This window comes from Leptodactylus fuscus, chromosome 5 (genome assembly GCF_031893055.1).
Source record: "Leptodactylus fuscus isolate aLepFus1 chromosome 5, aLepFus1.hap2, whole genome shotgun sequence".
Classification (NCBI taxonomy): domain Eukaryota; kingdom Metazoa; phylum Chordata; class Amphibia; order Anura; family Leptodactylidae; genus Leptodactylus; species Leptodactylus fuscus.
The window spans coordinates 43320954-43465132 of NC_134269.1; the positions used below are offsets into that span (position 1 = coordinate 43320954).

At 44.8% G+C, this 144179-nt stretch overlaps 4 protein-coding genes and 1 non-coding gene across 6 annotated transcripts in view; 3 read left to right on the plus strand and 2 right to left on the minus strand.

Moving 5' to 3' along the window:
• Positions 1–12683, minus strand: part of PCYOX1 (prenylcysteine oxidase 1) — a 13874-nt gene extending 1191 nt beyond the window's left edge. The window contains exons 1-6 of the mRNA XM_075273036.1: positions 12565–12683; positions 9953–10159; positions 7764–7938; positions 5168–5379; positions 3822–3974; positions 1–1726 (exon numbers count right to left, since the gene is read on the minus strand). The exon at positions 1–1726 is cut by the window's left edge and continues 1191 nt beyond it. Coding sequence (XP_075129137.1) covers positions 1065–1726; positions 3822–3974; positions 5168–5379; positions 7764–7938; positions 9953–10159; positions 12565–12670 — 1515 coding nt within the window. The 5' untranslated portion in view covers positions 12671–12683 and the 3' untranslated portion in view covers positions 1–1064. The remainder of the gene's footprint in view (positions 1727–3821; positions 3975–5167; positions 5380–7763; positions 7939–9952; positions 10160–12564) is intronic.
• Positions 12684–24422: 11739 nt separating this feature from the next.
• Positions 24423–24493, plus strand: TRNAG-CCC (transfer RNA glycine (anticodon CCC)). Its single transcript has one exon. It is a non-coding gene; the product is annotated as a tRNA-Gly (tRNA).
• Positions 24494–24713: 220 nt separating this feature from the next.
• On the plus strand, positions 24714–41419 carry TIA1 (TIA1 cytotoxic granule associated RNA binding protein). 2 transcript variants are annotated; one of them, XM_075273049.1, is made up of 13 exons: positions 24714–24948; positions 30413–30509; positions 31305–31403; positions 31743–31797; positions 32117–32149; positions 34105–34192; positions 35114–35189; positions 35273–35381; positions 36877–36972; positions 37050–37134; positions 37354–37477; positions 38063–38208; positions 40220–41419. In XM_075273049.1, the coding sequence occupies exons 1-13, from the start codon at positions 24923–24925 to the stop codon at positions 40344–40346; spliced, it is 1161 nt and encodes a 386-aa protein (XP_075129150.1). In that variant the 5' UTR covers positions 24714–24922; the 3' UTR covers positions 40347–41419. The 2 variants fall into 2 exon arrangements, with proteins under 2 accessions (XP_075129150.1, XP_075129151.1); XM_075273050.1 differs by lacking the exon at positions 32117–32149.
• Positions 41420–45001: 3582 nt separating this feature from the next.
• On the plus strand, positions 45002–64607 carry C5H2orf42 (chromosome 5 C2orf42 homolog). The gene is made up of 9 exons (XM_075273034.1): positions 45002–45106; positions 47767–48602; positions 49933–50058; positions 51548–51640; positions 53570–53674; positions 56184–56291; positions 56869–56969; positions 58918–59077; positions 63520–64607. The coding sequence occupies exons 2-9, from the start codon at positions 47780–47782 to the stop codon at positions 63729–63731; spliced, it is 1728 nt and encodes a 575-aa protein (XP_075129135.1). The 5' UTR covers positions 45002–45106; positions 47767–47779; the 3' UTR covers positions 63732–64607.
• Positions 64608–80969: 16362 nt separating this feature from the next.
• Positions 80970–93890, minus strand: LOC142202742 (low molecular weight neuronal intermediate filament-like). Its single transcript, XM_075273039.1, has 4 exons — positions 93064–93890; positions 84354–84674; positions 84063–84187; positions 80970–81704 (listed from the first exon to the last, which is right to left on the minus strand). The coding sequence occupies exons 1-4, from the start codon at positions 93775–93777 to the stop codon at positions 81446–81448; spliced, it is 1419 nt and encodes a 472-aa protein (XP_075129140.1). The 5' UTR covers positions 93778–93890; the 3' UTR covers positions 80970–81445.
• Positions 93891–144179: the final 50289 nt, after the last annotated feature.

The window sequence follows — 144179 nt, forward strand, 5'->3', positions numbered from 1 at the left end:
GATCCTCTGACAAATCGAACCGACAGAAGAGGACGGTAGTGTGAATATAGCCAAAGACCGTTATGTTGCAAACAAAAGTTGAAATGAGATTTACTGTATTATATCAATTTTCTGCCATACAAGGCAATAAAAAAAATTGCACATAAAAAACACAACAAACAGCTTTTCTGTTTTCGGCCCACTTACTGGGAGGGGGTGCGATATGGGAGAGGTTACCTGCCCCATTGAATTTATGATCATTGACACCAGTTTACTGACAAATGATCCCCGATATCTACACCAGCTACATAAATGAGCTGATGCAGGGAACATAAAGACGAGCATTGAAAATGGCAATCTTCATAAATCTGCCCCAATGAGATTACTATCCAAAAAACAGTCTGCTCCCATGGTCACATTCAGATGTCAGTCTTTCAATTTCCATTCCATAAACCATGCTGGAAATTGATGGGAAACTCACCCAGATCATTCTGATAACATAACAGGATTACATTCTTTCTGTTGTTGCTACTCAGTCCCCTAGGACTCAAGTAAATCTCGAAATTCTGAATTTAGGGACCATCAGTTCCAGTAGGTAAAGGTGTCTGGCAGCAGTATATCCCTTACTTCTTCCTAAACACTTGCACACTTAGCCAAGCCAGTAGGTGATGGGAGAAGGAGAATTCAGGAGGAATACGTCTTAATGAAGGTGTATGTCCTCCTTAAAAACAGACTCGGCCTGTCCAGTCATCGATTTAAAAGGCCACCACATAATACTACATGTCTGATTTCCCGGACCACAGCGGTGGGAGCAGAAGATTTATGGCTGGGTATAGTTTAGTATTCTGACAAGATTTTACAAATATCAAAAATCACATGTCCAAGATACTGTTCCATTATTCTTCTAGCTAGCCAGCGTCACGGTTAACCTTATTTGTAATCTGAAGAGTAGTGATCATTTTGTGCCAAAAAAAAAAATTAAACAAAAAAAAAAGAAAAAAAAAAAAGCTCCATACAAGTGACAAAAAAATGTTAAAAATAAAAATTAGTGCAGACGTGGCATTGCCAAAAGAAAAATAAAAAATCTACAATTCAGATTTGAGACGTTCCACCAAGTCTTCCTGGTCAATCTGTTCATCTTTTCCAAACCACTTATGGTAAGCCAGAAGAGCGATATTCTTTGCAGAGATGGCGCTCATCTCCATGGCACTGGCTGCTGACTCTATGCTGTTCAGGTAATACATGCCAGGGTGCAGTATTATAGGGGGTAGTTTCTCTGGAGGGGTGTACTCAGGGTAAGCCAACCATTTCCTTACAATAACTGCATGATAGGAATGAAACAACAGGCGCAACTGCTCATCTGTGAGGGGCTCGGGAGAGAAGACCTTCCAGACTTTGATATCGGAGGCTTTGGAGATTTCAGATGCAGGCACTGGTTTTACAGGAGACACGGGACCAATGCTATCAAAGAAAAGGCCAGGTTTATTGGTGGTTAATATTTCTGATATAGAAAACTGGCATGGCTTTGGGCAACCAAAGAAAGAAGCGTTGATCTGTCCGTGGACAAAGGTGGCCACCATCTGATGGTATGGCTTGGAGACTGACTCAATTGGCGGGTTAAAGCCAAGGAACTTAATGTTGCCAATTTCCTTACAGAGTGGAACTGCAATGACTACGATGTCATACATGTCTAGTGCAGGCCCTTTGTCAGTCTCATAATTTACTTCATACAGTCTCACTGTATCTCCTAAAAAAAAAAAAGAGATAAAATTATTAACAAATGAATCACAATTTACATTTAAGGGATGGAGATACAAGGTAAACCATAAGCAACCCTTTGTCCTGTAAATACCTAAAAAGCTATGGTTGAAGTGCTATTTTATACATATTTATTTATTATTATTTTATTTTTAGGTGAATATTTTTGTAATATACTTTAATAACTTGTTTTACTTCCTTTCAGTATAAAAAGGGCTCCCTATCAGCACTCTAAGCATGGCCAGGGAAAGTCCAACCAATACACAGTGTATTGCCAGTATGTACAAATGTAGCAGTCATTCAAATAGCGACATATAGAATTTTATACCACCTAGAACATTGTTTCTGTGTCATATGAAAGCTGAGATTCTTAACTTTCATATGCTGCCAGGCAGCAGATCATTCTGCATATAAAAAAAAAAATCATATTCGTAACCATGGACCATGTCTTTAACCCCTTCCCGACATGCGCCGTAATAGTACGGCGCGTGTCGGGTCTGTAACTATGGCGACCGCACGGGAGCCGGGCGGCCGTCATAGCCGCCGGGTGTCTACTGCTTTAAGCAGTAGACAACCGGCTGTAATGCCTCCGATCAGTCCCCGGACCGATCGGAGGCATTAACCCCTCCGGCGCTGCTGTCAAAGGCGCTGGAGGCGCCATTTTCCCGGCGGCGCATGGGCGCCGCCATTTTGGCAAGGATCGCCGGCTCCTGGAGCATGCTCCAGGGCCGACGTCATGTTGCCATGACAGCTAGGAGCCTTGTTAAAGGCTCCCAGCCGGTCTGCAAATTCTCTCTTTTGCAGGCTGGTGTATGCAGCCTGCAAAAGAGAGGATGAATTTTTGCAATGCATTAGCATTGTAATGCATTGCATTAGTGATCAGACCCCCTGGGGTTCAACACCCCTAGGGGGTCTAATAAATGCAAAAAAATTTTTTTTAAAAAAAGTAAAAAAAATATAAAAAAATATAAAAAGTATTAAAAGTTCAAATCACCCCCCTTTCCCTAGAACAAATATAAAAGTAGTTAAAAACTGTGAAACATATACATGTTAGGTATCCCCGCGTCCGAAATCGCCCGCTCTACAAATCTATAAAAATATTTTTCCTGTTCGGTAAACACCGTAGCAGGAAAAATAGTCAAAAGTGCCAAACCGCCGTTTTTTCACTATTTTGATTCTGATAAAAATTTGAATAAAAAGTGATCAAAGCAATAACATTTCCCGAAAATGGTAGAACTAAAAAGTACACCCGGCCCCGCAAAAAAAGACGCCCTATGCATCCCCGTACACCTATGTATAAAAAAGTTACCGCCGTCGGAATATGGCGACTTTTAGAAAAAAAAATTTTTAACACCGTTTTGGAATTTTTTTTAGGGGTCAAAATGTAAATAAAACCATATAAATTTGGTATCCCTGGAACCGTACCGAAACACAGAATATAGGGGACATGTCATTTTGGCTGCACAGTGAACGCTGTAAAACCAAAGCCCGTAAGAAAGTCGCAGAAATGCATTTTTTCTTCAAATCCACCCCATTCTGAATTTTTTTCCTGCTTCCCAGTACATTATATAGAATAATTAATGGTGGCATCATGAAGAAAAATTTGTCCCGCAAAAATTAAGACCTCATATGACTCTGGGAGCGGAGAAATAAAAAAGTTATGGGGTTTAGAAGGAGGGGAGTCAAAAACGAAAAAACAAAATCAAAAAATGCCATCGGCGGGAAGGGGTTAACTAGTGATCTCTCCATTTTGGAACAGCAAGAACTGGAACCTATGTAGTGTATAAAAGCAAAAAACTTCAGCACTGTTCTACATAGAGCTCTTTGAAGTGCCCCCCCCCCCCAACACTCCCCACTTTGGCGACTGCTACATCTGGGATCACGTCATGCATCCAATAATGTAACCTAGGACTCGTGATGTGGCCGAAATCCACAGACCAGGCAAGTCAATTCCAACTCTCTAGAGAACCCCCGACCTTTGCAGGGAATTTGGAGTTCTTTTCAGAAAAAAAAAAAAAAAAAAAAAAGCTTCAACTACTCTAATGATACATTAAATATAAAACAGTACAGATACAGAAACTTACCTGATTTTGTAGGCCGAACCTTCTCCTGTATGGAGGTAACAATACCCTGAATGAGATTGGCCTTTGAAGCATAAAGAAGCCCAGAGCAAACTAGTTTGTTACCCCCTTCCACTGCCCAAAGTCCAGAACTGGTACCAGCTAAAGACACTGCACCTAGAAGACAAGTATTCAGGGATAAATACAACAATACAGGACTAGATCATGTACCTGTATGGGGATATCAACAGCAAGATGCTGTGTAGTACAAGATCTTACCAAGAGTATTTGCAGTCATTGAAAGAATGCAAAGAATGGTGAAAAAGTTGAAAAATCTAGAGTGCTGTCATGTTTGCAGTTTTTACCCCACCCTTGCCATGTCTCTCGATTCTCTGTTCACTCACATTTACGCCACCTTTGAGCTGGTGTACATTTCTGGCGAGGTGCATGGCCCGCTGCAGGTTGTACCTGGTTCTTGGCATGGCCTGTGCCTTGTCATCAATCAGGAGAATCCTCCAATATTGCAGGATCATCAGGACCAGCATATGATACACCAGTCTTGACGAATCCATCAAAGAAATATATTACAAACAGTTGTTGTTTTTTTTTTAAAGAAAACGTGCCCCCTATATGTGGAATCCACATTTACCCCATTGGTGCCAACCACAACTCTGCCATACATATTCCACCGAAAGGAAGCACCGGAGCAGCAGGAAAGGGCCGCACTGGTAAACACCAGAGCAGCGGGGACAGGTGACTATGGTTTTTTTTTATAAGCTTCATTATTTACCACAGTGGCAGATTAATGGTACCAGGGGTCCTCAGACTGTTCAAAAAGCACCCCACACCCCATTCATGACAAAGATCCCTGAGACAGAATAATGTACCATAGTGGCCCTCCACACAGTACAATGTCCTAGAGTGACCCCTTAGCTAATAGAATGAAAAAAAATCTCAAATACATAGTGATGACAACTGGTTCTCTTTATAAGTTTTCTAACAATTTCAGGTTCAAAAATACCTGAATTTCGTCCGAATCGAAAATTTGGGGTGTTTGCCACATACTAACTACTATTATATTCTGGGGTCTCTTCATATCCCCAGTGTATAATTATTGGAGGTTCCAGGAGGTGAGTAAACAAATCACATTCTGGCCTCCAGATTACTAAGGATTGTGATTGGGCCTCAGCAGTCACCTGGCATAATGACACTACGCTGCTATACACGTGTGGGGTGTGCTCTCACTGTACCGCTATGGGGTTGGAAAGAGGGTGTTCTCACTACGGCATGTACCTCTGGGAATAGGATACCGCAGCTTGAGAAACACTGCTATAAGTCATATCACTTTTGCCTCATATACAAACTCTTACCAACAAAGCCATTGACTTTAGCTCCTTGTCCGTAGTTAACCCTCATAGCTGGAACCACAATATCATCGATAAATTTTTGCGAAAAACCAGATTTCTGCATAGCTTCATCTATGGTCACATTGATTTTAGTCATGAAATCATCTCCACCCATAGCGTGAAGCAAGGACTCTGTGCTGGAGAATGAATAGTCGAAGGTCTGATAACGGTAAATCCTGCAACAATAAAACCAGATGAGTGATGATATATATCTTCTGGTAAAGTGAAGCTTCAGACACAACAGGTAACGCTGGGTTCACACCAGCGTTCCATCTCCGTTCTGAGGTTCCTGTCTTCTGCATGCAGAAGACGGAAACCTGTCAGATCGGGTCCGGCCGTGAGCGCTTTATGCTCTCCACGGCGAAACCATATTTTTTAAACCAGACACAAAGTCCTGCATGTCCGACTCTGTGTTCAGTTAAAAAAAAAAAAAAAAAAAAACGGTTTCGCCGTGGAGAGCATAAAACGCTCACCGGCGCTCACGGCCAGACACTTTTCAAACCCATTCAGAACCCTGCAGAACGGAGTCCGTATGCAGATGTAAATGAGCCCTACGCGTAAATTTTTGTATCTCCTCTCCTGATATACCTATAAGGGCAGGCTTTACTATAGTCAGCCATTCCCCATATAACAAGTAATTTGAGATTAAGGAAGGGGGCAGAGCGGGCTGTTTCCGTCATAGGTACAGAAGAACGGGGTTCAAATTGGGGACCTTTAAAACATCTGCTGACCAGACCTTAGTGGCATTTTGCTAGAATATGCCACCTATGTCTATGATGTGACAACCTTGTTAAACTATATATGATCTGCCAATTCTACAATGGCAGCCACCTGAAAGGCTGTTACAGTAGAAATCACATTCATACACCGCAATACAGTCACATTCAGTGGCGTAACTAGGAATGGCGGGGCCCCGTGGCAAACTTTTGACATGGGCCCCCCACCCCGACCGACGCCGAAGACCTCGACCGACCCCTCCTAAGCATTCCTGCACGTTCTATTATGCCCCATAGTGGCCCCTTCACACAGTATTATCCCCCAAAATGGCCCCTGCACACAGTATTATCCCCCATAGTGTCCCCTGCACACAGTATTATCCCCCATAGTGGCCACTCCACACAGTATTATCCCCCATAGTGGCTCCTGCACACAGTATTATCCCCCATAGTGGCCCCTAGTATTATCCCCCATAGTGGCCCCTGCACACAGTATTATCCCCCATAGTGGCTCCTGCACACAGTATTATCCCCCATAGTGGCTCCTGCACACAGTATTATCCCCCATAGTGGCTCCTGCACACAGTATTATCCCCCATAGTGGCTCCTGCACACAGTATTATCCCCCATAGTGGCTCCTGCACACAGTATTATCCCCCATAGTGGCTCCTGCACACAGTATTATCCCCCATAGTGGCCACTCCACACAGTATTATCCCCCATAGTGGCCCCTAGTATTATCCCCCATAGTGGCCCCTGCACACAGTATTATCCCCCATAGTGGCCCCTGCACACAGTATTATCCCCCATAGTGGCCCCTGCACACAGTATTATCCCCCATAGTGGCCCCTGCACACAGTATTATCCCCCATAGTGGCCCCTGTACACAGTATTATCCCCCATAGTGGCCCCTGCACACAGTATTATCCCCCATAGTGGCCCCTGCACACAGTATTATCCCCCATAGTGGCCCCTGCACACAGTATTATCCCCCATAGTGTCCCCTGCACACAGTATTATCCCCCATAGTGGCCCCTGCACACAGTATTATCCCCCATAGTGGCCCCTGCACACAGTATTATCCCCCATAGTGGCCCCTGCACACAGTATTATCCCCCATAGTGGCCCCTGCACACAGTATTATCCCCCATAGTGGCTCCTGCACACAGTGGCTCCTGCACACAGTATTATCCCCCATAGTGGCCCCTGCACACAGTATTATCCCCCATAGTGGCCCCTGCACACAGTATTATCCCCCATAGTGGCCCCTGCACACAGTATTATCCCCCATAGTGGCTCCTGCACACAGTATTATCCCCCATAGTGTCCCCTGCACACAGTATTATGTCCCACTGTGGACACCCATAAACAATTATTATACGATGGAGTCTTTTCAGACCCCAAAGTATAATAATCGGAGACCCGGGGGAATAAAAACATAAAAAACTACTGTTTCTTACCTGTCCCCTGGTTTCTACACTGTCGGCCTCCGCTGCCGTCCCTTCTTCAATGACGTTGGACGTCACATGACCTGGGACGCAGGCTGGGTTCATGTGACGTCAGAGACGTCAGACAACTAGGAAGGAGGCCTGTCCAGGATCGTGGAGAGGTAAGTAACAGTGTTTTTTATGTTTCTTACCTCTCCCGGTCTGCCAATCATTATACTTGGGGGTTCGAAAAGACACCTGAGTATAATGATAGCAGCGGTAGTGGCTGTCATCGGGCCCCTAATGTCCTGGGCCCTGTAGCAGCTGCCTCTGCTGCTATGGCGGTAGTTACTCCACTGATCACACTACAGCCTGCTAAATCTTCTCAGACAACATATATATATTAAGTGTACATACCTCATGAACTTATCTAACATGTCTTCCACCCACATGTACATCCTCAGGAAATTGAGACCATAGTTCCAGATCATTTTAAAGACATTTATCAAATACCAATCACTTTCTTCGAAAACAAATTCCTCCCCATTATAGATTCCAACCAGGGAATCATCCAGTGTACGGACATTGAGACCTAGGAGCAAAAAGATATTCTGGGGTTACATTTATGTGCCTCAGCCTGTGCACCTTACACAAAAGTCCGCTGGGCTCTGAGTGAAATAAAAGAAAAAGTTTTATTACAGATAGAAGGCAGATAGTTACTGTAACTGAGAGAGACACAGGCCCTCTGCTTTATAGACAATCCGTCCATGTTAAAACTACACTCACCAGCCACTTTATTAGGTACACCATGCTAGTAACGGGTTGGACCCCCTTTTGCCTTCAGAACTGCCTCAATTCTTCGTGGCATAGATTCAACAAGGTGCTGGAAGCATTCCTCAGAGATTTTGGTCCATATTGACATGATGGCATCACACAGTTGCCGCAGATTTGTCGGCTGCACATCCATGATGCGAATCTCCCGTTCCACCACATCCCAAAGATGCTCTATTGGATTGAGATCTGGTGACTGTGGAGGCCATTGGAGTACAGTGAACTCATTGTCATGTTCAAGAAACCAGTCTGAGATGATTCCAGCTTTATGACATGGCGCATTATCCTGCTGAAAGTAGCCATCAGATGTTGGGTACATTGTGGTCATAAAGGGATGGACATGGTCAGCAACAATACTCAGGTAGGCTTTGGCGTTGCAACGATGCTCAATTGGTACCAAGGGGCCCAAAGAGTGCCAAGAAAATATTCCCCACACCATGACACCACCACCACCAGCCTGAACCGTTGATACAAGGCAGGATGGATCCATGCTTTCATGTTGTTGACGCCAAATTCTGACCCTACCATCCGAATGTCGCAGCAGAAATCGAGACTCATCAGACCAGGCAACGTTTTTCCAATCTTCAATTGTCCAATTTCGATGAGCTTGTGCAAATTGTAGCCTAAGTTTCCTGTTCTTAGCTGAAAGGAGTGGCACCCGGTGTGGTCTTCTGCTGCTGTAGCCCATCTGCCTCAAAGTTCGACGTACTGTGCGTTCAGAGATGCTCTTCTGGCTACCTTGGTTGTAACGGGTGGCTATTTGAGTCACTGTTGCCTTTCTATCAGCTTGAACCAGTCTGGCCATTCTCCTCTGACCTCTGGCATCAACAACGCATTTCCGCCCACAGAACTGCCGCTCACTGGATGCTTTTTCTTTTTCGGACCATTCTCTGTAAACCCTAGAGATGGTTGTGCGTGAAAATCCCAGTAGATCAGCAGTTTCTGAAATACTCAGACCAGCCCTTCTGGCACCAACAACCATGCCACGTTCAAAGGCACTCAAATCACCTTTCTTCCCCATACTGATGCTCGGTTTGAACTGCAGGAGATTGTCTTGACCATGTCTACATGCCTAAATGCACTGAGTTGCCGCCATGTGATTGGCTGATTAGAAATTAAGTGTTAACGAGCAGTTGGACAGGTGTACCTAATAAAGTGGCTGGTGAGTGTATGTTGACTGAGTCAGAGGATTGCTGATGCATAAAGCAGCTGCAAAATAGTCCCATTCTTAAAGGGATAGGTCATAAGTATGAAAAAAAAAATCAGTTTGGGGCCGGAAAACCCCTTTAAGGTGTTAAGGTCTGTAAGGGAGCATTCACACTACCATTGGTGACCGTCAACAGTGTCCATAGCTATCCTCCGTTACAAGATTTTAGCAACAGGTACTAGCTGAACCATCAGAATTTCCATTCATTTCAATGGGATTTTATCTTGTGTCAGTTAGTGTCCATTTACACCCAAGTCCGTTTTTTTCCGGAAGATAAAAAAAAATCCTACATGCAGGACTTTTCTGTCCGATAGAACAAGACGGACGGCAATTTTAACAATTTTTTTTTTATTTTTTTTTAACATTGATGTCTATGGGCCATGGACTTATAACGGACAGTAACTGATAGCCATCATTTACTGTCTGTTTGTGTCCATTATGATAGGTGTCCATTTGTTTTTTGTTTTTAAATGGACACCTTCATAACGGAATCCAACGGTAGTGTGAATCCTGCCGTACCGTGCTCGGAATTAAAGCCTAGAGGTCCGTCAGTTTGGATATTACTCACCCAAGTCCTTTACAAAAGTTTTCATGTGCAGATTCAGAGGGTGTATAACTGACCCCCCAGATTCATAGTGGTACCCCTCCATCTCTATGGTGGACAGACGGCCTCCTACATTTTCCTTTTCAAATATGTCAATCTGGACGTGCTTCCCAAACTTCTCACGCAGAAAATAGGCTGTCGATGTTCCGCCGATGCCAGCTCCAACAATAGCTATAAGAAATTACAGTATATCAGAAAGCTATTATACTGGAAGGGTTAAGTCCACCCTCACAAACAATTTTTTCTTGTTATCCTATGTGGTCATTAAAGGGATGTCTGACCAAAGCAACTTATCCTATATCCACTAGACTGCTGGAACTCCTACCGATCATGAGAATGATACACACACACTAGATAGATAGATAGATAGATAGATAGATAGATAGATAGATAGATAGATAAGAAAGCTATAGAGCGCACCGTATAGCAACCCTTCAAGGGTCCGGCTGCATGCCTTAAGGATCAGGCAGTATAATCCCTTGTAAATAAATTAAAAAAAAAAAAATAGGCAGCACTCCAAAAACGCTTCTGTTAAAAAACAAGTAGATTTATTCCAAAAGCAATGCCTTGGTTGACTAACAATGGGACCTTTCACTGAGATGCTTGAGAAAGTTCCTATTTTTAGTGGACTGAGATGTCGTTTTTGGAATAAATCCACTTGTATTTTTACAGAAGTTTTTTCTGTTTGATTTTTTTTTTTTTTTTTAGCAGTGCGGCCTATTTTGTCATTTAGATAGAGAGGGAGGGCGAGAGAGAGACTTTCAATACACAATCTCAAGTAGCCAATATAGAAAATCCTATAGGTTCTGTATGGCACAGTCATAGGAATGTACGATAAAGATCAGCTAAAATGTTGTTGTTGCACTCCAAGCAGTCTTACGCAATGAACAGAAAGGACCTTGGTGAGCCTTCATGTTTTTTTATTGGCTGCGGATATAATATCACCAGCTGCCAGTGAGGTCTTATCAGGGCAAAGGAGAGTGAAGCCTAAAGATAGCTGCTAGAGTCTATGGCTGTCGCCCAACTATTCCTCCCAGCTACACCACAAAACTGTACGCTTGCTTTGACTTGATCTTCTTTTAGCCCCCCTGATAACGCCCCCTATAAAAGTAGTGGATCCTAAAGGAAGGATAAGCAAAGCCCTGGGGGCTATTCACACCACTATGATCCACAAGACAGGTCACTTTGCAGGGACTGTAAAACACCACGTTTTTTTTCCACGGCGCTTTCGCCACATGGGGCCTAAGGGAGACCATAGGCCTATGGTCTAAGGGACTCTACTACCTCCCAAAGCATATTCAAGCCCGCCCCTAGTGCACCAACTGCTTCAATTGTGCAAGACTTCAAAAGTGTTTTTCTCCAAATCTCCAAAAGTGACATACGTAAGAGAGATATGGTGTCTATTACTGTATTGTGCTCTGTAAGGTTATGTTCACATCTGCTTTGGAGACTCAGTAACAGTGTGCCTCAACAATCACCAAACAAAAAATGTCCTGCAAGTCTGACTTTTTCATTTGGTGGACACTCAATGGACCCATGTGACCGCTGTTGTAGATTCTCCTATACGTTGTCATGTTCCTCCTATAGACTAGAACAACGGAAAGGCCCACGACAGTATTAACCTAGAGTAACATGGAGGGGACAGCGGAGTATACCTGGAGTGCAATAGCTTCCCCTTAAACTACTGATGACCTAACCTAAGGATGGGTCATCAATACCACATTGGTGGAGGCCGACACCCTGCACCCCTCACCCTCCCTATCAGCTGTTTGAAGAAGCTTCAGCCATTCACTGCTTATCAGGGACACGTAGATTGTACAGATTTACATTGTGTAGACTGTGCCTGGTATTGAATGGGACTGAGCAGCAAACAGGCCATGAGAACACCTCTATAAGGCTGTATTCACACAGAGTAACGCCAGGCGTTTTTTGTACATAGCGCCGCGTGTACACCGCGCTATTTTGCGGTGGCGTTGCCCAGCGTTAACGCAGCGCTATGTGCAAAAAGCAAACAAAAAACGCCTGCCGTTACTCTGTGTGAATACAGCCTTACAGGGTGGTAATGGGGCAGAAAATGTTCTGTAACTTTAGGCCCAGTTGACATCTATGTTGGAATCATTCTTTTACCCTACCTGTATGAAATACGTGGAGAGACAAGTCCTGAAAGCTGCACTTAACTCTCCACATTGTTTGTGCAGAAACCACATGGACCCCTTTATAGTCTATGAGGTCCACAGGTCTCCTTATGGAAGAGCGGACTGCTGGGTTTCCATTCAGAGGGTCCCCAAGTGGTCTCTCCAAATATATATATATATATATATATATATATATATATAACACACACACACACAAATGTATATATATAACATAAGTCACAAGTTGCCGGCATATGTGTTACACCTATGACCTGACTTGACCCTGCATATAAATGTATCAACTGCAACAATGACGCAGTGACACCCAAGTATACACATATAAACACACACATATAAGTTTTCTTCTCTGCATATAGAATACAGACGGCTAATTGCTGTCACATACTTCCTCCCCTCCCCCTGCGGTACCGCAAGTCTTACCTATCCTGTTGGGTGGATGTCGCAGTTCCTGTACCGCAGCCGCTCGCAGGCTGCACAGGATGACACCGGTCAGCATAGCGGAGACGGCGGCGGCGGAGAGCTGCATGGCGTCCTGTATGGCGTCCTAGACTGGAGGAACTGTGCGCATGCGCGACTCTCCCACTACAATCAGCCGCTGTCATCTTGCGGTTTCCTGTGTATTTTGATACCGCACACTGTGTGTACAGGGGATTCCCGGAAGTGTCTGCAGAGTCGCAACTCGTGCACAGAAGAGTATATTCAGACGTAGCGGTTTCCTAATAAGGAAAGAGTCTAAGACTTTTCCAATTACAGTTTTGGTTGATTTATAGAAACCATAGAGAAAAGTCTACACTGATTTTAATGATATATATATATATATATATATATATATATATATATATATATATATATATATATATATATAATATTGAAATTGTAATGATAATTGTCTAGTGTGAACAGGGTGTAACTAGCAACCATAGGGCTCCATAGCAAAACTTGTCTATCATCAATACATTAACTAAGGACCCACATTGTGAAAACGCAGCTTTTTTTAATTGCAGATTTACACTACGTTCACACTTGCGCCCGGAGTCCGTTCTCAACTTTCCATCTTCTGCATGCAGAAGACGGGAACCTGTCAGACCAAGTCCAGCCATGAGCGGTGGTGAGCGTTTTATGCTCTCTGCCGCGAAACCGGTTTTTTTAAACCAGACACAGAGTGCTACATGTCCGACTCTGTGTCCGATTTAAAAAAACTGGTTTCGCGGCGGAGAGCATAAAACGCTCACCACCGCTAACGGCCGGACATCGTTCAAACCCATTCAAATGAATCGGTGTGAAAGAGTCCTGCAGGTTTCCGTCTCCTCTCTGTTTTGTGCAAGAAACGGAAACCTGCAGAACGGAGACCGGGCGCAGATGTGAACGAGCCCTTAGCTGTGTTTTTTGGAGCCAGAGTCAAGAATGGCTTCAAAAGGAATAAGAAATATATAGGAAGTTCCTATACTTCTCACTTCTGCGCAATCTAAATCTGGCCCTGGGTAAAGAAAAAACACATCAAAATCTGCAACAAAAAAACAACATTTTCACAACGTGGGGCCTCAGCCTTGAGCCTGTGTTTTCCCATGAACGTAACCTTATTAGAATTTGTAGACAATTAGAAGTTAAAAATGTTTTGCAACTATAGATAATTAAAAATTTTACAGAGTTTTAATGATTTTCTGTAACCATCTTACACCAGGTTCACACCAGCGATCGGGTTTTCCATTCGGGAGTCCTCTTAAAAAAGTGATAACCCACGGACCCCATAGGCTATAATGGAGTTCGCCCGTTGTCCGCCCGAAAAGATGTAAACCCCGCCTTAGCGGTGACAATTAGTGATGAGCAAACACTATTCGAAATAGCCGTTTCGAATAGCACGCTCCCATAAAAATGAATGGATGTAGCCGGCACGTGGGGGGTTAAGCTGCCGGCCGCCGGCAAAGTCGGTGTGCCGGCCGCTTCCATTCATTTCTATGGGAGCGTGCTATTGGAAACGGCTGTTTCGAATAGTGTTCACTCATCTCTAGTGACAATCTGTCTAGATTGGGTATCACTGGACCATGAATTCAGGAATTTTCTGGCACTTATTACAAACCCAGCCATGATTTTCTTAAATGCAGCTAAATTATTTACATGTTCAAAAATGTTTAACTTTTGTCTACAAATTTAAAGGGGTTGTTTAGGCAAAAATGGACTAACCCTTTAATTTTTAAATCAGCCGAAGGTAGTGAAAAAATAAAAAAAAAATCATACTCACCTTTCCACTGTATTCGGGTGCCTTCCAGCACAGTCCGGTCTTCTCAGTCCAGTGTTGACGTGTGGCAGAAGTCCCAGCCACACGTGACCGCTGAGGCAATCAGAGGCTTCAGCGAAGTCACTACCTGTAATATCACGGATCTCTTCCTGAGGCTGCTTATTGGCCTTAGCATAGATTTATAGATTAGATTAAAGATTATAATGGGGTCCATGTGCTTTCCGAGCAGTGTCCGCACGGAACATGCGGATAGAAAAGTACTTCACGATCTACTTTCCTGTCCGCAGGGCTCGTGCGCAGTGGCGTAACTACCAGGGTTGCAGCTGCCACAGGGCCTGGCGAGAGCCGCTACCGCTGCATTTTTTTTTTTTTAACAGGCTGTTACCAGCTGGAGTTACTCCAGCCAGTAACGGGCCCTATTTACTTACCGATCCTGGCAGGGGCTCCCAAACACTATTACTATACAAATATAATGAACGGAGGCCCGGGAGAGGTAAGAGAACATAAAATACACAGTTACTTACCTCTCTGCGCTCCATACAGGCATCGGGCCTAGTTGTGTGACGTCCCTATGTCACTTGACCGGGTCATGTGACGACCGGACGTCATTGAAGATGGCCAACACCACCACCGAGGACTGCAGCGGAGCCAGGGATAGGTAAGTGACAGTGTTTTTATACAATTCAGCACACATGCAAATATCCAGCTCACCCCAATTCCATATGAAATAAAATTCCTGGGCTGCACGGATGCGGATAGACTCCAATCCACACTGATACGATGTCTGATAGTAGAAGGATCCAGCGTCACCAGGTAAGTAAAATATAACTTTTATTTTTCCATTTTAAAAGTTTACAGCATTCCAATTAGATGGCAAGCATATACGAATGGAGAAACACTGCTACGCGTTTCGGGACCTTCCTCGTCCCTTCGTCATGGCATACTGATTTTTAATCAACCTGAGGCTTTTATACACTAATTAAAAACACCCCACGCCCATAAAAACTTTTAACTCCATACGGTAAATATGTTTGCACATCTATACCCTTCAACAAAATACATATAAATAAAGTCCCTTTATCCATTAAATTTTGTACTCATGCTAGCCACATTATTTATACAACATTATTTTTATAATCATTACATGTAAACATCGCCTTTTATATTGAATCTATCATATTATATCCTACTGTTAAATAAGATGTCGATCTTTACCCAAAGATTCCTTCTTCACAGTTCAATTTGCATTTACAAAAGTTCCTATCATAATTATATAACCCTAGGCTATCTATATATAAATGCCTACCTTTGGACTGCAGTCGGTATGAATACACCTAGACTTCCTAGCTTCCACGGTTTGTTGTTATGTTGTCCGGTCACGTGACTAATACTAACCCCACCTTCTCCTGTCACATGATCGGACTGACTGAAATCATATACTATGTTATAGATCTCATGTATTGACTGCGAGAATGTATCAAATTCTAAACTACACTCCTTCACAGGTACAACCTTATTTCGAACTCAACCATTTTTTAAGAGTCATATATTGTATTGATAAATCGTCATCTATAATTATTGATAGATATACGCTAAGTCAGATCGAATATTTAACCCGTGAGGATGACGTGTATTAAGCGTCATGATCCAGTATGCTTCTCGGGTTAAAAGTTTTTTTCGCCAATTCCCTCCTCTAATCGGCTTCCCTACTTGTTCTATTGCGTAATATACCAAAGATGAGGTATCTCCCCCATGTATTTCAGAAAAGTGACGGGACACACCTGACATATTTTCTTTGTTCTTACTACTGTCATAAATATGTTCTGATACTCGTATTTTCACATTGCGAATAGAACAACCTACATATAACAACTGACATTTGATGCACTCAACAATGTATATTATGTGATGGCTCATACAATTTAAAAAATGTTTGATCTGATAAGTTTTTTTATTTTTTGAATCTGAAAAAACATGCGTTTTTTTAACATATTTACACATGTTACACCGTGGCATACCACATTTGAAAAAACCTTTAATTTTAAGCCAGGTTTCTGATGAATCATGTTCATCATTTACAAATAGACTTGGGGACAACATGTCACCCAATGAATGTCCTCGTCTCGCTACACATTGTACTCCTGTGTTTAACAATTTGTACGTAATGGGATCCTGATACAAAATAGGAATATTTTGTTTAAAAATTTGTGTAATTTTATTGTATTGTCTGCTAAATGGAGTTGAAAAAACCAATTTACCATTAAAATTTTGTTTAGTAAATCTTTGTTTGGAATTTTTTAATAAAGACTCCCGTGTCCTGCTTTCAACTATTTTCACTGCCCGTTGTATCGACCAATTAGGGTAACCCCTATTTTTTAGTCTTTTAACTGTGATATCACGTTGTTCTTTATAAGTCACATCAGTTGAACATGTCCGGCGGGTTCTAATAAGTTCTCCCACTGGGACCGCCTTCAGTGTGTGCATGGGATGATGACTATTAGCCCGTAACAAAGTGTTACCCGCTAATTTTTTACGAAAGATACTAGTATCAATCCTCTCCTTTTCCTCATTCCCCTCTAAATTTACATCCAAAAATGATATGTATTATTTTAATACTAATCAGATGGGTTTGACCTTTACTTTCTCTCACCACCCCAAAAACATATCATTTTTGGATGTAAATTTAGAGGGGAATGAGGAAAAGGAGAGGATTGATACTAGTATCTTTCGTAAAAAATTAGCGGGTAACACTTTGTTACGGGCTAATAGTCATCATCCCATGCACACACTGAAGGCGGTCCCAGTGGGAGAACTTATTAGAACCCGCCGGACATGTTCAACTGATGTGACTTATAAAGAACAACGTGATATCACAGTTAAAAGACTAAAAAATAGGGGTTACCCTAATTGGTCGATACAACGGGCAGTGAAAATAGTTGAAAGCAGGACACGGGAGTCTTTATTAAAAAATTCCAAACAAAGATTTACTAAACAAAATTTTAATGGTAAATTGGTTTTTTCAACTCCATTTAGCAGACAATACAATAAAATTACACAAATTTTTAAACAAAATATTCCTATTTTGTATCAGGATCCCATTACGTACAAATTGTTAAACACAGGAGTACAATGTGTAGCGAGACGAGGACATTCATTGGGTGACATGTTGTCCCCAAGTCTATTTGTAAATGATGAACATGATTCATCAGAAACCTGGCTTAAAATTAAAGGTTTTTTCAAATGTGGTATGCCACGGTGTAACATGTGTAAATATGTTAAAAAAACGCATGTTTTTTCAGATTCAAAAAATAAAAAAACTTATCAGATCAAACATTTTTTAAATTGTATGAGCCATCACATAATATACATTGTTGAGTGCATCAAATGTCAGTTGTTATATGTAGGTTGTTCTATTCGCAATGTGAAAATACGAGTATCAGAACATATTTATGACAGTAGTAAGAACAAAGAAAATATGTCAGGTGTGTCCCGTCACTTTTCTGAAATACATGGGGGAGATACCTCATCTTTGGTATATTACGCAATAGAACAAGTAGGGAAGCCGATTAGAGGAGGGAATTGGCGAAAAAAACTTTTAACCCGAGAAGCATACTGGATCATGACGCTTAATACACGTCATCCTCACGGGTTAAATATTCGATCTGACTTAGCGTATATCTATCAATAATTATAGATGACGATTTATCAATACAATATATGACTCTTAAAAAATGGTTGAGTTCGAAATAAGGTTGTACCTGTGAAGGAGTGTAGTTTAGAATTTGATACATTCTCGCAGTCAATACATGAGATCTATAACATAGTATATGATTTCAGTCAGTCCGATCATGTGACAGGAGAAGGTGGGGTTAGTATTAGTCACGTGACCGGACAACATAACAACAAACCGTGGAAGCTAGGAAGTCTAGGTGTATTCATACCGACTGCAGTCCAAAGGTAGGCATTTATATATAGATAGCCTAGGGTTATATAATTATGATAGGAACTTTTGTAAATGCAAATTGAACTGTGAAGAAGGAATCTTTGGGTAAAGATCGACATCTTATTTAACAGTAGGATATAATATGATAGATTCAATATAAAAGGCGATGTTTACATGTAATGATTATAAAAAATAATGTTGTATAAATAATGTGGCTAGCATGAGTACAAAATTTAATGGATAAAGGGACTTTATTTATATGTATTTTGTTGAAGGGTATAGATGTGCAAACATATTTACCGTATGGAGTTAAAAGTTTTTATGGGCGTGGGGTGTTTTTAATTAGTGTATAAAAGCCTCAGGTTGATTAAAAATCAGTATGCCATGACGAAGGGACGAGGAAGGTCCCGAAACGCGTAGCAGTGTTTCTCCATTCGTATATGCTTGCCATCTAATTGGAATGCTGTAAACTTTTAAAATGGAAAAATAAAAGTTATATTTTACTTACCTGGTGACGCTGGATCCTTCTACTATCAGACACAGTGTTTTTATGTTTGTATCCCCCCTCGGTCTCCGATTATTATACTCTAATGTCCCTTAGTGGCCCCTGCACACAGTATTATCCCCCATAGTGTCCCCTGCATATTTTTCAGACCCCAGAGTATAATAATTGGAGACCCGGGGAATAAAAACATTAAAAAAAACCAGTTGCTTACCAGTTCCCCAGCTCCTATGCTGTCGGCCGCTGCTCTCGTCCTTCTTTAATGACGTCTGACGTCGCATGACCCGGGAAACAGGCCGGGTTCATGTGATGTCAGAGACGTCAGACAAGTATGAAGGAGGCCTGGCAGGATCGTGGAGAGGTAAGTAACAGTACTTTTTACGTTCCCTTACCTCTCCTGGTCCGCCGATCATTATACTCGGGGGTCTGCAAAGGCTGAGTGTGAACTCAGCCTTAAGGAAACGCCAGTGGTTAACCTATAGTTATAGTTGAAGCAGAAAATCAGCAGAGGAAACCTCTACAAACTTTCTTTTGCCGATGCAGTTGCCGATGCAGTTTTTCCAAGAGCATTTTTTTGCTGCGAGATGCTACGTGGGGCCTTAACCTAAAATAGTTTTCTCTCTCCATTATAGTCATACTGTATTTATTTTGTATTATGATATCATGTGTGGGGTTAGAACCTGTGATGTGGGTGTGGTGATTGTGTATTATATTTTTTAAGTAATTTTACTTAAATTTTTTTTTTTTTTTTTTTCTATTTTTTTTTTTTTTTTTTTTTCACATTGTGTCCCCCTAAGGTCATAACAGAATAGGAGACATTTGGGGACATTTTAACGGTATTTTTGTTTGGTGGGCGGCTGATTTCCCCTGTATCTGTGGCTGATTTAGCCCAAGTTACAGGAATAACGCAGCCTCTTGCCTGAAACTGCAGAGCTGAGTGAGTTATTCCACAAATCTGTGCCAATCACTGACCTGAGCCTCTTAGTAATTCTGGTGAATCGTGCACCTATCGGAGAATCCATAAAGATTGGCAGAAGACTTGCCAGATTCTCCCCAATGTGTACGATTATTTTAACCTTCTTTATGCACATAATACACAGTGGGATAGCAGCAGTAGCGGCTGCCACAGAGCCTGGCACATTAGGGGCCTGGCAGGGCCCTGTTGATTTTTTTTTTTTTTAATACACCGCTACCTACTGGAGTAATCCGAACAGGTAAGGGACCCTATTTACTTACCGATCCTTGCTCCTGCTCACAGCCGCCTGGGAAGCGGAGCCAACTGTGAGCAGGAGCAGGGATTGGTAAATGAGACTACAGCGAACTCCGACAAACACTGCTATCATCATAGTCCAGGGTCTTGTAAGATCCCAGAGTATAATGATTAGAGACCCAGGGGAGGTGTGGGAATATAAAAAAAACCCACTATTACTTACCTCTCCTGCATTCTGGCAGTCTTCGGGCCACTTTAGTCGTGACACCAGCCTGGCTTGGCCCATGTGACGTCTGTATCAACATTGAAGAGGGCTGAAAGCAGCAAGGAGTGAGCTGGAGCTCAGGACAGGTAAGTAACAGTAGGTTTTGTATTTGTATCCTCCCTTGGGTCTCAGATCATTATACTCTGGGGACTGAAAAGACCCCGGAGTATAATAATAGTTCATAGGTGGTCCACAATGGGGCATAATACTGTGTGTGAAGGGTCCACTATGGGGCATAATACTGTATGTAGGGGGCATTATGGGGCATAATATTGTGTGCAGGGGCTACGGTGGGAGATTATACTGTGTGGAGGGGCCACTATGGGACATTATACTGTTTGGAGGCCACTTTGGGACATTATATGTGTGTAAATAGGGTGTTATACTATGTGGGGACCAGGAAAGGGGGCACTATGTTGTGGAGGGGGGCCCCAAAGCAAAGGTTTGCTGGGGGCCACAGTCTTTGCTAGTTTTCGTACTGATAATACACAGTGATATCACTTTACAAGGATAATTCACACAGTGATGTATCAGTACAGAGATAACACATTCACAGTGATATCACTTTACAAGAATAATTCACATAATAGTGTTACTGTACAGGGTGAAATCTGCCTCAAAACCAGCACCAAATTCCATCATGTGATGTCTCCCTCATGACTCTCAGCAAGAGGCGGTCTGGTTGGTATGAAATAAGTGGAGGTGAATGGCTTACCAGTTATATATCCCGCTGTGCTCCAATTATCAATACTGGTGGTCATATTACCTGACAGCTTAAATTTCTATTTTTCCACTCCATTGTGCAAACCCAACCCCTAACCCCTGATAAACCTAAAGCACAAAGGTAAAGTGTAGAATCTACTTTGTCAAGGATTGATCACAGGGAAAGTGTATAGGGGTAGATAGTGGGGAAGATTCATTATGATGGTTTGAGAGGGAACAAACTAAGTCTTAAGCAAAAAAAAAAAAAGAAGTAACTTTTGCTTTGTGCTGCCCTCATAGAGCCCATGGATGGTGGTGTGGCATGGTCTGTGGGCTAGGTTTATTATAATTTATTCCAGTTTACTGGCTTAAATTATTTCTGAAATCTACACCAGCTATGAAGTGGCGTAGATTTCTGTACAGGTGCACACAGGGCCGCACCTCTAATGAGGCAAGGTGAGATGGCGGCCTCAGGCAGCACTCTGGAGGGGGCGGCAGCCGCGGCAATTAGATTTTTTTAAACTTTTTTTTTCTAAACTAGCGCAGGAGAGGGCCGTCACTCCGCCTGCGTTGATACGTGACATCTGGGACATTACCATACAGGCCCCAAGCCTGCTAGGATTAACATCGGATCCCGGAGAGGTGAGTAAAACTGTTTATTATGTTCCCTCACCTCCCCTGGGTCTCTGATTATTATACTCTGATTATTATACTTGAGGCCCGACTGCAGAGCATGCCTTGAAGTTTGAAGCCAGCGCCGGAAGAAGATGCAGGGAGTGTCTGTTCCGGGTGAAGATAGAGGCGGCACTGGAGAGTACTCTTGCAGCATTGGGGACGCCCCCAGTGCTGTTTGAGCGCTGGGGACCGCCCTCAGTGCTGCAAGAGAACTAATTTGCATACAGAAGAAAACCCGGGATTTCTACCGAACAACGGCGCGGAGAAGACATCTAAAGGTAGGAGACAAATAGCCTTTCTTAAGGCTATTCCTACGTGTTAGGGAGAAACATTTTTTAATTTTAATGAATGAATCCCTTTAAGGAATGATTTTTTTTGCCTTTTGGCCGGCAAAAAAACCCCAAAAAACTGCATCTCGTCTTGCAATAAAAGAGACCATACACCATTTTGTACACAGAATTATAAAAAAAAATTTATGGTGTCACAATATGACGATGCAACAAAATTTTAGATTTTCCAAATTTTTTAATTTGTTTAAAGTTATTAAAAAAAAATGTAGTTTTGCTATTGCTTTGATGTGAGTAACCTGTAGAATATATGCATTGTGTTATTTCCACTGGACAGTGCACACCATTAAAACAAAACCAGAAAGAAAATCGTTCATCCGTGTTTTGTGCCCAAATTTACCACATTTCAATTTTTTTTTCAGCTTCTCATGGCGTTGATCAGAAAATTAAATAGTGCCATTAGAAAGTGTAATTTGTCCTGCAAAAAAAAGCCATCATACAACTGTGAATGTAAAAATAAAAAAGCTATGGCTTTTGGAAGGAAGGAAGTAAAAGACGAAAACACAAAAGTTAAAAATGTCATGGTCCTGAACCCGTTAAACTGTGTGGGGGGCACTGCTGGGGGTATTTAGCAATAAATTAGCATTGTATAGAATATACACTATGGGACATTATATTGTTTGGAGAGGTGACTATGGGACATTATACTATGTGGAAGGCTACTAATGTGACATACTGTATGGAGGCCTCTATTGAACATTATACTGTGTGAAGGGACCACTAAGGGACATTATACTGTGTGGAGTGGAACTATGGGATATTATAATGTGTAGGGTCATTATGGGACATTATACTGTGTGGGGGCCACTATGGGTGATTATACTGTGAGATGGGACCACTGTGGAACAATATACTGCTGGAGTACCCACTAAAGGATATTATACTGTGTGCAGGGGCCACTATGAGACATTATACTGTGTGCAGGGGCAAACTATGGGGCAATAATACTGTGTGGAGAGTCCTCTATGGCACATTACACCGTGTACAGGGCTGCTATTGGACATTATTGTGTCACAGCAATCTTAGCCTTGAAGGGGTAGACAAGCTTTCTAAACAGACTGGGACCCATTGTACCCTTAATCCATTTAAACAGGTAAGGGCTTGTTCACATCAGCGTTCTCTCTGTAGTTCAGGTTTCCATTTCCTGCCTAAAACAGAGGCAGGAGACAGAAACCTGCAGGAGGCTTTCTCACCCATTCATTTGAATGGGTGAGAAAGTTGTCCGGCCGTGAGCGGCAGTGAGCGTTTTGCGCTCTCCGCCGCGAAACCGGGTTTTATAATCCGGACACAGAGTCGTACATGCAGTACTCTGTGTCCGGATAAAAAAATCCGGTTTCGCGGCAGAGAGCATAAAACGCTCACCGCCGCTCACGGTCGGACCCGGTCTGAGCTTTCCGACTTCTGGCATGCAGAAGACGGAAAGCTCAGAACGGACAGGTGAACGCAGGTGTGAACCTAGCGTAAGTATGCTGTTTTTTTTTCTTTTATACCCCACAAGTTGCTTCAGCTCTGTCCTGGGGAGCCCCCTGGACCCAGTACAGGTGGTGGGTGACAGACGGATACTGTCCGTGGTGAGCTCCATGCGAGAGTACAAATCCCACCCCATGTATGAGACCCTGATGGGACTTGGCAGCACTGTAAGTGACCGTCTGCTTCACCCCAAGTGTGAGAAGGAGCTATCGCAGGTCCTTCCTTCCAACCGTGACCAGGCTGTATAATCTACATCAGACCAAGTGAAGATCACTCCGCACAGAAAATTGAATGACTATGAAGTCGTCCTTCTTTCTTCTTCTGTTCCTAAGCTGCTATGTACTCCTAGTATATCTTCTCTTCTCAGCTTATGTGTGTCTACGTCTGTAATATATTACCGTGTATTATCCTGTATCTTTATTACTAGGCTGCTGTAACATACTGAAATTTCCCCACTGTGGGACTATTAAAGGATTATTTTATCTTAAATCCTTGCATTGAATATCACTGTGCAAATCTGACTTTTTCATTGGGTGGTTTCAGTTTGAAAGAACAGACACCCAACACATCTCATTATAGTTAATGGGGTACATTGGGTTCTGTATGTGAGTGCTGTTGTAGCGGTCCCAACTATTAGAGGATCAGAACAACAGATAGGCTGATGTTGCTGTGACCCTCCTCACACCTCATCTGGATACTGGGAATTTTTTGTTTCCACTTAGGCTGTATTCACACTATGCACGGTTTGTTTTTTGGACTAGTGATTGCCAAAAATCATGGAAGCAGCTTATTGTTCTCCCTCATGACTCTGGATATTGCCATGATTTATAATATTAGTATTTATCCCATGACTATCCCTTTTGAAAAACCGCAGATAACCCCATCCCTCCACGCTCTTTCACACTGTTCAAAATCGCTGACCTCAGCGGCGCCGCTGGTGTAGTGGTATCATGCAAGATTCCCATTCTTGCGACCCGGGTTCGATTCCCGGGCGGCGCACTCCGTTTTTCTTCCGTATTTTAGCTTAAAAATCACATATCACGTCTTTATTGTTATTGACGCCTTTATATATGTTCCTATTACCGATTATGCCCCGTTATTTGGATGTAAACCCTAACCCGCTGCTTTCTATTCTGCTTTGACCGCACACAGGCGTTTAGCTGGGACAGTCTTTTCCGGTGTCCTAGCTGTGCGCATGCGTCGTCCTTTGTGACCGCCATCTTGTGGTGACGGTTTCTCTTGCATTGTTCCAGGCCGGGGCGGTGGAGTGCGGCAGGTAGCGGGTGGACAGAGCGGCAGATAACGGTGCCCGGTGCTGTCATTGCCGCCTTACACCTCCGACTGTTCACCGGTCCAGATCGGATAACCCAATCGACTAACTTTCCCGCCGGGTCCCTTAGGACAGAGAGGGACCCGGAGCCTGGAGCTATGGAGGACGAGATGCCCAGGACCCTGTGAGTTCCTAAGGCCTCAGCACCTTGTCTTACCAGATGTTACCGCTCATTGTCCTGGGGCGCAATAAAGGCCGCGCAGGGCAGAGATTATAATGGGGGCTGCGGGGAATATACGTGAGGGGAGCATTGGGCCTCGGATCGGCGAACACTTAAATAAAGCATGTGACCATAGCAACCAATCAGCTGGCTGCTTTCATTGTGTAAACTCAGGCTGGTAGATATAAGCTGGCAGCTGATTGGTTCTTCTGGGTTACTGCTCCATCCTTTGTCTGTGCCAGCTGTGCTACGTGCTAAGCAGTGTCTTGTAGTGTTAGGCCCCATGCACAATAGAAAGTCGGGCACAGCTATAGCTGCATACACACATCCGCATTATTTGTAGCTATATGTCTATGCTCTATACAAGGACCGCAGATTATGAAGCGTGTGCTTTCTCTTCTGTTTGCATTTGTGGCACAGACCATTGTAGGGGATCATACTACAGCCTTATTATGGATGGCATACTGGCATGGGGGGAGGCACAGAGAACCATTACGGCCATTTGCATGTAGCCTTGGGTATGATGTATATAGGAGGGTCTGATGATTATTCATAGCACATTGATAGGATATATCCGTATTGGTGGCTGCTCTTCTGTTTATACCACCAAAATCTCTAAACAGGAGCGACTAAGGGACTGTATTTTATTTAATGTAAAATGGTGCAGTGATGGCGAGGGAATCTTTGTCTATAGATCTGTCCTTAAGCCCAATGTCGCATTCCCTTAATATCACATTGTACAGCTGTATCTTAGTCCCATTTATGATCACAGCTCAGTCCCATCCACTTAATGTCACATTGTACAGCAGTATCTTATTCCCATTCCAGTGATTGGGGCTGAGCTGCAGTACCAAGCACAGCTCTTATAATATGTACAGCACTGAGCGAAATATTAAGGGAAGATGCCTCAGTGTTTATGTGATCTCAACCAATTGATATATAGGGGTACCGGGTGTTAGACCACCCCACCATTCATATGTAAGGAAACCCATTGGTATGATAGGTCATCAGTATTAGATCTGTGGGGGGTCCTGGTGTTGGAGCCCCACTGATCAGGAACAGTAACGCTAGGTTGAGCAACATTTTTTTGCTTTACAGGCCAGTGCTGTCAGGTTCATTCATCATGTGGCCTGTTTACAGCTCTGTTTAATCCAAGTGACTTGTCCTGAGCTGCAATACCAGCTACTGCATAATATACAGCACTGTGCTTGGGATCCAGTAAAGAGTCAGCATTGCCCTGATTAGCATTCTGGTCACTTCAAACAGCTGATCTGTGGGGGTGTTATTTATTATGCTTACTTATATAGCACCATCATATTCCGCAGCGCTTTACAGACATTGACAGTCACTGTCCCATATAGGGCTCACAATCTAAATATGTTGGGTGTTTTAACATAATATATTGATCACCTATCACGAGGAAAGATCATCAATATATAAATCCTGGAAAACCCCCTTTAGGCTAAAGTCCCACATTGCGGAAACTCAACTTTTTTTAGTTGCGGTTTTTTGAGCAAAAGCCAGGAGTGGATGGAGCAGAAGGGAGAAGTATAAGAAGTTCCTATATATTTCTCATTCCTTTTGAAGTCACTCCTGACTTTGGCTCAAAAAACCGCTACAAAATATGCAACAAAAAAAAAAGCTGTGTTTCTGCAACGTGGGGCCTTAGGCCGGGTTCACACGATGTATTCTGGTACGTAATGTGGTACGTAGTTGCCGCGGGAGCTTTTGTGGACCGTATACGCTCCCATTGATTTCAATGGGAGCCGGGACCGTATACGCGGCGCTATTTTGTGGCCGTGATTTTGCGGCGGCCGCAAAATAGCTCCGCGTATACGGTCCCGGCTCCCATTGAAATCAATGGGAGCGTATATGGCCCACAAAAGCTCCCACGGCGTCTACGTGCCACATTACGTGCCAAAATACATCATGTGAACCCAGCCTTGGGGTCAGTGCAGACAGTTTTTTCACGCTGATTTTGACGCTGAAACCACCTCAAAATCAGCCTCTAAAAAAGCCTACCAATAGAACTGTTTTGGGAGGCTTTCTTTTGAGGCGGATTCAGCATCAAAATCAGCGCTAAAACTCTGTGTGCACTGACCCTTATTCTAAGGCCCCACATTGCGATAAAGCATAGACAATGTTTTCCCAAAAACTAGAGGTAAAAGTCTAGTTACTTGGGGGTTTGTGCATTGGGAAAGGAGGGATCAGCCTGTTTTTAGAATTATTTGTGTCCCAGTGAACATCTTGTCACCACTTTCAGCATAGTGGGACCCCCGTCTAGAATGAAGAGCCCAATTGTCAGCATATTCATAAGGATATCAATCTTCCTTGGGTTCTTGTATGTTTCTGTTTATTCCCTTAGTTATAGTTACACCTGTATGGCTTCCATCTTTCTTTTTCCTTCTTGTAATCCTTCTGTATATGTAAAGTTCCTGGTGCCCTGATCAGGAGACCTCCTTTGGGTACCCTAGCAATGTCTTACTAAGGATTTCTAGATGTTCTTGAGGGCCTGTTTAGAGGCATGAGGTGGACCCTCTGCCTCAGATACATCTGTGTTTTTCAGCCCTCTGACCTCCCCCCCCCCCTGCATAAGGTCGAAGTTCTTCTGTGGAATCTACTTGTTTTTTTTTTCTGCTCTCTTGTGATCTCAGGGCAGAATCCGCCTTAAAATCAGCACAAGTTCCACTGTGTGAACAAAGACCTTTAGAGCTCGTTCACACGTGAGCAAAGGGGAGGTTTTTGACAGCGGATTTCGCGTCAAAAACCTCCCCTTTACAATGGTGGTCTATGCAGACCGCCGGGCTTCTGCGGCGGGCTGCTGCTAGCGGAGAAAAGAAGCGACATGTCCTTTCTTCAGGCGGCCCCCGGCAGCACCCTCCTATGTCGGCTCATTCATTTGAGCCGACAGCAGAGGGGAAAGCCGCGACCGCGATGGTTGCAGCAGGCGGGTTATGACCAGAGAGAGACGCGGCTTGCCGCATCTCTCTCGGTGTCAAAACCCACGCGGGCAGTTCACGTGTGAACTAGCCCTTAGGCTGAGGCCCCACATTGCGGAAACGCAGCTTCTTTTGTTGCAGATTTTGCTGCAGTTTTTTGAGCCAAAGTCAAGAATGGCTTACAACAGGAATGAGCAATATATAGGAAATTCTTATACTTCTTCCTTCTACTCAGCTAGGCCTGAGTTTGTTGGGGTGATCCAACCAACTAAGGTATATGGGGGTCTCTTGGTCCTCTGATGCCTGCAGATGTGGAGGAGTGGGAGGGATCTCAACAGGCTCGATCCTTTGTTGTAAACATTACATCTCTGCCATTAGCTCTTCCTGTAGAGAACGTGTACATGTATATGAGGGACTTAAGTGAATAGGTACTGGTATTTTCTTGAAAAAGGGATGGGCTGACCGATTACTTAAGTGTATGGTAAGATTAAAGGGGTGGTTCAATTTTAGGTAAAAGTGTCTGGAGGCAGGGTTTGTTTTTTAATAAAAACTATAGTACTTGCCTTCTGAATCACCCGCTCCTCGTTTTCTCTGCTGCAGCACTGGTAAAAGTCTTTATTGTAGCGTCTTCCAATCCACAGATAGCAAGCAGCATACAGCCTAATACCATGCAGTACGTATAGACCTGTAGCAATGCCATCCATGCCCATATTATAATATATATATATATATATATATATATAAGTATACTTGCTTATATATGTCGCATCAGGCTCTTCTGTGTTCCTCTGGTACTCTCAGTACCTGCAAAGATCTTCTGCTGAGGACGTACACCCCAGCTACACTGCACAGGCGCCAGACTGAAGCTATGTTGTACTCCTTTCTTCACTGAAGACCTGCACAATGAGAATAGACGCTAGGAAAGTATAACAGGTTTTTATTCCGGGCATGGATGGAATTAAGAAGGCACTAATCCCTTGGTCTATAAGGACCTGTGGATGGTTTAGTGTCCCAAATCATCCTGACAGGTTCCCTTTATGACTATAAGGGGAGGCAGTATATTGATCATAATTCTCAAAATAGATGGCTAGCCAAGAAGGGCATACACTATAAAAAAAAAAAAAAAAACCCGCAGGATCCATTACTTACTTGGTGAATCCATGACTGTCCCACACACCTCAGTCTCTGCTTTAATTGGCTGCAGCAATGATGTGCCCATGTACCCCATATGTGAGAGATTTGGGCGCATCATTACAGCAGCCAAACAAACAATTAAAAAATACTTGAATTTTTGGGGGGCAGCCTTCGGGTTCTGGTGAGTTCTACTTTGTCTACCTGGCAGTTTTAGGCAATGTTCACTCGGAGGAGTTTGCTGCGGATTCGGGGGCAGATTCCTCCCAGAATCTGCCCCCCCATTGTTTTGAATGGGAGGCAGAGATCACGGCAGAATGTAGGAAAAAGAAGCGTCCTACTTGATCTTGCCACGGATTCTGCCCACGGGGTCCACGGCTCGAGACTCTCTCCTGATTAGGCCCATTCATCTGGAACTAATGAGGAGCGGGAAGCAGTGACTGGACTTAACCACATGTCGTGACAGAATGCTGATGTACTGCATCGGCATCCCATTGAGGATAGACCGCAGCGAATATGGCGGCGGAAAATTAAGAGAATTTCTCTTCATTTTCTGCCATATTTAATTATATATATATATATATATATATATATATATATATATATATATATACTGTAAAAACTGTAACATTCACTGTGTGAATAAGGGGGGAGATAGAAGATCAGTAATGATAATATATAGAGATGAGTGAACACTGTTTGGATCAGCCGATCCGAACAGCACGCTCCCATAGAAATGAATGGAAGCACCTGTGACGCTGACTTTGCCGGCGGCCGGCTGGCATCACAGGTGCTTCCATTCATTTCTATGGGAGCGTGCTGTTCGGATCGGCTGATCCAAACAGTGTTCGCTCATCTCTAATAATATATAACATACTATTTTTACCTGACATTATCTATTGGAACTGGCTTATTTATTAGAAGGTCGGCCTAACCTGCAGAAATTGGTGGGATGAGCGAGTATATTCGATCGAATACTTCCCCTGCATAGTTATTGATGTAAAAAAAGCAACAGGGAAGGTGGGAGGGGCAGTACAAATTTGATGCCCCTCCCACCTTCCGTGTTGCTTTTTTACACCTATAGCTATGCAGAGGAGGTATTCGATCGCATATACTCGCTCATCTCTATTGAGCAGACTTTACTCTAGTGTGTATGGCCTTTATCTCCTGTTATCTGGTGGCCCTGGCCTGGAGTGGCCTCACTATTTTCATGGATCTGTTTGTCTGTCAGAGTGATAAATGTCTCTGTGCTCAAAGCTTGTACGTTTTCTCGGCTTTGCTATTCTGCTGGCTGTATTGACACATGACTATCCATTGTTTAAATGGTTTCTTTATGGATTATCTTTGTTTTTTTCTAGTTATGTAGGGAACCTGTCCAGGGATGTTACCGAAGCTCTGATTCTCCAAGTGTTTAGCCAGATCGGTCCATGCAAAAGCTGCAAGATGATTATGGATGTAAGTGTCTAATGGTTTTCTTCATAGGCAAGCTAAAAGGAAGGTGAAGAAATGACAATGAATGTGTTTATGTGGATGGGTTCCTTTAGTAGTGAATAAATCCTGCTATTCTGCCATATCTCCATTTACATGCTGCTTGTGTATTGTTACCTGTAGGAATGTGATTTTTTTTTTTTTTTGCCTAAAATCTAAATTCTTTTCAAGCCTGTTGACAATTCTTGATTTTACCAACAATTTTCTTGTTTATGCTGCAACAAAAGAACAGTTCAGTAAGAATCTAAAATAATCTAATTTGAACTTTTTTTAAAAAATGACAAATCAGGTGAATTCAGCTAATTGTAAGGGTAAGTTCACACTGGGTTTTTTGGTCGCCTCAGGTTCTGGTCCAGAATATGGATATTTGCGACTGGATGCCGTTGCAGTGTATCGGCATCCAGTTGCGCTCTCCACTCCGGAGTAGGCCAAAATTAATGGGCCTAGTCAGGAGGGAGTGTCTTCAGGCGGAGCACCTCGCTTCTATTCCTGGAAAAAAAGAGCTGACTGGCTCCCATTGATTTCAATGAGAGCCGTCTTTTTGGCCAGGATTTTGAGGCGGATACGATCAAAAACCCAGTGGGAACTTACCCTAAGGGGTTAAGAGTCATTGTACTAAACATTGTCTATAGTACACATGACATTGTATAATCATGTGATGCCTCTTTTAACTCCAGGGAATTAACAGAGAGTTTGAGGATCTGGTGTTTGAGAGTGTTTTTCTTTAATGTGGTTTTTTTTCTGTTTGTTTTTCTCTTCCAGACTGCTGGTAATGATCCATACTGTTTTGTGGAGTTTTTTGAACACCGCCATGCTGCTGCGTCCCTAGCTGCTATGAACGGTCGCAAAATAATGGGCAAGGTACATTGATTTATGTTTCTACTATAGATGCAACACACCAATTGCCAACAATGCCTTTGCAATACGTCTACTCAGTGTATGTTGGAGGGATTTATTTCACTGCAGACACATTTATATAATATTAGTGCTCTATAAATGCAATAATAATGTTAATAACATAATTTAATAAATATATATACACACATATACACCAGTATATATAATTTTTTTTTTTTTTTATCATTCACAAGTATACTTCAACATATACTGAAAATGTACTGAGCGTATACACGCACACTGCTTGATATACTAACTCATTTTTCGATGATCCACATGTTCTCTTTTTATTTCTTCCTATAGGAAGTGAAGGTCAACTGGGCAACCACTCCTAGCAGCCAGAAGAAAGACGCCAACAGTAAGTTTCCCCCTTCACCTCTCTCTGCCATCCATTATTACCATAGCAAGTAAAAGTAACTGCCATATATTAGTTCACAACTTTTTTGATAATCATTAGCTCAGCGTTTCTCAACCCATGTATTACTGTACGTAGCATCAGTCCTGTTTAGTCATTTCCTGTTTCATTGACCTTCATAAATTGGTGCTTTTACATAAAATAGAATGAAATAAGAAGTAAAGGAGCAGATTTTGGAGGGTTGAGAACCGTTGCCGTAGATGACTTGTTTTCCTCTGTTTGCTATAATATATTTAAGAACAAATCTAATCTTTGTCATCAGGTAGTTCCGTTGTCAGCACACTGCGTTCTCAAGGTAATTGTGTCTTCTTACAGATAAAAATTCAATCTCTTTCGGGTGACCAGCAAAAGTCAGGCTCTTCCTTCCCACTCCTCTCTTCTGCCATCACCCACCCGAGCTGCTTACTTCCTTTTCAGTTACTTTGGCAGCAGCGGGATGAAGGACCCAGCAAGTCCTTAAACCCTAGCTAACCTCTACTGTCCTGTAATAACTTTGGTGTCTCTGGAGTAACTCTCTTCATATAGTGCCATGGTACAACGCAGTTGTGGAGCTACTTTTATAAAGTATAGGTCTTCACATGCACCTGTAACCTGTTGAGGCTATGGTGTGCTGTAAGGAACCAAAAAGCCCTCCTCTACTATAGAGGAGCCATTCCAAATTCATCAAAGTATTTCCTTGTTGCAGAAGGTATTTACATGAGAATAGTCATCTAGAATTTTGGAAAAATGAAGTTAGGGCTTTTACAACTAGTCACCTCACCAACCCAAAGCTGATTTCCAGTTGCAACCTAAGTGTATCACTAGAATAGGGGGCTCAAGTAGGAGGTTTGAGGAAAGTGGTAGCTGAGCATGCTCCCTACAGCTCCATTTAATGTCTGTGAGCCTTATGGAGACAGCTGAGTACTGTACTCAGTGCCATAGGCCCTTAATAGGACAGTGGATGAGCATGTGCGGTGCCACTCCATGTAAATACCTCCTCATTGCAGTCCTCCATTGAGGACTCATAGCAAACTTGGGACCTCCATTGTAGTGATCAGTTTAGTGGTTCCCAGTGATCAGATACTTATCCAATACAGCCACATATTCAGGCACTACAAGTTGTAATAATTATATATTAATATAGTTGTATACATACACACAATGTGTTAATGGTATACTGATATGTAACAACTAAACAGAATCCCAAAGGGACACTGTTTTGGACTGAAGTTCAATGACTTTCCTAGCTTAATCTATAGTATGTTTACACTGTGCAATTTGTAGTGGAATTTGAGGTGGTCTTTCCTCTGAATATCGTCTCCAAAAATGTGCCCGACATGGCAAAGAAAAAGACCATCTGCAAGGAGTTTGTATGTTCTTCCCGTGTTTGTGTAGATTTCCATCCCATACTCCAAAGACATACTGATAGGGAAAAATGTACATTGTGATCCCTATATGGGGCTCATAATCTACATTAAAAAATGTGCCTGACTTGTGTCCTGCTCAGCCTAGCCACACTTTCTGCAACTAAGTCACTGCGGCGCGAGGCCTTACGCTTGACTTGCCCCATTGTATATGAGGGTAATGACTTGTGCAAACCTGTGGGAGAACGCCGAGGCTTGGCTTCAGTTTTCTGCAGCAGAAGAGGATTTTAAGACAAAAGACTGCCTCAAATTCCTTTTTGAAATGACACAGTGTGAACATTCTCCTGCGCTCTAAAGTCGATGTGAAAGGATCATTAACCTTATATTTTCTAGGGTGATAACAACTAGAAATAGAGATCAGTTGTCATGTTCATGCCTTCTGTTTCAAGGTGCATCCCTTGAGCTATTCTACTTCATGACGGCTCTTACAGCACTATTACGTTTCAATGACTTTTTAGCTGCTACTAGACCATAACCTCTAATCTGTGAACCTCCAGCCCCTTTAGCTGTATGAATTACCTAGCGCAGCCGGGTTCTGCCACTGCGTATATCTTTTTATGACCAAGCACAAACCTGTGGGGCCTTGCTAGCCCTATCCCTTTCTCATCCTCTCTCGTTCTCTCTGTAACAACATGTGTTGGGGCTTTGGTTAGTCAAGAGTGATAAAACGGCTATCTAATTTGGGGCTAATATTTTGCTATTGTGAATTTTCCTACTGGCGCCATTAAATCTGTCATATTGTATTATTGAGAGCTCAGATGCCTAGATGTGTGATTTGTCAGATTTGTAAATGTGAAACTATTGTTTTCCCCTTTCACCCTGTTCCCATCTCCTTCTCCCCAACAAGATCATTTCCATGTTTTTGTTGGTGATTTGAGCCCAGAGATAACAACCGATGACATAAAAGCTGCCTTTGGACCTTTTGGGAGAATATCGTAAGTAAAAAAAAATTACTAATAAAAAATACCCCAACCCCACAGCCTCTTCAGCCTTTGCTGTGTTTCTTGAATCTCCTTGTAGCTCCATACTGCGTTCTCCAAACCTCTCTTACGATATTTTTTCACTATTGCATTTTTATTTTCTTACTGTTAACTGGCTTTTAATATTTAATTTCTCAAAATTTACAGCTGGCCACAGACCAAAAAGGGGGTTAACGCATTGACCTGAGAATTCAGTTAACAGGCCACGTATGCCCTTTTTTTTAATTCCTATTTTTTTTACATATATATATATCATTTTTCCTATTTTCCGTTTTATTTTTATTTCCATTGAGTAATTTTAGATTGTGTTTGCGATGACCAGGATGAAAAAAAAAAAAAACAAAACTTGCATGGTTTAACTTTTTCACAGCTGGCGTGGTCTGCAGAGCACAGTTGTTGCAGGTCTCTTCTGCACTGAAAGAGTTAAAATACATATCAGTCATTGAAACTCCAGAGGTGTCCAACCTTAGGCAAATAGGATAAAAGACCTGATTTTTCAGCCGCTTGCTTTTTAGCCCATGCTTGATGTGGAAGTAGCCATGTTGTGAGTGGGATCAGCTGTAGTATGTGTTAATGTGTTTCAGTCTTTAAACCTGGTTAATTTGCATGTACACCTGATTCCGTGTCATCTACCCCCTCCCCCTCTCGCTTTACATAGAGACCATAGTCTTAGCTTCCACACAGAGAGATATAAGAGGACCGCTTTCCAATTTTTTTTTTATTTGCTGACGCTTCCTCCTTTTGGCTTTGTAATAAAAGATGGAAGGGTAATGTAGGGGGGCACTGTGTGGTCTGTTGTGATTTTGCTTCCCTTTTATCTGTACACGTCTCTGCTGTCTGGATTTCCTCGGTAAAGTAGGTGTCTTTTTATTTCAGAGATGCACGGGTAGTGAAGGATATGACAACCGGGAAATCTAAAGGCTATGGATTTGTATCTTTCTTCAACAAATGGGTACGTTTTTTTCTAAGATGTATTTCCAGCGGAATGAGAGCCTTGGAAGAAAGTCGTAGTTACCCTCTTTTGTTTCTCCTCAGGACGCAGAAAACGCAATTACACAGATGGGAGGGCAGTGGCTCGGTGGTCGACAGATCAGAACTAACTGGGCCACAAGAAAACCACCAGCTCCAAAGAGCACTTATGAATGTAGGCATACAAAGTGTTGGTCTATGGGGAAAGGGATGAAAGGGGAAAACTGTGCCCCTACTGCCACCTACTGGAAAGTAGCTACCCTATCTTCCAAAGATATAAGCCAAACCAGAAGCTATATTCCAGTGTGTGGCGCTAGAGCAGGGGTAGGGAACCTTCGGCTCTCCAGCTGCTGTGAAACTACAACTCCCAGCATGCTCCATTCACGTCAATGAGAGTTCCAAGAACAGCAGAGCAAGTAAGCATGCTGGGAATTGTAGTTTTGCAACAGCTGGAGAGCCATACGTTCCCTACCCCTGCGCTAGAGGCACAGCTCAGCTTCTTCTATCAAGGAGAGCCCATTTGCATACCTTTTCTCAAAACATATGGTCTTTGTCTCCCTACCCCAATATGGCAGTCCATTTGAGAAGTCACAGAACCCGTTCTCACTTCTTCAGTCTCACCTTGCCTCATGTTCAAATTGAGAGTGGAGAAATGCATCTGCACTGCTCAGGCAACTTTACGATGCCATGGAAGTTTCATGTGCTGCTTCGATTAAAGAGGTTTTCCCCAAAAAATTTTGGTCTTATCATTAGGATAGGCCATCAATATTTGCTTATTGGGGAGCTGACACCTTGGTCTCATACGAGTCATCTGTTCTTGACTGCTGTCTCCTCCAGTAGTATCCATTCTATCAAGTAGATGGCTCCGTACATTGTATAGTGGGGTTTACTGCAGATCTGCCCACACTGAAGCGAACGGGAGCTGAGCTGTGATGGTGCGGTTTGACTACTATTCTATGTATGGAGCCATCTTCTTCTGATCCATACACTGTGTAGTATCATACTGACCCCGGCAGCAGTCCTGATCAGTGCTAGGGGCCTTGTTTCTTCCCCTCACCAATTGCATATATAGATAGCCAGTAATATTGATAGACCATCAAAAAAACATAACATTTTGGAAAACTGAATATTGTACACTCGCTGAGGCAGCTATCCGGTGCAGTTCTTTATACCCATTAGAAAGACACCTTAAAATCAGATTCTGAAAAAATTGGTGCCATATCCTTGAAGTTATCCAAGGGAACAAATGCTTGCGCAGGATTGAATGCAGGAATGATCATGATGTGTATTTTGCATCAAAATCTTTAATTGCAGATTTCGTCCTGGATTCTTTGCTTTGGCAAAGATTTCACACTGTTTGTAGGAGGGGGGGGATATCCATCATTCTCTTTTCTGACGTAGAGAGATGATGATATGGTGCAAATTTGTCAGTTTGACCCTTTCTTGCACCAAACATGTTAGTGGGGATACCTCGGCATATAACTCCAGTTTTTTTAAAGAAATTTTCTTATATTGAGCATTGCAAAGGGGTTGTACAAGGACATTCTCCTGCTGATCTAATTTTGCACATTTTTTTTGCATCTATGTTTCCTATTGTGCATGTAGCTAAATACCATTCTTGTATTCCATAGCAATTATTACATTAAAAGTTATCTCTGCTTCCCTTTCAGCCAACACAAAACAGTTGTCCTATGAAGAAGTGGTGAACCAGTCCAGTCCCAGCAACTGTACTGTGTACTGTGGAGGCGTTACATCCGGGTTAACAGGTATGTTCCCTCATTTCGTTCCCGGTACGATTCCTGTGTAAGAAGTCTATGTATCTAACCTTGTTTCCTTGCTCTAGAGCAACTCATGCGTCAGACTTTCTCTCCTTTCGGCCAAATAATGGAAGTCCGTGTCTTCCCAGATAAAGGGTACTCATTTGTGAGGTAAGTTCACACCAAGCTTTAAGTTAATAAGCAAATTTGATCCCCCTTCCCATTTTTTAGTCAAATACAAGTTCTACTGTTTTGATAGCATTTATTATTATTATTAATGTTTTGGTTTTTTGTTTTGGTTTTTTTTAACTGCTCATTTTTTTTACTGGAAAATATCAGCACTTTACATAGAAGTTAATTTAACAACTGGTATTTATTTTGTGCCTATAGGTTTAGTGCTCATGAAAGTGCAGCTCATGCCATAGTCAGTGTGAATGGCACTACTATTGAAGGTCACGTGGTGAAATGTTACTGGGGCAAAGAGACACCGGACATGCTAAATACTGTGCAACAGGTAAGAGGTGGAGAAGCCTTCGTTCTTTGTTTTCTAGCAAATCAGTGAACACCATGGATGATGTGGTAATATAAGGGGCTTGCACGGTGGGTCCTCACACTGTAGTACCTGACTGTCAGACTGAGGCATTGGTGTGCTTACTAACATAATGTGGCAGCTCTGCTGTGTCATGGCAAAAATACACGTCAGAAAAATCCCTCAGGGGTCTGCCATGGTTACCACTGCAAATCAACACGCCAGTTATCACTGTTCACTGGTGTGTTTCCAGCACAGAAACTGTACCAAGATACGTCACATTGTCATGTTGTGTTATTGTTTAATGTGTATCAATCAAGTCATGAGGCCCACTTATATAAAGACCACTGCAACATGTGGATTTACAGGCAACATAGACTTGGATGTCGCAACTACAACTGGCACGTGACATGTCTGCGATGTGACTGTTTGTACAGCCAGGTTGATGCACTAAACAAACAAACAAAAAAAAGGACATGCTGTCTGTTTTCTAGGTGTCAGATCAGTGTGCTGCATTTTACATTTCTCATCATTTATGTATTGACTTTTAATGTTTTCTTGTGCCTGCAGCAAAGCCAAATTAGCTTTCCTCCTCCCTATGGACAGTGGGGGCAGTGGTATGGAGGTGCCCAGCAAATAGGCCAGTATATGCCAAATGGTTGGCAGGTACCCGCATATGGAGTATATGGCCAAGCATGGAATCAGCAGGGATTTAGGTAAGTGTCTAATATAATCTGTACACGGCTGCTGTGTTCTTACTCTGCCCTGCAGGAACCATCTAGTATCTCTTCTGCCAGGAGGGATGGGACTTAGTGCTATGAACCTCCAGCTTTATACATTCACCACTGGTTAGTACTGCTTTCCAGAAGCCCCTAGTGTTAAGAGTAGGTGATAACACAACGCTAGTGTCTGGGCTGTTTTTCTAGTCGATCCAGCAAGATCTATTATATGCAGTATATAGGTTATGTGTATTTGTGTGTGTAATATATACAATTTTCTTAAGTTTATATATAATAATCACACACATATTTGGATGATAATCGGAACAAAACTCAGGACAAGTCCTATACCTATCTGTTTAGCGGCACATGTACACATCTTATTCTGTTGGTTTTCCTACAAGTTGACTTGAAACGTTTAATTTCAATAAGGAATAAACGGTAAAGGGTTTTTGCAGGCTTTGTCCAAGATGAAAATATATTTTTTTATATTATGATGGTGAACCCCCCCCCCCCAAAAAAAAACAAAAAAAAACTTACCTGCCTCTGTGTCCTCCGGGGCCTCCCTGCTTGGACCAGCCCTGCTGCTCTGCTGTGTTTTGTTTTTTTGTTTTTTTTGCTGGAAGTCCTTACCGGCTGTGACAGCCCGTGTCCCTTTCTTTAGGCCGCTGATTGACCCCAGTGGTCATGTTACTGCTGAGGCCAATCAGCTGTCTAAGTAAAGGAAATAGAACGTTATAGGCAGTCACTCACATGTGGCGGGGACCTCCACCACAAGAAAAAATCCGGGGTACACTGGAGACAGATGTGTGTAGAATTTTATTTCAATTTATTTATTTATTCGACCTTGCCTGGTCTAAAATAAATAAAAATATACATATCCTGGACAACACCGCTTTTTAATAATTAACCTATCCTTAGCATTGGTCATCAGTTGAAGATTGTCAGGGGTTCGACTTCCTGGACCTGGCAGGTTCGCTGTTTGAAGAGAACACAGTTTTTGAACAATGCCACTGTCTTGTTACTGAAAACCAAGTAACATTGTACATAGCGTTGTACATTGTATAGCAGCTGTGATCAGTATCGCAGTTCTACCACTTTCTCTCAAATGGGATTGGCTGCAAACAGGTCATGTGATGAACTTGACATCATCATGGCTTGTGAAGTGGAAACTATGCTGAAGGAGTGCCCTGACTGCTTTGTAGGCACTTTGGTGGGGTTCTTGGGTGTTGGATCCTCATTGATCTTCAAGGATAGGTCATCAATTGAATGGTAAGGCTTGTGAACTACTTCAGTTAAAGATGGAAACAGCACTTTCTATCTAACCTCGTGGCCACTGAGGCCTCTATTTGTACATCTTCGTTTGGGGAGTCCGCTTGGTGACCCAACGAATGGAAACCTTTTCGCATTAAAAAGCGGTTACCTGGGAAACTTTTGAACCCCATAGACTATGATGGGATCCGTGTGGTTTCTGCATGAAACATCCGGGGGGGGGGAGTCCTACAAGCAGTACTATTCTCTCTGCATGTTTAGTGCGGAAATTGAGTGGAAACCACACAGACCCTATTATAGTCTATGGGGTCCGCAGGTTTCCTGAAGGTAACAGCTTTTTAATGAGTGTGTATAGGTTTCCGTTTGGTAGGTCCCCAAGCGGACTCCCTGAACGCAGATGTGACCTGGGTCCAAGACTGCAACAGTGATGTGGTTAGATTACACATCATGAGCTTCAGCTCAGTGAGAGGCCAGCGAGGAGCCCCAGAGCTGCAGGGGACTACAAGGATGACTATGGTTGGTTTTTATTATCTTTGTGTTGTTTTCATGCTTGCCAACCAGATCTACTCATCTCTGGTAACATGCTCTTGAGGGAAACCAAAAAGTCATTTGGTTTTTATAGACAAAATCAACACTTTTTCTTTTAAGACCAGCTTTTACGGATCAGGGCCATTGTTCCTCAAAGGTGTGTGCGTTATACCTTGACCCTTATGTAAAATCTCTTTAATATTCACAGTCAAACACCTTCATCTGCAACCGCATGGATGGGACCAAATTACGGCGTGCAACCTACCCCCGGGCAGAACGGAACCTTGATCACAAACCAAACAGGCTATCGTATGGCTGGATACCAAACACAATGAGAGGAAGGACTCCAAACGCATTTGTTTACTTTGATACCATTCTATAATCATGTCAGTGCAGATGTCAGAAAAAAGAATATTTATTAAAACAGCAGAAAGTAACATTTTTTTAATCATGACATTATCATCCACTCGATTAAGACACAAACTACAAAAAAAAAAAAAAAAAAAATACTAGAGATGCTGGATGTTTGCCAATTTTTGCCTTCCTTTTTTTCATTATTTTAATTTTTTTTACATGTATATGTAACTGTTACTTAACCCTTCTCTCTCCTCGGAAGAGAACAGCCAAGCCTTGCTAGCCAGATCTTTTTGGCAGTAAAAGGGTTAAGATCCTTTTGAAATAATAATAATTAAAAAAAAAAAAAAATACAATGCAGGGATCACTGCCATTTTGGGCAGCAAATTGCACAAAGTCTATTTTTTTTTTCTTTTTTTCTTTCACTGAAGTAGTGTGCAGTTTTAGAGTGCATTCCTAGTATGATTTGAGATGTATTATAAATTTAACTGTAAAAAAAACAAAAAAATTTGTGACGCTGTGTTTGTGAAGGTTATGGTTTTTTTTTTTCTTCCCTTCAAATGAAGCCTTCGATATGAAAAAACAAAACAAAAACCCTTTCATATTGTTCAGATTGTATACACTGTCTCAAATTCTTAACCCCTTCTATGTTTACATTCATGTGAATATTGACCATTTTAAATTTTTTGTTTTTTGTTTCGCCTTCTAAAGTTTGTTGAATGAACGGGGAGGGGCTTCGATCACTCTCCGATCGAACATGCAAAACTTTTTTCATTAGGAAAACAAAAATGTGACCTGATCTGAGCCTGTATGTGAAAACCAATATCTCCGATGGTTCTAATTCCATATGTTTTTGTCCTTTTTTTTTTTTTTTTTTTTAAAAAAAAATCTTTTTTTTTTTTTTTGTTTGTTTTTTTCTGTAAAGAAGGTGCCTAGGAAAAAATCCTCACTGGATTTATTTCTCAAGGATTTTTATCTTCTGTGATAAACAAAAAGTTATTTGGGAACGGACGGGAAGTATTATATTCCTGTGCAATTAAATGATTTAAAGAAAAAAAAAGTGACATTCTTAATGAACACGCGTGTATTATGTTGTATTGGTCCTGGGCTTTTGGGAATGTCAATATACATTGTTTTAGGTCAGTTTATTGTGTTGGTGTGGGAAGCCTTGGCGTTATGCCTCTGTTTAGTGCCTTAACTGTATATAGAGATTAGTTTTTCTCTCTGATGCCTAAGGCCGGGTTCACACAGGGTTGTTTGGTCCGGAACCTGAGGCAGAGGCCGCCTTAGGTTCTGGTCCAAAATATGGGTAGTTGCGACTGGATGCCGGTGCACTGCACCACACCACACTCCGCTCCGGATTAGGCCCAAATGAGTGGGTCTAGTCGGGAGGGAGTGTCTTCAGGCGGATGTCGCGAGGCGACTCCGCCTGAAGAATGAGCATGCCCGTTCCTTTTTCCGGGAGACGGAACAAACAGCTCCCAGAAAAAAAGAACTGACCGGCTCCCATTGATTTCAATGGTAGCCATCTCTTTGGTCAGGATTTTGAGGCAGATACGGCCTGTGTGAACTCAGCCTAAGGCTACATGTGGGTGATGGTTTACATGTATGAGTCTGTGAAAGAACAGCACAAATGGCACATGGATAATATTCATGTGCTGTCCAGGCCTTTTACTAACCCATACATTTTAATGAATTGGCCTGGACTGCAAAACGGACAGAAATAGGACCTGTCTTGAGTTTTGCATCCAAGCACACAGCCACCACATATTTCTGTAGTAATAAGGGTAAGTTCACAAGGAGTTTTTTTGGTCAGGTTTTTGAGGCCATATTCGCCTCAAAATCCTGACCAAAAAGACGGCTCCTATTGAAATCAATGGGAGCATTTTCCGGGAGCCGTTTCTTCTGCCTCCCAGAAAAAGAAGCGAGGTCCCAAATCACGAGGCAAAACGGCTTAAAGACTCTCCCTCCTTCAGACTAGGCCCATTCATTGGGCCTAATCCAGAGCGAGAGCGCGGCTGGATGCCGATGCAGTGGACTGGCTTTCAGTCGCAGCGACCCGTCTTTTGGACCGGAACCTGAGGTGGCCTCCGCTTCAGATTCCGGTCAAAAAAACTCCACGTGAACTTACCCTAACAGTTGGGGGTCAACGTGCATCTTCAGCTACAATCATCATATCTTCCTGTTACTGTGGAGGGTACCCCCTCATAAATTAGGCGCACCCTTTGCAGGACAATGTACCTGCCGTAAAAACTATAACAGCTCACATCTGGTGTAGGTGTATTCCATTGGAGGATCATTTAGTCAGTACATTTACTAGAGAAGACCTTATGTGTTTCATTAAATGTTTCAAGCCCATATTATGTAAGATTTTTGTTACAGGATGTTTCTGGTGGCTTGAAATGAAGAAAATATAAAGTAAATAAAATAGAGTGAGATAGATATATGGATATAAGCTCACCAACCCCTGATGCCGCTATGGGACTTACCCCGTGCACTACTTTCAGTTTATTTCATTCTGACCATTTGAAACTTATACACTCTCAGCCAAGTGTGCATGTGTATGGTGAGGTTGGGAAGAATAGCCGTCAGCAGAACTTTCTTGGGTATGGCGTATGTACCCAATATCACCAGGAGGGCCTAGCCTAGTAATTCCAGTTTGGCACAGCTTTACACTAACTGCAATGCAATGGTTTTATGATCACATGCTGGGTTACTCTAAGGTAGGGTTCACATTACCTTTGGATTCCAGTCAGAAGGTGTCTGTTTAAAAAAAACAAAAAACAAAACCCTGACACCTATCATAATGGACAGTAAGTGATGGCTATCAGTTACTGTTATATGTCCGTTTTTCAAATGGACAGAAAAGTCCTGCATGTAGGAGGTTTTTTTGTCCGCTTGAAAAAACGACATGGTTGTAAACGGACACAAAAGAACACAAGATAAAATCCCATTGAAATGAACGGAAATTGTAAACGGATCAGCTAGTGTCCATTGCTAAAATCTTGTACGGACAATAGCTGTGGACACCAACGGTAGTGTGAACGCCCCCTTAAAGAGGTTTTTCAGGGACTACTATTCTACTCTCCTTTTAGGAGTCCTTCATGCTAAACCTCAAGGTCCTAGGCTGGTTCTGACTGCAGGGTCACGTGATTAGAACCACCCTCGGGCCTCTGCCATTTTTGCAGGTGACTGACTACTATAGTCTGCCATATTGCCCAGTATAGGAGGTGTAGTGACCGGAGTACTGGTTCTGATCATGTCAGGAATCCAGGTCACCAGTCAGAAATCTCCAGGTCCAGGATAAAAAAAATTAAAAATCCCTGGACAATCCCCTTTTAAAATCAAGAGTCATTTGACCTATTAGTATAACAAAGGCTTCTAGTTACTGGTGACCATAATATATCCTACATGGTATTACACATATTTTATTCTAGTGTAGAGGGCTAAGGCTGGGTTCACAACTGCACCTCTGTGTGTTACTCTACCACCATCATCTTCGGACGATTCTCGCTGATTATTTTATTATAGGCACCTGTCAACAGGTGGACAAGGGTAATGGCTATAACAAGAACTGAATTATTAGGCGTAATGCCATACGGTAACTTTGGCTGCAACTCCCATAACATGACTGCTGAAGATTTCTGTCACCCTAAATAACATAGTGACCCAGAGGATGCTGTGACTGAGACTTGTGGTTGCAAAAAAAAACAAAAAAAACCCCTCAGGGTCACAATACTACTCCATATCCTTATAGTAGTGAAGGAGACAAAGGCGCCATGTAGCCCTATCCTAGTTAGAGGAGTAGGTCAGAGCATGCCCACTATGGTAGGTCTTAAGGGGGTTCAACCAAAGTTGGTTGAAGAAAGGACAACTGCTGTACGGGCAACAAGGTCATAGGTGCTGATGACTTATTAACGCACATTGGGAGCGAAGTCCAGTTCCTGTGATCTGATCCCTACTGCAGTACAATTGGTTACAAAACTATAGTAGAAAGGTGTCAGAAGACCCGGTGCCCTACAGCCCGCCATGTATGGGACTGTATAGCTGTAGCCTGGTCTTAGGGCCCCTTCTGACCTTTGTTCATAACCTAAAATATCTACACTGGAATATGGAAGAAGATGGCCTGGTCTGGTCATGTGTAAAGAAGACAAGACAGCGGTGGTAGTGTGATCCCTGGAGGACTTATGGGGCATGGCATTCATGGGGACATGACACATGCTAAACCCATACCTACATTATATACTAAGTTCCCCTCTTTCGGGTGGCGGTCTATAGGTCACATGCCGTACATGCTAGTATCATCGCTGAGGCCAGTGACTGGGTATGGAGGTCATGACTAATATAGGAACATGGCATGGAATTATATGGGGAGTCATTTTCTCCTTCATTTTTTTTCAGATTTCAGAATCCTCCTTCAATGTATAATTGCTGATAGGATTACTGCAGCATATATAGTCACATGGGTGTATGACAAGGCATACTGGGGCTTGTAGTTCCATCCAGCTCTGACACCCCAATGCCTGCCTCCCCAGCAGCACCCACAGAGCAGAGAGCTGCAGTACAGGACTACATTTCCCATCATCCTCTAGTGACGTCACCTCCCACGTGATCCGCGCCGTTCAATCACTCCCTCTGTAACAGAGCTCGCTGCGTTTGTAAGGAGCTCCGGTGGAGGGTCTGAGGGGAGACCAGGGCCCTGCTTATAACAGAGGGGCCTCAGGCGGTGTCCATGGTGTAGGTAAGAGGAGAAGGAGGAGCGCCGGGGATCTAGAGAAGGGGGCGCGAGTGGCGGGGGATATATAACGGGACTTGGGGAGACACCGGCGGCGGCTCGGAGGCCGGAAGTGACGTCAGCAGGCGCCTTCTGCTCCAGGCTGTTGTGTGGGTGCAGGGCTGTATATGGAGGAGGAGGGGGCTCGTGTATAAGGCTGTGGGCAGTGGCTGTGTTATGTCTGCTATGTAAGGACAGCACAGTCACTGGCTGTATGCTTAGCAATAAAGCTTGTGTGCTAGTGGATGGGGGGTGATGGTTGCTATGGGTTACACCCAATATGGCTGCTCTTAGCAAATCCCAACCAAAACTAAGCGTAAACTAGTAAACGCGCCCCACGCTGTCTCTGTATGTAGTACATGGAGCTCACATTACACCTCCAGCGCTGTAATATAGTCATGTGAGTAATCCCTAATACTGTGGCCCAGAAACTGTATGAAGACTTGGGGTCCATTCACACAGAGTTTCTTTTGGTGCTGATTTTGGCGTGGAATCCGCATCAAATTCTACGTGTTTGGTGATTCCACGCCAACATCAGCGCCAAAAAACTCAGTGTGAATAGACCCTTGCAGTATTTCTTCTGGGATTCTGTTTGAGAGAAATCTGGGTCATGTTATATGAATCAGAACCCGAGTTACTATCAGGGTCCATTCACACGGAGAAAAATGGTGTGGAATTTCAGTGCTGAAAAAAAAGCCTCCCATTGACTGTGGAATCCGCATCTGATTCTGCTAACAGAAAAAGGAACCTATTGAAGTCAATGGGAGGCTTCTTTTTCGCCGCTGAAATTCCACACCAAATTCCTCCATTTGAATGTCACCCTTACAGTGATCTATTCTGCAGCAAAATTGACAATAAAAAAGCTGCACCGCAAAGGGGTTTTCTTGGAGTTGAGTATTAGTGACCTATCCATAGGATGGATCATCCTTTAAAGAGGACCTTTAATTTCCTCCTGCACATGCGGTTTTATATACCGCTAGAAAGACGACAGTGCGCTGAATTATTATGTTCTGGAGCTATCGGTGCTGTTAGTGTCAGCACCAATCTCTGCCACCATCAGAAGGGCGTTCCTGACAGTCTAGCTGAGCTGTGAGGACCGCCCCCCTGACAGTACTGGTTTATAGACTAGTACTGGGGGGTTCCGCACAGCTCAGCGTCATTCCCGGGGCAGTAAGGAACGCCCCCTCTGACAGTACAGGGCTATGGACGAGTAGTCTGTGAAAGGTCCTCTTTAAAGATCTGTGATGGTCTGACATCTGGGACCCATGTGGTTGATCTAGCTGTAGTGGCTCTCCTTGAGCGCAGCTTCCACTTCACAGGCCATATGATGTCACATTCATCGCTCACATGCCCTGATAGAAGCTCAGTCCCATTGGAGTGAATGGCATGAGCTGTGATAACAGGTACAGCACTATGCATAGTAAGCACTGCAGTCTCTTCAAACAGCTTATTGGCCAGCAGACCCCTGCCTATAAGGATAAATCCTGGAAAGCGTCTTTAGGCCGGGGCCCCATGTGACATAAATGTAACAGCAAAAACTACAGTGTTTTACCGTCCCTGTAGAGTGAATGGGATTCTAGCGAAAATCATCGACACATTGCAGAAAATTCTATGCAGATTGGTTGGAATCCAGCCGCAAAGACACCAACTGGTCAAGAGAAAGAGGGCTATGAGTCCCCTGTTTAACCAGTGATGATAAAACATATAAATACCACTCCATATATTCTGAGACTGACCAAGATAGTCGAGTCCTGTACTTGGCTATGTCCATCTATACTATAGGTTGAGATTCCAGATACTTCATATTAAACACCGCTCTATTCAAGCAGGATTTGGACCCACCATTTCACATGATCATGGGCGTCTTTAGTAGTCTGACCTCCGCTGCTCTAGGATTTATTCTCTATCCAGGAGTTGACTTGTGGCTACCAGAATAGCTCTTTAAGTATAATCATCTTCCAAGGAAACAATAAATCGGTATCCTATAGCATTATCTTTTGATTGATGGGAGTCTGACTCAAAAATCCCCACTGATCCTGAGAATGACAGAAGTTTAGTAATGTGACCCCTTCACAGCTCTTCCTTCTGCATTTACACTTCCAGTCCTCAAACTCAGGGGGCTGCAACACCTTTCTATCCAAGTGAATAGTGCTGGACAGTCAGTAACCAGAGCACTACTGTTGTGGGAAGACCCCTACCATTCACAAAGTGATGGCATATCCTAGCTACATATACCAAAACTATGTGGGATGAGAATACCGAAAACCTCTTTTAATTGTCCGTTACATATTACCCCCTTGCCATGGTGGATGGGTCAGTAAAACGTCATCTTTTTGGTGCCTTTAATAAATATGTGTAGTTTCCCATGTATTCTGAATTGGAGGGGTTCTGTGTATATCGATGGTTATCAACCTGCAATAGTGTGGACTAGACCCTAGAGACCCTCACAGATCACTGATATCAAAGGATAACAGTGCTTCATTTTCCATGCAGGCACAATGTATCCTCCATAGATACACCTGTGCTTGGTACTGTAGGGCATTACTATGTTTTGTTTTTTTGTTTTTTTATAAGTTGTATGGTACATGAAGGAAAAAGTAACCAGTATGTTTTTTCTGTCATTTTAGGATATAAATCAGTATGGAACCAAGTCCTGGGAAACCAAAAGTCCCCGACTTCCTCTCTAACTTGGGCAAACCTACCTTGCGAGGTGTTCGTAAATGCCCGCACTGCGGTACTTACAATGGAACGCGTGGCCTAAGCTGCAAAAACAAGAGCTGCGGCACCGTCTTCAGGTGTCGAAACAACAAGCCTCCTCCTCGAGATGCTGTGAAGCTTCTTACTGGATCTGATATGCAGATATTCTCAGTGCGGCAAAGGGACAGGGGACCTGATCACAGATGTCTGGTGGTCCTGGGTATTTCAGAGACCACCATACAGACTGCAGAAGGGACAATCATCACTCAGATCAGCTCTGGTCGCTGCTTTGCTCCGTCTTGTCTTAAAGCAGCAGTCCGAGGGGTGGTAGAAAACCAATGTCAGCACATCAAGCAGGCAATAAGTTGCCATATTGAAGCCGAGCCACTGCCTCTTAAAAGCTCAGTCCTGACTGCTATGCAGATCCCAACAGAGATCAAACAAGATATCTGGGTACTAGCTAATGAGTGTATGGGGCCATTGGTTCAGAGGGTGAACAAATCTGTCCTGGTAGTACGCTGCAAACCTAGCCCACAGAACAGCCTGGGCTACATCCATGTGTACTTCACCCAAAAATCCGGCACACAAAAAGGATCCAACCACCTTTTTCAGTGTTCCTGTGAAGCCCAGAAAGCTACCAAAGCCACCTCATCGAAGGGTGAAAATGAGGAGAGATGTGTGCACTTCTACACCTGTCTGGGAGCTTTTGCCAGCGATGACAGCCTTACTGAAGAATTCACGGAATATTTCTACGTCATGTCTGAAGGTCAGATATTGGAGACAGCATCTTATAAATGGCCACCATGTGCTGTTACAGTTCTCCTGCAGCAACTGCTATAGGGGGAAGTGTGTAACCGCGTGACGCTTTCCATGATGGCCACCATCACTTTTTAAGGGTACCAATTGTTTTAACAATTTAAAGGGATCCTATCATTGGATACCCTTTCTTTTTACTAACACGTGGGAATAGCCTTAAGAAAGGCTATTCTTCTCCTACCTTTAGATGTTTTCTCCGCACCGCCATTTGGTAGAAATCCGGGTTTTCTTTGGTATGCTAATGAGTTCTCTTGCAGCACTGGGGGCGGTCCTCAGCGCTCAAACAGCACTGGGGGCATCCCCAATGCTGCTAGAGAACTCTCCAGCGACACCTCAGTCTTCTTCTGGAACACCCTCTCCCTGTGTCTCCTTCCGTCCTGGGTTTCAATATTCTAGGCATGCTCAGTCGGCTCTGCCATCGGGCCTCAGGCAGAGCCAACTGTGCATGCCCACAGCCAGTAAGCTGAGTAAGTGACCATTTCCTTGTGGTTGCTTACACAGTAAGCTGGTATAAGCGGCCATTTTTTGTGGCCATGGGTAGGAGAAAGAATAGCCTTTCTTAAGGCTATTCCTACGTGTTAGAAAAAAAAGGGTATCCAATTATAGGATCCCTTTAAAACCACAGCAGTGTTACACTGCAACATTGTGGCCCCATCCCTGCCAACCCACATGGCGAAGAATAGAGCCCCATTGTTAACTTTTGTAGCTTGGCTTTTCAGTTTTAAAAGAGATACGCCATGAAAAGTATTTATTTTTCAACATAGGATAGAGGATAAATGATCAGACCTGATCAGTGGGGTCTGACTGGTGAGACACACTTTGATCCTGAGAGGTATTTGCGCTTTCAGCCTCATCTGCTTATGCTTGTCAGTTAGCAGGCGGCACTCCCATTCACTTCAGTACTTGACTCCGATTATCTCTGGTGTTCCCATTGAAGTGAACGGTAGCGTGGGATTGTCCATGCACCAAGCAACATGCCTACATTGAGTCTGGCTGTGGTCAGTCTGAATGGGCAACAGGGAGAAAATGCCTGCCGTTTTCAGGATCGGTGGTCTCAGCTGTTAGACCCCACCGATAAGGTATTCATCTACTATCCTATGAATAAAGGATTGTGGCATAAGTCTTTTATTCATTTAGTTATTTCTTTGCCGTCCATGACATGCAACTCTGCGTCCCCTTAAAACTGCAGCTATTATTGTGTAGTTAAAACTAGAAAAAGGCAGTGAAGCCTAAACTTCATTCATTTCGCTATTAACCTTTTCATTCTTGCAAATCTACAGGCGTTAAAGAGATTACTGTCTTAGAGACAGACAGCAAGATGGATACTGTAGAGACTGTGGTTCAGATACATGAAGAGTCTTCCCCAATGCTGAAACCCAAGAAGCCAAGAAATGAGGAGTCTCCAGGTAAAGATACCACATAGCTTACTTACAGAATTAGTATTGGGGTGCTGGGGAATGTACAGTGGGATGTTGTGTGCATACAGTACAGACCAAAAGTTTGGACACACCTTCTCTTTCAAAGAGTTTTCTGTATTTTCATGACTATTAAAATTGTAGATTCACACTGAAGGCATCAAAACTATGAATTAACACATGTGGGCATTCTCTTGATGAGCTTCAAGAGGTATTGGAAGACCATTTCCAGTGACTACCTCTTGAAGCTCATCAAGAGAATGCCAAGAGTGTGCAAAGCAGGAATCAAAGCAAAAGGTGGCTACTTTGAAGAACCTAGAAAATAAGACAGATTTTCAGTTGTCTCACACTTTTTGTTAAGTATATAATTCCACATATGGTAATTCATAGTTTTGATGTCTTCAGTGGGAATCTACAATTGTCATAGTCATGAAAATACAGAAAAGTCTTTGAATGAGAAGGTGTGTCCAAACTTTTGGTCTGTACTGTATATGATTCTCTTGGGAAATTTCAGTGCTGTGGGTAAAGTAGCTCAGGGCTTGTTCACATCTGCGTTGTGAACTCCGTAGTTCAGGTTTCCGTTTCCTGCCTAAAACAGAGGCAGGAGATGGAAACCTGCAGGACTCTCACCCATTCATTTGAATGGGTGAGAGAGATGTCCGGCCGTGAGCGGCGGTGAGCGTTTTAGGCTCTCCGCCACGAAACCGGGTTTTATAATCCGGACACAGAGTCGGACATGCAGTACTCTGTGTCCGGATAAAAAAAAATCCGGTTTCGCGGCGGAGGGCATAAAACGCTCACCGCCGCTCACGGCTGGACCCGGTCTGAGCTTTCCGACTTCTGGCATGCAGAAGACGGAAAGCTCAGAACGGACAGCTGAACGCAGGTGTGAACCTAGCGTCAGTAGCAGCAATGGTGCGGACCCAACCAGTCAGAGACAGGGACACAACGTCTGCTGCAAACAAGTTTATTTGGAAAAAAAAACCTGCAAAAATAAATATTGAGTTCAGGTACAGAATAAACAAAATAAAATACAGCCAAGAGGACCTTTCATGGATTTGGGCACTTGCGGTGTTATATACCGCTGGAATGCTGACAGTGCGCTGAATTCAGCGCACTGTCAGTTTCCCAATCTGTGCCCCGGGTGAAGAGCTATTGGTCTCGGTACTGTAGCTCTTCACAGTCAGAAGGGCGTTTCTGACACTCTGTCAGGAACGTCCTTCTGTACAGCAGCGCCAATAGCGCTGTACTGTGAGAGAAGGGAGGAATGCGTTCCTCCCCGCTTACACTGTGCAGTGCTATTGGCGCTGCTGTGCAGAAGGACGTTCCTGACAGAATGTGGGATCCCCAATAATTTATTTTTATTTTGTAAAATAGAAAAAAAATATAGAAATTTGGTAATATGTAGATGCAACAGTAGTTCTGTATAGCGAGGCGATGACAATTCTGCAGTTTCATGTGAATTTTTCTTACACTTTAGGAGTAAACTCCTTAGTCCAGGATGCAGTAATCCCAAGTCTGAAGAAAACTACCCCGAAAAAGCCAGCGATTAACTCAGCGACAAAAAGACCAGGTAAAGGGAGTATTATAAGTGTGCTAAGCGTTTAAAACAGCTAAGGATAGAAAGTCAACCATGCTACCTCCTTTATACAAAGTATGTGGGACTGGCAGTGATAACTGAGCTCGATACTACTTAGATAGCTATTTCTGACTCAGTGAGGGTCCCAGCAGGTGGACCCCCAGAGATCATACATTGATCACATGTCCTGGGGATAGCTTTTTGTAGCACTACTGATTGACTACGGCAGCCACAGCCATAAGAACGCATACAACTCATTTGTATTGCAGGAGTAGCTCGATAGTAGGGTTGAGCCAATCTTGAAATTTCAGGATTGTTTTTAAAATCCGATTTCCGATCATTTTCCATTCGAACTCGATCCTGATCCTAATGCAAGTCAGTGGGATTTTTTTTTAATAATCGAAGATCGGAGTTTAAAAACAATCCTATTCACTACACAGCATGGAGTCCAAAAATTGCTTCATTTTTTGGACTCCACGCTGTGTAGTGATTAAAAAAAATCCCCCCGGCTACTTAGCCCCCCTGGTGTCCGCTTACCTGCACAGATCCGTTGCCGCTCCCCGTTCTTCTAAGTCCGGTCCTCTCTCATTGACATGCCTTCAGAGCGCCGTGCATGCCCCCACCTCCCTAGGTGGTCAATTCCTCCCTGCTGTGCCGTATACTCTGCTCTGCTATATCTCAGATGAGCTGAGTATAAGGTAAAACAGGGACGAGGCAGAAGAGTGGCAGGCTGTGGTAAATCCATAGGAATGAATGGACGCAGCCGGCACACAGGGGGTTAAGCGGCCGGACGCCGGCAAAGTCTGCGTGTCGGCCACTTCCATTCATTCCTATGGGTGCGTGCTATTCGAAACGGGAGTTTCGAATAGTACTCGCTCATCTGATACGATAGCTTTTCCCACAATGATTGGCCAGTAGCCAAGCATTGCAGGAAATATCCTCCGACCTCGATCCCGGCGGAAAAGATCGGGATCGGAATTCCAATCGCGATCGTGACAATTTACTCGATCGCCGATCGGAATCCGAACATTTCTGATCACGATCGCTCAACCCTACTGAATAGTTAAAATAATTTAGAAGCCTTACATTTACAAAATCCTTGAATAGGCTGTCATGGCAACAGATCGAAGTCCAGCACCAGCAATCTACTACAAAATAGTGATGCCTTTGCGCTGCTTAAAGATGGTACCAGGTTTGACTGAGGAATTTGAGGATTTAATGCCCGGGACCAGTGCGGGCACAGGATAATAATAATACAGAGGAGACCCGGCTCCTGAGTGACCACCATATTTAATTACACCACATCCGCCGTACTGTTATTTCATATGTTGGAAAAGGGTTAAAATGGACCTTTCTCCATCTCAAATACAACCAGCATTTTACATCATTTAGTCCCTGCTCCACTGATTCTGTTGCAGTTGGATTTTTCTCTCTAGCCCCCACCATTCCTGAGCAAACAATGCTGTTAGCTTTGGTGCCTGACATACTATTTAGACTCTGTACTGTCAGGAGCGCGGTGTCGGGCAAAAGCAGAAAAAGTGGTGTGATTCTGAGCTCTGACACTGGCTGCCTCTGATTGGTGCTCTGAATAACACCCCCTGCCTGACACCGCCCACCTGACAGTACAGAGCCTAACTAGCACATCAGGTACCAAAACTAACTGCACTTGTTACTCAGGATTGGTGGGGGCTAGAGAAAAAATTCCAACTGTGTTGCAGTATAAGAGGCATCAACATGTTAATTCTTATAGCAGTTTCCACACACAATCTGCCTTGAATCTGCAGTTCAGGCCCATATATTTCTGCACGGATGCAAACTCACATCAGATTTCTCCATCATGTATTTGTATGCGTTGTGAATTTATCCTCACAGTCTGGTTATGACGTACGATGGTTATAATGCTTCTTCCTATTTTCTTCTCAGTGCCAAATCAGCTGATGAATGAGAGTCAGGTTTCCTTGACCTTCCTGGACTGGTTGGCCAGTGTGACGGAGAGGATCCATCAGACCATGCATTTTCAGTTTGATGGTAAGTAGCGGTATACAGGAGTGTGGAAAGTTGCCAAATACATTTCTCATTGGGAAATTTGGGCATAGTAAAGTTGCCACAGTAATGTGCATGGCCTCCTTTTAACACAGATTATAATAGGGACATAGCTATAGTGGGTACAGAGGTATCAGTTACATCTGGTCATTGGTTCCACAAAAAGACTCCACTATAGCCTGACCTTATGTTATAATCCAGAGCTGCATTTACAAATCCCCGGGTTTCTGAGCTGAAATCATTCCAGCCATCAAAATGAAGAGTCCACATAGACCTTTTTATAAGTGACTGGAGTCTGCTGACGTAGTTTGTATCTGTCATACAGTAGATCTGTGTGGTAAAGCAGCAAAAAATCATGTTGCAAAACCTTGTGCTTTTTACTTCAAATTACCCTATTACCTCATTGCAAACCCATGGTAAGATGTGGTGCAGCACATACTCCCACAATGTGAGACCTCAGCCTGCAGCATATATATGGCACTAGTGTGAGCAGAGTATACGGCTGTTTCTGTTATTAGATACTAGCCTCTGCCCGCGACTTCATCTGTGTGTTGTTGGCGTTAATGTCCGCCTATATTCAGCAAATTGCTGCCATCAATGGTTTGCCTGTTCTGGCGTTTCAGCAGCTCTCAAGCTGTCCTGCCGCTGAACTTGTTCCTCACACCGTGCCTGCGATTGTTCCGGCGTCTCAGCAGCTCGCTGGGACGCCATATAATGAGCGTGTTGTTGTCGTGGATGATCCCCCTCAGCTCTGCTTGAGGAGAAGTCTGTTGACTTCTGGCTGCGTTCGTAGCTGTCATTGTTTTAAAATTTAGCGACAAATTAGATTTTTTTTTTTTTTTCAGGCATTTTAAAATTGGCAAACTGCCAATTTGAATTAAAGGTGTTTTCCCATCCAGTGTGTCAGCACTGCCTGGAGCAGATCAGATAATATGCAAATTGTTGTACACAATGGACTGAGGGTTAGCGTGTGTTTACACAGAGAGATAACAGACCTGGGACCTGAGATAAGCTGCTGCAAAAGCAGTGTAATATAGTATGTGAACATAAATTCATAACAGCCGTGAAGCCAAGTCATTTACTGGGATAAAAAGTAGCCTATATGTTAATCAAGGTTACAAACTATGTGCCAAATTTCATTCAAAACCGTTCAGCGGTTTTTGCGTGATTGAGGAACAAACATCCAAGCGTTCACATTTATAATAGTAGGAGGATAGATGTTGCTTTGAGAGATTTACCTCTTTTTGCTTTTTAATATACTGTATATACTCAAGTATAAGCCGGGTTCTTGCGCTGAAAAAGCCCCCCTCGGCTTATACTGTGACCAGCCACAATAGTAATGTACTGTATAGTAATGTATAGTAATGTATAGAACCTCCCATAAAATAGTGAGGAAAAAAAAAAAAAAAAAAAGCTTTAGAAAAGTATAATAAAACTAAACTAAAAAGTTGTAAATCCCTACTTTCCCTAAATTACATATAAAAGTGGAAAATGACTGTGATACACATACACATTAGGTATCCCTGTGTCTGAAAATGCCCGGTCTACTGAATATAGGGGATCTGCAGTGCTCCTGTTCCATCAGGAACGGGTTAATAGGAGCACTGCAGATACCCTATATTCTGCCAGACTTAAAGGGGTATTCCCACCTCACATACTCAGCAGTCTTCACTCTTGTAAAATCTTTCTTCCTGGTTTCTTGCATCATTTGGTGGGCGGGGTTTCACAGGCAACCTACCGTTTAGCTCCGCCCCAAAATTTGTGTGTAGCTCCGCCCACCCACATTGGACTATGAAGTACAGGCAGCAGCAACTTCATTCTGTGTTACATACAGAGACTGCCTGTCTCTGCCATAATGAACACAATTGTATTAGCTAGCCTGATAACTGGGAGAAGAGAAGAAATGAAAGCAGCTCCTCTATCTGAGTGCAGGAAGCTAGGTCACATGGTGTAGACACAGGATTAGCTAGATACACAGGCTGGCTCCCTGCACTTAGCCCCTCCTCCCTCCCCCCTGAGAGCAGCAGATACATCACTTGACTCAGGAGCAGCTAAGTCAGGGTTGTGGCCACAAAAAATTGAATAAAGTAAGATAGTAGACAAGCAAAGCAGTTTTGCTGAAGCAATGTATTTAGGAAAAGTCTTACATCCACATTAACAAGCAGTATAGATAGGATCCTTGTGATGGGACAACCCCTTTAATTCCAAGTGGGGGGGAAAAAACCCAGTCCTCAAGCTTGGGGAAAGGGCAGACAGACAACCAAAACACCCCCTCCCCTTCCCCAGCACCCAGCATCTACTGCACCCAAAAACTCCGACCATTTTATTCTTTTTAAATTTTCCAGTAGCTGCTGCATTTCCCCCCTAGGCTTATACTTGAGTCAATAAGTTTTCCCAGTTTTTTTGTGGTAAAATTGGAGGGGGGGGGGGTCGGCTTATATTCGGATTGGCTTATACTTGAGTATATACGGTAATCTCTTGCTTATTCCTCCAGGTAAACCTGAGCCATTGGTATTTCACATTCCCCAGTCTTTCTTTGATGCGCTATCACAGAGGTTGTCCATGGGGAATGCAAGGATGCGCCTTCCCAACTGCACTACAGGTACTACGGTTATTATATTATTCAGGACAACACCACACAGCAGCAGCAGCATGTGCAAAGGGTTATGTAATTCAGGTTAATGCTGCAAATTCACACAACTGAGGGTGCTTCTGATAGGGAGCCAAGTTTGCACTCGGATGGCACTCAGATGTAACTCTGAGCTGTAACCTTGGCTCCACATTGGAAGCACACTTGGTCGTGTGCATGGGACTCAGCCTATGAGTGTGTTGATGTGAATGTTTCTTGACATCTGGGCCACGATCTTTGTGTTCAGCTGGCAAGAATGAACTCTTCATGTCTTCACCTTCTATGTATGTACTTGAATGTACTTGTAATATTGTAATGTCTAGCTCACTCTCTGCTTGATTCAGACGTTTTGTCACAAATATGAATTTTTATGCCTTTTTTGTATACACCAGTCACACCTTGGTGCAAAATTGCATGCAGGCAGATGTTTTAGTTATGTATTTTGTTGCAAAATCTCTGATATGGAACATTGATGTGCTTACTATGTTAGGAAGGGTCTGGGATGGTTCAGGATTGTTGTAACAGGTTTAGTTGTGTTTGTATATTTCAGCCTTTGTAAGAAAGGATGCCCTTCCTTTGGGGACGTTCTCCAAGTATACCTGGCACATCACTAACATTTTACATGTCAAACAGATCTTCGACACACCAGAGGTAAGAAAGTGCTTCTATTGACACTTCTTTTTAGGTCTTAGGGAGCCTTCATAAGGAGTTTACACTCACTCATTCTGAACGCAAAACTCATTCAGAGTGAGCTGCGTAAAAAACAGATCCCATTGACTTGAATGGGTGGCGGCATACGCGCGCTCCCCATTGAAATCAATGGGAGGCTTTTTTTACCTATTGCTTTCAATGAGATACGCGTCTATGTCGGCACCCATTGAAGTCAATGAGATCTGTTTTTTACGCCGCTCACTCTGAACAAGTTTACGTTCAGAATGAGCTGAGCGTAAATTCCATGTGAAGGCTCCCTTAGGGTCCATTCACACGGAGGAAAATGGTGAGGAATATGGTGTGGAATTTTCCAAGCTGAAAAAAAAGCCTCCCATTGACTTCAATGGGTTCTGCTAGCTTTTTTTTCCACTAGCAGATAATTTCGTTAGTGGAGAAAAAAAAATAGTGGAACCCATTGAAGTCAATGGGAGGCTTTTTTTTTTTCAGCGTGGAAAATTCCTCACCATTTTCCTGTGTGAATGGACCCTAATTCTCTCCATCTGTATGCCTTTTTGGATATGTATATTGTCTTGTTCCTGTATACACCATTGGACTGAGACGTGAGTATTCTATAGCATTTCACAGTACAATCTGGAGCTATAAGGCTATGTCCACACAGGACTGAAATGCTGTGGTTCTGCTACCGAGGAAACTTTGCAGCATTTACCCAGGAAAACGCCAGTAATTCTGTTGTAAAAATCTTACCAAAAATTTTCAGCAGTTTTCCTGCATTTTGGTCATTTCAAGATTATGTTAAGTGCTTAGAAATTTATTTATTTATTTATTATTTTTAAAAGTATTGCCGTGTTTACATAGAAATAATTTTGCGCATTTACTATATGCATTGCAGTACGGTTTCCTGAAGATTTTACTAATTCGGCTGATGCTGTAATATTCTGCAGTTTTGATCATCACAAATCTGCTGCCTTTCAGCCCTGTGTAGACACACCTTTATGGTACATCTATATGGGACATACATCTGAGGCTAAGACCCCACGTGGCGTCCCGCGGCAAAAAAGCGGCAACCGCATCGCGGTTCTTCCCACAGCACTTTAGACAGAAAGTTCAGAGGTTTCCTCTGCAGACTTTCTGCTTCAATTATACTTATGGTTAACTGCCGATGTTTCCGTAGGTATAATTGACATGCTGTAATTTCCCAAACTACGCCGGAAATTTTGGAAATTGGATATGTCCACACCATGGTTTTTACTGCAGATTGGGCACATGGGGCCCCAGCCTGAAGGCTGTGAAACCTACCCACGAATCTGGATGGAGAATATATATCTGCTACGTGTGACTGTGCTAAGGTGTTAATTAAAGTGTATAGAAAAAAGGAAAAAGGAAAAATTATACTCAGCCAACTCGTAGTTTAAATCACTCTCCCATGTATCGTTTCCCACTTTGAAATCTGTAGACCGGCTAGGAAAAAATGCTCCCTCGGTCCGGAGGATAAGTTTTCCTTTGACTTTGACAAAGGAAAACTTATCCGAAACACGTCAGTCTGATGCCCAGACTCCTGTTTTGTATGTGTGCTGCTATGGTTTTGTAAATATTTTAACAATAAAGAAGAAGCTTGTTTCACCTTTCCACGTGACCTGGCTGGAATCAATTTTTCTTGTTGGATGTACTGTTAATTAAAGTGTCCTTTTTATAAACTTTTCTACTTCATTTTTGTGAAAGAAATTACAATATAAGTCTTTGTGTGATTCACATCACACACAAAATTAGTTGTAAAATTCAGCATCATGATAAGAAGATCTTCAGAAACATACCTCTGAGAAATCCATAAATAACAGATTTACGTCAAAAGACAGTACTTTTGGTTGGTATATGTTGGGAAATATTTGCCTATTCAGCAAAGAGCAAACAAATTTTTTTTTATGCCCAGATGCCCCTAGAAATTACCCGAAGTTTTGTCCAGAACAGAGATGGAACATTTGATCTATTTAAATGCCCGAAAGTGGAAGTGGAGAACATTGCAGAGACCTACGGCAGACTGGAAAAGCAACCTATACGTCCTCTTGAGTTGAAAACCTTCCTGAAAGTTGGTAAGTAGTGGGAGTGATTGTGTGTTAATATTGAGAACAAATAGGTTGAGCACGTTGAAAGCCGCAGGTTAAGCCTGCAGCAATAGTTGACATGTTGCAGGGTTAAACCCAATGGTACAAGTCACTTTGTGCTGCAGGTTTTATTCTCATCCACTATGCTGCAATCGAATATAGCAGTAAATTGGCCAGTGGCTACTGCCTGTGTGTCACCAGCCTAAGGCGAAGGCCCCACGGGCCGGAAATGCCGCGCTAAAGCTCTGTGGGAGCAACCGCAGCGTGGACACATCGTGGTTCTTCCCGCAGTGCTTTGAACAGAAAGTTCACAGAGTTTTCCTCTGCAGACTTTCTCTTACAATTATATCTACGGGGAAGCCACCGGCATTTCCGTAGATATAATTGACATACTGCGATTTATTTATTTATTTATTTCCCGCAAAGTGTGCATGGGATTCGCATAAATCCCATCCACTTTGCAAGTACTGTAAAATGCCGTGATTTTTCCCGGAGGCCGCCTCAGATTCCGGTCCAAAATATGGGTAGCTGCAACTGGATGCCGTTCCAGAGGATTAGATACGCGCATCTGCACACAGTTGTACAGGCCATAGGATTAGATACACGCGTCTGCACACAGTACCACATGCAGTAGGATTAGATACGCGCGTCTACACATAGTTCCACACGCCAAAGGATTAGATATGCACGTCTGCACACAGTACCACAGGGGGGGAGGATTAGATACGTGCGTCTACACACAGTACCACATGCCATAGGATTAGATACGCGCATCTGCACACAGTTGTACATGCCATAGGATTAGATACGCGCCTCTTCACACAATACCACACAGGGGAGGATTAGATACACGTGTCTTCACACAGTTGTACACGCCATAGGATTAGATACGCGCATCTACACACAGTACCACATGCCGTAGAATTAGATACACGCGTCTGCACACAGTACCACATGCAGTAGGATTAGATACGTGCGTCTACACAAAGTTCCTCACGCCGAAGGATTAGATACACGCCTCTTCACACAATACCATACAGGGGAGGATTAGATACATGCCTCTGCACACAGTACCACAAGCCAGAGAATTAGATACGCGTCTCAGCACACAGTATCACACGGGGGAGGATTAGATATGCGCGTCTGCACACAGTACCACCCGGGGGAGGATTAGATACGCGCGTCTACACACAGTACCACATGCCGAGGGATTGGATACGCGCGTCTACACACAGTTCCACACGCCGTAGGATTAGATACGCGCCTCTTCACACAATACCATACAGGGGAGGATTAGATACACGTGTCTTCACACAGTTGTACACGCCATAGGATTAGATACATGGGTCTGCACACAGTCCCACACACCAGAGGATTAAATACGCACTTCTGCACACAGTACCACATGCCATAGGATTAGATACGTGCGCCTGCACACGGTTCCACATGCCGAAGGATTAGATACAGGCGTCTACACACAGTTCCACACTCCAGAGGATTAGATACACAGATCAGCACACAGTATCACACGCCAGAGGATTAGATACACGGTCTCCACACAGTCCCACACACCAGAGGATCAAATACGCATTTCTGCACACAGTTCCACACACTGAAGGATTTGATACACGCGTCTGCACACGGTTCCACATGCCGAAGGATTAGATACAGGCGTCTACACACAGTTCCACACTATAGAGGATTAGATACGTGCGTCTGCACACATTTGTACACGCCATAGGATTAGATACACACGTCTGAAGAGTACCACATGCCGTAGGATTAGATACACGCGTCTACACACAGTTCCACATTCCAGAGGATTAGATACGCGCGTCTGCACACAGTTGTACAGGCCATAGGATTAAATACACGCGTCTGCACACAGTACCACATGCAGTAGGATTAGATACGCGCGTCTACACATATTTCCACACGCCAAAGGATTAGATACGCGCCTCCTCACACAATACCACACAGGGGAGGATTAGATACGTGAGTGTGCACACAGTACCACACTTTGGAGGATTAGATACATGTCTCTGCACACAGTACCACAAGCCAGAGAATTAGATACGCGTCTCAGCACACAGTATCACACGGGGGAGGATTAGATACGCGTGTTTACACACAGTACCACACGGGGGAGGATTAGATGCGCGCGTCTACACAAAGTACCACATGCCATAGGATTAGATATGCGCATCTGCACACAGTACCACATGCCGGGGGATTGGATACACGCCTCTACACACAGTTCCACACGCCGTAGGATTAGATACGTGTCTCTTCACACAATACTACACAGGGGAGGATTAGATACACGTTCTTCACACAGTTGTACACGCCATAGGATTAGATACACGTGTCTGCACAGAGTACCACATGCCGTAGGATTAGATACACGCGTCTACACACAGTTCCACATTCCAGAGGATTAGATACGCGCGTCTGCACACAGTTGTACAGGCCATAGGATTAGATACACGCGTCTGCACACAGTACCACATGCAGTAGGATTAGATACGCGCGTCTACACATATTTCCACACGCCAAAGGATTAGATACGCGCCTCTTCACACAATACCACACAGGGGAGGATTAGATACACGTGTCTACACACAGTACCACATGCCTTAGGATTAGATACACGTGTCTGCACACAGAACCACATGCCGTAGGATTAGATACACGTGTCTGCACACAGAACCACATGCCGTAGGATTAGATACGCGCCTCTTCACACAATACCACACAGGGGAGGATTAAATACGTGTGTCTGCTCACAGTACCACACGCCAGAGGATAAGATAAGCGCGTCTGCACACAGTACCAAATTCCGTAGGATTAGATACGCACGTCTGCACACAGTATCACATGCCGTAGGATTAGATACCCACGTCTACACACAGTTCCACATGCCGTAGGATTAGATACGCACCTCTTCACACAATACCACACAGGGGAGGATTAGATACGTGCATCTGCACACAGTACCACACGCCAGAGTATTAGATACGTGCATCTGCACACAGTACCACACACCAGAGTCATTAGATACGCGCGTCTGCACACAGTTTCACTTACTGGAGGATTAGATACGCGCCTCTTCACACAATACCACACGGGGAGGATTAGATATGTGCATCTGCACACAGTACCACACCAACAAGGATTGGATACTTGCATCTAAACACAGTACTACACGGGAAAGGATTAGATACAGCTTTACTCCAGGAATCCATAACAACTGATCACAGGTTTTTCACTGACATCCAAAATGAGATACACATAATCGCATGACGCTTATGGACATACATACAAACAACATACAAAATACACCAGTGCAAAATTGGACAATTCTTATGGGGCCACTACACAAACATAAAATGTAATATACCCGTGCGAAGCCGGGTCCTCCCTCTAGTTGCAGATAAAAGCTACGGACATGTGCAAGAGGCCTATGGGGGAACAGCCTTAAAGGGATTCTACCACTAAAACACTTTTTTTTTCTAGTTACCACGTCGGAATAGCCTTTAAAAAGGCTATTCGTCTCTTACCTGTGGAAGTGCTCTCCGCCACGCCGTTCGTTCAAAATACCGGTTTGTACCTGTATGCAGGAGCAGCGATGCAGGAGCAGCGATGGGGGCGTCCCCATTGCAGCTCGAAAACCGACCGCAGCGCCGCCTCTCTGGTCTTCGGTGTCCTCCCCTTGCCTCTTCAGCGTCTGTCGGACGCCTGCGCAGTATGCTCTCTGTTCGGCGAAGATTGCCGAACGTACTGCGCATGCGCGAAATTGCGGTCCCAGCCATAGTGCGGGCACTGCATTTCGCGCATGCGCAGTACGTTCGGCAATCTTCGCCGAACAGAGAGCATACTGCGCAGGCGTCCGACAGACGCTGAAGAGGCAAGGGGAGGACACCGAAGACCAGAGAGGCGGCGCTGCGGTCGGTTTTCGAGCTGCAATGGGGACGCCCCCATCGCTGCTCCTGCGATGGGGACGCCCCCATCGCTGCGAGAGAACTAATTAGCATACCGGTACAAACTGGTATTTTGAACAAACGGCGTGGCAGAGAGCACTTCCACAGGTAAGAGACGAATAGCCTTTTTAAAGGCTATTCCGACGTGGTAACTAGAAAAAAAAGTGTTTTAGTGGTAGAATCCCTTTAATGATGGATAGTGACATCACCACCCACCCTTAGTTAGCTCTCACACCCTGTGTCTACACTGTACATTGTTACACATTAGGAAAGGCTTGTCATGATCCTTGTGCTCACTAGTAATGAGTTTCACTGCAGGCTGTAAAATGAGCTGCTTTTTGCAGCAGTATAGAAAGTAGACTCTAGATTTCGGCACATGAGATGTGCTAGGATGATTATAGTATTACCTCTTATAGTTGAATATGGTTTCAATCCTTCCTACATTTGCAGGTAACACCTCTCCAGACCAGAAGGAGCCAACCCCTTTCACTATTGAGTGGATCCCAGATATTCTGCCTCTGTCCAAGATTGGAGAGCTGCGCATTAAATTTGAATATGGCCACCATCGAAATGGACCACTGCCAGAATTCACTGATCCTGCCCCCCACACCCTGGAGCACACCCTGGAGATCACACCTCTCACCACCATTACCTTCGATTAATTTGGTACATTGCAGGATGACAGTGCCGTAGCTGCCATCTTGTTATGCGGATTAACATAAGCTGCCAAAGGAGGAGCGTGAAACAGGACCATGAACATTTCTTGTGCATTAATATGCAGGGTTTTTCTTTTTTTTAAATCTCATTTGCTGCTATGTTGCACTGTCTGTTGTCTGTATTTATGTAAAGTGTCCGTGTCTTCAAGAGACAGCCAATGTTGTGTGAAGGAAGCCAGTCAAGGCAAGGGGAGATTGTCTGAAATGGGGCTCGTGATTTTTAGAAGCAGTGTTTTAAATAACTTTTTGGCAATCCAGACTTTACTGTTCCCCATCTTTGGTATCCTGGTCCTACGACGTGGCCACCTTGCCAATGGGTTTACAGCAGTCTACAGGTACTGATATCAGAGGGACCACTTTCTGATGAAGATTGTGAGCGACAAGAGAGGATCATCACCAGAAATAAGTGTTTCCTCTGCCGAAACCTTTTATAGACTTCACATCTGTCATTTATCTGCCTGCCTCTTTAACCCCTTTTTTATCCCAAGTGTATATAGTTAACCCCTTTGAGAGCAATTGTAGTTGATCGTGCTGATGGAATGACTGTGACTGTTAGCGTATCCGGACAAAGGAGTGTAAAATCCCTGTGAAGACTAAAAAAGAAAAATTTTAATCACATAAACTAAAATGAGCTCCTGATTCTTCTTTCTATTTGTCTATTTCAAGGATCGGTCATTGTACAAAGAAAAAGGTGTGTGGGTCACTTGTCTGATTTATGTCTTCCAAAAACAGCCACTCTTGTCTGTGGACTTTATAAGGTACCGCAACTCTAGTGAGTGGGACTGAGCTGCAGTATCACATACAGGACTCTATTGGCGAGATTAGCAAAATTGTTGTGTTACATGCCCCTTATTATGTGAGGTCCATCTCTGTGGTCAAATGTACGCCGGCTTGGAGATGGTGAGAATATGAGGTGTGCGTAAAATATATATAATATAATATATATATATATATATATATATATATAACAAAGAATGTTACTCGAGGAATGGGAAATATATAGGAACTTCTCATACTTTTACCTTCTGCTCAATCCACTCCTGGGTCAATAGCCTGTTGAAGGCAACCATAAGGCTGATGTTAACATATTTTTAATGTGATAAGGTCAAAGCCATGTTTTTGCACATATTTGTGCAAATCAGTGATTATGTAAAAAAAAAAAAGGTTTGGACACCCCATTGGGAAAACTCAACCTGCGTACTCGGTCGTGTGTATGGATAGTTCATCAATATCACATCAGCAGGGTCTGACTCCCATCACTACTGCCGGTAAACTGTTCAAAGGAGCCGCAATGCACCAGATGTAGCAACAGCTCTGTTCAGTGTAGTGGCCGTGAAAGGTACTGCACCTCTGACCCCTCTCTGTATGCAGTTTTTATATTACTCATTTAAATTGAGGTCCCACGTTGCAGAAACGCAGCTTTTTTGTTGCAGATTTTGCTGCGGTTTTTGGAGCCAAAGCCAGGAGTGGATTGAGCGGAAGGTAGAAGTATATATTTTTCAATTCCTTTTGTAGACATTTTTGGCTTTGACTCCAGAAACCGTGACTGGCACAAAAAAAGCTGCATTTCCACATCGTGGAGCTTTAGCCTTAATGTAAGGGTCCATTCACACGGAGGAATTTGGTGTGGAATTTTCCACGCTGAAAAAAAAAAAGCCTCCCATTGACTGCAATGGGTTCCCCTAGCTTTTTTTTCCACTAGCGGAATTTTCCTCTGGCAGAAATTCCGCTAGTGGAAAAAAAAAACTAGTGGAACCCATTGAAGTCAATGGAAGGCTTTATTTTCAGCGTGAAAAATTCCACACCAAATTCCTCATCAATTTCCTCCGTGTGAACGAGCCCTAATACCGGTAATCTGTGCCTCTTAGTGCCTGGCACATAGGATGTCACTGGACCACACATAAAGACCGCTATATAAATCCCCAGGGTTAATAAGGGGGTCCTATTTCTTCCATTACTTTCTCTTCCAAGCCGCTTATACTCTTTAGTCTGTTCATTGGTATCATGAGGATATTTTAATTAGAAATGATCAATCTCGGTTACATTTTTATGGTCGGTTTATTAGTGTTCATTCCTAGAACCTTTTTTCAGAGACATAAAGACAGCCAGGCTGCACAACAACAGGCCACTCAATGAGAAATTTCCGCTCATTCAGAATCCCCGGGGATCTGGTTCAGAAAATAAAAAAAAAATAGATTTTCTTTATCTCTGAGCAGAAAGAATAAATGCAGAATGCTCTAACGTTTACTGTATTCTTACATGGTTTAGATAAGACATAGACAGTGTCGGACTGGGGTGTCTAGGGCCCACTAGTGGAATTGTTTCTAGGGGCCCACCATCAGGACCCCTGCAGACCAGCGATACTGAGACAGGGTGGCTAAAGGTAATAATATCTCGGGAGCCATGCTGCTCACCTGCCATACAATGTGCACCACTGCACTACCTAAACCTACTGCTACACACTGTATGGAAAGTGAACAGCATGGTTCCTAGAAATGTTACCATTACCTTTAGCCATGCTGTCCTGGAAGCACTGATCTGCAGAGGTCCTGGCTGTTGTATCATCACAGATGTAATATTGATGGCCTATACTAAGGACAGACCATCAATATTACAAAGATGGATAAATCCTTTAAAGATTTGCCCAGGAATTGGAGCAAAACATGTGCCGGGCGGGAGGTGTAAAATAAAAAATAAATAAAAAGCGCATTCACCTGTCCCCGTTGCTCTGTTGTCCGCCGCCAGTGTCCATTTAGTCTCGTGCCGGCACCTCCTTGCTGGGAGTCCTGCACCTCATGTGATCACTGAGACCAATTAGGTGCAGGATTTCCAGAAATGAGGCGCCACCACGAGACTGAACAGACACAGGCCGGAGACAGCAGGGTGCTGGGGACAAAAGCTCAATAAAAAACACTGTGGAAAAAATACATTGTGTTTCACCGCTATTTTTTTTCCACAGTGTTCACTTGGGGACCCCCTGAACGGAAAGCTATACGTATTAAAAAGCGGTTACCTAAGGAAACCATACGGACCTCACAGACTATAACGGGATCCGTGTGTTTTCCGCACGGTTTGCGCACAAATCATGTGGAGAGAAAAGTACTTTATAGTGATTATGTGTTTTAGATTACTCCTTGGAATTTAGGGCCCACTTGTAAACTTGCCCAGGGCCCCACTTTGTCTAAAACCGGCCCTGGCCGGAGAGTCAGCATTCTGGAGAAGAGAAGGATCTGGTCCTGAGGAATTCAGCATCAGGGACTGGAGGATAGGCCTGTAAAATAAAATCGGTTTGGTCAACCCAAGTATGAACCGACAATGTTTAAGGGCAGAATAATACTATATGGCTGGATTTGTAGTGCCAGTCTTGGTTTACTATACAGCACATATGATGGACTTTCTAACGTTTTTACAGTTAATCCCTAATAAAACAAAAGAGAAATAATCATCTTAATAAGGTATTTGTCATGTAAAAAGCGATGCAAGTATTATTCTGCTAGCCTAAGCAATAAGAAAGGGCCAATAAACCAGCATGTGCAGAGAAATGCTAGAAAAGTGTCTGGCCATGAAAGGGTTAACTTTACATCACTGCTCAGCAGCCAATGGGATCGCTGGACAAGAGTTAGAAAAAAAAACAACTGCCAGTTGCCTTCAGTCTATTACAGGACAACCGCAGGTGAAGACGCCGGACGCAGGTAAGATCTGACACCCCATCATCTGATAGGACGGGCCCGGATTTATCTCCCATGAGGCCTCATTCACATTATCAGGAACCTGATGAGGACTTCAGTGCTTTAATATATGGGACATGACATACGTCACCACTAGGGGGAGCTAGCTGTATATGTCCTGATATTGCTCCCATCCTAGTAGACCATACACTATGGCTTCTGCAGTGAGATGGAGGTAAATCAGATTATTCCAAACACAGTGCCGCAGCAACCTGGTGGGAAGATGGCCGCATGTCTTAATTCAACATTATCTGTGTCCTAACATTATCTGGGGGCCCCTGAGGAGCTGTACTGGGTGTCTGCGGCCATTGCTAGGAGTGTGAGGGCCACTGGGGAACATTATTAGGAATGTGAAAACCATTGGGCAGCATTATTAATTGCCTAAGTGCCATTGGGGGCCGTTGTTAGGTGTCTAGGGGCTACTAAGGAGCATTATAGGTGTCATAGGAGCATTAATAGTATATCAACGTTTCATTACAGGGGGTGACACCTGGACATACGCCCCCTATCAGGACATGAGGAAACTTCAGTGTTTGAGTCTTTATCAGATCTGTGACTAAGTCTGTGTTTGAGGTTACAGATTTTGCTACGGATTGGACAGTTACGGATCGCAGAGATATGGAGGTCAGTGTCTTCATTATAACCTGATCCCTTGTCCTATTGTCCTCTGTTCCATCCCTGATCCCTGATAAATGACACTTACTGTATTCTCTTCTCCTTAGCACATCTACCGCCGCCAGGAGCGCGTATATGGACTGGGACCCTTCTCAAGTGAGTATTTTTAGCTCCATAATGTCATTGATGAAACTGATTGTTTATTTCTATGTTTTTAATCCAATAACCCAGCATATCTGATAATCCAGCACCTAGCAGGCTGCATTGATGGTGGATTAAAGGAATTTTGCTGTAATTTTTTTGTGCATAAAGGTTACTGTATATCTTATGGCTGATCCCATTATCTGGTTTTCTTCTCTCTTCAGCTTATCCCTTCAATATGGAGCAGAGAGATCTTCAAATCCTCGCCTATGCCATGAAGTTCCTCCCATCACCTCTCTTCAAGAAGGAGCGCCTCATGCCAACCAGCTGCCAAGCCCAGGAGGAATACCTGCCCTTTCCACTGGAGGAAGAACCTGAGCTGCGCCAAGAGGAGAAAGAAGAGATGAAGAGGATTCAAAGAGAGAGACAAATCCTCGTCTACTCCAGGATGTTCCTGCCGTCACCTCTCTACAAGAAGGAGCGCCTCATGCCAACCAACCGCAACGCCCAGGAGGAATACCTGCCCTTTCCACTGGAGGAAGAACCTGAGCTGCGCCAGGAAGAGAAAGAAGAGACGAAGAGGATTCAAAGAGAGAGACAAATCCTCACCTATTCCAGGATGTTCCTGCCGTCACCTCTCTACAAGAAGGAGCGCCTCATGCCGACAAACCGCAACGCCCAGGAGAAATACCTGCCATTTCCACTGGATGAGGAAGAGCCTGGGCTGCGCCAACAGAAGAAAGAAGAGACAACGAGGATTCAACTAGAGGAACAAAAGTGTGAGGTGAGTAGGAAGTGGGAAGAAAAAGAAGAGAAGACCCCGAAGAAGTCCAATGAAGAGGAAGAAGAGATGAAGAGGAAGAAGAAGTAGGAAGATGAAGAGTCAAGGAATGAGGGAGAGACCAGCCAGAAACCTCAAGACCAGAGAGAGGACAGAAGACCAAGGACTCACCGCCATTCTCTCCTCCACTACATCCACAGGAGTCTCGGAGGAAAGAAGAACATAATGGCAAACCTTCTCTTCCATCAATGGTGCAGGTAATGTATAATCTCACCAAAATGTAATAACACCAGCACCTATAGTAATATTAATTATAGTCACATTAATAGTCATAGTAATTAGAGCCCAATTATAGAATAGGAATAATAGTAATAGTATAATAATAATCTTAGAAACAATAGTATATAATAATCTCATTATTAAGGTTAATTAGATATTATCTATAACAGCTTTGATCCGGGGTCCTAGGACTGATCGCCTTTTCCCGGGGTCAAGAAAGAATTTTCCCCCTGTGACATGAATTGGCCGAATATGTCCAGGGGTTTTCGCTTTCTTGTGGATCAACAGCTTTAGGGCTAGGACTTAATGTATTATTAGAGCAATATAGCAATAAAACCAATAACTTTAGGAGGAATAATTTACTAAAATGCAAAAAATAGAATAGCAATAATAAAAGTAAGTCAAATAATAATAGCAAAAACACACAAAAAAAATTATACTATTATTGATAGCAATAATTAGAATTTAACATAGAATATTAATATTATTTCAATAGTTTCTAGTTATAGCAATGTATCAATAGAATGATTAGTAATAATGATAAGTATAAAATAGTACCAGGTACTAATAAGAAAATATTAATTATAATTTGCCTAATACACATAATATTTAGTATATTTCTAATAGGAATCAGCAGGTTTGATCCGGGGTCCTCGGACTGATCGCCTTTTCCCGGGGTCAAGAAGGAATTTTCCCTCTGTGATACGAATTGGCTGAACGTGTCCAGAGGTTTTCGCCTTCTTCTGGATCAACAGCTTTAGGGATAGGTTAGAGTTCATAGGAGATATATAAAAGAAATAATAATAATAATAGTAGTAAATATATACATAAGATAATATACTAAGAGTACTAATAGTATAGTAATAAAAGTAACCATAGTACAATGTAATAAAAAGAATAATCTAAAAAGATAGGCTTCAGCAGCTTTGATCCGGGGTCCTCGGACTGATCGCCTTTTCCCGGGGTCAAGAAGGAATTTTCCCCCTGTGACACAAATTGGCTGAACGTGTCCAGAGGTTTTCGCCTTCTTCTGGATCAACAGCTTTAGGAATAGGGATCTAGTTTAGTGTTATTTTCCCCTGTGATTGCAATAATATTAATTGTTAGAAATAAATAATGACTTATTATTATTAGACAGTAACTTTGTGTCCTCTCCTTTATTTCTCCAGTAACAACACTTTAACATTCAGATATCCACATATGTGTTTTAACCCTCACTTTCATGGTCCCTAGTGGTAGCATAGTATGGAGACAGGCCAGTGGCGTAAGTACCGTGGTAGAAGCAGTAGCGGCTGCCACAGGGCCCGGGACCTCAGGTTTTTGGTTTTTTTTTTAAATATCCATTACCTGTTTGAGTAACCCTAGCAGGTGACGGGCCCTATTTACTTATCAATCCCCACTTCTGCATCTCATATCACCTCAATAGGGCCCCCTGAAAGGCAGAAGGGGAAGCGGAAGCAGCTGTGCACAGGATCAGTCATTGAGACTGCGGGCCCACGGCCAGAGAATTTTTTTGGTGAAACGCCAACAAATACTGCTATTATTATACATTTGGGTCTCTTTAGACCCCAGAGTATAATGATCAGAGGGCCAAGGGAGATGAGCGAACATAAAAATCAGTGTTACTCACCTCTCCTGTGCTCCGGTGTGACTCCCTGCAGTCTTCGGGCCTAATACTATGTGGATGGGGCACCGTGGGACATTATACTGTGTTGCGGGGTCACTAAGGGACATGATGCTATGTGGAGGGTTCACTGTGGGACATAACACTGTGCAGAGGAGCCTCTATGGAACATTATACTATGTGGAGGGGCCACTATGGGACACAATACTGTCAGTACACAATCCTGTCTGGAGGCCAGTTTGGGACATTATTGTCTGTGTAAATTGTGCGTTATGCTGTGCGGGGGCCAGTTAGAGGGGCAGGACAGGAGCGAAGGGAGTGTTCTCCTCAGTTTATACATCTGATTTCCATGAGGAACCATTATAATGAATTCATGTCTTCCAAGAAAACCAGAGGAAACATTATTTAACCTACTTGTCATTCAACCATATACAATATTATTATTCTCAATGTGGCCAAATACAAGAAATATACAAGAAGAACCAGAAAAATAACTGAAGTATAAGTGACATGTAATAATCCTATTAATATTATAAATGTGAAAGTTTGTGAGTTTGGATGTTTGTGGGTTTGGATGTTTGTTAGTCAATCACGCAAAACCCGCTCGACCAATTTGGCTGAAAGTTTCCACAAACATAGTTAATACACCCGATTGCGCAATAGGCTACTTTTCGTCACAATAGCGCACATACGTTTGTGCCAGGACCCCCACAGAACCCAAACTCACATCACCATCTCTGCAATCTCACACACTTTGGACCATAGCAAGCCACAAAATTCATATTGCCCTCTGCAGCCTCGTCCCTAACCCCACACAATCACATATACATATACTTTACCACTTTGCCCCTCCCCTTAACGATACTCCAGGAGGTTCTCTTTAACGCTCCGGAGCAGCCATGTTTGCCGACCCCCACCGCTTTGACAATCCGCGACACCGCCCACCCATGTCAATACCCCTAGGAGGTCTAATAAATGCAAAAAAAAAAAAGTTTAAAAAAAGTAAAAAAATATAAAAACAAATAAAAAGGATTAAAAATTCAAATCACCCCCCTTTCCCTAGAACACATATAAAAGTAGTTAAAAACTGTGAAACACATACATGTTAGGTATCCCCGCGTCCGAAATCACCCGCTCTACAAAGCTATACAAATATTTTTCCTGTTCGGTAAACGCCGTAGCGGGAAAAATGGTCAAAAGTGCCAAACCGCCGTTTTTTCACTGTTTTAATTCTGATAAAAATTTGAATAAAAAGTGATCAAAGCAATAACATTTCCCGAAAATGGTAGAACTAAAAAGTACACCCGACCCCGCAAAAAAAGACGCCCACAGACGTATAAAAAAAGTTACGGCTGTCGGAATATGACGGCTTTTCAAAAAAAAAAAAAAATTTAACACAGTTTTGGATTTTTTTAAGGGGTCAAAATGTAAATAAAACCATATAAATTTGGTATCCCCGGAATCGTAACAAAACACAGAATACAGGGGACATGTCATTTTGGTTGCACAGTGAACGCTGTAAAACCAAAGCCCGTAAGAAAGTCGCAGAAATGCATTTTTTCGTCAAATCCACCCCATTCAGAATTTTTTCCCTGCTTCCCAGTACATTATATAGAATAAATAATGGTGGCATCATGAAGAAAAATTTGTCCCAGGAAAAATTAAGACCTCATATGGCTCTGGGAGCGGAGAAATAAAAAAGTTATGGGGTTTAGAAGGAGGGGAGTCAAAAACGAAAATCAAAAAATGCCATCGACGGGAAAGGGTTAACTTCAAATACTTCTGTCCCAAAGGCACTACGTACAGTTTCTCACAACACCGTATCGTATATATAGCAGCTCAAATACAAATTAACTTCAACACAAAAGTCTCACGTATTCTCTGAATTACTGCAAAAACAAGATACAAAGTTACATTTCATATCCCTTACCTTATACACAGTACGAAAACCTTACCCACGCCTGTATATACCCACTTCTACAATCACCGCAGACGAAGTCGCGGGTACCAGCTAGTTCCATATAATATTATTGGTTACTTTCACTTCTGGTGTATTTAGGTATGTAATAATCAGGGAGATATACAAGCGTAACTATAAGGAGTATCAGTCGCACCCCAGGCTCAGAGGAGCATCTCTGCCACATAAGACACCAGCATTATAAATTGCACATGGTGGGTGTTCAGGGGCGTATTGGCTATGTATATTATGGTTCAACTTGAATATAGGCCCCTGGTCTGGCAAGCTATCTGCCCTCGACTATTGCCACGGAGTGTAGCCCGGCTGCCCCGGCTCTGAAGGTATTGTGCCTGGGCGGCGCTGATAGTATGTGTTTAGTGAATCTCTCGGGTTTCGTTCAGACTGGACAGGTCCTAACCAAATCTGGCATTATACTCTAGGGTCTCTTCAGACCCCAGAGTATAATATGCTGAGGCCAGGGGAGGTGACAAACATAATAAACAGTATTACTTACCTTTCCTGAGCTCCAGCGCACTCCCTGATGCTTTCAGCCCTCTTCAACTTTGGCATAGATGTGGGTTATTCAGGTGTCATTGCGCTTTATGATGCCAGCCTGGCCCAGTTTCCTGGGCTCCAATATGGGTCTTCTGGCCTCTTCTGGTCTTAGAGAGATCACGAATGACATCAGAGACTGCGAAGGCCTGCAATTGGGCCTCAGCAGTCACACTGGCAACATGATGCAAAAGACACTAACGTGACCCACATGGCATTACATTGGCATCGTTCAGGATGCTTCAAAGACATGAAAATGTCAGAAGATGGAGCCCAGAGCCAGGAGGGGGTAGGTGACACTAAACAGACCCCAGAGTATAATGATGGGTTATGGGTTATGAACCGACAAAAATCTGGGGTGAACGTCTGAAATTTTGGAACATTCATAAAGAATGCATGGGCCACTATAGGACATTATAGTGGGTGGAGGGGCCATTATAGTGCATTATAGTGTGTGGAGGGTGGGTTCACTATGAGACAATATGCTGTGTGGAGGGGCCACAACAGGACCTTTTACTATGCGGAGGGGCCACTATAGGACATTATATTATGTGGAAGGGCTACTATGGGACTTTATACTGGGCCATGATGGGGCATTATAGTCTGTATAGGGGCTACTCTGAGACATTATATTGTGTGGAAGAGTTACAATAGAGCATTATAATGAGTAATGGGACATTATACTCCTCGTCAGGACCATGCCCAGGCATTGTAGGGAGGTCATACAGGCACGTGGAAGCCACACTCACTACTCAGCCTCATTTTGACATGTTTTAAGGACATTACATCACAGTTGGATCAGCCTGTAGTGTGTTTTTCCACTTTAATTTTGAGGGTGACACCAAATCCAGGCCTCGACTGATTAATAAATTTGATTTCCATTGCTGATTTTTATGTCATTTTGTTGTCATCACATCCAATTTTGAACAGAACAAAGTATTCAATGAGAATATTTCATTCACTCAGATCTAGGAGGTTATTTGAGTGTTCCCTTTATTTTTTGAGCAGTGTGTATACATACATTTTATATATATATATATATATATATATATATATATAGTCCTATGAAAAAGTTTGGGCACCCCTATTAATCTTAATCATTTTTAGTTCTAAATATTTTGGTATTTGCAACAGCCATTTCAGTTTGATATATCTAATAACTGATGGACACAGTAATATTTCAGGATTGAAATGAGGTTTATTGTACTAACAGAAAATGCGCAATATGCATTAAACCAAAATTTGACCGGTGCAAAAGTATGGGCACCTCAACAGAAAAGTGACATTAATATTTAGTACATCCTCCTTTTGCAAAGATAACAGCCTCTAGTCGCTTCCTGTAGCTTTTAATCAGTTCCTGGATCCTGGATAAAGGTATTTTGGACAAACAATTCAAGTTCAGTTAAGTTAGATGGTCGCCGAGCATGGACAGCCCGCTTCAAATCATCCCACAGATGTTCAATGATATTCAGGTCTGGGGACTGGGATGGCCATTCCAGAACATTGTAATTGTTCCTCTGCATGAATGCCTGAGGATTTGGAGCGGTGTTTTGGATCATTGTCTTGCTGAAATATCCATCCCCGGCGTAACTTCAACTTCGTCACTGATTCTTGAACATTATTCTCAAGAATCTGCTGATACTGAGTGGAATCCATGCGACCCTCAACTTTAACAAGATTCCCGATGCTGGCATTGGCCACACAGCCCCAAAGCATGATGGAACCTCCACCAAATTTTACAGTGGGTAGCATGTGTTTTTCTTGGAATGCTGTTTCTTTTTGGACGCCATGCATAACGCCTTTTTTTATAACCAAAGAACTCAATTTTTGTTTCCAAAATGAAGCTGCCTTGTCCAAATGTGCTTTTTCATACCTCAGGCAACTCTATTTGTGGCGTACGTGCAGAAACGGCTTCTTTCTCATCACTCTCCCATACAGCTTCTATTTGTGCAAAGTGCGCTGTATAGTTGACCGATGCACAGTGACACCATCTGCAGCAAGATCATGCTGCAGCTCTTTGGAGGTGGTCTGTGGATTGTCCTTGACTGTTCTCACCATTCTTCTTCTCTGCCTTTTGATATTTTTCTTGGCCTGCCACTTCTGGGCTTAACAAGAACTGTCCCTGTGGTCTTCCATTTCCTTATTATGTTCCTCACAGTGGAAACTGACAGGTTAAATCTCTGAGACAGCTTTTTGTATCCTTCCGCTGAACAACTATGTTGAACAATCTTTGTTTTCAGATCATTTGAGAGTTGTTTTGAGTAGCCCATGATGCCACTCTTCAGAGGAGATTCAAATAGGAGATCAACTTGCAATTGGCCACCTTAAATACCTTTTCTCATGATTGGATACACCTGGCTATGAAGTTCAAAGCTCACTGAGGTTACAAAACCAATTTTGTGCTTCAGTAAGTCAGTAAAAAGTAGTTAGGAGTATTCAAATCAATAAAATGATAAGGGTGCCCATACTTTTGCACCGGTCAAATTTTGGTTTAATGCATATTGCGCATTTTCTGTTAGTACAATAAACCTCATTTCAATCCTGAAATATTACTGTGTCCATCAGTTATTAGATATATCAAACTGAAATGGCTGTTGCAAACACCAAAATATTTAGAACTAAAAATCATTAAGATTAATAGGGGTGCCCAAACTTTTTCATAGGACTGTATATATATATATATATATATATATATATATATATATATATATATATATACACATTAGCAGCACCCGCGACTTCGTCCGCGGAACCCTGACCCCCTGCGCGACCCACTTGTAGCTTCTTCCTTTGCCTTGTGTCCACAGCGGCTCCCTTTTCCTCATCTCCCCAAAATAAACAAAACTAAATACAGCCTTAACTTCAGGCAAAAAAAAAAAAGAAAGAGCTGCTCGTCTGAGCCACTAACTAAGCAGAACTGATAACCTAACCATAACAGGTACAATATACTGTAGTCTTATTGGACTCAGGGTTACAAGATAGAACCATACACCTACTTTCACCCCATGGAACTGCACACAATGCAGGATCTGCAGCTTTTTTCTGACCCAGTAATGAGCCAAGGATCTACCCGCCCTGGACCACACATATGTCAGAAACCTGGGGCTGATATATCTGGACTTCCGCACTCTGCCTGTCACTTTCTCACAGGCCGCAAAATCACGGCCGCAAAATAGCGCCGCGTATACGATCCCGGCTCCCATTGAAATCAATGGGAGCGTATATGGCCCGCCAAAGCTCCCGCGGCGTAGACGTGCCAGATTATGAGCCAAAATACATTGTGTGAATGCACCCTCAGTTGACTTGTCAAGGGGCAAATTTTGCTGCAAATACTACCGTAAAATTTGCAACACTTATGAAATAAATGTAAATGGGGTTCTCGAAAAACGCCATTCACATGTAGTAAAAAAAGATACTCAGATTACAAGTTAGGCCATGCTGCGGATTGTAAATTCTGTCCCAGATTTCCTCAAGGGATTTTACCCTTTGCAATACATAGGATGGATCCATGAACACATAAAGATTTGACTGCAAATTTTCAGCTGATTTGCAGTAAAATCCTCAATGGAAAAAAAATATACATCATGTCTGTACCTAAAATAATTTTTTGTTCTTTCATAATGGACCATGGAAGATGGTGGCATCTATCCAGGCTGATATACACACCAGTCACAGAGAAAGTTTAGCTGAGAGATATAGTGTAAGATATCGCCTTCTAGAGACTAATGTATCTAAAATTTGGCAAATAATGAAAAAGCTACTGGTTTGTAGTGGATACCCGATGACCCTAGATAGTCAATGGAATCTATTGGGATCTGGTGCCCAGATGGATCTGTCTATACCATTCTTTCTGTTCCTATGATGTAATGGATGAATGGTAAAAACGATGCAGATGTGAACTTACCCTTACATCTGCTTTTTCGTACCCTACAGATAGTAGGAAAAGGGGTAGATGGAAAGGACTTCAAGATGACACCTCACAGGGTTTCTTTGTAGTCTGCAATCATGGAAATGCCCAGGTCTGCACAGGAGCTTTATACACAAATCTCAAAAATATAGTCACCAAAAATATGTTTTTTTCCTGACAACCAATCTAAATTATTCAAGTATTCTTGTTAGTCTGTGTACCATTCAGGGATAAAATTGTTAATTCATGGGTTTCTACACATGGGCCAACTTGGATAAAATTATACTACTGATTTATGTTCGCCACTTCTACCCAGATTCTGTAGGGTCTTCTACTTAAAGAGAACCTTTCATGTCCTCAGTCACATGCGGTTTTTTACACACCGCTAGAAAGCCAACAGTGCACTGAATTCAACGCACTGTTGGCTTTCCCGTTATGTGCCACTGTGGAAGAGATATCGGTGCCGCTACCAATAGCTCTTCACTGTCAGAAGGGCATTTCTGACAGTCTAACTGGGAACGCCCCTCCTGACAGTACTGTGTGTAGCGCTATACTGTGAGGGGGCATTCATTACCTCCCAGCGATGACAGTGATCGGTGATTGAACGCCCTCACCGCTCACCGTTAATTGCTGGCCAGTAAGGAACAATCCCTCACAGTATAGCGCTACACACAGTACTGTCAGGAGGGACGTTCCCAGTTACTCAGGAACACCTATCTAAGAGTATGTTCACACGGAGGAAAAAGTTGCGGATATCTTTTCCGTTATGTGAAAATTACACACCGCTCGCCGCGACAGAATGCCAATGCAGCATCGGCATTCCGCCACAGCACCCCGCTCCTGTGTAGAACCAAGTGAATGGGCCTACACTGAAGCGTTTATCATGCTGCGGACGCCGTGGCTGATTTAGCCGCGGAATCCGCGACAAGATAGGGCATGTTGTTTGTTTTTTCCGCTACTAGCTAGCGGAAAAAAGAAGTGAGCGGCTCCCATTGAAGTCGTTTTTTGGCAGTGGATTCTGAAGCACATTCTGAGTGCTCTGATCTGCTGCCAAAAAACTCAGCGTGAACATACCCTAACAATGAAGAGCTATCGGTAATGGCACTGATATCTCCAGCCCTGGGACACATAACGGGAAAGACAATAGTGTGTTGAATAGAGATGAGCGAGTAGTGTTCGATCGAGTAGGTGTTCGATCGAATACTACGGTATTCGAAATACTCGAATCGAACACTACTAGCAGTTCGAAGTTTAAGGTTCGATGCAGAACCAGCGTTGATTGGCAGAATGCTATACTTTTCTAATAGTATTTCTGAGGGCTTCCAGACTCTTGGCCATAGTTTGATGTCTATACCTTTAATGTAAAATTGTCCAATTTTGGCGAAATTAAACGTGAAGCTTTTGGCTCAATGCAAAATCAAGGATCCAACCTACTAAGTGCATTTACAATAATGGTGTATTCTAATATGGCTTACCTTAGGCATCATGGCTTGGGTGACATTATTATTTGTACCTATGTTATATCTTCACCCCTGTTAAGAATTTACTCCAATACATTTTGTAAACTTGGATGGAGCAGAGGTAGGAAAGTCTTTAGCCACAAAACAATAATGACACAAGTAAAAATGCCCCAAACACTTCCATGGTGTTACTGTTATGTTTTATTATTGTTTTCCAAGTCAAAACTCAGATCTACAGACAAGATCATGCAAGGATTCCTCAACTACCACAGTGACCCGAACTGTACACACGGCTAATTCCATATTATGCTTGTCTCTCCATCCTGTTAGTTATCCCACAGGCCTCTTGTACTGCAGATTTAGTATTAGATTCTTTGCTTTAGTATTGTTCTCTTAAGATTTGGGCTTGTACATAAGCAGGAATATCACACAGCACCTTGAGTCTCAAGTGATGTAGGAACAAAACATTTCCCGATGTAGGTGAAGGTCTTCAATGGCCCTGTTAACTACAATGGAGGCGGCTATGTACTGGGCCGAGGATACAATTCACAAAGAACCAGGTTTAGCGAGCAACATCACCAGTTTAAGAGGTTGTAAGAGAAGATCATGGTTACTTCTAGGAGCACCATAGACTGTGCCGTATTGCAACCTGAAACAAAGTGAGGCCTTGTTGTGGCATTTTGTTCATAGACAGCCATCTTATGTTTCTACCGCTAGAAAACTTGGCCAAAGTGCACCTTGTTGTGACCCGGTATAGAAGTACCAGCACTGATTCATTAGATAGAGGACATGACCTAAGGGGCTAGTAGTATTATTAGGATTTGGATCTATGGTGCCTCACATATGAGCATCACATCACTTGTACCCCTCAATCGTGTGGATCGACTCTGTTGCATGTCTCAATAAATCGCTGTTTGTTCTAAATAAGACCTGTCTGTATCAAGGCCACTTCTGGGGAATCTCCAACACACCCAAGAGTCACCAAGTAGCCATGTTTATCTAAGTCTTACAATCCCTTGAACTCTAGTGAGTGCTGGTTCGACCCAAAGCACAGATTCTTCCATAAGTTAACAGGACCACGTGGATGGTAATGGAAAAAGAAAAATGAAGTCTAGCTCATGAAACTGTAAACCAACCAAAGCCTTCACCTTCACTCACAATACTGGTATATCTTCATTGACCCAGATGGCCTCCTTACATGAATGGATGGAGCAATGGATACAATCCTATAGGAGAATTCTGGCTATACACTCATAGTACATAAGCAAATAAATACACATGTGAAAATTGATGAAAGGCTGTACCGCTTCCAATCGGCCATAGTACACTACTGCCCATCTACCCTTTACTATCAGATTTTCTACTGTCAAAAAGTGTAATGTGATGTCCAATAGCTATAATAGTTGTCGCATGTTTCCTGCTGTGACATATGTAACTGGTGGTAATGGCAGTGATGAACAGACGGACATCCAGACAGACATGGTCATGAGTATTGCCAGGAGATATGTGATTGGAGCCCATGATAAAGGAGGTCCACAGCACCTTTGATACAAGCAAACCATGAACATTGGAGCTCAATGACCCATGACTTGGTTGATCTTCAGTTGTCAGATCCCTGGAAGTCTCTGTAGACTTTAGTATGGACATAGCATGTGTCCAGCAAGTGCTGCAGCTGGTCATTGATATTAGGTAACTTCTGGCCAAAGGGAGCAGTGCCTGCAAGACTCCCTACACCAGCTGAATCTCCATAGGCTGCAACTACTGGCGAGGTATAAGGACCCTCAAACAGCCGTCTGCAGATGGATGTCCCTGGTATGGCTGCTAACCCTAGTCATGTTTCAAGACTCATTTAATGGGTTGGACATTGCCTTACAAGACAACAACCTTTCGGCGGCACTAGACAGACAGTTTTCTTCCTTCTGGAGGAGATCTAATTTACATACTTTTTTCCCAAGGAGCAATGGCTATAAGACTCCAACCAGCAGCTGGATCTCCATAAGGAAAATTATTACCTCCTACCCAATGGTAATGGGTAGCTAAAGGTTGCTAATCCTTGGCTTTCCTATGGATGGGGGAAGGAAGAGTAGATGCCAAGATGGTGTTCATCTTGGGAAAAGATGTTTGCATTGGTCTGTCTGCTGATAAAACACAATTGTATAAGGTCAGTGTGAGCCTAATATAAGATATACATCTATAGCTCCATATTCTAGAGGGTTTTTGTCTGGCACATAAAAATTTTGGAATAACAGTGTGGGCCTATAGCTTTGGTCTGCTTTTGGCAGGCCCACTGGTAAGATAAAACTTGTCAGTGGTAAGGATATATTATATAGGCCTGATATATCTGTTGCTTTGTCTTGTCTCGTGTTTTTCCCGAAATATATATTGGTAGCAATTTTATTTTTGCTGAATTTGACACTAGATCTAAATAATACCGAACAATATAACACCTGTATATCCTGCATATTGTCACGAGGATGAATAAAATGGCTCTTGATAATATTGTATGGCTTCTTTTTTAACCCGTGCTAGCCCAGCTGCAAAAAGTTGAAAAAAGAAATGAATGAAGAAAATGTGTTAGTATGGCAGGTGTGTGGGTTTCAGCATATCGGAGCTAGCTCAGTTCTTGGAGGGCTTTTTATCTGAGGATGCATCTCCTGATTTTGGAGCTTTGGCTTGACTACCCTTGCCTCCATCAGATACGTCTTTTTTGTCGTCTTTCTTTTCTTCTTTTTTCTCCTCTTTTCGGATGGTGACTGTAGTTGAGCTGATACTCTTCCCGCCAGAGTAAGAGCCAGGGGAATATGGGTATCCAATGCCAAACATGCCGCCTCCTCCCACCGTGGTCAAACGGGTCTCCTCTCCTTCAAGGAGTTTCCTGGACATTGACAAAATATATGGTTATAGGGTTAGTACGGTGTACCAGTTTGCACCAGTTTTTGGTGGATAATACTTATTATAGGGTTATGCAACTGGAAAACTAACATAGAAAAGGACTTTAGGAATATTAGTGTCAGGAAGCTGCTGCCAAGGCGGTTATGATTATGGTATGCTACATAAGGTCCATAGAAGTTCATAATGACATCACAGTTCTACTACTTTACCACTGGAAGAAGGTCGCACATTGGGGCTGACGCCATCTCAGAATAGATGGGTTATTTTGTGTCTGGTACATTCTCATACATTCTGTTGGCAATGATGTTAGCCGTTGTGCAAGCATTGTGAGATTGGTCACTGCATAACTATCGTATAGGTTAGTGTTGGCCAATGTGGATTTACTGTTAATAGTAGGAATCGTAACTTGTAAAATGACTTAATAAAATGGATCAATTTATATTTATTTTTGGGATGCGCTCCTTTTCTTTTGGGGATTCACTTTACAAATAACCAGACTGTCTGATACTAAACTGTGTATAGAACGGTGTGTGTTTTATGCATACTGTGCAGGCTGTGTAGTACAAGAGGTGTGTATTACAAGTCTGTAAGGGTGTGTTCACATCTCCATTGTAGGACCATGAGAACAGATTAAAAAATAAAATGGATCCGCCTAATGACAGACAACACAATAGCATCCAGAGCTATCCCATAATGCAGTCCATTAGTTTTTCCATGTTTTTCCAGGACTTTTTCCAGGACTCTTTCATCCACAATTTTAGTTGGACCCTGCGCAATATGGACTCCAATACAGATGTGAATGTAGCCTAACTTGCTCATGAGGACATTGTCATGTACTCAGAAAGAACTACAGGAAACTCCTAGGATAGCTCAGCATGGACTCCTGGACTCCTAGGATAGCTCAGCATGGACTCCTGGACTCCTAGGATAGCTCAGCATGGACTCCTGGACTCCTAGGATAGCTCAGCATGGACATGTATGTCTCCTCCCACACATGACACAGATGACAAGGTCATGACATCACCAAAGGTCCACCAGGGTCTAGCACTGACCCAGGGGGAGTGACTTACGGTTGGTTCACATCTGCTTTTGTATTCTGTCCGGGGAGAGTCCACATGGGGACCCCCGAACGGAATACAAACGCAATTGCAAGCGCTGTGCAGTAAAAGCACACGGACCCCATAGACTATAATGGGGACTGTGTGCTTACCACATGGGGTCCGGATGATTCGTGCAGGCAGTGCGCGGCAAGCACACAGACCCCATTATAGTCTATGGGGTCCGTGTGCTTTTACTGCACAGCGCTTGCAATTGCATTTGTATTCCATTCAGGAACAGAGCATTAGACTTTCAAAACCATCTGTAGCAGCCATTTTGTGACTAAATGGAGTTTCAGAACAGACAAAGAGCAGAAGCAGCTTTTCAATTAAGGACACCAGGTATTTTTACTATACATTAGGACTGAAGGATCCATTTGGCCATTATGCCTCTCTAGAGTACTTAAAATCTGTAATGTCCTGTGCAGATTTGTGACAACTTGTTATGGTTCCTTAAATGGTCACTAACTTTTCAGACAACTTAGACTCATTTGAGAGCATGTGATTCTGTACATAAATATAATGTACTTTACTTAAAATGTTGCTTCTTTCTGACTACAAAACCTCTATAAGGTTCTTGCCAGTGGTGCTTTCCTTCCAACTAATTTGCAGTTCACTCCCTGTTCCTAGGGACATTTAATCTCCACAGATACAAGATGAGTTTACAGTTTAGTGGAAATTGGAAGGTTCTTTTTTCTCTTCATACAGTGAATAGAGAGGGGATGGGCTGATTCTCCTCACAGCCTGCAGACATGTTTATAAGCTGATTTCTCTGTGCAAAAGGACTGAACATTCTGCAAATCTCATATCTTAAAATATAAGAAACATCTTCTATGCACTAGTATCTACTCTGACTGCATGTGTGATTACAAATGGGATATTATTCAAAGACAGAACGCAGCTTTCCTGACTGTGCTCAGAGATTGCTCTTTTCCTGTGTCATGCCTGAATGTATTTGCAGTTCAGTGTTCCTGGATCTCGTATGTGATGGTCATTTGGGCTTTTCGTAGCTATTTGTTTGCTGTTGTACATTTACTCCTGGCAGAAATACATATAAATAAACCAAACTAGTTATAATGGATAGAGAAAGGGGCAGTCTGACAAATGTAAAATGTGCTGCAGCCATGATGTGATTATTAGTAGCTGAAATACCGATAGGACTCCATGTATGACACTTATACAGTCATAGCACAGATTGCCCAGCAAGACCCAGTACATATTTCAACTTTTCATGAAAGTATTACCTGTATGCAGCTATTTCGATATCCAAAGCCATCTTGACATTGAGCAGATCCTGGTACTCTCTCAAGTGACGAGCCATTTCTCCTTTAGTAGTTCTTAAAGCATTATCCAGTTGGTTGATGGTTTCCTAAAGAAATCAGTAGGAAATTTGAAGAAGCTATAAAGAAAGCTAGAGTTGCTGTCTGAATAGTAGCATTGTATTATATTTCTATAAAATATTCTAGATCATAGGCAGCAAGACGTCTTACTAAATTTAGCACCACTGATGCAAGATCAGGCCGAGAATCTGTTACCTGCATGTGACCTATCTCTTCATTGTTTCTGTCCTCTGCCTCCTGGAGCTGCCTCTCCAGTGATTCATTAGCACTGCGCAGGGCATCAATCTCCAGAGTCCGGGCTTGCAGTTGTCTGCGGTATTCTGAGATCTCTTCCTTGGCTTGGCGGACATTATCATTACTGCGGGCGGCCTCCTGGGACACGTTGGCGATCTTGGTCTGGTACCATTCCTCAGCTGACTGCTGATTACGGGTGGACAGGACCTCGTATTGCATGCGAATTTCCTTTAGGGCAGCTGTGAGGTCAGGCTTACTGACCACATCCATCTCTACCGTGATCTGTAAGACAAAATTCCAAAAACGTTAGTCGCCATATATATAAGGACAAGTATAATGCTCCTTCTCTATCATTGCTAGGTGGCAGAGCCCTCACCACCTCTGTTATCTGCAAGGTCACTCTTTACCTCTTCTATCTCCCAGACTACTCCTTCTCCAACTCTTCTATGTGTCAGACCACTCATCTACCAACTCTTTTATGTATCTGAGCACAACTTTCTCCCCCTTAGTGTGTGCCAGGTCTATGCCATTTCTAATGTGTGCCATATTATTCTATGATCACCTCCGCCACTTGACAGACCACCACTCCTACATGTCTACTAAGTACCTGACCATTCCTTCTCTACCTGTACTATGTGACCGCCTACTCCTTCCTCATCTTTGCTTTGTGCCAGGCCACTCCTTCCCCAGTTCTGCTTTGTGTATAGCCATTCCTTCCCCATCAGTGCCACTACTTTCCATCTCTGCTGTGCTTTAGACTACTCCTTTCCCATCTCTCTATGTTCAGGATCACTCCTTCTCTACCTTTGCTATATGCTAGACTGACTGCTCCTTCTCTAACTCTACTTTGTGCCCGTTCTCTCCTACTCCACATCTGCCATCCGCCATACCACTACTTCTCCATTTTCTGCTATGTGCCAGACCATTCTTTCTCCAGTAATTCTATTTGAGACCTATTATCCAATCTCATCGCTTATTTCCAATACCATGGCAGAGTCCTTTGCTTTTAAGGTCTGATACTAAACTAAAATTATAAATATATTAAAGGGGTTGTCCCATCTCAAGGATCCTATCTATACTGGTAGCTTATGTAAATTGAAGACTTTTCCTAAATACATTGCATTAGAAATTCTGCTCTCTTTGCCTGCTATGTGACCTTATTCCTCCTATTGTTTACACTGCGTTGCTATAACCACGGACCTGGGAGATAGGACAAGTGACGTCACTTACTCAGTCATTTACTCAGTCGGCAGGACAATCCGTTCAGCTAATTGCAGTTTGCTGATAAAGATGAATCTGTTATCTCTGTATGTAAACACACAGATAACACTGAGTCTGTTCTGTACAAGAATCTTCATAATATCTGATCTGCTTAAGTGTTCTGTGTCCAATTCAGAGGGGGGGGGGTGAGGGAGGAGAAATATAGGAAGTGAGAAGCAGACACTGCATACAGCCTGGCTGAAAGACTGAGATGGGAGAACCCCTTTAAAGGGTTTTGATGATTCTAAGTATCCTAATATCTACCTGTAGTGATTTGACACCTGACAACCCCATGATCAGCTATTGTCAGCAGCTGATACACAGAGACTGGAGCAGGAAGTAGACAGTGCTGTTCTCTGTGTGGTGGCTGAACTGAGTCACTACAGCTTAGTTCCTATTCAAGAGCGCTTATCTGCAGTACCTGGTCTGACCACTACACAGAGAACGGCGCTGGGGTGATCAGTGGGGGTGTAGTTGTCAGACCCACAGGGATCTGGTATCGATGACCTATCCAAAGGAAAGATGATCAATAGTTTAGCTGAGAATACCATTTTAACTTTTCCTACGACAAAGGTCTAAAAGGTGCACGAGAGACAAACCATACTAAATGTGAGGGAGGGGCTGTTTAAAATGTGAATTTTATAAGATGCCAATTGATATATGGCCATATTAATGGTCAGGGATGAGCGCACATGGCACATGATAATATAAAGCTAGTTATATCCATGAATAGGTTCCAATAGGAAGAGTTCAAGTCTACGTAACTCTATTCTATTTGTAAGTGATGGGGCAAAACTACAACCTCCAGCATGTCCTGAGAGGTGCCAATGTTATATCTGCAAACTGCGCTGTGCAAATATCTGGTTCATGTGAATTCTGACCCTTCATCCTGTAACCTTCTCAAGATACAGCAGGCACTGAAAGTGTTAAACCAATGACTGCCGACTGTAAATCCCAGCAGAGGAGCCCAATGAATTATGGGTAAGACAAATGCATTAAATGAACAGCTGGACAGAGGGGATTGAGGGAATAAGTGCAGGCTGGACAACACCATCTTTAAGAATCTTATTATCATTCATCTCCCGGAGGAAACACTTGTGTTCCGGGCAGCGGAGCCTGGAAGATGTCTCTATACAGCAATGGCAGGGATCTTGGCTGGAGGTCGCCATGTGTTGTGATATCTCCTCTGCAGGCTACTGTGTCCCTATATTACACGGCAGCTGGTCTAACATACTGTATATTAGATATAAAAGTATATATTTATTGCTAGTAATAAAGGACAAGAGAATTAAGTTAACTCATATTTTGTAAGAGAGTTAGCAGTTGGGCACTGCAGGCTTTGCACTATATATAATGCTACATACAGTAACATGGCAGTATTTAAGCACATTAGTATGTTACTGCTACTTAAACCGACTGTTCATTTATATATTTAACTTGCTTCTATAGCGCCATCATATTCTGCGGTTTACAGACATTGTCAGTCACTTCCCTATATTGGGCTCACAATCTACAATCAACTGTGGGAGGAAACCGGAGTACCCGGATGAAACCCACGCCAACATGGGGAGAACATGCAAACTCCTTGCAGATGTGGTTCTTGGCCTTTTCTTACTGCCTGTATTAAATATTCCTATACTATGGCATTGACATGAGACCTATCAGGTAAAGAAGACCTGTAAAGCTTTCTACGAGCTCTATGTTATATTGTTCCTCTGTTGTCCCTCCTGGAACAGTATGAATAAAATGACATGGAGATTCTGTCATACCATTAGGAGACCCTGTCTCAGAGTCTGTCCAAAAACGTGGGACTTTTGCAGGACTTTTCATCCAATGAACTCATGGAGAACATGACAGACCCTATTTTAGTCAATGGGGTCCCCCAGGATCTGTTGGTGTCCGTCATTAGACGACTGCATATTAACTGTTCATTTTTCTGGCGGAAACCGGCGGATTCCATCATAGTATTTTCAATGCACTGTTCTGTTCGGTGCATGATATTGTATTATCATGGCGGCCAAATTATTGTCACAATTGGCATTTACGCCAGAAATTCAGGGTAGTCACAATGCTAAATCTCTCCTACAGAGTTTTTGCGGAAACAGCGCCCTCAGTTGTGTGTGGGTAGTATTGCCTCGCTAAACTTTTTTAGCCTTTCTTATGCCCGGTTCACACTAGTGCTTGTATTCCGTCCGCAAGGAGTCCGCATGGAGACCCCCCCGGAAGGAATGCAATCGCAATTGCAAGTGATGTGCTTGCAAAGCACATGGAGCCCATAGACTATAATGGGCTCTGTGTGCTTGCCACGCACTGCCCGCACGAATGAATTGTGTGGGCAGTGCGCAGCAAGCACACGGAGCCCATTATAGTCTATGGGCTCCGTGTGCTTAACTGCACAGCGCTTGCATTAGCGTTGGTATTCCCTTTGAGGGGGTCTCCATGCAGACTCCTTGCGGACGGAATACAAGCGCTAGTGTGAACCAACCCTTAGATGGCCACATTTTAGTCAATACTTTGCATCAGTATCTGGAAGCCGAATCCTTGCATTAAAGTTCCCTCTGTGTAGCATCATCTCCTGGTTATGTTGTATAAATACTAATGCAAATATTGCTTTGTAAGGCTAATGGCAGCAAAAGATAAAAGCAACGCATTGTGATTTGTTCCTGCAGCGCTCTTCACAGAAAGTCCGCAGAGGTTTCCTCTGGGGACATTCTGCTTCCATTATACCTAGAGAGAAAACGCCGGCATTTCCATAGGTATAATTGCATACTGTGAAATCACAAGGTGTCCATAGGGCTTATTTTTAAACACTATGGGGATGGGATTTGATGTAATCCCATCCACTATACAGTGACTGTTAAACGTCACATTTTTTTCCCGCTGTATTTCTGCAATGGGCAAACCACATTGTTTACACTACGTGGCGCCCCGGCCTTAGGGAGTTATGCATTGGAGTTCTGCAGTGGACGGACAACTCACCTTCCTACAATCCTAAATGGCAAATCTGCCAAAGTAAGTAGCTATACAGAATCAAGAGATGTATTACTGAATAACTAGACAGATTTACCTTTCATGACCCTGGGAAAGGTAAGTAAGTAAGATCCCCTGTATAAGTTGTAATGGTGACCACATTGGTTGTCATTGTTGCTTTCCCAGAGCAAATATAAAGAATAAGTGGCCAATTAGAGTCTGACAGAGGACAAGTCAAGGACCTGCACGAATAAGGAAAATCTCAGCCAGAATCCATAATGGCAGGAGGTGTGATAGATGAGCATATGTAATTCAATGTACAGGAAAATCTTACAATTCAAGACTCTGACAGCTATATTACTTGATATGATCACCTGCTACAGTACACAGGATCAATCATCGTGACAGATCGCAGCTAAATATAGCAAAAGTAATACAAAGATCAATGCAGAATGTAAGAAAAGCAATGGTAGAGAGAGAACAAAGGAAAAGGCTGTACGTCTTCCTCCCCGTATTTATCATAAAGACATATTAGTGATTATCTTAGCTCCTGGATTAAGACATAAGCAATGTAGATCGGGAATATAAAACCGGCAGATGGCTAATCCTGAATACAGTAGCCAAAGATGAAAAACAGGGGGCTCATAAATACATATACGGAGATTTATTAAATCTGGTGCAAGGGAAAAGTGCTGCAGCCAATCAGATCTCACTTCTCATTGTTCAACGACCCTTTGTAAAATGAAAGCACTAATCTGATTGGCTGCTATAGGCAGCTGCTCCACTTTCCTCATGTACCAATTCTGAGAAATCTTCCCACAATGGCGTATTGTCACCAAGAAAAAGAGAATCTGTTTCCCGTAACATTCCTTGATCAGGTATTAATCCAGAAGAAGCCTGAAGAGCCTGTACAAGATTATTCATTTCTATGGCGTCATAGACACATCCACATGTCAGTGTCTGGGCCGCAAATACCATCTACAAAATATGGAGTAGTTCCGATTCCTGTCTGCATTTGTGGCACAGACTCACTCATACAAGTCTATGGAACCATACAAGTCTTTTGCGGATCTTGGATGGCAGATGACATAGTACTGCAACGTGAACATGTTTTTTGCGGAATACGGATCAGTTTTTTGCGGACAGTAAAAACCGCCAGGGTGCACGTAGTCAATGGCTTATGGACAGTCAGTCTCATAAATGTAATAAAACAGTATAGACTAAAGGCCATAACACATGGGTCGAAGACAAGCCAAATGATTCTTCATACGAATGCTCATTCCCATGGAGGGCAGGGTTTACACTGCGCTTTTATGACGAACTGCAAGCTGTTTTTAATTGTAGTATTGAGTAGCGCATGTTACTCTGCATTTCACCTGCATGGTAATGGACTGGTTCACATGACGTGTTTTTGCACGACAAACACATGCGGTTTTATATAAAAGCACAAGTGTTTTTTTGAAGCAAAAACGTAAACCCAGCCTTACTGGCGTATGCCGTTTTTCAGTACAAAAGCACTGGGTAAACTCAGTCTAAGGCCCCATTGCAGACGTCAGCAGGATTGACTGGCACAGCCGGCGCACGGGTGGCACATGGATGTCATCTGTTTGCCAGCTGTGCTGCGGTGGCCCCATTGATTCAACAAATAGGAGCCGCGGAAGCACGGCCGCAAAACCAGACAGGAATAGGATCTGTCCTGAGTTTTGTGGCCCGGACTGTTGGTCAGCACAGTGATCCGTGTAATACACGGTCGTGTACGTGGGACGATAGAAAGGTATAGGTCAGTGTGCTTTCAGGAAAAAAAAAAAAAAAGCACACCGAACTCGCACATGGTTGTTTGCATTCACAAGACTAGGCTTCACCTGTGAAACACGTCCATGTTTTGGTCAGATTTACCGGCCGGCAAACGTGGGTGGTTCTGGTAAAGAGGGGACATGGCCTAAAAGTTTTGATTAGGGGGAACCTCAGACATAATTTTGCTTGGTGAACCTGAAATCACAAGTCCACCCCTACATATAAATCTGCCAACAAATATCTAATGTCTATGGATAACTTTGCGGAAAAGCAGATTTTTTTTTTTTGCAGATTTTGCTGCGTTTTTTTTAAGTCCAAGCCAAGAATGGCTACAAAAGGAATGGGAAATATATAAGAAGCTCTTATACTTCTCCCTTCTGCTCACTCCACTCCTCTCTTTGGCTCAAAAAACCGCAACAAAATCTACAACAACAAAACGCTGTATTCCCACAACGTGGGGTTTCAGCCTAACACTACATTACACTATTATACTCGTCTCCAATAACATTTGTGACTTGTGTGCTGACCTTCAGAAGTCTCCTGACCAGATCTACCAGTATTGTGTCTTCTTGGCACATGTCATGCCTTTGTTCTATCATCCCTACACCTACACAGAGCGCTAGTAGCTGTAACAGTGTCTTCATCTTCATAAAGGAGTGTCCAAGAAACCCCTAATAAACCCCGAAGCAACCACAATGTACCTATACCGTCACTGTACAGATGATAGTCACTTAAAGTAATTGCCTTTCATGGTACCCAGATGCGTCTCCATAAATATTAATGTCCTTATTTAATTACATATAGGGTCGGCGGTGTTACATACGGATTTAGTTTATGCCAAAAAATAATTTGGGTTGAAAAATGCGGGTGGGGGTGTCAATGGCAAACATAAATGAATTGGTATAACTATAATATTGATATAGAAGATAAAAACTAATCTACATTGGGAATGTGTGTGTGAACATGTATAGTATAGATATGTGTGTGTATACATAGTGTGTGTATATGACATAGGTGACTGTGCACATTTGAAGGTGTGGTCCTTTTATATGTCCTCTGTGCCGTGGCGGTCTTTGTTAAAGTGGGTGTGGTCCTGCCGAGCTCATCAGTATTGGATCCCCCAAATATTACTGCATTATAGGAAATCAATAGATGGATCTCTCAGCTATATATCAGTATATCCATAACCCGGAGATGTCCAACACAACCATTAGCATACCCTACATAACTCACAGCGCAGTGTGTATTACTATGGTCACACCTGTTGTGTATAATGGCGAACAATCGATGTATCGTAATTATTGTAAAAATATTTAGCTTTCCGTTTCCTTCCCACGGTTCACCTAAGACTTCTGCACCGCAGTTACGTCTCCATTTTTCTCCTGTGGTTTTTCTTTGATGAAAAGTGGGCAGAGATCCAAGAGGAGAATATAAAGATTTTCTCTTATCCTTCTGCTCTCCTTGGGATATAGAAGTTCTCTTTATATGGATGTGAGCTGAGAAAAGGTTTCCTATAAATTCTACTTTCTATTATAAGTTATTATTAGTTGGTGTATGTTAGAATAGAAAGAATTGGCATACATAATATATACTGTAATAGGTAATGCATGTATTGAATGTATTCCTATTACCTATGATATATGTTGTGACAACCAGTTATTGCCCCTTGTGGCTCATCCTTCCTAAATATCTCAGCATCCTTCGCCTAATGTAGTGTCAGCGCCCCAACCCTCCCCTATCCTGTTGGGTGCAATCTGGTACCCATCATGGGATAGCATGTACAGTTTATGGTCCCACATGCCTGACAGAAGGAGCTGACCGCTACCAAAGTCATGTGGGTCATAAAGGGAGCCATGCTGTTGCTATGGGACCAGTGGCCAGGGCAGATTACATTTCACACCCCGTCCAATGGATTATGGGAGTGTCTACCAAAATGGCCAAGTCACGCAGTAGTCAGTGGTCAGGCACCAGCCCCTATTTGGGTTTTGGTGGTCCCAAATATTTCTGCACACGCCATATTACTCATGATGAATATCAAGCTTCAAGTATAGAATACAATTAAATGTGAAGCCCTAAGCACCTGCCTACATTGCCCATACCATAAACATAGTTTCTGATCTCTAGTGCCGTGATTCTTGTACCCTCCAACAGCCCCTATAATAAACTTCCATTACACGTGTCACATTGCATGGGCAGCGCCCCCTCTTTATACCAGGAACAGTCTCTGGACCGTTCTTTGCCTCTCATTGTCATTAATGAATATGACATCATCAGTATAGCTGAGCCCGGACTAATACAGAACAGCATGGATGTCAGCAAGGTTAATCACATATTAGTAGAACCTAATATTGATATTGTATATCCCATTCCCTTTTATAGGACATGCCCCTGGTATGGGATATACCCTCCACTCCCCTGCAGTTATATAACAGTACTAACAGGGCATTAGCTGTAACATCCGCACAGTCGACTGTACTGTCACAATTTGCTAATGAATACATTGTATAGAGTCGCATATCTGGACATCCTGTCTCCACTTCATAGGCAAGCCTCATTTGTCTCCATTATATCTCATCCACTCCCCTCCTCCCTTCCCTGCTGGAGCCACAGCCCTGCCAGACACCCCTTCCAATTCCATGGGACCCACCTGAGCCTCTGTCACTGCAGCCTGAAGCTCAGCAACCTCCTCCTCATGGACCTTCCTCAAGAAAGCCAGCTCATCTAGCAGGGATTCCACCTTCTTCTCCAACTGGAGACGGTCCAGGGTTGCTTGATCTACATCCTTTCTTAAATTCTTCATGCCATCTTCAGCTTCTTCTCTCTTGACCACTTCATGTTCCAGTTTCTCTTGCAGTTGGTGCACAGCATTTTCCAGATGTTGACAGTCAAGCTGAGCTTGGTCCTTGTCATGGAGTTGTTCTTCCAGCCTAGATCTAAGCTCCCTGATCTCCTGCTCATAGACCTGGCTTAGCCTTGAAGGCTCGGACTGCTTCTGCCTCAGCAAGGTCACCTCTGCCTCCAGTAACTTGTTCTGCTGCTCCAGATGGTGAACCTTCTCAATGTAGGTGACAAAGCGGTCATTGAGACCTTGCAATTGTTCCTTCTCATTAGTTCTCACTATCTTCAACTCATTGCTGAGAGCTGTGGTCTGAGGAAGATCAAAATCTACCTGGTGCACTGAGGCAAGGTGGCTGGCGGGGGACCTGCTGATCTTCCTGTAGGAGGAGATGTTAGAGTAGGTATCTCTAGGTCTATAGGCTTGGGAGGTCCTGGAGCTGGAAGTATACAGGTGGCTTGAGGACCTGGGAGATTCCCCAAATATCTTCTTGTAGGATGAGGTGTAAAGATCCCTTGAAGTCATGGTTAAGCCTTTGAGGTGGGTGTGGGATGCTGCTGGTGATGACTGAGAATGTAGTACCTTCCTGCTTCCCTCTACACACAATGCACACTGCAGACTTCCAGCATCACTTTATATACAGACATTGCTGAAGCTACCCATCCCAGAAGCAAGCCACTCCCAGCACTACAGCATGTGCCCTGGCTCTGCAGTTATCCCATCCAGCAAAGGGAAGGGTTAATCAATTCAGATCACTGCTGCAGATACAGAGGAATACAGCAGATTTCAGCACTATGCAGGATTTACCTGGTCCCTATGGTATCCATACTGGGGCTACGCTTCTAACATCATCAGATTATCATCAGCTAATAGTTTGGACAGTTAGATGCAATAGCAGGATATATATTGCAGAAACACATAGAAAGATGTATAGAGAGTGCAATGAAGACTTTATTAACCCTTGACATCCACAAAACCTATCTGTATGTATTTAAAAGTTATACATTATATATATATATATATATATATATATATATATATATATATCAACAGTCTCCTATTATAAATTCAGTTGGCAACCCAGCCACTCCTTATTGTCCTATAGTCCGCCCTGCCCTTCCAGATAGATGGCCCTCCCTACTGCAGGAGGATTCGGAGGGTGTGGAAGTCAGAGGGATGGCCCCAGAAGTCTGCAGTCTGACCTACAGAGAAATGCAGCAATGCCCAACTCTGACTGTCCTCTGCATATTCTCTGTATACCATGTGGTGGTATATAGAGAAGTGGCTGAGTGTGGCACAGAGACAGATGTGGAAAACAAACCGCAATGAACATCCAAAAAATGGAATCAGGTGGAAACGCGGAACCAGAGTGATGGCTTCTACTTGTAGCATATGCCACACAATGAACAAAGGAGGGCTCTAAGGGCTAAGGAGGAACCCCCAGTTAACCCCCACAAAAAAAGTTGTGAATAAACCTTGCAATTCTTCTGGAAAGATGTCATTTGTGCGAAAACTTCTACAACCAAGAATTAGGTTACTGTGTCAAGTCGCACAGGTGCATGGCTTGGTACAAGACACAGCTGAAAGGGGAGGCAACACGGTGGCTCAGTGGTTAGCACTGCAGCTTAGCAGCACTGGAGTCCTGGGTTCGAATCCTGCCAGGAACAACATCTGCAAGGAGTTTGTATGTTCTCCCCGTGTTTGCATGGCTTTCCTCCCATTCTACAAAGACACTGATACTAATAGGAAAAAAAAATTACATTGTGATCCCTATATGGGGCTCACAATCTATATAAAAAATAAAAAAGACACAGCTGAAAGGGGAGTCCAACTCTAGTTCATATGGCAGTCGACTGCATATGGACGTCATCGGGGAAGGGGGGGAGGGGTGTCTCTCATTCAGGACTTCTCCTAAAGGCCAGAAGGGAGAGAGTAGGTGGACTTGGCACAGCTCGGTATTGTTCCTCATGTATGTAAAACTTTGGGAAATATGTGGGTGCCAATAGCTACCTCTGCAATATACTCCATAAAACAGCCAGTGCCTCAATGTTTCTAAGTAAAGTACCCCTATTGTAATGAATGATGTTAAAGTACCCTAAAAGATTATGATCATTTACTGTGCCGCACCTTTAAAAGACAGCGCAGATACCCCAGGGTGAAGTTAAAGAACTGCGGAACAAGTGAAAGGTGCCAATGTAATTCCCTAATACACATGGACAAGACTGCTATTTGGATGCTGTATGTAGCGCTGCCCTATGGTACCCAAGGCAGAGCGGGCATCAAATGGTTAACACTCCCCACACTGAAGGTGAAAAGGAGATAGGTTCCCTTTAGGAAATCATTGTGTGGTATAATGGCTTGTGTCCTCTGCATGGATATAATGCACTAGTCATGTATTCAGTGCTGGGTGTCATGAACCCCCCGTGAGATCTTAAAGTGCTAGATCAAGAAGCAGACCTTCCGGGCAGCTCAGCTGTGTCAGATTCTTGTGTAATGCAGACAATGCAACCTTGGAAGCTGCTGCGTCAGCATTGGGTACTCTATGCCACAGTATATGCTGCAGAGCCCCCTGACATCTCCATCAGAACAGACTATTGAGGTTGCTCTATCTGCAGAGCTCTGTCCCATAGATAAGTTATTGATGCTGTATTGCCGCATTGAGAGAGAGAGAACAAGACCTCATCTACATGCAGCTGCTTCACTGCAGAACTGCTGCAATGTGGAGGTGGGAAACAGCAGCAGCACCAGCATTGATGAATCATTCAGTGAAGCCCCCAGGCCTCGCTACATCCCGGGCACTCATTATACACGTATATAGAGAAGGACACAGTTATATAACACTCTTACATGTCGGGTTTTTCTGTCCGCTTGAAAAGTCGGACATCTTTACATGCGGACAGTGAAGGAAGGGCACGGAGTGCAAAAGAACGCACCCGATCACCATTTAAATGAATGACAAGTGTCACGGACACAGCTAGTGTCCGCTCCTAATGCCCGTGCGAGATTTTGAACGGACACTAGGAGCGGACACTACCTGTCGGACACTGACAGTAGTGTGAATGCCCCCTAACAAAAGAAAGAAGCACAACTTTATCAGAAAAGTAAAAAACATGAGAGAAGAAAGCTTCTGAATGCAGATGGAAACTACATGCGTTACTCTTATCCTGTGACAGATCAGAGCAATGGACTGTAATAATGGTTATGTGAACCCACCCTAATATAGTAACAAACCAAGAAAGAATAGGGAGAGGGTCCTATTCACAAAGCATAACCGTGCGTGAATTCTACAATGGTCCCGGTATCTTAAATACAAATCTGCATGAGCCAGTCTCCGGCCAGTATGTGTATGACAGATATAATGTGCACTAGACTACAAGAAGAGGATATTGATAAACGAATGGATTAATTCCAGAGGAATAAGGACATCATTGTAAAAGGTCGGTGCCCAGTGTGTCATTCCGCCAGGTCTCGTCTTCAGCCAGCGATACTGGACATGGAATGGAAACCTAGCAGCCAGCTTTAAAAGCCATTCACTTGAATGGGTTTGTGAAGGTGACCACCAGTGTCTGTCTGCGGCCTCTCAACAGGTAAATCTCTTTTTTTCAGCCGGACACAAAGTCGGACATACAGGACTTTGTGTCTGGCTATAAAAAACGGTGAATGGAAACTTGGCGAAATGCGCACAGCGGTAAATGAACGCTTGTGTGAACGAACCCTTAAACGGTGTATTTTTAGGGCACATTTAAAACTGTGAGTTTTGGAAAGTAGTTCATACCTCCCAACCATCCTGTATGAGTGGCTCTCTGCTTACTCCATCACAAAGTGACTTGCTCTGAGATTTCTGATCACCAAGCATGTCTACTATTGCTACGTTTACTTGCTCTTTTCTATTTTTGCTTTGGCAGGGCCAAACTAGCCGTCCCGGACTCATGGCTGTAATCCATAGTGAAAACCAGCCGTGTGAGATTATCCTTAATGCCTGGTTCACATTAGCGTTCATCCTCCGTCCGCAAGGAGTCCGCATGAAGACCCCCTCGAACGGAATACCAACGCTAATGCAAGCGCTGTGCAGTTAAGCAGACGGAGCTCATAGACTATAATGGGCTCCGTGTGCTTACCGCGTACTGCCCGCACAATTCATTCGTGCGGGCAGTGCGCAGCAAGCACACGGAGCCCATTATAGTCTATGGGCTCCATGTGCTTTGCAAGCACATCGCTTGCAATTGCGATTGTATTCCGTCCGGGGGGTCTCCATGCGGACGGAATACAAGCCCTAGTGTGAACCAACCCTAAGTGGAAGGGCATGAAGATAGCTATATAAGGTGTATTATAAGGCATTCTCTGTATCCTATAGTCAATGTGGTGCAGCATGATCACGTGAGAATGCCTGGAAAGGTTGTGATTCCCAAGCACATTGTAAGGCCGCATGATTCAATACATATGTTGTATGCACAACACCACCGCCTTCCTTTGGAGCCCACCTTACATGCTATACTTAGAATACAATAACCAAACATTGCATCATTGCAAGCTCAGGTTTGTCAATGCTCATTTTAGGATTCATTAAAATTTCATAGGTTATTGGCAACAAATGTAGTTTATAAATGGTACATTGCCTTCAGCTTTCTACACGCAGCAGAATATACAAGGTTACAGTATGCATGGAGGCTGATAATCTATGGCTGCAGCAATGGCTAATGTGTGAATTGTGACCCATTATCATTGGCAATGCAGAAGCTACAAAGATAAGGACCCAGCCATTCCCTGTATATGACTGTAAGGACTGGAGGATTCTGTCACAATATACCGGTAACCACTTTTCCCTGTCGTCCGTACCAGCGGCACAATGTGGGGTATTTCTGCCCCTGTGTGCTGGTAGGACAGGCGGATTTTTAATTAGCCAATCAAAAAGCGTGGCTGGCCCTATAAGAGGGCACAAGAACCTCCCCTCTGCGTGTTTTTTTCTGTCCTGTGTGGTCAAGGACAGGTGGGGAGGACTTGTGTCCTCTTATTTTAGGCTCTATGGGTTACTTACCTTTGGAGCATAATTCTTCTTCTTTCAGTTTCTGACCTTCTTGATTGAAGGTTCCCTTCCCCTGTCTGGGGGAAAAAAGTTTGTTAGCCTGCGTGGCTCCTTTCCTTCCCTCCTACCTCCCTCCCTCCTCCCTCCCCTCCTTCTCCCTCTGGCTCACCTGTCAGCACATCGCGTGCTGGTGAGTTGGCCCGGCACTCTGCCGCGGGGCTCTCTCGCTGTGCGCTCGCGGACGTGCTCTGCCGGAACTAAGTTCCCGGCGGAGAGTCCCTGCGTCCGCATTTGCCGGGCGCACACTTCCGGTTGTGTCCGGAAGTATAGCGGCGCCATTGAAAGTCCTGGCGCCGGCGAAAGGTGTTTACTCCGGCTTTCTGCTTATTGCAGAATCTATGCTGCACGCAGGTCCGGGCCAGGAATTGAGGGGGTAGGCGCCCCTGCTGGGGCTGTATGAAGAGGGGGGGGGGTAACCTTTTTTCTTTCCTGGAGGGTGCATGTGATTATGGCCCCTCCCATTTCCAGCCGGCCGGGTTAAAGGTCAGGCCGGCCGGTTATTAGTTACCTTCTCCTTTTCTAAGGCGGAAGGCTGTGCATCAGAGGTTGTTGCTTAGCTTCAAGTCTCCTTTTGCCTTCAAACCAAACCTTCAGTTTCTTGTCACCTTGCTGTCCGGTCTAGGACACGGTAAGATCTACCCCTTCTTTTGATATTTGGTAGAATATGTTGGTGACAATTTTGCATGGTCTAGGGTCTCTCTGTAGGATATGTCTTCCTCTACTACCCCCCCTGGGGATTATAGGAGGAAATCTACTGCTAAAAGGAAGCACCTTTCCTGTTTTGACTGTGACACGCCGCTCCCTGATGGTAGGTAGCGGCTTAAGAAGTTATCCCTCTGGGGTACTACCGGCCCTATAACCCGCCTATTATTTTTAGGCTATGAGTGGGCCCGTTGTCGTGGTTGCAGAGGCCCCCCACCTGAGGAGCCTTCTCCTAGAGATATGATGGCCTGGGTCAAGGAGATGGTGAGTTGGGCATCGCTTGGGTAAGGATAATTCCCTTGCTTGTACTCTCTCTTTATTTTTGCAGGATGATTCCCTTAAAGGCATACAGTCTACCTTGTCTCAGCTCGCCAAGAGACCATGCACAGAGCATCGTTCCTCGTCCCTCCCTCCCCTGGAACATCTACGGGTGGCAGAGGATGTTTCCTCCGAGGACGACTCTGTAGTTTCCAGCAGACCTGTGTTCCACTATGAACAAACAGGCAGGCTGCTGAAGTCCATCCGGTCTACAGTGGGCCGAGATGTTGACGGGGAAGCCTCCACGTCTGCCTCTGGGGGACATATTGCCTTCCATGCGGACGCCACGCTGACCGACCTCATGGTGCAGCAGTGGAAGCAGCCAGAGAAAGGACATTCATTATCCAGGATCTTTAAGCACCTGTTCCCTATGGATTCGACTCAGTGGGATTCCTGGGGGCCTCCCCCGAAGGTGGATCTAGCCGTGGCGAAGTTGTCTCGTAGAACCCTGGTGCCCCTCGAAGATGGATCAGATCTTCAGGATCCTTTGGATCGCAGGGCTGACGCCACTCTAAAGAAGGTTTATTCTGCTTCCTCTGCCCAAGCCTCAGTAGCCATAGCCTCTACCACTATTGGCGATTTTCTTCGTAACCGCCTAGCCACCTTGGAGCGGGATATTGATTCCGGTGTGGACAGGGATGACATCTTGGCTTCCATGAAGAATATTCATAGGGCCGCAGATTTTTTGGCAGAATCTTCTCGCCATCAGTTGAGAATTTCAGCCAAGTCGATGGCGTTGTCCACTGCGGCCCGCAGACCCCTGTGGCTAAAGCCTTGGCGTGCAGACTTTGCATCCAAGGCTGCTCTTTGCGCGCTCCCTTTTGAGCCAGGAAGAGTATTTGGGCAGGGCTTGGATACTATCATAGAGGGATTAGCTGAAGGTAAGGGGAAGTCCTTACCTCAAGCTGCCAGGGGCAGACGTGCCCCCTCTAGAGGCAGAGGTTCCGCCTCTAATTATAGACGCCCAACCCAGCAAAGGCGTCCCAGATATCGTCCTAGAGGTTCCGGACGTGGTGCTTCTAGGGAGGACACCAAGAGGAAGCCGGAATTTTGACGCGGGGCAGCTCCCTGTGGCCCCCCTTCCTGTGGGAGGACGTCTTTCGGTTTTCTTCAGAACTTGGGTCACCCATATTCAAGATCCATGGGTGCTAAGAATTATACAGCACGGTTATCTTATCAAATTCCACCTTCCACCTCCAGATCGGTTTGTTGTCACCAGAACCCTTCCACCTTCCCAACAGGCCAGTTTAGAGGCCTTGGTCGCCGAGTATGTTATCAAAGGCGCCCTGGAGAAGGTCCCAGCCTCAGATCTCGGTCTGGGAGTTTACTCCCCCGTCTTTCTGGTCCCCAAAGTCACCGGGGGCTGGAGAATGATAATAGACCTGAGGTACCTCAATCGCTTTATCAAGAAGAGGTCATTCCGTATGGAAACCGTGGATTCCGTGTCTGCTTTTCTCCAGCCAGGAGACGTGATGGTTACCCTCGACCTGAAGGACGCCTACCTTCATGTCCCTATTGCTCACTCCCACAGGAAATTCCTCAGGATTGCCGTTTCTATGGCCGGCCACAGGGAGCACTTTCAATTTACAGCTCTGCCGTTTGGAATCACATCCGCCCCCCTGGTATTTACCAAGGTGATCGCTCCGGTTGCTGCGGCCCTCAGACTACAGGGCCTCTTCATCGTTCCTTACCTAGACGACTGGCTTCTGAAAGCTCAGTCTCCTGCTGCTCTCCTCCAGCAGCTCAACCTTGCCATCAGTTTCCTACAAGAGTTAGGATGGATCATCAACTGGGAGAAGTCCGAAATCGTTCCTTCCACACGGAGGAAGTTCCTCGGGTTCATAGTGGATTCAGAAACGATGCAGATCTTCCTCTCCAGCCCAAGGAAAGAAAGGATCCAGGCCGGTGCACGGTTTCTATTACACACCCGGCGGGTAACTATCCGCACCGCCATGAGGGTCCTCGGCCTAATGTCATCCTCGGCCAGAGCAGTCCCTTGGGCTTTATGGCATTTGCGTCCCCTGCAGATGGAAGTGTTGACAACCTGGAACAGGTCTCCACGGGGACTGCACAAGAAGATCTGCCTTTCTCCCGCTACCCGTCTTTCCCTCAGATGGTGGATACACCTGAAAGACGGAAGGTCCACGGTCCCGACATTGTGGACCCTGTTGACAACAGATGCATCCCAGTGGGGATGGGGAGCCCATTGCCAGGACAGGACTGTACAAGGACGATGGAGATGTCCGGAGCTGGGATCTTCCAATCTCAAGGAACTCAGAGCTGTGTACTTGGCCCTAGTGCACTTTGCCCCGGAGTTGAAAGGCAAGTCTGTCAAGATCAGGTCAGACAACATGACGGTGGTAGTCTACATAAACAAACAAGGGGGCACCAGGTCACCAACCTTACTGAGAGAGACGAATCTTATATTTGCCTGGGCAGAGAAGAACCTAGCCCAGTTATCCGCTGTTCACATAAAGGGCTCCCTGAACATAGTAGCGGATCATCTGAGTCGGGGTATTACCGTATCAGGAGAATGGTCTCTCAATCCAGACGTTTTTCAACAGATCGTCCAGAGATGGGGTCTCCCGGAGGTCGATCTAATGGCTACCCGACTCAATGCCAAGGTAGGGACCTTCTGCTCCCTATACCAGGAGGACAATCCCTTGGCAGTGGATGCCCTGTCCATCCCATGGAGGTTCAGGCTGTTTTACATATTCCCTCCAATTCCAATCATACCGAAGGTATTGATCAAAATAAGACAGGACCAAGCCTCGGGAATAGCCATAATCCCGTTCTGGCCAAAAAGGGCTTGGTTTGCTCAGCTCATACAAATGAGTCAGGGCATATATTGGAGGCTTCCCCCTCTCCCAGATCTGGTAACCCAAAGAGAGCTGAGATGCCAGGATCTGAGGAGACTCAACCTGACAGCCTGGAGGTTGACCAGTCCCTATTGAGAAATAGAGGACTGTCACAAGCCGTCTTGAAGACCCTATCCAGCGCCAGAGCGGATTCGACTAACAGGAATTACCGTCGAATTAGTAACATCTTTAATGCCTGGTGTCTGCAGCATCAAGTGGACTCCACTGGTCCCCCGATTGAGGCGATCCTGGACTTCCTTCAAGACGGACTAGACAGAGGTCTGGCTGCGGCCACACTCAAAGTACACGTAGCGGCCCTGTCCGCCTATCTGGGGAGGCGTTTGTCTCAGGATCCTTTAGTGAGCACCTTTATTAAAGGAGCAACTAGGCTGAGACCGGCGGTGAACACCCCTGTCCACCAATGGGACCTTATTCCTGTCCTGAACGCTCTTTGTGACCAACCATTCGAACCCCTGGAAGAAGTCTCACTTAAGTTACTGACTGGCAAAATGGCACTGCTATTGGCAGTTACAACTGCCAAAAGAGTTAGTGAGCTACAAGCCTTATCTGCCGAGGAGCCATATACTATATTTTTTCCGGACCATGTGCAGCTTAGGTTCCTCCCAGGATTTCGTCCCAAGATTCCATCCGCTGCAAATAGGAACCAAACTATTTCTCTTCCAGCATTTTTTCCCTTCCCCTCTTCATCTGAAGAGGAAAGATGGCACAGGCTGGATGTAATCAGATGTCTGCAAATTTATCTGCAGCGCACTCGCCCTTTTAGGCAGGCCGAAAACCTGTTAATCAGTTATACGGGGAAGAATAAAGGCGCCAAGGCCGCCAAGGCCACGATATCCCGCTGGGTCTCCGATACCATAAAGGTCGCCTACACCGCCCAAGGGCGTCCGGTCCCATCTTTTCTTCATGCCCACTCGACCAGGGCAGTGTCCACCTCTTGGGCTGAGAGGAGTGCGTTGTCCTTGGATCAGATTTGTGCAGCTGCCTCCTGGGCATCTGAGTCCACGTTCATTCGGCATTACCGCCTGAGGGACCGGGTGTCCGACTCCTCTGCCTTTGCCCAAACCATTTTGAGCTCTGTCATGGAATAATCCCGCCCATCTTTGGGCCTACTTGCTATATCCCCACATTGTGCCGCTGGTACGGACGACAGGGAACAAGTGATTATGAAGATAATCTTGTTTCCCTTAGTCCTAACAGCGGCACAAGATTTCCCACCCTGGGAATCATATCTTATGTATAAAACTGTGTATAAATATGGAGGTACTTTTGTATTGACACGCAGAGGGGAGGTTCTTGTGCCCTCTTATAGGGCCAGCCACGCTTTTTGATTGGCTAATTAAAAATCCGCCTGTCCTACCAGCACACAGGGGCAGAAATACCCCACATTGTGCCGCTGTTAGGACTAAGGGAAACAAGATTATCTTCATAATCACTTGTTTTTAACCATGTATGGTGACAGGAAGACTGCCGGAGTCCTGCTATATCTTCCCCTTCTCACCTATGTGTGGTCCAGTCCAGGTCTTGAATAGGCCTCAGCCCCAGGTGTGGGTCATGGGAGTCTTACTGGGCCATAGAAGGCTGCAGAGCCTGCACATCAGGGCAGATCCTGGGAGCAAGAGGAGGCCCCTGGGTCTGTCCTGAAACTGTGAGACCCTATTGTGCTATTTTTGATTCATATGGCTGGTAGTAAGCCCCACGTACAGTTAGTATTTACTTTTTGTTAGCGCTCAGACGAGCAGGGTTTTGTTTCAGGGCGGGTTCACACCTGCGCCCAGTCTCCGCTTTAGCCAATCAGGCAGGTTTCTGTAATCTGTCCCAAGAAACTGGACAGGGGACGGAAACCCTTCTGCCTCTCCGCAGCGAAACCGTTTTTTTAAAGCCGGGCACAAAGTCGCACATGCAGGACTTTGTGTCCGGTTTGCCGCAGAGAGGCAGAAGACGCACATGGCGGTCACTTTGCAAACCCGTTCAAGTGAATGGGTTTGAAAACTGACCACCGGGCTTCCGTACCCTGTCCAGTTTCTCGGGGCAGAAGACGGAAACCCACTGGATTGGCTAAAGCAGACACGGGGCGCAGATGTGAACCTGCCCTCGTTCTGTTTTGCCTGAAGTTAAGGCTGTATTTTATTTTGCCCATTTTTGTGCCTGACGTGAAAATGTATTTATTTTATTCATTTTAGTAAACCTGTTTGCTACAGTTTTGTGTCCCTCTCTCATTCAGTCCCATTGCCACTGGTGCAAGTGCATCTTAATAAATTAGAATATCATCAAAAAGTAATTTTTTTGTAATTAAATTGAAAAAGTGAAACCCATATATTATATTGAGTCATTACAAACAAAGTGAACAGATTAATTCAAAATAGGGAAGGGGGAGGGGAGGGAGAGCAACCAATGCGGCATAGTGGATAACAATTTGTTACAAAGCTATATCGCGATATATAGATATTGATATAGCTATTGTGACATAGCTTTGTGACTATTATGTACCTTGTAACAAATTGCTATCCCCTATGCTGCATGGTTGCTCCCCCCCCTCCCAATTTTTTCTTTCTATATTGTCACTTGGGACATAGTATTACTATATATCTACTTGTACCTTCATTGTGAATTATGCATGAGTCTTGGATATTGTATATCTGTGCGTTTCGATCATCAGTGACCTAGCTTGTAATTCCAACACCGACCTCTATTCTAATTTCTCTGCAGATTTGGCTTGAGAAAGGCTGTATTTATGGCAGAAACGTAGCCCGAATCCTCTGCATTTTGAGCATTATGCCATTTCACTCTTTTATTGGTGGATGACTGCATAACTTTATGTAGATAAACTTTCACTTAAGCAATAAAGACGTGTGGCGTGGTATTACTACACTGGTGATGGGATTGGAGAATCCGACCACGCGGCATTGGAACTACAAAGAAGAGAGTGTGGCACCTCTATTTGTATAATTGATGGGTACAGGTGCTAGATATGAGTACAGGTGCTAGACATGGATGACAGCTACTAGACATGGATACAGGTGCTAGACAAGGGTACAGATGTTAGACATGGGGACAGCTACTAGACATGGATACAGCTGATAGACATGAATGACAGCTACTAGATATGGATACAGGTGCTAGACATGGATGACAGCTACTAGATATGGATACAGATAGACATGGATGAAAGGTACTAGACAAGGGTACAGGTGCTAGACATGGGGACAGCTACTAGACATGGGTACAGGTGCTAGACATGGATAAAAGGTACTATACAAGGATACAGGTGATAGACATGGATGACAGCTACTAGACATGGGTACAGGTGCTAGACATGGGGACAGCATTAGTAGCAGATTTGGAATTTACTTTGATTACCTTGTACAGCTTAAATAAAATGCTGGAGTATCGCTTCAAGTGAATTCCCGCAGCCTCTAGATCTAGATCAGTGATTCCCATACTTGGTGCTCTGTGACTATTTCTTACGAGGACCTATGGCTATTTCTTATGGGGCAATGTAACCATTCTTTTGCGGTATCTTTTTATTTTTGCTTCTGGGGTTAGTGTGGCGATTTTATGTGGGGCACCGTGCCTCATTGTTTATGGGGTCATGATGGCTGTTTCTTATGATGGTCCTGTGACTGTTAAGTGAAGTGAACACTAAGTCTCTGTGTTTTGCCAATGCTACAAACACCCAGCTCCACATATTGTAGGCCACCAATAAAACCATCTGCTTCATGACATGATGCTCTGATGCTGCCATCTGCTGGACACTATTGTGAACAGCATAGTGAGCACAAACATCTGCAGCTCAACTGTTTTTTCATTGTGTTTAATTCTAAAAGATGGAATGTTACAATACAGAACATTTGGCCCTTTCTGGTAACCTTACTTAGTTTCTTTCCTGAGATGTTTTTAGACTGTCCAATAAACATATAACTGACGTGAAAGTGGTAGACGAATGTGGTTACCTATACAAACTATATACTATAATTCAGTCCGTGTCATTTCGGTTTTCGCAAGCAGCACTTTTCTCTCTGCATATTTCATGGGGAAAGCGAGTGGAACCCACATGGACCCCATTATAGTTTATGGGGTTCTCAGGTTTCCTTATGTAACTGCTTTTTTATGCTTATATGTTTCCATTTGGAGCATATAATACTGTGTCTGGGCCACTGTGGAGCATATAATACTATGTGGGGCCCACTGTGTAATATATTATACTGTGTGGGGGCCACTGTGGAGTTTATAATACTGTGTGGGGGCCACTGTGGAATATATAATACTGTGTGTGGGCCACTGTGCAGTATATAATACAGTGAGGGGGCCACTGTGGAGTATATAATACTGTGTGGAGGCCACTGTGGAGCATATAATACTGTGTGGGGTCACTGTGGAGCATATAAAACTGTGTGGAGGCCACTGTGGAGCATATAATACTCTGTGGGGTCACTGTGGAGCATATAAAACTGTGTGTGCCACTGTATATAATACTGTGTGTGGGCTATTGTGGAGTATATAATACTGTGTGGGGTCACTGTAAAGCATATAATACTGTGTGTGCCACTGTATATAATACTGTGTCTGGGCCACTGTGGAGCATATAATACTGTGTGGGGGCCACTGTGTAATATATTATACTGTGTGGGGGCCACTGTGGAGTTTATAATACTGTGTGTGGGCCACTGTGGAATATATAATACTGTGTGTGGGCCACTGTGGAGTATATAATACAGTGAGGGGCCACTGTGGAGTATATAATACTGTGTGTGGTGCAATGTGGAGTATATAATACTGTGTGGGGGCCACTGTGGAATATATAATACTGTGTGTGGGCCACTGTGGAGCATATAATACTGTGTGTGGGGCCACTGTGGAGCATATAATACCTGTGGAGTATATAATACTGTGTGGGGTGCAATGTGGAGTATATAATACTGTGTGGGGGCCACTGTGGAATATATAATACTGTGTGTGGGCCACTGTGGAGCATATAATACTGTGTGTGGGGCCACTGTGGAGCATATAATACTGTGTGGGGGCCACTGTGGAGTTTATAATACTGTGTGGGGACCACTGTGGAATATATAATTCTGTGTGTGGGCGTCTGTGGAGTATATAATACTCTGAGGGGGCCACTGTGGAGTATATAATACTGTGTGGGGTGCAATGTGGAGTATATAATACTGTGTGGGGGCCACTGTGGAGCATATAATACTATGTGGAGGCCACTGTGGAGCATATAATACTGTGTGTAGGCCACTGTGGAACATATAATACTGTGTGTGGAGGCCACTGTGGAGCATATAATACTGTGTGGAGGCCACTGTGGAGCATATAATACTGTGTGGGGTCACTGTGGAGCATATAAAACTGTGTGGAGGCCACTGTGGAGCATATAATACTCTGTGGGGTCACTGTGGAGCATATAAAACTGTGTGTGCCACTGTATATAATACTGTGTGTGGGCTATTGTGGAGTATATAATACTGTGTGGGGTCACTGTAAAGCATATAATACTGTGTGTGCCACTGTATATAATACTGTGTCTGGGCCACTGTGGAGCATATAATACTGTGTGGGGGCCACTGTGTAATATATTATACTGTGTGGGGGCCACTGTGGAGTTTATAATACTGTGTGTGGGCCACTGTGGAATATATAATACTGTGTGTGGGCCACTGTGGAGTATATAATACAGTGAGGGGCCACTGTGGAGTATATAATACTGTGTGGGGTGCAATGTGGAGTATATAATACTGTGTGGGGGCCACTGTGGAATATATAATACTGTGTGTGGGCCACTGTGGAGCATATAATACTGTGTGTGGGGGGCCACTGTGGAGCATATAATACTGTGTGTAGGCCACTGCGGAGCATATAATACTGTGTGGGGGCCACTGTGGAATATATACTGTTAGGGGGCCACTGTGGAGTATATAATACTGTGTGTGGTGCAATGTGGAGTATATAATACTGTGTGGGGGCCACTGTGGAATATATAATACTGTGTGTGGGCCACTGTGGAGCATATAATACTGTGTGTGGGGCCACTGTGGAGCATATAATACTGTGTGGGGGCCACTGTGGAGTTTATAATACTGTGTGGGGACCACTGTGGAATATATAATTCTGTGTGTGGGCGTCTGTGGAGTATATAATACTCTGAGGGGGCCACTGTGGAGTATATAATACTGTGTGGGGTGCAATGTGGAGTATATAATACTGTGTGGGGGCCACTGTGGAATATATAATACTGTGTGTGGGCCACTGTGGAGCATATAATACTGTGTGTGGGGCCACTATGGAGCATATAATACTGTGTGTAGGCCACTGTGGAGCATATAATACTATGTGGAGGCCACTGTGGAGCATATAATACTGTGTGTAGGCCACTGTGGAACATATAATACTGTGTGTGGAGGCCACTGTGGAGCATATAATACTGTGTGGAGGCCACTGTGGTGCATATAATACTGTGTGGAGGCCACTGTGGTGCATATAATACTGTGTGGGGGCCACTGTGGAGCATATTATACTGTCCCAGTATTATTTACATGCCGGGCACTGCACTGCTCAATCACCGTATTCTTAATAACTGCAGTTGTGGGTTCTAAAGCTATATCACTTTTCAGTATCTGAGATACTGCTGCTGCACCTGTAAGGGAGCGTTCACACTACCGTCTGTGTCCGATAGGTAGTGTCCGCTCCTAGTGTCCGCTCGAAATCTGTCACGGACATTAGGAGCGGACACTAGCTGTGTCCGTGACACTTGTCATTCATTTAAATGGTGATCGGGTGCGTTCTTTTGCACTCCGTGCCCTTCCTTCACTGTCCGCATGTAAAGATGTCCGACTTTTCAAGCGGACAGAAAAACCCGACATGTAGGGTTCTTCTGTCCACTTGAGAAGTCGGACATCTTTACATGCGGACAGCGAAGGAAGGGCACGGAGTGCAAAAGAACGCACCCGATGCCCATTTAAATAAATGACAGGTGTCACGGACACAGCTAGTGCCCGCTCCTAATGTCTGTGCCAGATTTTGAGCGGACACTAGGAGCGGACACTACCTGTCGGACACTGACGGTAGTGTGAACGCCCCCTAACTGTCACTATCAATAATTTGCTGTATGGAGGGGGCCCACAATACTTTAATTATGCCACTGATGAGAAATAATAAGTGGTATACAGTATATACTAAACAAACCATAGCTGCACCAGATTTATCATCCAGGATCAGCTACTATGATAAATTTGTACTATTCTTAAGTGTCTAAATATTAGATAGCGTTAGTAAATCTGTCCGATTATGATAAATCTGATTCTGGTTTGCCCAGGGTTTGGCCAGACACTGATCTAGATTACACTGAAATGATATCAATCTATGTTATTGCAGTTCATTAGATGGGGCTGCGCTGTCAGGATTGGGGGTAATTGCCACTAAACAATTCCAAGGAAACCACACACAGAGCTGATTATGTAAATGAGAGAAAAAAAAACTAAAACAATCTAAATAGACAAAAAGAACAATTATATGGCTCAACACTATAGAACAGGAGCCGCAAAATCAACTTGATGCTGCTTCCTTTCAACACCAGGTGTACAGCATCTGTTCTCTGGATGATCAGAGAGGATTTGTCGAGGGTCCTCATCTTCATTCATAGATTTTCAGCAACTCCACAACTGTCCTTATATAGCAACAACAGCACATACAAGTACCAGGCCTGGAATATGGGGGCTCAGGGTCCACCCAGGATCTAATGACAAGATGGGGATTCACTTCAGTTATACACACTCAAACTGTATTATATTAGTGGCTGTGTTACTTATCATTTGCTTCCTGTTTCTTTCCCACAAGGGGGAGCCTTCGAGTTAGATCAGGAGCAAACCTGAACAGTAATATACTGAATATAAATAGACGATAGATAGATAGATAGATAGATAGATAGATAGATAGATAGATAGATAGATGATAGATGGATAGATAGATAGATACTGTAGATAGATACTGTAGATAGATAGATAGATAGATAGATAGATAGATAGATAGATAGATACTGTAGATAGATGATAGATAGATAGATAGATAGATAGATGATAGATAGATAGATAGATAGATAGATAGATAGGAGATAGATAGATAGATAGATAGATAGATAGATAGATAGATAGGAGACAGATAGATAGATAGATAGATAGATAGGAGATAGATAGATAGATAGATAGATAGATAGGAGATAGATGATAGATAGATAGATAGATAGATAGATAGATGATAGATGGATAGATAGATAGATACTGTAGATAGATACTGTAGATAGATAGATAGATAGATAGATAGATAGATAGATAGATAGATAGATAGATAGATACTGTAGATAGATGATAGATAGATAGATAGATAGATAGATAGATAGATAGATGATAGATAGATAGATAGATAGATAGATAGATAGATAGATAGATAGGAGATAGATAGATAGATAGATAGATAGATAGATAGATAGATAGGAGACAGATAGATAGATAGATAGATAGGAGATAGATAGATAGATAGATAGATAGATAGATAGATAGGAGATAGATGATAGATAGATAGATAGATAGATAGATAGATAGATAGATAGGAGATAGATAGATAGATAGATAGGAGATAGATACTGTAGATAGATAGATAGATAGATAGATAGATAGATAGATAGATAGATAGATAGATACTGTAGATAGATAGATAGATAGATAGATAGATAGGAGATAGATAGATAGATAGATAGATAGATAGATAGATAGATAGACGGGCGGTGCTGCAGTTCCTTACATAACAGGCAGCCAAGTGCCTCACAGTGCAGGATAAAACTGAAGGGGTCCCAGCACTTCATTCTGAGGATTGTTGGGGGTCCCAGCAGTCAGATCACATCAATCAAAATATTACAGCATATCCTAGCAATATATCTTTACTAGAGATGAGCGAACACTAAAATGTTCGAGGTTCGAAATTCGATTCGAACAGCCGCTCAATGTTCGTGTGTTCGAACGGGTTTCGAACCCCATTATAGTCTATGGGGAACAGATACTCGTTAAGGGGGAAACCCAAATCCGTGTCTGGAGGGTCACCAAGTCCACTATGACACCCCAGGAAATGATGCCAACACCTCTGGAATGACACTGGGACAGCAGGGGAAGCATGTCTGGGGGCATCTAACACACCAAAGACCCTCTATTACCCCAACATCACAGCCTAACAACTACACACTTTACACACTCAATACCACCTCTCTGACAGTAGGAAAACACCTTGAAACATGTGTATTTGGCACTTGCAGTGAGGAGAGCTTGTCACCAGCAGTGAATTTGGCCCTTGTAGTAAGTTGAGGTTGGCACCAACATTTGTTTTGAAAATCAGGGTGGATTGAGCCTCTAACCAGCAGAGTTTGGGCAAATTCATGGTGGAGGGAGCCTCTAAAAACCCCAGTTTGGACCAATTCATGGTGGAGGGAGCCTCTAACCAGCCCAGTTTGGGCAAATTCATGGTGGAGGGAGCCTCTAAAAAACCCAGTTTGGACCAATTCATGGTGGAGGGAGCCTCTAACCAGCCCAGTTTGGGCAAATTCATGGTGGAGGGAGCCTCTAAACAGCCCAGTTTGGGCAAATTCATGGTGGAGGGAGCCTCTAACCAGCCCAGTTTGGACCAATTAATGGTGGAGGGAGCCTCTAACCAGCCCAGTTTGGACCAATTAATGGTGGAGGGAGCCTCTAACCACCCCAGTTTGGACCAATTCATGGTGGAGGGAGCCTCTAAACAGCCCAGTTTGGGCAAATTCATGGTGGAGGGAGCCTCTAAAAAACCCAGTTTGGACCAATTCATGGTGGAGGGAGCCTCTAACCAGCCCAGTTTGGACCAATTAATGGTGGAGGGAGCCTCTAAACAGCCAAGTTTGGACCAATTCATGGTGGAGGGAGCCTCTAAAAACCCCAGTTTGGACCAATTCATGGTGGAGGGAGCCTCTAACCAGCCCAGTTTGGGCAAATTCATGGTGGAGGGAGCCTCTAAACAGCCCAGTTTGGGCAAATTCATGGTGGAGGGAGCCTCTAACCAGCCCAGTTTGGACCAATTAATGGTGGAGGGAGCCTCTAACCACCCCAGTTTGGACCAATTCATGGTGGAGGGAGCCTCTAACCAGCCCAGTTTGGACCAATTCATGGTGGAGGGAGCCTCTAAAAAACCCAGTTTGGACCAATTCATGGTGGAGGGAGCCTCTAAACAGCCCAGTTTGGGCAAATTCATGGTGGAGGGAGCCTCTAAAAACCCCAGTTTGGACCAATTCATGGTGGAGGGAGCCTCTAACCAGCCCAGTTTGGGCAAATTCATGGTGGAGGGAGCCTCTAAAAAACCCAGTTTGGACCAATTCATGGTGGAGGGAGCCTCTAACCAGCCCAGTTTGGGCAAATTCATGGTGGAGGGAGCCTCTAACCAGCCCAGTTTGGACCAATTAATGGTGGAGGGAGCCTCTAACCAGCCCAGTTTGGACCAATTCATAGTGGAGGGAGCCTCTAACCACCCCAGTTTGGACCAATTCATGGTGGAGGGAGCCTCTAAACAGCCCAGTTTGGGCAAATTCATGGTGGAGGGAGCCTCTAAAAAACCCAGTTTGGACCAATTCATGGTGGAGGGAGCCTCTAACCAGCCCAGTTTGGACCAATTAATGGTGGAGGGAGCCTCTAAACAGCTAAGTTTGGACCAATTCATGGTGGAGGGAGCCTCTAAAAACCCCAGTTTGGACCAATTCATGGTGGAGGGAGCCTCTAACCAGCCCAGTTTGGGCAAATTCATGGTGGAGGGAGCCTCTAAACAGCCCAGTTTGGGCAAATTCATGGTGGAGGGAGCCTCTAACCAGCCCAGTTTGGACCAATTAATGGTGGAGGGAGCCTCTAACCAGCCCAGTTTGGACCAATTAATGGTGGAGGGAGCCTCTAACCAGCCCAGTTTGGACCAATTAATGGTGGAGGGAGCCTCTAACCACCCCAGTTTGGACCAATTCATGGTGGAGGGAGCCTCTAACCAGCCCAGTTTGGACCAATTCATGGTGGAGGGAGCCTCTAAAAAACCCAGTTTGGACCAATTCATGGTGGAGGGAGCCTCTAAACAGCCCAGTTTGGGCAAATTCATGGTGGAGGGAGCCTCTAAAAAACCCAGTTTGGACCAATTCATGGTGGAGGGAGCCTCTAACCAGCCCAGTTTGGACCAATTAATGGTGGAGGGAGCCTCTAAACAGCCAAGTTTGGACCAATTCATGGTGGAGGGAGCCTCTAAAAACCCCAGTTTGGACCAATTCATGGTGGAGGGAGCCTCTAACCAGCCCAGTTTGGACCAATTAATGGTGGAGGGAGCCTCTAACCAGCCCAGTTTGGACCAATTAATGGTGGAGGGAGCCTCTAACCACCCCAGTTTGGACCAATTCATGGTGGAGGGAGCCTCTAAACAGCCCAGTTTGGGCAAATTCATGGTGGAGGGAGCCTCTAAAAAACCCAGTTTGGACCAATTCATGGTGGAGGGAGCCTCTAACCAGCCCAGTTTGGACCAATTAATGGTGGAGGGAGCCTCTAAACAGCCAAGTTTGGACCAATTCATGGTGGAGGGAGCCTCTAAAAACCCCAGTTTGGACCAATTCATGGTGGAGGGAGCCTCTAACCAGCCCAGTTTGGACCAATTAATGGTGGAGGGAGCCTCTAACCAGCCCAGTTTGGACCAATTAATGGTGGAGGGAGCCTCTAACCACCCCAGTTTGGACCAATTCATGGTGGAGGGAGCCTCTAAACAGCCCAGTTTGGGCAAATTCATGGTGGATGAAGCCTCTAAAAAACCCAGTTTGGACCAATTCATGGTGGAGGGAGCCTCTAACCAGCCCAGTTTGGACCAATTAATGGTGGAGGGAGCCTCTAAACAGCCAAGTTTGGACCAATTCATGGTGGAGGGAGCCTCTAAAAACCCCAGTTTGGACCAATTCATGGTGGAGGGAGCCTCTAACCAGCCCAGTTTGGGCAAATTCATGGTGGAGGGAGCCTCTAAACAGCCCAGTTTGGGCAAATTCATGGTGGAGGGAGCCTCTAACCAGCCCAGTTTGGACCAATTAATGGTGGAGGGAGCCTCTAACCAGCCCAGTTTGGACCAATTCATGGTGGAGGGAGCCTCTAACCAGCCCAGTTTGGACCAATTAATGGTGGAGGGAGCCTCTAACCACCCCAGTTTGGACCAATTCATGGTGGAGGGAGCCTCTAACCAGCCCAGTTTGGACCAATTCATGGTGGAGGGAGCCTCTAAAAAACCCAGTTTGGACCAATTCATGGTGGAGGGAGCCTCTAAACAGCCCAGTTTGGGCAAATTCATGGTGGAGGGAGCCTCTAAAAAACCCAGTTTGGACCAATTCATGGTGGAGGGAGCCTCTAACCAGCCCAGTTTGGGCAAATTCATGGTGGAGGGAGCCTCTAACCAGCCCAGTTTGGACCAATTAATGGTGGAGGGAGCCTCTAACCAGCCCAGTTTGGACCAATTCATGGTGGAGGGAGCCTCTAACCACCCCAGTTTGGACCAATTCATGGTGGAGGGAGCCTCTAAACAGCCCAGTTTGGGCAAATTCATGGTGGAGGGAGCCTCTAAAAAACCCAGTTTGGACCAATTCATGGTGGAGGGAGCCTCTAACCAGCCCAGTTTGGACCAATTAATGGTGGAGGGAGCCTCTAAACAGCCAAGTTTGGACCAATTCATGGTGGAGGGAGCCTCTAAAAACCCCAGTTTGGACCAATTCATGGTGGAGGGAGCCTCTAACCAGCCCAGTTTGGGCAAATTCATGGTGGAGGGAGCCTCTAAACAGCCCAGTTTGGGCAAATTCATGGTGGAGGGAGCCTCTAACCAGCCCAGTTTGGACCAATTAATGGTGGAGGGAGCCTCTAACCAGCCCAGTTTGGACCAATTAATGGTGGAGGGAGCCTCTAACCAGCCCAGTTTGGACCAATTAATGGTGGAGGGAGCCTCTAACCACCCCAGTTTGGACCAATTCATGGTGGAGGGAGCCTCTAACCAGCCCAGTTTGGACCAATTCATGGTGGAGGGAGCCTCTAAAAAACCCAGTTTGGACCAATTCATGGTGGAGGGAGCCTCTAAACAGCCCAGTTTGGGCAAATTCATGGTGGAGGGAGCCTCTAAAAAACCCAGTTTGGACCAATTCATGGTGGAGGGAGCCTCTAACCAGCCCAGTTTGGACCAATTAATGGTGGAGGGAGCCTCTAAACAGCCAAGTTTGGACCAATTCATGGTGGAGGGAGCCTCTAAAAACCCCAGTTTGGACCAATTCATGGTGGAGGGAGCCTCTAACCAGCCCAGTTTGGACCAATTAATGGTGGAGGGAGCCTCTAACCAGCCCAGTTTGGACCAATTAATGGTGGAGGGAGCCTCTAACCACCCCAGTTTGGACCAATTCATGGTGGAGGGAGCCTCTAAACAGCCCAGTTTGGGCAAATTCATGGTGGAGGGAGCCTCTAAAAAACCCAGTTTGGACCAATTCATGGTGGAGGGAGCCTCTAACCAGCCCAGTTTGGACCAATTAATGGTGGAGGGAGCCTCTAAACAGCCAAGTTTGGACCAATTCATGGTGGAGGGAGCCTCTAAAAACCCCAGTTTGGACCAATTCATGGTGGAGGGAGCCTCTAACCAGCCCAGTTTGGACCAATTAATGGTGGAGGGAGCCTCTAACCAGCCCAGTTTGGACCAATTAATGGTGGAGGGAGCCTCTAACCACCCCAGTTTGGACCAATTCATGGTGGAGGGAGCCTCTAAACAGCCCAGTTTGGGCAAATTCATGGTGGATGGAGCCTCTAAAAAACCCAGTTTGGACCAATTCATGGTGGAGGGAGCCTCTAACCAGCCCAGTTTGGACCAATTAATGGTGGAGGGAGCCTCTAAACAGCCAAGTTTGGACCAATTCATGGTGGAGGGAGCCTCTAAAAACCCCAGTTTGGACCAATTCATGGTGGAGGGAGCCTCTAACCAGCCCAGTTTGGGCAAATTCATGGTGGAGGGAGCCTCTAAACAGCCCAGTTTGGGCAAATTCATGGTGGAGGGAGCCTCTAACCAGCCCAGTTTGGACCAATTAATGGTGGAGGGAGCCTCTAACCAGCCCAGTTTGGACCAATTCATGGTGGAGGGAGCCTCTAACCAGCCCAGTTTGGACCAATTAATGGTGGAGGGAGCCTCTAACCACCCCAGTTTGGACCAATTCATGGTGGAGGGAGCCTCTAACCAGCCCAGTTTGGACCAATTCATGGTGGAGGGAGCCTCTAAAAAACCCAGTTTGGACCAATTCATGGTGGAGGGAGCCTCTAAACAGCCCAGTTTGGACCAATTAATGGTGGAGGGAGCCTCTAAACAGCCAAGTTTGGACCAATTCATGGTGGAGGGAGCCTCTAAAAACCCCAGTTTGGACCAATTCATGGTGGAGGGAGCCTCTAACCAGCCCAGTTTGGACCAATTAATGGTGGAGGGAGCCTCTAACCAGTCCAGTTTGGACCAATTAATGGTGGAGGGAGCCTCTAACCACCCCAGTTTGGACCAATTCATGGTGGAGGGAGCCTCTAAACAGCCAAGTTTGGACCAATTCATGGTGAAGGGAGCCTCTAAAAACCCGTTTGGACCAATTCATGGTGGAGGGAGCCTCTAACCAGCCCAGTTTGGGCAAATTCATGGTGGAGGGAGCCTCTAAACAGCCAAGTTTGGGCAAATTCATGGTGGAGGGAGCCTCTAACCAGCCCAGTTTGGACCAATTAATGGTGGAGGGAGCCTCTAACCAGCCCAGTTTGGACCAATTAATGGTGGAGGGAGCCTCTAACCACCCCAGTTTGGACCAATTCATAGTGGAGGGAGCCTCTAAACAGCCAAGTTTGGACCAATTCATGGTGGAGGGAGCCTCTAAAAACCCCAGTTTGGACCAATTCATGGTGGAGGGAGCCTCTAACCAGCCCAGTTTGGACCAATTAATGGTGGAGGGAGCCTCTAAACAGCCAAGTTTTGGGAAATTCATGGTGGAGGGAGCCTCTAACCAGCCCAGTTTGGACCAATTCATGGTGGAGGGAGCCTCTAAACAGCCCAGTTTGGGCAAATTCATGGTGGAGGGAGCCTCTAAAAAACCCAGTTTGGACCAATTCATGGTGGAGGGAGCCTCTAACCAGCCCAGTTTGGACCAATTAATGGTGGAGGGAGCCTCTAACCAGCCCAGTTTGGACCAATTCATGGTGGAGGGAGCCTCTAACCACCCCAGTTTGGACCAATTCATGGTGGAGGGAGCCTCTAAACAGCCAAGTTTGGACCAATTCATGGTGGAGGGAGCCTCTAAAAACCCCAGTTTGGACCAATTCATGGTGGAGGGAGCCTCTAACCAGCCCAGTTTGGGCAAATTCATGGTGGAGGGAGCCTCTAAACAGCCCAGTTTGGGCAAATTCATGGTGGAGGGAGCCTCTAAAAAACCCAGTTTGGACCAATTCATGGTGGAGGGAGCCTCTAAACAGCCAAGTTTGGACCAATTCATGGTGAAGGGAGCCTCTAAAAACCCGTTTGGACCAATTCATGGTGGAGGGAGCCTCTAACCAGCCCAGTTTGGGCAAATTCATGGTGGAGGGAGCCTCTAAACAGCCCAGTTTGGGCAAATTCATGGTGGAGGGAGCCTCTAACCAGCCCAGTTTGGACCAATTAATGGTGGAGGGAGCCTCTAACCAGCCCAGTTTGGACCAATTAATGGTGGAGGGAGCCTCTAACCACCCCAGTTTGGACCAATTCATGGTGGAGGGAGCCTCTAAACAGCCAAGTTTGGACCAATTCATGGTGGAGGGAGCCTCTAAAAACCCCAGTTTGGACCAATTCATGGTGGAGGGAGCCTCTAACCAGCCCAGTTTGGACCAATTAATGGTGGAGGGAGCCTCTAAACAGCCAAGTTTTGGGAAATTCATGGTGGAGGGAGCCTCTAACCAGCCCAGTTTGGACCAATTCATGGTGGAGGGAGCCTCTAAACAGCCCAGTTTGGGCAAATTCATGGTGGAGGGAGCCTCTAAAAAACCCAGTTTGGACCAATTCATGGTGGAGGGAGCCTCTAACCAGCCCAGTTTGGACCAATTAATGGTGGAGGGAGCCTCTAACCAGCCCAGTTTGGACCAATTAATGGTGGAGGGAGCCTCTAACCACCCCAGTTTGGACCAATTCATGGTGGAGGGAGCCTCTAAACAGCCAAGTTTGGACCAATTCATGGTGGAGGGAGCCTCTAAAAACCCCAGTTTGGACCAATTCATGGTGGAGGGAGCCTCTAACCAGCCCAGTTTGGGCAAATTCATGGTGGAGGGAGCCTCTAAACAGCCCAGTTTGGGCAAATTCATGGTGGAGGGAGCCTCTAAAAAACCCAGTTTGGACCAATTCATGGTGGAGGGAGCCTCTAACCAGCCCAGTTTGGACCAATTAATGGTGGAGGGAGCCTCTAAACAGCCAAGTTTGGACCAATTCATGGTGGAGGGAGCCTCTAAAAACCCCAGTTTGGACCAATTCATGGTGGAGGGAGCCTCTAACCAGCCCAGTTTGGGCAAATTCATGGTGGAGGGAGCCTCTAAACAGCCCAGTTTGGGCAAATTCATGGTGGAGGGAGCCTCTAACCAGCCCAGTTTGGACCAATTAATGGTGGAGGGAGCCTCTAACCAGCCCAGTTTGGACCAATTCATGGTGGAGGGAGCCTCTAAACAGCCCAGTTTTGGCAAATTCATGGTGGAAGGAGCCTCTAACCAGCAGAGTTGTGGGAAAGCAGGGTGGAGGGAGCCTCTAACCAGCAGAGTTGGTGGAAATCAGGGTGGAGGGAGCCTCTAACCAGCAGAGTTGGGGGAAATCATGTTGGAGGGAGCCTAGTATTAGCAGAATTGTGCAACGCTTATGGTGGATGAGTATGAGGATGCGGAGGAATTGGAGAGGTTGAGTACAGACATGGAGTTTCATGTTGGGGTGCTTTACACAGGTGGGCACAAAAATGAAGGCTCTATCCAGTGGTGGTTCATTTTTATCAAAGTGAGCCGGTCGGCACTCTCAGCTGACAGACGGGTGCGCTTGTCAGTGATGATGCCACCGGCTGCACTGAACACCCTCTCAGATAGGACGCTGGCGGCAGGACAGGACAGCACCTCCAAGGCATATAGGGCAAGTTCAAGCCACAGGTCCAACTTCGACACCCAATACGTGTAGGGCGCAGAGGGGTCGGAGAGGACAGGGCTGTGGTCGGAAAGGTATTCCCGCAACATGCGCCTATACTTCTCACGCCTGGTGACACTAGGACCCTCCGTGGCGGCACTTTGGCGAGGGGGTGCCATCAAGGTGTCCCAGACCTTAGACAGTGTGCCCCTCGTTTGTGTGGACCGGTGAGAACTTGGTTGCCTACTGGAGGAACTGCCCTCCCTGCCGCCAACGTCACATGCTGGAAACATCTCCATCATATTCTGCACCAATTGCCTGTGGCAAGCATTGATGCGATTGGCCCTCCCCTCTACCGGAATAAAAGACGAGATGTTGTTTTTATACCGGGGGTCAAGGATAGCAAAGATCCAGTACTGGTTGTCCTCCATGATTTTGACAATACGCTTGTCGGTTGTAAAGCACCCCAACATGAACTCAGCCATGTCTGCCACAGTGTTAGTTGGCATGACTCCTCTGGCCCCACCGGAAAGTTCAATCTCCATTTCCTCCTCATCCTCCATGTCTACCCATCCGCGCTGCAACAATGGGACGATTCGAAGTTGCCCGGAAGCCTCCTGTATCACCATCACATCATCGGACAACTCTTCTTCCTCCTCCTCCTCCTCCTCCTCCTCCATTAAACGCAGTGAAGCGGACAGATGTGTGGACCTACTCTCCAGCTGTGACGGATCGGATGCTATCCCTAACTCCTCTGTGTGATCTGAGTTATCCCTGATGTCAATCAGGGATTCTCTCAGAACACACAAGAGCGGGATTGTAAGGCTCACCATCGCATCCTCAGAGCTCACCCTCCTTGTGGACTCCTCAAAGACCCGTAGGATGTCACAAAGGTCTCTCATCCATGGCCACTCATGGATGTGAAACTGAGGCAGCTGACTTTGTGGCACCCTAGGGTTTTGTAGCTGGTATTCCATCAAAGGTCTCTGCTGCTCAACCACTCTATTCAACATCTGAAACGTTGAGTTCCAGCGTGTGGGGACGTCGCACAAAAGCCGGTGTTGTGGCACATGCAGGCGTTGCTGGAGAGATTTTAAGCTAGCAGCGGCTACTGTCGACTTGCGAAAGTGGGCGCACATGCGCCGCACTTTCACCAGTAGCTCTGGAACATTGGGGTAGCTCTTTAGGAAACGTTGCACCACTAGGTTGAAGACGTGGGCCAGGCATGGAACATGTTGGAGTCCGGCAAGCTCCAGAGCTGCTACCAGGTTCCGGCCGTTATCACAAACGACCATGCCTGGGCCCAGGTGCAGCGGCTCAAACCATATTGCCGTCTCATCGAGGAGGGCATCCCTCACCTCGGAGGCAGTGTGCTGTCTGTCCCCCAAGCTGATCAGCTTCAGCACAGCCTGCTGACGTCTACCAACGCCAGTGCTGCAACGTTTCCAACTCGTAGCTGGGGTCAATCTAACAGCGGAGGAGGAGGCGGTGGCGGAGGAGGAGGCGGTGGCGGAGGAGGAGGCGGTAGAGGAGGAGGAGGAGGGGGGTGTTCTTCTCGTGTCCCTGCCAGGAATGTTAGGCGGGGAGACGAGGTACACCGGGCCAGTTTGGGAAGCAGTCCCAGCCTCAACTACATTCACCCAGTGTGCCGTCAGTGAAATGTAGCGTCCCTGTCCGCATGCACTTGTCCACGCGTCGGTGGTCAAGTGGACCTTTGTGCAAAGCGCGGAACTAAGGGCCCGCCTGATGTTGAGTGACACGTGCTGGTGCAAGGCGGGGACGGCACACCGGGAGAAGTAGTGACGGCTAGGGACGGCATAGCGAGGTGCCGCAGTTGCCATCAGGTCCAGGAAGGCGGGAGTTTCAACAAGCCGGAACGCCAACATCTCCTGGGCCAGCAGTTTAGCGATGTTGGCGTTCAAGGCTTGCGCGTGTGGGTGGTTAGCAGTGTATTTCTGCCGCCGCTCCAATGTCTGAGAGATGGTGGGTTGTTGTAAAGAAACGCCTGATGGTGCCTTTGATGGTGCAGGAGAAGGAGATAAGACAGGACCAGGGGAGGATGAGGTAGAAGTCAACAAAGTGGCGGAGGCAGATGAAGTGGTGTCCTGGCTCGTCCTCTGGAGTGCATCGCCAGCACAGTCAGCAGTGGCAGTGGCAGAGGCAGAGGCAGTGGCAGAGGCAGTGGCAGTGGCGTGAACGGCAGGCGGCCTTTGTCCTGCCGTTGCTGCCTGCCACTGATTCCAGTGCTTGGATTCCAAATGACGGCGCATTGAAGTGGTGGACAGGTTGCTCTTCTCAGAGCCCCTAATCAATTTCGAGAGGCAAATTGTGCAGACAACACTATATCTGTCCTCGGCGCATTCCTTGAAAAAACTCCACACCTTCGAGAAACGTGCCCTCGAGGTGGGAGTTTTTCGGGGCTGGGTACGAACTGGAACATCTTGGGAGATTCCGGGTGTGGCCTGGCTTCGCCTAAGCTGCTGACCTCTGCCTCTGCCTCTAGCTACCCTTTTTGGTGCTGCACCTGCCTCAACATCCACACTACTTTCCCCGCTTGACATCCCCCCTGTCCAGGTCGGGTCAGTGTCCTCATCATCCACCACTTCCTCTTCCAACTCCTGTCTCATCTCCTCCTCCCGCACAATGCGCCGGTCAACTGGATGCCCTGACGGCAACTGCGTCACATCATCGTCGATGAGGGTGGGTTGCTGGTCATCCACCACCAAATCGAACGGAGATGGAGGAGACTCTAGTGTTTGAGCATCTGGACACAGATGCTCCTCTGTTAGGTTCGTGGAATCGTGACGTGGAGAGGCAGGTTGAGGGACAATGAAAGGAGCGGAGAACAGCTCTGGGGAGCAGGGACAGTTTGGGTTATTGTTCTGTAAAGCTTCGGAATTTTGGGAGGAAGGAAGACAAGACTGTTGGGTAATAGGAGGAGAGGAGGCAGAGTCTGACTGGCTGCTGGACAATGTGCTGTAAGCGTTCTCTGACAGCCATTGCAAGACCTGTTCCTGGTTCTCGGGCCTACTAAGGTTTGTACCCTGCAGTTTAGTTAATGTGGCAAGCAACCCTGGCACTGTGGAGTGGCGCAATGCTTGCTGCCCCACAGGAGTAGGCACGGGACGCCCTGTGGCTTCACTGCTACCTTGCTCCCCAGAACCATTCCCCCGACCTCGCCCACGGCCTCGTCCACGTCCCTTTCCGGGAGCCTTGCGCATTTTGAATTCCTAGTTAGAAATTGGCACTGTATACCAGTAGTAAAAATTGTGGGTGCACGTAACCCCAATATATTCTTTGAATTCCCAGTCAGACACTGGCACTATATGGCAGTAGCAAGAAATGAGGGTATTTGTATTCCCAATATACTCTTTAAATTCCCAGTCAGACAATGGCACTGTATACCAGTAGTAAAAATTGTGGGTGCACGTAACCCCAATATATTCTTTGAATTCCCAGTCAGAAACTGGCACTATATGGCAGTAGCAAGAAATGAGGGTATTTGTATTCCCAATATACTCTTTGAATTCCCAGTCAGACAATGGCACTGTATACCAGTAGTAAAAATTGTGGGTGCACGTAACCCCAATATATTCTTTGAATTACCAGTCAGAAACTGGCACTATATGGCAGTAGCAAGAAATGAGGGTATTTATAACCCCAATATATTCTTTGAATTCCCAGTCAGACAATGGCACTGTATACCAGTAGTAAAAATTGTGGGTGCACGTAACCCCAATATATTCTTTGAATTCCCAGTCAGAAACTGGCACTATATGGCAGTAGCAAGAAATGAGGGTATTTGTATTCCCAATATACTCTTTGAATTCCCAGTCAGACAATGGCACTGTATACCAGTAGTAAAAATTGTGGGTGCACGTAACCCCAATATATTCTTTGAATTACCAGTCAGAAACTGGCACTATATGGCAGTAGCAAGAAATGAGGGTATTTATAACCCCAATATATTCTTTGAATTCCCAGTCAGACAATGGCACTGTATACCAGTAGTAAAAATTGTGGGTGCACGTAACCCCAATATATTCTTTGAATTACCAGTCAGAAACTGGCACTATATGGCAGTAGCAAGAAATGAGGGTATTTGTATTCCCAATATACTCTTTGAATTCCCAGTCAGACAATGGCACTGTATACCAGTAGTAAAAATTGTGGGTGCACGTAACCCCAATATATTCTTTGAATTACCAGTCAGAAACTGGCACTATATGGCAGTAGCAAGAAATGAGGGTATTTATAACCCCAATATATTCTTTGAATTCCCAGTCAGACAATGGCACTGTATACCAGTAGTAAAAATTGTGGGTGCACGTAACCCCAATATATTCTTTGAATTACCAGTCAGAAACTGGCACTATATGGCAGTAGCAAGAAATGAGGGTATTTATAACCCCAATATATTCTTTGAATTCCCAGTCAGACAATGGCACTGTATACCAGTAGTAAAAATTGTGGGTGCACGTAACCCCAATATATTCTTTGAATTCCCAGTCAGACACTGGCACTATATGGCAGTAGCAAGAAATGAGGGTATTTGTATTCCCAATATATTCTTTGAATTCCCAGTCAGACAATGGCACTGTATACCAGTAGTAAAAATTGTGGGTGTATATAGCCCCAATTCTATTGCTAGGGGACTTGCAGGGTATTTCTGGGGTGAAGGTGGGGGGGCACACCGTTGGAACGGGTATCGGGGTATATATCGGGTATACGGGAATACACTGACAGTGTATTCCATTCAGGATCCTGGGAAAGCTGGGTTGCGGCGATTGAGCCCGTCAGTGCCACGTTACACTGACAAGCTTCTCCCTGGAATTTAGCTCTTACAAGAGCTGTTGGTTGTCTTCTCCTTCCTATCCTAGCCTGTCCCTGCCTACCCAGAATCTAAGCCCTAGCTAGCTGGACGGAAACCTCCGTCCTCGGTGAATTGCAAGCTCAGAATGACGCGAACCTGGGCGGCGCTGTTCTTTTAAATTAGAGGTCACATGTATTCGGCAGCCAATGGGTTTTGCCTACTTTTTTCAACGTCACCGGTGTCGTAGTTCCTGTCCCACCTACCCTGCGCTGTTATTGGAGCAAAAAAGGCGCCAGGGAAGGTGGGAGGGGAATCGAGTAATGGCGCACTTTACCACGCGGTGTTCGATTCGATTCGAACATGCCGAACAGCCTAATATCCGATCGAACATGAGTTCGATAGAACACTGTTCGCTCATCTCTAATCTTTACATGCTATGGTGGAAAAACCCTTTAAAACAAGACAGACAACGGAAGTTTGTGCAATTTTCTTCTTGTACGAGTTAGGTTCTGCTTTACTGTAAATGGCTGTGGCCTTTGTAATATTCTGCTAAGATGATTGCATAATGAAACGTCTCATGTTTACACGATATGGTCAAAGAAGGAAAGCAAAGAAAAGAAACTGAAAACTAAGGGAGTAAACAGAAGACACAAAAAATCCCCGACATTCTCCACATAGAGGAGTGTACTCAGCTGACGGGAGAGTCGCTTTGTCACCATCATCTTCAATCAGCTGACGTTGCACCCTGTCAAACCACTGCATGACCACAAGATGTCCCAAACTAGAACCTTCCTTGTACCTATAAAAACATACTTGTCCTCGGGACTGACCCAAGGGTAGGAGAGGCAATACAGCTTGGTAGTACTGAAACCATCCCTCTCAATACCAAATTGATTAGCGTTACAGTGATCCTATTAACCACTTCATGACTGGGCCATTTTCCCTGGTTCATAACCGGACACATCTTTCATGGGTTTTTTATTTTTTTTGGTGTCTGTAGTTTTGAAGGTTATAAGATTTCTTTTTTTTTTTTGAGATACATAGGTGCACAGGGGGTTAAGCGGCAGGACGCCGGCCCTGGCTGCGTGCCGGCTGCGTCCATTCATTCCTATGGGAGCGTGCTATTCGAAACTGCCGTTTCGAATAGTACTCGCTCATCTCTAATAGTTTTGTGTCTTTCGGTGCAGCGCTAGCTATGATGTAATCGTGAAAGTGAAATTTTGTGTCTTTTTTTTCTGATTCCCCCTGTAGTTCGGGCTAATGCATTAGTTGTAGTTACATAAGGACACAGCAGGCAGTTCCCCAGTACCTGGCTGCATCATGGCGGCTCTATACACAGCTCTCATAGAGAGATCAGACAGTCAGACAGGTAATAAAGCTGGTCTGCAGTACCAGGTCTGGTCACTATGCAGCTGATACACAAAGAATAGAGCAGGAAGCATACAGTGCCATTTGTTGCGTAGTGGCCAAACAAGGTACTGCAGGTCAGCTTTAGCTCACTTGAATGGGATTCTAAGGGCAGGTTCACAACTGCGCCCGGTCTCCACTTTGCAGGTTTCCGTCTTCTGTCTGAGAAACTGGACAGGAGACGGAAACCGACAGTCACTTTTCAAACCTATTCATTTGAAAGGGTTTGCAAAGAGTCCGCCCGTGAGCGTTTTGTGGTCTCTGCGGCGAAACCATTTTTTTTTTTTAACCGGACACAAAGTCGGGCAGGCAGGACTTTGTGTCCGGTTAAATTAAAAAAAAAAAAAAACAGTTTAGCTGCAGAGACCACAAAACGCTCATGGGCGGACACTGACTACCAGGTTTCCGTCTCCTGTCAGCAGAAGATGGAAACCCACAAAGCAGATCCCGGGTGCAGGTGTGAACCCATCATACGCTGCCGTGAATCCGTTCTGCCACTACATAGAGAACAGTGCTATCTGCTTCCTGCTCCATTCTCTGAGTATCAGCTGCTGAGAACTGCTGATTGATGGGGGAGCTGGGTGTCAGACCATCACCCATTTGATATTGATAACCTATCTTTAGGATCAGTATTTAATAGCGCGGTGATGCCACCCATTCATTTACAGGATTAGCAGGGGTATAGGTCACAAAGTGATGGCAAATTCTGGTGATATATATCATTGTATAAGATGGGACGGATCCTTTAATAATATAGTCACACATTATTTAGGTAAGAACAGTGTTATAATAGGTCACGATTTTTATTTCATCCTGTTCGCCAGGTACGCCACAAAAACAACGCACATAATACATCTGTATTTGAGGGTTTCTCAACTGCACCTTTAACATTACCCAGAAATCGATCCCAGAAACACATAGTACATGGCTTGTCATGTGATTCACTAGGAAATAGCAACCACACAGACCCAAGTGCTGCAACAGGCGTGAGATAAGACGCTACTTTATTACATGTCTTGGCTTGTCTTGGTCTCTGTATAGAAAGTAGAAGACAGTGCCTATGAGCAGATAAGACACCTCACGTCCTCACTTTGCCTTGTGGTGACAGACTGTGTACACAGCATTTACAGATTTCCAGCTGTCAGTTTCGCCCATGCTCTTTGTACCAATATGTGGCTATTTCTGCGCACGCTTTATCTTTATTATGTGCTTGTTTATACACACGGGTTATAGTGTTTATACAGCTCCTGTCCCCAAAAACAAGGTTACTTTCTAGAACTAGAAGTCATACTGTTGATCACAGTGGTTGTGAGGCTGACACAATACATAAAAAGCATGTTATAGTCCATGTCATCCCTTTATAAGTTTACCTATATTACATAAACCCCCTTGCTCATGTGGTATACAGTCCATGGTCATGTGATATACAGTCCATGGTCATGTGATATACAGTCCATGGTCCTTGCTCATGTGATATACAGTCCATGGTCATGTGATGGATACACATGTGCATAGCTCGTTACCAGGCAGAAGTCTGATTACTGAGCTGTGATTGTAACAAGCTGTGCACCTGTGTGTCCATCACATGACCATGGACTGTACATCATATGACCATGGACTGTACATCACATGACCATGGACTGTACATCACATGACCATGGACTGTACATCACATGACCATGGACTGTACATCATATGACCATGGACTGTACATCATATGACCATGGACTGTACATCACATGACCATGGACTGTATATCACATGACCATGGACTGTATATCAAATGACCATGGACTATACTTCACATGACCATGGACTGTATATCACATGACCATGGACTGTATATCAAATGACCATGGACTATACTTCACATGACCATGGACTGTACATCACATGACCATGGACTGTACATCACATGACCATGGACTGTACATCACATGACCACAGACTGTACATCACATGACCACGGACTGTACATCACATGACCACGGACTGTACATCACATGACCATGGACTGTACATCACATGACCATGGACTGTACATCACATGACCATGGACTGTACATCACATGACCATGGATTATATATATCACATGACCATGGACTGTACATCACATGACCATGGACTGTACATCATATGACCATGGACTGTACATCACATGACCATGGACTGTACATCACATGACCATGGACTGTATATCACATGACCATGGACTGTACATCACATGACCATGGACTGTACATCACATGACCATGGACTGTATATCAAATGACCATGGACTGTACATCATATGACCATGGACTATACATCACATGACCATGGACTGTACATCAAATGACCATGGACTGATATGTACCCAGTGTAAGGAAATTAAAAAAAAAATGACAGCAAGCAGAGATGTAGAAAACTGTTCTGTATTTACGTATATGGACTACAATACGCCTGTGTATAATTGGTATGTATCACTTTATGGTTACTGTATTTTGGTGACATTGGTCTTAGTATAGCGCTTTTTATTCACAATCACTATGGCGGTATTTTTCACCACTATGTGGTGGTAGTATGTTGTCATGGTGTGGTGGTATTATTTGTCTCTTGAATGGTGGTGTTATTGGTAATACTCAGGTTCATATACTGGGTTTTATTAGGTAACAGTATGGGAATATAATATTTGCTTGCCTAGAAGTATTATTTGGTAACTATATGACAGTATTATCCAGCGGTATATCGCCAGATGTAGAAAACTGTCATATAACTATGTTGGAAAGTAAATATCTTTATAGACTCCATCAGTCATACACTGCGGTCTGTGCATGCAAGTAACAAGTTGGTGGTTGGAGGTACACATCTAAGATTTGCCCTGAGCCCCATGGATTTTTGAATCCCACTTACCCTATTGCCCTCATGTATTTTCAGACTTGCTTCCATAGATGATTATGTTTGACCTGGGCCCCATTTGATTATATGGTTATTGCATATTACACCCCTTCATAGAGCTATGTATGTTGCTAATTGAGCCATAGTGTATAGCAGTATGCAGTTATTCCATGTGAACGTTTGGATGACCGTGGGTCCTTGTAATCTTGTACTGGAGACAGATGCAGTCATCTATCACAGGAATCTATGTAGCCTTCTGGAAGAATCCTTTAATGCAATGTGAGAAAATACGTCTTGGAGTAAATGGAGAATTATAGGGCAGGGAAAGTGTGGGGCGGTGTGCCTATTATACTGTCTTAGGAATGTTAATCTGACTTATTTAGGCCATTGGGACAAGCGATATAGTGGAGGTAGAAATTAAAGTGGTTCTCCAGTTTACTGATCCCTCATACCAGGTGAGCGCTAGAACAGGAGCTGGAACATTTTTGCTTAGTGTTAGACATTTATTATCACTGATAGTTGACAAGACACAAACTTTTTGTCTGACTCTTCCTATTTTCTCAAATGGTCAACTAACTTTATATACTCACACTGACAAACAAAAGGGTAAGGCTCGGGTCACATCTGCGTTCGGGCAATTCCGTTCCCCTATCTGCAGGAAATATGCACAGAGAAAAGTCCTGTAAGCAGCAATTTTCTCTCTGCATTTTTCGTGCGGAAACCGAACGGAAACCACACGGACCCCATTATAGTCTATAGGTTTTATTATATTTTTCTGTGTTTACTAATAAAACATCATGTTTCAAAAATGAATGTTTTCCTGCGGTCACCGTATTCTGTCGCCAATAACTTTTTACTGTTAAGTTGATGGCGATATGTCAGGGCTCTTTATTTGTGGGGCATGCTTTAGTTTTTAATGGTACCAACTTTTGGGTATGTACGACTTTTTGATCACTTTTAGAGATGAGCGAACACTGTTCGGATCAGCCGTTCCGAACAGCATGCTCCGATAGAAATGAATGGACGTTAAGCGACCGGCCGCCGGCAAAGTGTACGTGCCAGCTGCTTCCATTCATTTCTATGGGAGCGTGCTGTTCGGAACGGCTGATCCGAACAGTGTTCGCTCATCTCTAATCACTTTACATTGCTATTTTTGGGGGGAAGTGCGTGGCCAAAATACGTTAATACATTGCGGTATTTTTCGGATAGACAATGTTATTTTTGGATACAGTAGTTGTTTTTTTTTTTTTACTGTCCCATTAGGGGACTTGAGCCTCATTGTGGGGGATCCAATGGGTGACATGGGGAAGTGGTTTTGCCCTTGCTATTTATCACAGCATCTGAAGGGTGTTTACGTGTCAGAATGAGCGGCGCGTTATATCGTGGGAACTAGCCTATATATGGTTGACTATTAAATTTAGGTTCAGCGTAACGTTACAGTACGACGCGGAGCGGGAAATAGAAATCACCAGCAAGTCACTTGACTGCAGCAGGAAGAAATTTGCATTCCTTATTCCTGCATAATACAGGATGGAAGCGTGTCTCTAGTGTGGCAAGTTGGAAACACTGCTATAAAAAATAAATTGTTGCAACATTTATACAAAATATCAAATTAATATCAATTAGTGTTGAGCGAATAGTATTCGAATCCTAGCTTCGAATACCTCCGCTCCCATAGGAATGAATGGGAGCGGCCGATCGCAAAGGGGTTATGCGCCTGCAGCACGCCGTCCGCTCCCATTCAATCCTATGGAGTGAGATATTCGAAACTAGAGTTTCGAATACTATTCACTCATCTCTAATAACAATAAAATCAAAGCAGATCTGTCAGCAGAATATGCTGCTGAACTAAATGGAGCAGAATGAAGTAAGTAGTATGTAAGCCCCATTGTCCATTTACAAATGATTGATCCGGTACTTTCTAGTATAGACAGTAACAACAATCATTTGGGAAGTGGAAAAGGTGGATACAAATATTAATAAATTTCCAGCCATCTTTGGGATATAATGATGTAGAGTGATAAAGCTTACGCTATGCCATAACTCTAGTAAAATAACTCGGCCATCCATAATTTGGGTAATGCAATGCGCGCCCATCAGAAAACATTATTCTTTGGTGTGAACCTGCCATCATAAAATTCTACCCGTAATGATACCTGCGAGATATTAACTGGTTATATTGGCATTCCTGAGATTGCTGAGCTGGAATAAATGAAGTAACAAGGCTCTGGATCCTGAGCAGATGTAGGTCAGCGGGCAGGTTAGACAGGACCAGTCTGTCCTCCTAGCCGCTGTAAGGGGCCAAGTTCACACTGTAGCACCCATGTCTCGATGGTGGCTAAATAGACATGTCAGGGCTTGAGCTAACATGTACAGCTTGCAGGAATGTGTTGGAGAGACATGCCGAATATACACAGGTGGTGTTACCTTGTCGATAAAGAATCAGTAAAGCAAAAAACATGCAGAAAATATCTGGTGATTTCTTAGATATAGCAGGGCTCATCTTGCACCCGTTGACCTTGTTTTGATGAAGTCGTCAATGCTGACAGATTACATGAAACAGAAACTTGTGTGAAAATCAGTGTTCCTGTGTGAATTTGCACCTGGAAACTTGATATCTGCTGATGTTGCAGTGGTTAGCACCGTTTACTTGAAGCACTAAGACTAGGTTCACATTAGTGTCGCCTCACCGTTGTTCGGGAACATCAGGGGACGCATATAACGGAAAGACGGACTGTAAAAACAGCAGTTAGTCATGGAGTCTGGCAGCCATCCTTTGACTATAATGGGGTCTGTAGGGTGTCTGCCGTTTTTTTTCCTCCACCAATTTTGAATGTAGCCTGGATAATATGGACATGGAGCTTGTATGTTCTTTCCTTATTTGTGTAGGGTTCCTTCCATTCCTTATAATACTAATACATACATTTGCTTACCGTACAATACTGTACTGTTACTGTTACTCCTGTAACACAGAATGGAGTTTCTCTTGCCTGTACTTCATAGTCTGATATGGGGGGGGCGGAGCTACATGCTAATTTGGGGGCAGAGCTAAATGGCAGGTTGCATGTGAAACCCCGCCCACCATGTGATGCAAGAAACCAGGAAGAAAGAAGATTTTACAGCAGTGAAGACTGGTGAGTATGCGACGTGGGAATACCCCTTTAAAGGTCCCAACCGGCGCAGGGCATGGGATGGTGCCGGAGCTTCTTCATAAATCAATTGGACTCCTGTGCACCAGAATGGAGATCTACATCAGTTAGGAACTGGTTTAGATTTACATTCAGTTTTCTGCCGTGAGTTATAATACATATGTTGTCCCTACCCTGGTTTGTCCCACATAAAATGGTGAACAAGGTGTAGAATAAGGGTTGTGTGGCATGTTTAGTGCAAGAAAGGTCCTTGCACTAAATGTGCACCATAATATCATCCTTGTACACCAGAAGAGGGATTGATAAATACCCCCCACTGTATGGACAGAAGAATTAGGTTGCAGTTTCATTCAGTCCCATTACCCCCGATGTATAAAATCCAGCCACTAGCCATGCACTGGCCACTAGCCATCAATGAGCTTTTCAGGACAAGTCATTCTTTCGCAAATGTTTGTAAAGGCGACGAACTTTAGAAACATTTGCGAAAGAATGGCTTGTCCTAAGAAGCTCATTGAACTCCAGTGTAGTACTGCAATAGGAGGTCGTCATTGTAACAAGCTAGCCCATGATATATTCCACCATTACCTATTATTAGAAAATGGAAGCGTTTAGGAATCGCCGCATCATAGTGACAGACCACAGTGTTACAGAGTGGGGTCACTGAGGCTGAGAAGTATAGTCAGAACAGTCACCAAAGCTCTGCTGACTCAAGAACTACAAACCTCAAACCTCTTCTGCTGTGCACCAGTTCAATGCGAGGATTTCCATGGCCAGAACATGGGACAAAGTGATATAAAGCACAATGCCACAATGTAACGTGTAGGTGCCCAAGTACTTTTGTCCATACAATGTCATTTGTGGTATCTTATATGTGTATAGGTCATGTTCTTTGATAGGACCACCTCCTAGAAGACTGCTTTCTATACTGGGTGGCCATCTCAAAGAGGTTTCACTATGAATATAGTTTCTAATTTCTAGGTATATTACGGCATGTTTTTGTGTGTGCCTGGACCTTTGATCCGCTATTCTCAATATGTTTGGTGACAACATCAGATCTCCATTATCCATTGCGCCATCTGTGCCCACTTCCTTACCATGTAGATGATCTATCTCCTTCTGTGAATGCGGTTCCCCCCTCGAAGATGCTGAGATACTATTCTAAGAAAATACCAGCACTTGGTAATCATTTGCTAAGTAATCTATGTAAGTCTGCTTCTAGAATTATCTATGTGAACGTTTGTGAACCTTTGTTCTGAATTTCTGCATGAATTTAATATCAAGTGTTGAATTTTATCTTCATCTAATGCTTCATCTATATCAGATTTGGCGCTCAGCTGACAAGCAGATGCCTGTGGTGTACTTCACTCAGCTACGGTTACTCATACATACATTGAATAATACAATTTATTACTCCCAATATACCGCAAATGAATAAAGATCAAATTATTTCGGATGGGTGTAAGAATCAACATCCTATAACGCTTCCCAGAACTGTAGGCCACAGCCCCGTGGTTTTGTCACCTCATATTTAGAGTAGTTTTCATTGTATCTATGATAAGAGGATCTGACAACACCATTGACATTATTATATTAATATTTCCCGTGAAATAACAGTCCTGAGCACATTGTGTGCTGGGCCGTACCTTTCTTATTCCAACAGAATATCTATGAATAAATCGACAATGGCGGTCCTGGGAGTAATGATAGAAAAGGGGCATAGTATGTAAAGACTCACAAGCAACGAGTATGGCTAGGTGACCTAAATGAAAATCGCAATTAATTGGGCATTTTACCTCGATTACAATGAATGGAGGTTATATACGTCACGCTGACCCCAGAGTATAATAACTGGAGGCCCAGGGGAGGTGACCAAACATAACTCAGGGCTCGTTCACATCTGCGTTGTGGTGTCCGTACTGCAGGTTTCCGTTTCCTGCCTAAAACAGAGGCAGGAGACGGAAACCTGCAGGAGTCTCTCTCACCCATTCATTTGAATGGGTGAGAGAGATGTCCGGCCGAGAGCGGCGGTGAGCGTTTTGCGCTCTCCGCCGCGAAACCGGGTTTTATAATCCGGACACAGAGTCGGACATGCAGTACTCTGTGTCCGGATAAAAAAATCCGGTTTCGCGGCGGAGAGCCTAAAACGCTCACCGCCGCTCATGGCCGGACCCGGTCTGGGCTTTCCGACTTCTGGCATGCAGAAGACGGAAAGCTCAGAACGGAAAGAAGAACGCAGGTGTGAACCTAGCGTAACAGTGTTACTCACCTCTCCTGGGCTCCGGCGTGACTCTCTGTTTTGTTTGGACCTTGTGCCTGATGTCACATGGTGTTGTGATGCATAGACGCAAGTGGTGACCGATGAGGCCCAATCGTGGACATGACATCAGGTAGAAGTCCCAAATAAGTAATACCATCCTTACAATAAATCAATGAAAACTGCAGCAGAACCTGAAGTACTCCATGCATTATAGTTTCCATTTTAAACATGAATCTTGATGCAGGTGTGAATAGAGTCTAACCCATTCACACAACCAGGGGTGTAATTACCGGGGTAGCAGAGGTAGCGGCTGCCACAAGGCCTGAGACATTAGGGGGCCTGGTGACAGCCACTTCCACTGCTATTTTTTGGGTTTTTTAATATGCCGTTACTGGCTGGAGTTACTCCAGCCAGTAACGGGACCTACTTACTTACCGATCCTGGCATGGGCCGGGATCAGTAAGTGACGCCATGGGCCCCACAAGCATAATGATCGGAGGCCCAGGAGAGGTATGGGAATATAAAAAACAATGTTACTTACCTCTTCGGGCAGGCTTCAGGCCTACTTGGATGACATCCCTGACGTCACATGACCGAGGCCTGCGTCCATATGCGTCGCGACACAGGCCCCCTGGTCACATGACATCCCGGACGTCATTGAAGATGGCTGACAGTGGTGGAGAGTGCAGCGGAGCCAGGGATAGGTGAGTAACAGTGTTTTTTTTAATGTTTTTATCCCCCCTGGGTCTATGATTATTATACTCTGGGGTTTGAAAAGACCCCAGAGTGTAATAATTGTTCATGGGTGTCCACAATGGAACATAACAGTGTTTGCAGGGTCCACAATGGAGCATAACAACTGTGTGCAGGGGCCACTATGGGGCATAATACTGTTTTCAGGGGCCACTATGGGACATAATACTGTGTACTGGGGCCACTATGGAGCATAATTCTATGTGCAGGGACCACTATGGGGCATAACACTGTTTTCAGGGGCCACTATGGGACATAATACTGTGTACTGGGGCCACTATGGAGCATAATTCTATGTGCAGGGACCACTATGGAACATAACACTGTTTGCAGGGGCCACAATGGAGCATAACACTATGTGCAGGGGACACTATGGGACATTATACTGTTTTCACGGGCCACTATGGGACATAATACTGTGTACTGGGGCCACTATGGAACATAATTCTATGTGCAGGGACCACTATGGGGCATAACACTGTGTGCAGGGACCACTATGGGACATAATACTGTATGCAGGGACCACTATGGGGCATAATACTGTGTGCAGGGGCCACTATGGGGGATAATACTGTGTGCAGGGGCCACTATTGGTGATAATACTGTGTGCAGGGGCCACTATGAGGCATAATACTGTGTGCAGGGACCACTATGGGGCATAATACTGTGTGCAGGGACCACTATGGGGCATAATACTGTGTGCAGGGACCACTATGGGGCATAATACTGTGTGCAGGGACCACTATGGGGCATAATACTGTGTGCAGGGGCCACTATGGGGGATAATACTGTGTGCAGGGGCCACTAAGGGACATAATACTGTGTGCAGGGACCACTAAGGGACATAATACTGCATACTGGGGCCACTATGGACATAATACTGTGTGCAGGGGCCACTATGGGACATAATACTGTGTACAGGGGCCACTAAGGGACATAATACTGTGTGCAGGGGCCACTATGGGACATAATACTGTATACTGGAGCCACTATGGGGTATAATACCGTGTTCAGGGCAAGTTTCAGTTGTAAAACTCGGTTCATGTGTTGGCCGGATTTACCGGTCTAAATATAATGTCGGGAGCAGGACTTCTAGCAATACAGTTATCTATTGTTTGAGCAGTCCCTGCCTCCCGGTGACATACAGTCCTGTACTACAGTATAATCACTGGTGAAACTCAGTAGTGTGAATGCGGGGTAAGGTTTTAAAGCAGTTATTGAAAGGTAACTCGTCATCTGGAGGTGAAGGGGTTATTTGATAGTAGACCCCTGCTATGAGTGTTCGGTGTGTGTACCCCTACACTGGGTGGTCTTAGTCCTTTTAGTCCTCTATACCCCCCTTGCTGTGGTTTTCTGTTTGCATTCTGCCGTGAGACTATAGAACTGAAAGGCCCTTACATTCCGTAGTCACAACAGAGAGCCATATTCACAGTCTCAGGATGTTTGTATAGGTGACTTTACAGATACAAATAGTATTTGCTAAAAAGATGTCTGACCAATGCATTGTATATACACATTTCTAATGAAACGAACTACCCCAACCCACCTTGTGGTGCCATATACTACAGAAACATATGGATACCAGATGCAGTCAACTCTTACATTTACCAACTACTTTTATGTACATTTCTATATTCTACACTGTAATCTTAACTCATTGGACCCATCTATGTGTATAACACCCCTCTTTTGGTGACTATTCACTAACAATAAAGACCATCAGAAACTTAAGTGTGGTATAAGTGGGGTAGGCCACAGCTTTATTTATACCTGATAACAAAGGTAAATAAAAACCTCATAACGAGAACCAAAAGATAAACCGTCCATGCCCGCCTCCAGCTCTTCTTCTTCCTGTCTTCTTAATTCGCCCTGAATGCTCCGCTGCGATCCAGCGAGCATGTAGGTTACCATACTTCAAATTGGGCATGGACACCCCCGCCAGCTGTGACAACGAACCTGAAAGAAAAAGAAGACAAAACAACAAAAGAAAAAACCAGTCCACCAAACAAAACCAGAAGGGCAGGGTGGGCGGGTGTTCCTCTCACCACTCGTCCTGGTAGAAGGTGAGTGACCCGCCTACGTGCCCCCTTTTTATGGACTAATACTAAAAACGTCACCAATATTTTGAAAATAGAATAAGAAAACCAGCCAATGAGTCCAAAGCCCTTTCCTTATACAGTCTAGGGCTGTCTAGACTCATTGGACCCATCTATGTGTATAACACCCCTCTTTTGGTGACTATTCACTAACAATAAAGACCATCAGAAACTTAAGTGTGGTATAAGTGGGGTAGGCCACAGCTTTATTTATACCTGATAACAAAGGTAAATAAAAACCACATAACGAGAACCAAAAGAAAAACCGTCCATGCCCGCCTCCAGCTCTTCTTCTTCCTGTCTTCTTAATTCGCCCTGAATGCTCCGCTGCGATCCAGCGAGCATGTAGGTTACCATACTTCAAATTGGGCATGGACACCCCCCGCCACACAACAGGCAGTGTACCGCTCCCTCCCTACACCTGCCTGTTGGCCCCCCCACCCAAAAGAACCAGGGCCCTCTCAAGCCCATCTTGCAGCCCAGAGAGAAAAATATCAGACCCTATGGGGTTGAGATGCACTCCGTCCCTCATTAACAACTTCTCGTTATTACCCTCCAAATCCAAGTGCCGTATGGTTACCCCACCCAAAGACCTAACAAATTTGGAAATCTGGATGTTCAGAACCCGCCGAGCCCTATCAATCGCGGCGACGTCTCGCGCGCCTCTCCAACAAAGGCGAGGCACAACCTCCGACCACACCAGGACCACCTTACCGAAAAAGTCATATACTCGGCGGAGATCCTGCTTTACCATGGTAATGAGTTCGGCTAGCTTCACATGACCCAGATCATTACCTCCGGCATGGACTACAATAACTGCAGGACCTGCCGTCAAACGGCTCGCGGCCACTATTTCGGGCAGAACCTGCCTCCACTGCAGACCTCGACAACCTCTCCAACGAACGTCCACTCCGTCCAGGCCGAAATGTAGACCCCCAGGCCGAACCGCCGCTCTCCTCTCCGCCCAATACAGGAAAGAGTGGCCTATGAGCCACACCACTACCGGAACAGCCTCTATAGAGAAAACACAGAAAAAACAAAGGCACAAGACATAGAAGAAAAATGCAAGAAAAAGACATAAAGGCCCAGATCAGCACCCCATCGCACTCAGCGGACGCCGAGGCTTAGGGAGTCATCAGGTCGGGCCGAATGTAATACCGGAAGCAGTCGGATCTCCAGCGCCCCAAGCGTTTTACCGCCTCATCGCCCAAACCACAAGCATCGGCCGTCGTGGCGGCTCCGATGCGGAAGGAATGGGTGCCGAAGTCCCGAGGCTCCAGCCCCACAGCAACTAAACATGCACGAAAAACAGACAGGAATTGGAAACGAGTGAGAGGCGAACCAGATTCATGCAATAAAAGGACGTCCCCTGCGGGACGCCTAGCACAATAATCCCGAATCAAAACCACGGGGCAAAACTCAGACCCCGTGCGTCCAATGGTAATCCAAGTACCCCGCCCGAAAACGTCCGTTTTCGAGCGGCGAAGACAAATTTTAACCTCTGCATCGGAAACAACCACATCACCCGCGCCCAAACCCCCGGGCCTAGTTTTACTGGGACTGACTAACTCCCCAATACGGAGGGCCGCGAAAAAGGCCAAAGCGAAAGCGGCCCTCAGCAAAACCAACTCGAAACCATCCGGACACACGACCTCCAGAACCCCAAACAAGCGAGTTAACAAACTAAACGAGACCGGCCGCCGCCGATCCCCCCCACACTTCTCCTTCCTCCATCCCTTCAAAACCTGTCGGATAGCAAGCTAACCTTTTAACAACCGCGCAATAAGACAGCCCCTGGCTCCTCAGTTTGACTAAAAATTCCAAAGAAACATCTAACAACATCTGAGCGTCCGCGGGTACTGAACCGCCAGACACGGACAACCAAAGGACCCAGGCACTGTGGTGGCTCTTCCACGTAGACGCAGATACCGACCCCCGAATGAGCTCTAGCAGCTGTTCCCTACCAGGCTCCACAAGGAATCGGGGCAACTCCAACCCTCTGTCTTCGCCGACGGATGCAGGGCACGGAAGACCTGAAAACGTGAGCGAGACAAAGCATCAGCAATCCTATTCCGCACCCCAGGCACATGGCGAGCTTTAAACCAAATGTTACGCTGCAAACAAACCAGAACTAAATGCCGAAGCAGCGCCAGCACCGGAGGTGAGGAAGAAGACTGACTATTTATAACCTGCACTACCGAAAGGTTATCACACCAAAAAACTATCCTACGGTTGGACATCCCATCACCCCAAAGCTCTATCGCGGCCACAATCGGGAAAAATTCCAACAAGGCCATGTTCTTAACCAAGCCCGATTCAACCCACTGCGGAGGCCAAGACCCCCTGCACCACTCATCCCCGAAGACAGCCGCGAAACCGTCGCCCCCAGCCGCGTCCGTAAACAAAGAAAGCTCTGTATTTGTAACCTCCTCCTGCTGACAAACAGCCCGACCGTTAAACTGAGAAAGAAAAACGCTCCAAACACGCAAATCCTCCTTCAATGTACGCGTAATGCGAATAAAATGGTCGGGGTGGAGCACGCCCTTCGTAGCCAGCGACAGCCGGCGACAAAAGGCGCGCCCCATGGGCAGAACCCGGCATGCGAATGTCAGCAGGCCGAGGAGACACTGCATCTGGTGCAACGTAACTTTTTTGGCAAGAAGGAAATCCCCAATCATACCCAGCAGACGGTCGAGCTTGTCAGGCGGGAGCCTGAACACCATGTCGACCGAGTCTATCTCGATACCGAGAAAGGACAGCCGCGTACACGGGCCCTCCTTTTTCTCGGCAGAAAGGGGAACGCCCAGCCGGGACATCAAGGACCTAAAGGTAGCTAACAAATACGCGCAAACAGGCGACCCTCCCGGACCAACAAACAAGAAATCGTCGAGATAGTGCAAGACTGATGGGATGCCCGATTCATAACGCAAAGACCACTCCAAAAAGGAGCTAAAAAGCTCGAAATAATAGCATGAAATAGAGCATCCCATAGGCAAGCACATGTCGACGAAAAAACTGTCCTTAACCCTACAACCTAACAAGTGGAAACAGTCGGGGTGCACCGGAAGCAGCCGGAAAGCCGGCTCAATGTCAGACTTAGCCAACAGAGCACCCGGACCAGCCCTACCAACCAGAAAAACAGCCCTGTCGAAAGAGGTGTACGACACTGCCGCATCCTCCTTCGAAATGCCGTCGTTAACTGATGACCCAGGAGGGTAAGAGAGGTGATGAATGAGCCGGAATTTGCCCGCCTCCTTTTTGGGCACCAAGCCCAAGGGGGAGACCCGTAAATTCAACAGCGGGGGATCGGAAAAGGGGCCGGCCATCCGGCCCAACATCACCTCCTTCATGACCTTCTCCCACGCCATCTCCTCATTATCCCTGACAGACTTTAAATTAGGGGAAAGAAACATAACCGAAGAAGGGGCGTGGGGAATATAAAAACCGTCGGAGAAACCCTCAAGAAGCAGGCTTGCCTCCCGCCTCCTGGGGTAGAGGGCGAGCCACTGTTCCAGCAGCCGCACGTTCACCGGCGTTCTCTGTGGTGCCGGCAGCACCCAGCTTGCCGCCTTGCTGGTTACGGCGGAAGCAGCGCAAGGCAGAGTGCGACCCGCCACAGATCGAACACTCGTGTTTGAAGTGGCAGGAAGAGTGAAATCTGCAGTGGCCCTCATTGTAGAGCCAGCAGGTTCCACTCTGACGCTGTGCGGTCGCTGCGGGCTGCTGCCCCGCACCGGCGGCACCTGACTGAAAAGGCCGCTGGGGGCGTTGGGAAAGGATCAGCTGGATCCAAACGTCGGTAGCCTTAGAGGCCCAACCGACGGAAGGGGTCAGGGCCAGGCGGCGACGGTACTCCTCATCGTACCGCCACCAGGCCGAACCCCCATGCAATTTATACGCGCTGTAAACTGTATCCATATAAATGAAGAGCTCAGGGCCCTTCACCGGGGAAGCCTGACACGTAATATAAGCAAGAGTGGCGAAGGCCTGTAACCAGTTGCCAAAAGTTTTCGCCACTCTCTGCTTACGTTCCGAACCTTTTTCAAAAGTCCGCTCCTTATCGACGGCAATATGGTCTGCCGACAACAAGGACCAGATGTCTATGAAGTCTCCCTTGACAATCTTATCCCTAAGTTCCGCTGGGACGTGTGTCCCCAGCGGAGCGACTCCGCAGAACATAGTGTCCCGGAGCATGCAACTCGATGCTAAGTCCGCGACCGGGGCAGGAGCAGCCCCCCCGGGTGCAGCGGCGGACACCGGGTCCGCCCTAACCTGAGGACTACCTGAAACCTCTAACAACTGCCTAATGAAGGATGAAAGATCCTGGCCAGGTGCAAGTGTCGGTGTGGGTGTCGTGGTGTGAGGTGCCCAAGCCGTGCGGCAGGCGTACTCACCAGGTTGCGGCCCCGGATGGACCGGAAGAGGAGCCTGGACAGGAGCGGTCGGTAGAGGCTGTGCGTCTTGATGTCGTAGTCCAGCCGAAGAAGATGTAGCCCTCTCCGGACGGCCGTCCACTGCAGAACCCCGACGACTCTCCCGATGCGAAGAGGCACGATGCGACCCGTCCCGCAGCCTTCGGTCTGAACGACTGTAGCTCCGCCTTGACCTGGAGGACGAACGACTGCGCGGAGTGCGATGTCTTGTACGGCTCCTGCGACTACGAGAACTCCTCCGGCTGCTGTGTCTTCGCGATGCATCCAAGTGACGCCCACTTCCGCAACGGTACCTGTCATCTTCTGATGAAGACTCAGAGAAAGACGAAATGTTAGAGCGATGACGCGAGCCCCTGCCCTCCCGCACCCAGTCCCCTACACCCGCAGACGCCCCGCTGTGAAGGAGGGCCGACCGAACCCCTCGGGTGACCCCTTGACCCCTGTGACCTGCGGGACCCTCCCCTAATGCCACAGAACGCGCCACCCCCACCGCACCATCGGCCGCAGCATCATGTAGGCCCGCCCCCCCGCCCCCATGACCTGCGCCGCACACACCCACCTGAACTGTAGGAGCATAGACCGCCGGACGAGGAGGATCCATACCGCCGCCCGAGGGGCCTGCGGCAGCAGCTGTGGCAGAGAAAGCAGCCGGAGCTGCGTCTCCAGCAGCTCCGGCGAGAGAAGCGCTGAGCCCCGCCCCTTCCGCCCCGTCACTTCCGGCCGCTTCAGCGACGCGCGCCAGGGGCACGCCCCCCGGCGGCGCGTCATCAAAGAGCAGAGGGGAAGCACCACCCACAGCAGCCGCGGCAGCGACCGTTGCTTCAGGCCAGGTGGCGGCGGCCATATTAGCATCAGAGGAGGCACGTAGAGGCAACGCTGGGGACCCTCCCCCACCCCCCACCCTCCCCGGGCACGCATCGAAGGTCTCCCGGAACGCTCACCTGTGCTGCCGCTGCCAGAGGCTGACTGCCGACCACGAACCCCGGCCTCCCTTCTCTGCCTTGCAGCGCCGACACCCCCGCGCGCCGGCGGGCTGGGACTCAGCCGAGATGGAGGGCGAGATACCCTCAGCGGCCGCCCGGCCGCCCTGGAAACCGATCCGCTGGCCCCCGATTCGCATGACCGCTGAAGGAGGCTAAGCAACCAGCTCCAAAGAGTCCGCCATTTGCAGGTCCTGTTCCTCTCACCACGCGTCCTGGTAGAAGGTGAGTGACCCGCCTACGTGCCCCCTTTTTATGGACTAATACTAAAAACGTCACCAATATTTTGAAAATAGAATAAGAAAACCAGCCAATGAGTCCAAAGCCCTTTCCTTATACAGTCTAGGGCTGTCTAGCAAGGCCATAAGATCTTGTTTGGGGGATTTAAAGGGTTGCCTTAGATTAATAAAGCTGACTACTTTTTCTTCTTAGAAAACCCCTTTAAGGCTAAGAGCTTATTCACATGATGGTGAAAAAACAGCCACATGATAGCCTTTTGAAAAAACATTGAATTCAATATTTATATTCGCATGGCAATTTTTTTTATGGCTGTCAAAAAAAAAAGTTACATGCACTCTCTTTATTCCCAGCTTAACGCCCCTTGCAGACGACCGTGGCGTGGGTCAGTATACTCTCCGTGTATTTCACAGATAGCACACTGACCCATTCTTTTCTATGAGCTCGTATACACGATCCTGATTTTTATGGTCCTATTCCTGTCCTATTTTTCGGCCCGTGCTTCCGTGGTTCCCCATGTGCAGCCCATGCTTTTAAAGGGATCCAATAATTGGAATCCCATTTTTTCTCCCTAAGGGCCGTTCATTCCCACGATGTAATGCGGCGCTCATTCTGACACGTAAACACGTGTCAGAGTGAGCACTTCAAAACAGAGTGCCATTGTTTTCAATGGATTCCGTCTTACGCGCGCTACACATTGAAATCAATAGGTTAAAAAGCCTCCCATTGATTTCAATGTGTAGCGCGCGTAAGATGGAGCCCATTGAAGTCAATGGGACTCTGTTTTGAAGCGCTCTCTCTGACACATGTTTACGTGTCAGAATGAGCGCCGCATTACAGCGTGGAAACGGGCCCTAACACTTAGAAATAGCCTTAAGAAAAGCTATTCTTCTCCTACCTTTGGAGGTCTTCTCCGCATAGGCTATCAGTAGAAATCCTGTTTTTCTTCTGTATGCAAATGAGTTCTCTTGCAGCACTGGGGGCGGTCCTCAGCACTGAAACAGCACTATGGCGTCCCCAATGCTGCAAAAGAAATCTCAAGCGACGACCGTATCTTCTTCTGGAATGCCTCTCTCCGCGTCTTCTACTGGCGCTGGCTTCAAATGTCTAGGCATACGCAATCAGCTCTTTCATTGGGCAGAACTGACTGCGCATGCCAGTGACCATTTTCTTGTGGCCGCTTACACAGTAAGTTGGTGTAAGCGGCCACAAGAAAATGGCCACGGGCATGCGCAGTCAGCTCTGCCCGATGAAAGAGCTGACTGTGCATGCCTAAAAGTTTGAAACCAGCGCAAGAAGAAGACGCGGAGAGAGGCATTTTGGATCTGCGTTGGTATTCCGTCCGGAGGAAGCCGCATGAGGACCCCCCGAATGGAATACCAAACGCAAATTCAAGCGCTGTGCAGTAAAAGCACACAGACCCCATAGACTATAACTAGGTCCATGTGCTTGCCGCCAGATCTCCGCAGGGATTATGCAGACAAGAAAGTAGTTCACAATCTACTTTCCTCTTCACATGATTCGTGCAGGCAACGCATGGCCAGCACACAGACCCCATTATAGTCAATGGGGTCTGTGTGCTTTCACTGCACAGCGCTTGCAATTGCATTTGGTATTCCGTTCAGGGGGTCCCCATGCGGCTTCACCCGGACAGAATGCCAACGCAGATGGGAACCAAGTATTAGATCTAAATGAAAGATGAATGAGTGAAATCTTATGTGACTATATAAAGTAATTTAACAACCGCTTTAGGTTTTC

Coding starts and splice junctions, on each gene's coding strand:
- LOC142202742 (XM_075273039.1), bottom strand. CDS start 93,777: ATGACTTCAAGGGATCTTTACACCTCATCCTACAAGAAGATATTTGGG. Junction 84,188..84,353: donor AAGAGATAGGTCACATGCAG/GTAACAGATTCT, acceptor TGATTTCTTTAG/GAAACCATCAACCAACTGGA. Junction 81,705..84,062: donor ATCGAAATAGCTGCATACAG/GTAATACTTTCA, acceptor GTCAATGTCCAG/GAAACTCCTTGAAGGAGAGG.
- TIA1 (XM_075273049.1), top strand. CDS start 24,923: ATGGAGGACGAGATGCCCAGGACCCT. Junction 24,949..30,412: donor GACGAGATGCCCAGGACCCT/GTGAGTTCCTAA, acceptor GTTTTTTTCTAG/TTATGTAGGGAACCTGTCCA. Junction 36,973..37,049: donor CGTTACATCCGGGTTAACAG/GTATGTTCCCTC, acceptor TCCTTGCTCTAG/AGCAACTCATGCGTCAGACT.
- C5H2orf42 (XM_075273034.1), top strand. CDS start 47,780: ATGGAACCAAGTCCTGGGAAACCAAAAGTCCCCGACTTCCTCTCTAAC. Junction 51,641..53,569: donor CTCAGCGACAAAAAGACCAG/GTAAAGGGAGTA, acceptor TTTTCTTCTCAG/TGCCAAATCAGCTGATGAAT. Junction 56,970..58,917: donor AGATCTTCGACACACCAGAG/GTAAGAAAGTGC, acceptor TTTTATGCCCAG/ATGCCCCTAGAAATTACCCG.